The sequence below is a fragment of the Xenopus laevis genome, chromosome 5S (genome assembly GCF_017654675.1).
Source record: "Xenopus laevis strain J_2021 chromosome 5S, Xenopus_laevis_v10.1, whole genome shotgun sequence".
Taxonomy (NCBI): domain Eukaryota; kingdom Metazoa; phylum Chordata; class Amphibia; order Anura; family Pipidae; genus Xenopus; species Xenopus laevis.
Window position 1 is genome coordinate 142,580,551 of NC_054380.1, and position 138,774 is coordinate 142,719,324.

Consider the following 138,774-nt stretch of genomic DNA (forward strand, 5'->3'; position numbering starts at 1 on the left):
CCCCAGTAATATATGTGACAGTGACCCCAGTAATATATGTGACAGTGACCCCCGTAATATATGTGAAAGTGACCCCAGTAATATCTGTGACAGTGACCCCAGCAATATATGTGACAGTGACCCCAAGAATATATGTGACAGTGACCCCAAGAATATATGTGACAGTGACCCCAGTAATATAGGTGACAGTGACCCCAGTAATATATGTGAAAGTGAGCCCAGTAATATATGTGACAGTTACCCCAAGAATATATGTGACAGTGACCCCAGTAATATATGTGACAGCGACCCCAAGAATATATGTGACAGTGACCCCAGCAATATATGTGACAGTGACCCCAAGAATATATATGACTGTGACCCTAAGAATATATGTGACAGTGACCCCAGCAGTATATGTGACAGTGACCCCAAGAATATCTGTGACAGTGACCCCAGTAATATATGTGACAGTGACCCCAGTAATATATGTGACAGTGACCCCAGTAATATATGTGACAGTGACCCCAAGAATATATGTGACAGTGACCCCAGTAATATAGGTGACAGTGACCCCAAAAATATATGTGACAGTGACACCAGCAATATATGTGACAGTGACCCCAGCAATATATTTGACAGTGACCCCAAGAATATATGTGACAGTGACCCTAGTAATATATGTGATAGTGACCCAAAGAATATATGTGACAGTGACCCCAGTAATATATGTGACAGTGACCCCAGTAATATCTGTGACAGTGACCCCAGTAATATATGTGAAAGTGACCCCAGTAATATCTGTGACAGTGACCCCAGTAATATATGTGACAATGACCTCCAGTAATATATGTGACAGTGACCCTAGTAATATATGTGATAGTGACCCAAAGAATATATGTGACAGTGACCCCAGTAATATATGTGACAGTGACCCCAGTAATATCTGTGACAGTGACCCCAGTAATATATGTGAAAGTGACCCCAGTAATATCTGTGACAGTGACCCCAGTAATATATGTGACAATGACCTCCAGTAATATATGTGACAGTGACCCCAAGAATATATGTGATAGTGACCTAAGTAATATATGTGACAGTGACCCCAAGAATATATGTGACAGTGACCCCAGTAATATATGTGACAGTGACCCCAAGAATATATGTGACAGTGACCCCAGCAATATATGTGACAGTGACCCCAAGAATATATGTGACAGTGACCCCAAGAATATATATGACTGTGACCATAAGAATATATGAGACAATGAACCCAAGAATATATGTGACAGTGACCCCAAGAATATATGTGACAGTGACCCCAGTAATATAGGTGACAGTGACCCCAAAAATATATGTGACAGTGACCTCCAGTAATATATGTGACAGTGACCCCAGTAATATATGTGACAGTGACCCCAGTAATATATGTGACAGTGACCCCAAGAATATATGTGACAGTGACCCCAGTAATAAATGTAGCCCCAGTCATTGCTCAGTACCCCTATACCCTCACACTGGGGTATTAGGTATCAGGTTCCTTTTACCCGGGGGATAAAGTCAGAGCGGGGGATGGGAGGAGAGGGGACATGAGCCTGGGGCAATAGGGACCAGCTGGATCTGTGGGGAGGGAAATGCTGAGCATCTAAAGAATGTCCTCAACTAATTACCTGAGATCTACAGGGTACTGTCTCTTTAACTCATTATGTACCAGCTACTGCCTCTTTAACCCATAATGTGACAGGTATTGCCTCTTTAACCCATAATGTGCCACATGCCAGGTGCTGTCTCTTTAACCCTTACAGTGCAGGTACAGTCTCATTAATCCATAAAGTGCCACTTGCTGTCTCTTTTAACCCATACACTTCCAGTTTTTCCTGTACTCTCTTTGTTCAGCAGTAGGAGGGACTGGCTAAATACATCTTGTGTGACCCTTGAGTGCCCTGTTTCTTTACCTTGGGTCTCAGGATGTTGCTGGACTAGAGCTCCCAGCTTTTTTACCCTCATTTATAAGTTGAACCATGCTGAGTGGTGTAGTTCAGTAGCACATGGGCCCCAAGGACTACTACTCTAGCCATGGCAGGGAGCAGTTTGGGGTGGGGGATAGATTGCTAGCTCTGTTGCCCATTAGAGTTGTGGGCAGTGCTACATACTGAGTGAGACAGATGTTTTCCATAACTCAGCGCTGCCCCGTTCCAACTGACAAACAGCAGAGTTTTATAGAAATGTTCTCACCTCTTTGGTCCGGAACAAGGGGCCGAGGAAAATTTAGGGATGGAAAGGAAATCCATAAATATATCTGTTATCCACCCCCCACCCAGGCCCGGACTGGCAATCTGTGGGTTCTGGCAAATGCCAGAGGGGCTGCTATAAGGTCCCATAAAGTCAGTATTTGGTGGGCTGGTGGGGGCTGTTTGGGCCTCTGTGTACCCTAAATGCCAGGGCCTATTTTAATTCTCAGTCCGGTCCTGCCCCCACCCCCCACAAGCAAAAACCCCATCACCCCGTGGGGACAAGAATCAGTGTTTCCTTGAAATGATCCAGCGGAAACCCCCAATATAAAGGATTTATGTCAAAGCCCTGAAAGTGCAGCCAAATGTGCCGTCAGCAAATCCTCCCTCATTCCTGGGGTGGGACACATCTGCTTGTACAGTATATACAGTGTATATATATATATATATATGGGACTGAGCTAGAGCCACGACTGGGCCCACCCAGTGCTGTATATTGGTGGTGCTGGACTTGCCCTACATTAAGGCACAGGTTACTGGTGGCCCATGGGCCCTGGACTTCTTTACATGGCGTGTCCCGTTCATGCCAGTGGGCTACACCACAGTATTGCCATTAGATGTTTACCTGTAGGAACCAGGGGGGTAACTACAGAGGAAGGAGACCCTGCAGCTACAGGGGGCCCAGGAGGGATAGGGGCCCCATGAGGCCCCAAATAATGAGCAATTTCAACATATATTGGTAAAAAAGGAGCCATAAAATGTATTTGCTGTGGGGCCCAGTAACATCTAATTATACCACTGGTAGGAACAGATTTATAAATGGAGTAAAAGGCTGCGGTTGCAGCAGAGGGAGGGACAGACCTACTCCAAAAAAATAGCAAATAATAGGGTTAATCCACAAACTGCCAGTGCAAAGCCCAAGTACTGGAACTTACCCACTGTTCCCAAATGCATTAACCTAGTGCCTGGACATGGGGAGCCCTGGAATCCATTCCTGCCTCAAGGAGAACTTACTTTTCGGGTTCCCATTACACATTCTCTGGGGGTAGGCAGGGTGGGCACATGGGTAGGGAGGGGTCACTGGTCTGGACTCATGAACGTCTGCAATTCCAGTCCCAGCACTTTCCTGCAGTCCCTTGTGCATTAAACCACTATTATCAGTGTCAGACACCAGAAAACCTTACGTTAAGGGCCCACTTTCCAAAATATTATTCCTTCTCTCCCCACTCAACCTCTTTCTTCTCCCAGTCTCTTTTCTCTACATACAATACTCTATTCTTCTATTATTAAACCTCTTTGTTCCCATAAAGAAATAGGGAATGACCATGAAATAGGCCAAATATTTAGAAGCAAGAGGCCACTGACACCTGGGCCCACCGGGAGTTTTCTTGGTATCCCGGGGGGCCAGCCCGATACTGACTATTATTAAAGGTAAATGCGCTCCTTGCACTCTGAGCACTGCAACTGTCAGCCTATGGAGGAACCCTCAAGCCACCGACACCTCCAGACCAGACGGCAGTTGTAGGGTTCCCTCAGCGCCCTGCGTCATTAGCTGCAGTTCATTTGCGTCACTTACACGAGGAACATCGGGAATGACAGCAGGCAGACTTCAACAATATATGGAGCAACTGCACCTGATTTGTGGTGAATTTGGCAATTCTGATGCAACTGCCGTAGGTACAGAGCCTTGTGGGGTACTTGGGGCTCCTTGAAGTATTGGCATCAGTGTTGCAAACTCCCGGGCGTATTGGGCTGGGCAGTGCGCTGGTTGGCCCCGCTCTACATGTTGCACCTCCACATGTTAATGGGGGTCCCTGTGCCAGGCTCATGAGCACGTTGGAAATGATACAATACACCCCCCTACATTGGGAAATATGCTGCTGCAACCTGGGAGAGATTAGGGTATTTTTGCACCGGCTTTTGGCTTTAATTCTGGGGAAATAATGCTGCGTGGTGATTGGTTGGATCGAGCCCTAATACATGGGGGGCTTCTCTTTCATTAAGCACAAGAAGAGTTTTTGGGTGGAGTTCCCCTTAACAGGCGCCTCTTGTTTTACTTTTGTTGCATCTGACGCATGTTCAAGCCCCCAAGGACATTTATCCTGCGCCTGTTCTAATGCACTGGGGGTCACACGAACACCCTAACCCCAGAAACAACCCCCAGAAACCAATGGCACATTAAGTTCTTACAGGGACTGGGTACAAAGTAACATCTGGCTCATTAGAGCAAGCGGTGCTGAGGGGGAGTCGGGGTTGCACAGTAGTGAGCATTGTGAGGGTTAAGCTGAATTTAATTCTGCATCTGGGGATGTGAGAGGGGCAGGAAGTTTGGGAAGGGTGGGGGGGGGAATACGGCATCTGTCTCTCCTTTTAGGATTCCCCTCTCTCCTCCCCCTCCTGGTCAGTCTCTTGCTACAGGGGATTCTCATTACTGTCTCTTTGGTGTGCTGGAGAGAGGTTGGGGTGGGTTCCAGCTGGAGGTCACTCTGTGGAGGGGGGTGACATCAGTTAGAGAGAGAGGCACAGGGGGAGAGTTGTAGGGTACAGACACCCCACCGACAAAACTTCCCTTCAAACATATTCTGGGACTGCAGAGCCGAGGGAGAACTGCAGCTGGATCAGCACGGATCAACTGGGTCCAGCTTTGATGGTGTCTCTTCAACCGCCTTTTTCATGTTAGAGGTGACCACAACTGCTGATGCTCTCACGACTCCAACTATCTGCAAACTGCCCCCCTAATCTCATTGGTGAGTCCTGAATGAGAACACGTCCACTGGTCATGATGGACATCTGTAAGTGATTCCAACTGATCCAGCTGGGAGCTCCATGGGCACTAACACTGAGTTCTAACACACAGGCACTGGGACCTGGAGAGAAAACATATGTGAGATTTGGAGAGACAACATCTCTGAGGTTTAGAGAGACAGCAGCTCTGAGGTTTGGGGAGACCACTCTGACCAATGTGGACAAGGTTGGAGAAGGGAGAGCACTAAGTATCTGATGTAAAGGTGAGTGGGGAAGGCAGACTATCACACTTAAAGAGACTCTGGAGGGACCTGATTGGTGGAACTAAGTCCACATAAAAGTCCTGTGGATCTGTTTGAAGCCAGGAGGAACCACCAGGGAGCATATTCAGGCTCTACTGGAGCTGGAGACCTTCCTCTGATCTTTATGAAGATATACTGACCACTTGGGACCTCACTCCGATCTGTATGAGGAGCTACAGTACACTGGAGACCTCACGCTACAGCAGGATATAGTGACCACTGGAGATGTCCCACTGATCCATATGAAGATATAGTGCCAACTGGAGATGTTCCACTGATCCTTATGAAGATATAGTGCCAACTGGAGAGGTCCGTTGGTCTGTCTGTGGATATAGAGAGCGCTGGAGGTGGCTCTGATTCCTGCATGTTTATAGTAACCAGTGAGGAAGGCCCATTTTGGATCAGAACCATTGATATCTTGCTGAGGAAAGCTGCGTCTGTGCTGGGAACTGAAGGATCTCTGTATTTGAGGCGGTTGATCTGCTGATTCTCAGCCCTGAAAATGGGCATCAGGACTATGTTGCTCCTCATCAGCTGTTTAATCTCTGTAAATATTTGGGGGGCTCACACCACAAACTTCCCCTCCCACAATAACCTTTATACAGGGGGAGCTGCCCCACAAACCCAAGTGATGACTGTACAAGGGGTAACTCAGAATAAACTTCGGGCAGCCAGCAGGCACAGGTAAGTACCCAACTTAACTCATGTAACTCATAAGCACCCAAGTCATATCATGTATAAGGCTTTTGGGGTACTGCGGGCCACTGGGGACTAAAGGTGATGGCATTATTGGTCCCACAACTGTTAAGTCATGTGCTGTTTCTTGTTGTTTGCACCTCCTGTGGATTTTCTTGTATTTGGCTTATAAAATGTGTAGGGCCCTGGTAGGATCACCAAGAGGAACCTGGGGCCCTGTGTCCTTGTGCAGCACCTCATTCACAGTATGTCACTGTAGCGTTGGTGCAATAAATGCAACTGCTTGTCTAACAGGCTTATGATTTTCTAATGGTTTTTTTGGTCTCCAAATTATGCGCATCTGTTCAGCCTGCCCCACTCTATTCTGTATTGAAAGAACGGAACCCAGGAGCAAGTACTCAGTATTGCTTGTAGGGAACATAGAAAGCTCTAGCACCCAGGGGTGGTACTATACTCTGTATTACTAGCAGGGAACCCAGGGGGTGGTACTATACTCTGTATTACTAGCAGGGAGTCCAGATGTGGTACTATACTCTGTATTACTAGCAGGGAACCCAGGGGTGGTACTATACTCTGTATTACTAGCAGGGAACCCAGGGGTGGTACTATACTCTGTATTACTATCAGATAACCCAGGGGTGGTACTATACTCTGTATTACTAGCAGATAACCCAGGGGTGGTACTATACTCTGTATTACTAGCAGGGAACCCAGGGGTGGTACTATACTCTGTATTACTAGCAGGGAACCCAGGGGTGGTACTATACTCTGTATTACTAGCAGGGAACCCAGGCGTGGTACTATACTCTGTATTACTAGTAGGGAACCCAGGGGGTGGTACTATACTCTGTATTACTATCAGATAACCCAGGGGTGGTACTATACTCTGTATTACTAGCAGATAACCCAGGGGGTGGTACTATACTCTGTATTACTATCAGATAACCCAGGGGGTGGTACAATACTCTGTATTACTAGCAGATAACCCAGGGGTGGTACTATATTCTGTATTACTAGCAGATAACCCATAATGGGGTATAATGGGCACAGTCAGCGGGTATAATGGGCACAGTTGGGGGGTATAATGGGCACAGTCAGGGGGTATAATGGGCACAGTCGGGGGTATAATGGGCACTCCAGTCAGGGGGCAGTAACAGAAGGGGACACAGGACATAAAGTGGGCAGGGCTTTCAGTAGAGCGGGTGGGGTTTTTGGCATAAAGATAGTGGTGTATGTGGCTGGTAATGCTCAGGGGATTTCTTCTGCTTGTTGGAAGGGCTCACTGCCCAGCAGTCCGGGTGACTGGTTGAATAATAATTAGGGCACCGTGGAGGGGGGAAATGGTCCTAGTAACGTGATCATATGGGGCACCATCATTACTGATCACAGCCTTTGTGGCTACCTACATTGATGATAATGAAACTCACCCAGGGCAGCAGCAGGAATTCTGGGAAGGAAACCAAGTTCTGCTTCTATTTCCTATTGGCTAAAGCTCTCCCACTGGGTTACAAAGCACCTGCTAATTAGATCCTAAATATATAGAAAACACACCTATTGACTGACCTACACACCCTTATTAGGGCTCATCAGTTTAGCACCGGGGTGTCGGAATAACAGATAGTGGGGATCTGGACAAACATCTTATATGGAGGGAGAAGCCATTCATTAGTATGCAAAACAGCAGGAATCCTGGGAAGGAAACTAAGTTTCGCTCATAACATTTACATGGGATGATGATGCCAATGAGACAAGGATTGCTCCTAATATACAGCAATGATGAGTAGTGTAACAGGGGGAGCAGACCAATGTCTGGGGGTTAAGGATGAGGGGTCTTTGCCAGCCCCTGGGGTGATCTAGGATGGCCATGTCCCAACCTGCTCAGCATTGATTCCAGGTCACATTTACTTGTGTGGCATCATAATGATATAGACTCTCTGCTGCCCCCTAGGAACTGGTGCACATATGTGGTGACCCGGACTGTCAGCTGTTTGGTGGAGGATGGAGCCGAGGCCTATGTGAAGCCGGAATATCAACCCTGCACCTGGGGGCAGATTCAGTGTCCACGTTCTGTCCTGTAAGTATCACTAGCTGCTGGAAGATTGCACTTCATAAAGCCCATCATTGAGAAAATGAAATATGACCTCAGATCTGATCTGAGTCAATAGAGCTGACGATACAAGAAGGGGTCCTGATTATTGTTCATGAACCAGGGAGGATCGTTTCTTCTCCTCGTGGAAAACACATGGTTGGAGTTAAACCGAGATACCTGGTTGAGATAACAGGCTCCATTCAGTTGAGTTCTGCTTTTAACATATAACTCTGTTCTGCTTGTCCATCAGGTACCGCAGCTACATGAAACCACGCTACAAAGTGGCTTACAAGACAGTGTCGGACATGGAGTGGAAGTGCTGTCATGGCTACTCTGGAGACAACTGTATGGACGGCCCAACAGGAATTGTGCAAATAACTACCTCCAAGCCAAGGTCCAAGCCTGTGAGGCCAAACATGTCTGGGTCCAGTGGTGGGAACTCACCGAGTGGCTCTAGAGGAGAAAGTGAGTCAAGATAAGCTAGAAACTGCTTTTTTTAATTCTTTGGGCATCTGTTGTAGAAGACCTGCTTAGCACCATATGGGGCAGGAATAGAACTCTGGCTTCACATCATAGAGGGACTTCCATTTTATAATTCCCTTCTTCTGCCTGAAATGTCTGTAGGAGAAGCCATAGAGTGAAGTGGTCATAGACCAACCTTTTAGATCCCTTCTCTAAGTACTTGACATTTTTCAGATATTATAAAAGGGAAATAGATGTTGCTTATTCACTCATTCTCTGCAATTTTTTCTCCTCAGCTCCAGGGCATGGGGACTCAGAAAAGGTGAAGCAGCTTGAAGACAAGGTCCAGCAGTTAAGCAAGGAGCTGCAGAGCTTGCAATCCACCATGCAAGGGCTGCATGAGAAGTACCAATCAGAGATCCTACTGACTGTGGAGACTGCCCTGAATGGGAAACAACTGTTAGATTCAGTTCCAGGGCAGCCTGGCATGAAGGAGACCCTTAATCATATACAGAGGCAACTGACAGTGCTCGACAACAGAATCACCTCTCAGGAGCTAGACAATCTGAATAATAAAAACGATAAACATCCGGGTATTACCAACAATACAATAACCCAGAAGCTTACAGACCTAAGGGTAGATATCCTGAAGGAAGTGGAGAGAAGGATGCAACAGTCCTGCTCCGCTTGCCTATCAGGGGTGGAAGGGTTCGGGAACCAGCAGAACGAGGACAGGGATCGTATAAGAGGCATGGAGAAACTCATCAACTCTATAGATCAAAGCAACAGAGAGGCCATCCAAAGGATGCAAGGGCATATGGTGGAGGTTTCCAATCAGCTGCCCAAGGACTGCTGTGCTGATGTTGCTGATCTTCACAGAAAAGTTGATGGCATGGAAACGAAGGCCGAGACTCTCTCTGGTTCAGTCATTGAGCTAACTGTGCGCATGGACAACCAGTTGGGTGACAATGTAGGAAACTCTATAAAGGGTCAAAACCTGAACAACCGTCTAGAATACATAGAGGGCAGAATGAACACCACTCAAAGAAGCCTAGAGGACCAATATTTTCATTACAGGAATGATCTACAAAATTACTTGCAAGAAGAAATTCAGAAACTGAGGATTGATTTGGAAGACCGCATTACTAATAATGAGGAAAAAATAAATATTCTTCTGTCTGAACTGGTGAACAACTCAGCAGACTCAGTAGGTCAGACCATGACCAACTTAGTACTGGATATAGAGTCCCTCAAGAACATGCAGGGGAGGAACGAAGGGGTCCTTGATGATGTTGTCCAGGACATGGAAAATCTAATGAAACAGGTAACAAACACAGCCAAGAGTTGTGCCGATCAGTGCCGCAGCGGAAGTTCTGAGGTGAAGAACTCGGTCAATGAAATAGAGAAGAGAGTCAAGGCCAATGAAGATAAGATTCGTTTAATCACTTCTGAGATCACAGACCTACAGCTGTCTGGAAACTCCCTACAAGACACCCTTACAGGCTTAGAGGATGAGCTGACAGATGTCAAGGCCTTAGTGGATGCCAATGCAGAGTCTCTGATCAAAATGTCTTCTGACGTGAGTGAAACATACAGCAGAGATATTTCCCACTATCAGAACAAGACCAATGGAAAGATGGTTGATCTGGAAAACAGCATAAAGTCCCTTACTAGGATGATACAGTTTGATTACAAGAGTTGTGGGCAGGTATGCTCCAATCTGCAGGAGGAAGTTGGAAAACTAAAAGAGCAGGTGGCCGAATGTACAGGCGTTTGCCATCTTATTCAGAAGAAAACAGAGGAGGGTAAAGAACAGTCTGGCTCCAGTAAGACTTTAGATGGTTTTAGTGTGTTTGGAGGAAGCTCTAACGTCGATCTTAAATCAATGCAAGGAGAGCTATCTAACATTATTGTGTCATTTAGCTCCATAAACGATACCATTAAAGACCTTCAGGAGACAATTGGGAAGCACCATACAGACATCCTTGAGTTGGGAACCACCAAAGACAAAATAATCACCAAGATCAATAAGATCCAAGAAGAGGTTACGGAGCACCTAGGGGACAACACAGAGAATTTTGCTAATGTTCACAAAGAGATTGAAAAGTTTCAGACCACTGTGTTGGAAGAGACACAAGATTGTCGACAGTCTGCCAGCGGCCTGGAGGACAGAGTCTCCAAGCTGGAGAACATCTGTGTGAAGCTTGATACAGTAGCAGGGAGCTTGCACAAGATAAAGGAAAACCTAAACAAACATGTATCTGGGCTGTGGAACTGTGTTCAGGAGGTCAATAGCACCTTGCGCACTCACAGCTCTTGGTTTGAGAAACTCCACAACAGCCAACTGAATGGAATCCACAAGAGGATCAACACGCTGAACAGCTCTATGTTGGTTCTGTCCACTGAGTTCCAGAACTTCACTCTCCAAGACTTTATGGGTGAGGCATTTTATTATACCTAGAACAAACCTACTACAACACAATGAAGTCAGCATTTACCAATGTTGGCCTGGGATGTGTGGGGTTACTAACCTAGTCCTAACCTTGACTAGCTGAATATAGAGCCCACTGTAACCTCATTCCACAGGGAGTTTCATGGAACCCCGGTGGGCAAGTCAAACATTGTTTTTATTATAAATATAGCTTTTTTCATCATGGACAAGATTAGAAGACAAAAGTACAAACTATATTACTAATAATGTACCCCTTAATTAAATAGAAGCAGCCCAATATTTAAAGGTGCAATATATAACATAGGGCAACAAAATGGTGCCACAAATTAATGGGGAACATCTCTGAATAAAGAGTCTACCATTGGTGGCAGAGGCTTGTCATATACAGCTCTAGACTTACTCTAGACTTCTAATGGTGTGGGGGACCCCAGAATCCAAAACCAAAATCTTTATTGTTGCTTTATTTGACTCATGCTGAACATGGGTCTATACTGCCCTCTTGTGACTCTTTTGCCAGTTCAGGTAATTTTGTATTTCATGTATTGTTACCCTTTGCCCTTGAAAAAATATACCCCACACCGTAAAGTTATAACAGATCTTCTCTTCATGTAGGACTCCCTGGACTTCCTGGGCCTCCTGGTCCTCAGGGAAAACAAGGAGTTTCAGGTCCACAAGGTCCTCCTGGACCCCCAGGAAAAGATGGTGCCCAAGGCAAACAAGGCCCAGTGGGACCCCCAGGTAAGGAAAACATATATATGTTGGAAATAAAAATAATTGTAATGTTATCTTGACCTAAAAGTGCCTTTCCACCTAGTGATGGTAGAACATGGGTCACACTGGAATCCCTTACACAGATGGGCCCTTGCAGAGAGAGGAGCAAGAGAGAGGGTGTTGTGCAACTAATCCTATTTGTTACTGTGTAGAAACAAAAATAGGACACGAGAGGTTCTTGCAAACAAAACAAAAGAGGTTTCCCTCTAAGGCAGAACTCTTACTGGGCCTTGTTGACACCAGGCTCCCCAGAAACATCAACCTGGGTCAAAAGAAGGAGGCCAAAGAGGAAGAACCACCACTTTCCAATCACTATATTAACATGGGACAGGAAGGGGGGGGTCACTACCTCTATATGTAAATACACCTAAATCCCCCACTGTGGGTACAACCCTGATAAGGAATATTGCATTTTCATTTTTGTCAACGGTTGTTCATTAACAGACAGTGGTTGGCATATTAAAAGTCACCAGGTCAAGTAAACCAGCCAATCAGATGTTTGCTTTCAAACCGGCGACCAGTGAATGCTAGCTGCTTTTGGTTGTCATGGGTTACTAGACCTGGTGCAAAGGTTGGGACATTTATTTCTTTGCCCAGTCTCAGTGAATGTAATTGGAATCGTGGGACAGTGTCGAAGGGATTATGTCTGAATTCTTATTTCTTCCTTCTTTGCTTCAGGCCTGCGAGGAGAACAAGGTACAGCGATTGTCTTCATGGCACCTGAGGAAATATCCCTAAACTTCACCCAGCCAATGGGCAGTGTGCCCTAACCCCTCATCTTCTGCTCCCAAATTCTGCCCAACCCACTGTCACTTACACTTTTAACATCTCAACCAATCAGAGCCCTATCCTTCTCAATGTATTCTGAAATTTTATTGCCCTATTACCCTCTCTGCACTCATGCCTTCAACCCCCTTGCAGGAGGGTAACAACAACAACACATAATAACTGGGGTAGATACAAGACCCTGTTTCAGCCAGAGGGATTTCTCCCTGACATTCACTCTAATAATAATAATAACATTGTGCATTGTGTGTCCCCTGCAGGTCAAATAGGGGAGTCAGCCAGTGTCCCACACATTGCCTTCTCTGCTGCACTTACCTACCCACAACTGGATCCTGGAACCATTGTCTTTGATAAGGTCCTGGTAAATGATGGCGACGCTTATGATCCGGCTACTGGTAAGTTCCATCTTTTGCACAGACAAGTTTTACTCCACCACGTTGCCAATTATTAGTCTACAACGTCTAATGAAGGTTTCCTTCTTAATAGTCCCAATTCTAGTAATACAACTAATGATGCATGGTTCACACATGAGGAAATTCAAAAGTGACTAGAACATGTTAAGATAAACAAAGGTCTGTGGCCAGATGGTATTCATCCCAGGGCGATTGCCAAACCTCTTTACTTAATTTTTCAGGATTCATTGAGGTCTGACACTGTGCCAAGAGACTGGTGAATTACTAATGTGGTGCCGCTATTCAAAAAGGGATCCAGGTCTCAGCATCAAAATTATAGGCCAGTTAGTCTGATGTCAGTGGTAGGAAAGGATTTGGAAGGGGTATTAAGGGATAAGATACTGGACTTCATAACAAGTAATAATAGTATGAGTTTAGGCCACATGGTTTTATGTGTAATAGATCTTGCCAGACAAATTTTATTTCTTTTTATGAGAAGGTGAGCAGGGACCTTGATTCTGGGATGGCAGTGGATGTGATTTACTTAGACTTTGCTAAAGCATTTGATACAGTGTCACACAGAAGGTTACTGGTTAAATTAAGGAATGTTGGCCTGGAACATAATATTTGTACTTGGATAGAGAACTGGCTGAAGGATAATTTGGAGGTTTTGCAGCTGATACTAAATTGTGCAGAACTATAGGTTCCATGCAGGATTCTGCCACTTTGCACAGTGATTTGTCTAAACCGGAAAACTGGGCAGCAAACTGGAAAATGAGGTTCAATGTTGATAAATGCAGGTTATGCACTTTGGCAAAAATAATATAAATACAAGTTGTACACTTAATGGCAATGTGTTGTGAGTTTCCTTAACTGAGAGGTTCCTCTTATTTCTTTTTGATCTTGTAGCCACAAATGCTTATTGGTGCTCAAAACCCCCTCTGCTGCCCATACCTCCCTCATGCCAGGATAACACATATATCACTTTGCAGGTATCTTCACAGCTCCGCTGAACGGCCGTTACTTTATCAGCTGCATCCTGACTGGGTACCAGAATGAGAAGCTGGAAGCGGTGCTGTCCAAGTCCAACTTTGGCATTGCCCGTACAGATTCAGCAGGGTATGAGCCAGAGGGCCTGGAGAAACCCCTTGTGGAGAACAAGACCACCCCTGGGTCATTAGGGATCTTCAATATCATTCTACAGCTGAATGCCGGAGACACTGTCTGTATAGACTTGGTCATGGGCAGAGTGGGGAATTCAGGTGAACCCCTGACTGTATTCAGTGGCATCTTACTCTACGAGGAAGAGGAGTTCTAACACATGAGACCATATAGGCTGGTACCTTCTCCTTTGCTAGAGGGGATGGCACAAGGAGCCATTGATACCATCACTGAGTGACAGGGACGGGGGGGGGGGGTCCCAAAGAGAAATGCTGCCCTTTGTAAATGGCTTTTTACCCCCAGTGTTTTTAATTTGAATTTTCTTATATCAGTGAGAACAAAGAAAGCCAGAATGTTCTATGGGGGAGGGAAACACAGTAACAGGGGAATAGGAAGTGCCTACTCACACATATCGGCATCCTATGGCACATTGGGTAGATAAATGGGGGAGGTGGGGGTGGGTAGCAGAAAAGCAATGTTTTAGGGTAACTTATCAGTGTTGAGTGCTTGGCACATGCATTCACAGCCTGGCTGATATACATCACTGCTTCTCTGCTTTGCCCATGGGGCTTCCAAAGACTCTGAGATGGAGGTACCCAATGCCCAACACAATGGGCACTGAGAAGTGGGGCTGAGGACATAGCACCCATTTACTGTATGGAATTTCTTCTGGACTGATCACAGATCTGCAGACAGAACACAAGTGGGCCAAGCACAGGAAATAACAGAGCCACCCGGTGTACTGGGTCCGTGTTTTGGATTTGATGGGTGCTCATTTGATGTAAAAAGAGATAACATCATCCAGAAAGAATCCAAGTTCCCCACACCAGCCACCCATCAAGAGCCACCCATGACTTGTGAGAGTTTAGGGGAAAGAGCACATAAAGCATAACTGCTTCACCAGAATATTCTTTTATTAAAAAAACTAAATCCTTCAATGTCCGCTAATAAAGATCCAAAGTTCCAGACAGGGTGGTCTTATAAATGGGTCGAGGGGGAGCAGGTAGGTCCTTCTATAATGCCATGTGTAAGATAATTAGGGGATTTGATTATCTCCATCTTGCCCTACTTTCTCCATCTTGCCCTACTGTCTCCATCTTGCCCTATTGTCTCCATCTTGTCCTACTGATTCCATCTTGTCCTACTGTCTCCATCGTGCCTTACTCTCTCTGTCTTGCCCTACTGTCTCCTTCTTGCCCTACTGTTTCCATCTTTCCCTACTGTCTCCATCTTGCCCTACATTTTCCATCTTGTCCTACTGTCTCCATCTTATCCTACTGTCTCCATCTTGTCCTACTGTCTCCATCTTGCCCTACATTTTCCATCTTGTCCTACTGTCTCCATCTTATCCTACTGTCTCCATCTTGCCCTACTGTCTCCATCATGTCCTACTGTCACCATCTTGTCCTACTGTCTCCATCTTGTCCTACTGTCTCCATCTTTTCCTACTGTCTCCATCTTGCCCTACATTTTCCATCTTGTCCTACTGTCTCCATCTTGTCCTACTGTCTCCATCTTTCCCTACATTTTCCATCTTGTCCTACTGTCTCCATCTTATCCTACTGTCTCCATCTTGTCCTACTATATCTCTTGTTTGATATTCTTCAACCTCCAGCAGTTTTGCTTCTCTAGGATTGGTTACTGAGATACTTTGAAATAGTGAATGATGCCCCTGTGCAACTATAATAACAGTCGTAGCCTTAGCTGCTCTATGACTGTATGTTAGTGATGTGTGGGCCGGCCAGTTATCCACGGATTTTGGTTCAGCTCTTCTGCTGCTCTCCCGCATGCGACCTTACACTGCCAGCTCCATCTTTCAGCTTTATAAACGTGTGGGTGCCCCAAACTTTTTGTGAACTTGGCGGGCCAGTTGGTGTGGGGCTATAAAAACAGGGGTGAAGGCAGGTGCGGGCAGGTTTGGGTGCTTGAAAATGTAATTTGTAAATGTCAGCTTCAATAACCCAATTTTTATAAATGTTGGCACATGTACCATCAGTGGTCCATCATCCACAAGTATTCAGTTAGGATAAAATTCCTCATACAGCACCAAATCGATTAAAAATGCCTTTATTTAAGTTTACATGGCAGATCCTGGTTAGGGTGCTGGCAGGTTTGCTCAAGTTTTGGGTTGGAACACATAGGAATTTAGTGAAGCAGCCGCACTCTTGCACCCAAAACACACAAATGCAGTGTCACTCTACAGGATTACACCAGAAACCTTAGCTTGTCATATACAGTTGCAGTTGCTCGTGTGATTCTCTGTCGAATAAAGTCTTAGATATATTATTTTCATGGAATAAGAATTTCATCCTGTGAATTTCCTTACCCTCAGCTTCTGTTTGCTGCCCACGGAGACTGGCACAGGTCATCAGTGCTCTTCTCAACAATACAGAGACATATGCACAGCTATCCATACTTATATATTCCTTCTCTTGTGGGGAATCCCATAGCTTAACTTTCCTTACAGTAAAGAACCCCTTCCTATGCTGATGGTGAGAACTCCTTTCCTCCCCACCAATGAATCACTCATTCCCCCTCTCTTGGTAGATAATCCCATAACCTGACTGTCCTTACAGTAAAGAACCCCATCCTATGCTGAGGGTGAGATCTCCTTTCCTCCCCACCAATGAATCACTCATTCCCCCTCTCTTGGTAGAGAATCCCATAACCTGACTGTCCTTACAGTAAAGAACCCCTTCCTATGCTGATGGTGAGATCTCCTTTCCTCCCCACCAATGAATCACTCATTCCCCCTCTCTTGGTAGGGAATCCCATAACCTGACTGTCCTTACAGCAAAGAACCCCTTTCTATGCTGATGGTGAGTTCTCCTTTCCTCCCCACCAATGAATCACTCATTCCCCCTCTCTTGGTAGGGAATCCCATAACCTAACTGTCCTTACAGCAAAGAACCCCTTCCTATGCTGATGGTGAGATCTCCTTTCCTCCCCACCAATGAATCACTCATTCCCCTCTCTTGGTAGGGAATCCCATAACCTGACTGTCCTTACAGTAAAGAACCCCTTCCTATACTGATGGTGAGATCTCTTTCCTCCCCACCAATGAATCACTCATTCCCTCTCTCTTGGTAGGGAATCCCATAACCTGACTGTCCTTACAGTAAAGAACCCCTTCCTATGCTGATGGTGAGATCTCCTTTCCTCCCCACCAATGAATCACTCATTCCCCTCTCTTGGTAGGGAATCCCATAACCTGACTGTCCTTACAGTAAAGAACCCCTTCCTATGCTGATGGTGAAATCTCCTTTCCTCCCCACCAATGAATCACTCATTCCCCCTCTCTTGGTAGGGAATCCCATAACCTGACTGTCCTTACAGTAAAGAACCCCTTCCTATACTGATGGTGAGATCTCCTTTCCTCCCCACCAATGAATCACTCATTCCCCCTCTCTTTATAGGGAGTCCCATAACCTGGGGTACAGTAGAGTGATGTGCTGACACAGGCAGCTGTACTAATAAGGTTGGCATGGGCTTGAGCTCATTTTTCCGTTAGACACAACCCTGTTCCTGTGTATTCCCCATTCACCTTGCAGGTAACATTAGCCCAGGATCTCCAGTCTGGAATCTCAGTGGAATCCCATAGACTGATGATAGAAATCTAATGTGGAATGTGCTTGGTGCCCAGTCTCAGCCCAGAGGCGCTTCCCTGTCTCAATGCAGCAAATTACACACAAGAGCTGATAGTTATATTTACAAGGAGTAATTACAGGACTTATTGCCCTGGGCTGAGAAGAAAGCACATAACATACACATAACATATAAAAAAGTCCTTTATCCAAAGATAGCTGTCCCAAGGCTTTTGTTTTCATAAAAATATTGTTTTATTAAATTAGCATTAAAAATCAATTACAAACAACCCCACCAGGCCCACCTTACGCGTTTCACACCCTCCGGCGCTTAGTCATAGGTGTATCTCGAAACGCGTAAGGTGGGCCTGGTGGGGTTGTTTGTAATTGATTTTTAATGCTAATTTAATAAAACAATATTTTTATGAAAACAAAAGCCTTGGGACAGCTATCTTTGGATAAAGGACTTTTTTATATGTGATCGCCTGAGAACTGGGGCGAGTCCCTTAGGCATAATCAAATATAAATCAGATGTGGACTCCCAATTGATGTATAATATACACATAACATACACATAACATACACATAGCATACACATAGCATACACATAACATACACATAACATACACATAGCATACACATAGCATACACATAACATACACATAACATACACATAACATACACATAACATACATATAACATACACATAGCATACACATAACATACACATAACATACACATAACATACACATAGCATACACATAGCATACACATAACATACACATAACATACACATAACATACACATAACATACACATAACATACACATAACATGTAGGTGCTGGTGGGCTCTGATCAGCAGTGATTACAAGGGTCTTTATGGAATGTAACGGCAGTGTTTTGTGTATATATAAGAGATGCCCATTCCAATGTCACCTATACCCACTGCATTGCTGTATATCCAGCACTCATACATCTCACTGGGACCAGCACTCCTACTGGGAAATATAATTTAAAGTGGACCTGTCACCCAGACACAAAAATCTGTATAATAAAAGTCCTTTTCAAATTAAACATGAAATCCAATTTCTATTTTTTATTAAAGCATTCATAGCTGCTGTAAGCTCATTTAAAAAACTCAGCTGTCAATCAAATATTGTCTGCCCCTCCTCTATGCCCGTGGCATAGAGGCGGGGCAGACAATTACTTTCACTTTCCATTCAGCACTTCTTTGATGTCACTGCTCTCTACATATTCCCCTGTTCTCTTTACCATTTAATTGTGTAGCCAGGACATGGGGATGGACATCAGGTCCCCCATTCTGGTGCACAAACAAGATTCTGAGATGATACAAGACTTGTCTTAATAACAGTGTCCACAAAATGGCTCCTGCCTGCTTGTTATAATTATGAATTCCCAGACTAAAGGAAACAAGATTCAAATCATTTATATAGTGTAATTAAAGTTCATTTTGCTTGACTAATGTGATAAAATAGGACTTTGAATCATTTTTTTGGGTGACGGGTCCCCTTTAAAAAAAAAGAAAAAAAGGTGGGGTTACAAACACATAGGGGCCGATTCTCTAACTTCGAGTGAAGGATTCTGTAATGTCTGCATGTTTAAGTGACAGTGTACTTTTAAGGTAGAGAGGCAGGCTGGGTAGGAGGCAGGAACAAGGAAGTAAGAGGAATTGCATGAGGGAGAAAGCAGAGGAAGGAATGACAACTGTACAATGAATAAAGTTGGTTCTCCACTGCAGGCTGAATGTGTAATCCTTACATAAAGCATACGCTGAATGACGTAGACATAACAACTGGCGACAAGTAAAAGGAAATCTAACCCTGCAAAGTGAGTACTCTGCTATAAAACTACAACTAGGCCTTTATATAAGAAACCAAGTTATTAAGAGCTCCCGTTCAAAGCCACTTCAGCCACACAAGATATTATCAGTGCTGCATGTTATTCAGCAATATTCAGGATTTCTGTGTATAAGCTAAATCAAAATACAAGCAGCTTCTACTTTCCACTACTGAAACTGAAAGTGAAAATACAATGGCAGAGCAGCTGAACACATTCCCCAGCTTTGACATGTCTGATGCAAATCATCTAGCACAAAACTGGAAAAAATGGTTACTTCGATTTGAAAATCTCATGGAGGCTGTGGCTATAAATGAGGACAAACGAAAGAAAGCCCTGTTACTTCATTATGCTGGTTCTGCAGTATATGAGATTTATTGCACCCTGCCTACTGACAACACTGACAATTACACTAAATGCTCCAAAGCTCTCTCTGACTACTTTAGCCCTAAACCAAATGTCAGATATGAAAGATACAAATTCAGAATTGCTAAACAACTACCCCAAGAGACTATGGATGCATTTGTTACACGATTAAGAGAATTAGCTCAAACCTGCTCTTTTACAGACGTTGATGATGAAATTACAACACAAGTTATTGTATCATGCACTTCTTCCAAAATAAGACGCAAAGCATTACAGGATGATTGCACCGTGCAAGACCTACTTAAAATGGCTCGTGCTCTTGAGATCTCAGAGCTACAAGCCACTGCCATAGAAAAAGGTACTGATGAACAGGTGTGTCACCTTGACCACACTAGCAAACCACAAAAAGGGACAGATTCACTAAAGAAATGCTATCGCTGTGGCAGAAACTTTCCTCACAAGGGTGTATGCCCTGCTATGGGCCAGACATGTACCAAATGTGGAAAAATTAATCACTTTGCTTCAGTATGTCGTTCTGCCCCCACAGCATCTCAGTATACATCAGGCACACACAATTTCGAAGTGTGTTTTGGGCTACTTCGACCATCGAATGGGCTACTACGACCTTCGACTACGACTTTGAATCGAAGGATTCGAACTTAAAATCGTTCGACTATTCGATAGTCAAAGTACTGTCTCTTTAAGAAAAAACTTCGACCCCCTAGTTCACCATCTAAAAGCTACCGAAGTCAATGTTAGCCTATGGGGAAGGCTTTCCTAAGTTTTTTTTGGATATAAATCCTTCGAATCGTTCGATTTGAAGGATTTTATCGTTCGATCAAAGGAATAATCCTTCGATCGCACTATTTGCGCTAAAATCCTTAGACTTCGATAATCAAAGTCGAAGGATTTTAATTCCCAGTCAAATATCGAGGGTTAATTAACCCTCGATATTCAACCCTTTGTGAATCGCCCCATAGTTTTGGGGAGTGTTTTACCATCCGTAGCAACAATAGATCCAGGACATGCGCATAGCAACTACATGCAGATATAGAATACACCACAGATCCATGTCGGGCCCAATATAGCAACATAATTATGGGCCAGGTTACTAAGACAGGGCAAGCGATAGAGAGCCACTTAGTGTGTGATACAATCTGAGTGTGGAAATTGAAAGGAAAGCCTTATAGTATAAGATTTAATAGTCCACAAGATAAGGGGAGGGATATACCGATGTGTGGTCTCAATGATTGACTTATGAGCAACATCAGGACCACCATCAGAAATCGCAGGGCCTCATACGACAAAATTTCCTGGGCCCCCTGGGCTGCGCCCACCTACAGGTCCGCCCCCCACCACACAGTAAAAAAAAAAATATTGGTGGCTATGGTTCCCATATGTTCATAAAAAATAAAAAGATATTGATGGTTAGGGCCCCCCATAAAAAAACATTTGTGGCCAGGCCCCCCCATTAAAAAATATTGGTGGCTAGGACCTCACATGAGAAAAAAAATTGGTGGCCAAAATTGGTGGCCAGGGTCCCCCCCCCCCCCCACATTATAAGAAAATTGGTGGCCAGGGCCCCTTAAATGTCCATGCCTTTCCGAAGTCAGCAGCTCTCAGAAAGATGGGGGGCCCGGCTTATCAAGTAAGTGTGGCGTGGCCGGGGCCCCCCTTACCCTCGGGGCCCCCTACAACTCTCCCCCCCTGATGGCTGCCCTGATCAACATAAGTAATTGATTCTGTTTCTTTTACTACAACATTGTAATGAAACGGTACGTGAGAGACGGGAAGAATTAGTAACATCAAAGAACGGGATCCGTTTCCCCTGAACAGCTAAACAGTCAAATAGTTAAAAAGTTAATGGTTAAACAGTTGACAATTATGAAAGATCATGTTACAGGATGACTATAATTATTATTATTATGCCGATGATTAGTTTAGTGCATATTTACACATAATGAATCATGTTTAGTATAAGAACCAATGACGCTGATCATGAGACAACGCTGCAGCTGTTTGTACTGATCTTATTTCAAGTGTACGGAGAATAATTACTGATCTTACACCCAGATATAAACAGTCCTTATTTACATGGATCTGATGATAATATGTCTGTATGTGTTGCCATCTCACTGTGTGACTGTCACTTCTATCTGTCAGGGAAGAATATCATCTGATTTGTTCTTTTACTACTTTATTTCATCTGATTGGTTAGTGGCAGGTGAGAAGATTGCGACGTACGAACGTTCCTCAAATACAGGCGCAGATTGTGTCCAGTGGAGTTCACGGCAGCCATCTTGTTCTGTTCATCAGTCTTCAGAATGAAAGTGGCGTTTCTGTTTTTGTTTGGGACCAGAAGATTGTTCCAACTGCGCAATCTGTTTCATGAACAGAACAAGATGGCTGCCGGGAACTCCGCTGGACACAATCTGCACTGAGGGGTAAGTAAAGCGTTAGGGGCATTTGCCCGGGGGTAACACTTAAGCTGGGGGGAGTAGGGTCTAGTTAGGGTAGGGTTGTCACCTTTACTGAAAAAGATTACCATCCGGTGGGGGTGGCGGGCACAAAATGGGCGTGGTTTGTGGCGCAAAAAGCAACATTGTGCAATGTCCAGAACACTGGAAAAAAGTTAAGTTCTGCTCGAATTGGGGGCAGGCAAAGGCTTTTTTTAAAGGGTATTACAAATTACCGGCAACTGCATTACTGGTAAATTTGTAATACCGGCCCCGGCCTTGGCAGGTGTTTTACCGGATAGGCCGGCAAAATACCAGCTGGGTGGCAACTCTATAGGGGGGTTAGGGGTCTTCAATAAAAGGGGATGCATTGTCCTTTAAGGGGGGGAGAATTGTGGTCTGTGATGACTTAGGGTTGCCACCTGGCTGGTAAATATAATGGTTGATCCCAATGTTATTAATAGGGAATAAAGATAAATATATAGGAAGGTCAGTGATCCCAATGTTATTAATAGGGAATAAAGATAAATATATAGGAAGGTCAGTGATCCCAATGTTATTAATAGGGAATAAAGATAAATATATAGGAAGGTCAGTGATCCCAATGTTATTAATAGGGAATAAAGATAAATATATAGGAAGGTCAGTGATCCCAATGTTATTAATAGGGAATAAAGATAAATATATAGGAAGGTCAGTGATCCCAATGTTATTAATAGGGAATAAAGATAAATATATAGGAAGGTCAGTGATATGATCCCAATGTTATTAATAGGGAAAAAGGATAAATATATAGGAAGGCCAGTGATCCCAATGTTATTAATAGGGAATAAAGATAAATATATAGGAAGGTCAGTGATCCCAATGTTATTAATAGGGAATAAAGATAAATATATAGGAAGGTCAGTGATCCCAATGTTATTAATAGGGAATAAAGATAAATATATAGGAAGGCCAGTGATCCCAATGTTATTAATAGGGAATAAAGATAAATATATAGGAAGGTCAGTGATACCAATGTTATTAATAGGGAATAAAGATAAATATATAGGAAGGTCAGTGATCCCAATGTTATTAATAGGGAATAAAGATTAATATATAGGAAGGCCGGGATTTATTTCCAAAAAAGGGGTTGCCCCTAGTGACCAATCTCAAAGAAATGTCTCTCAATTTGAAATAATTGAAATCTCTGCTGCTTTTCCAATCCTTAAAGGAGAAGGAAAGCTACGGAGGCATTTTATTGCCAATAGATTAGCTGCAATAGTACAAGCTAGAATGCTATATTTATTCTGAAGAATGTTTACCATACCTGAGTAAAAAGCTCTAGAAACTCTCTGTTTGTTTAGGATAGCAGCTGCCATATTAGCTTGGTGTGAGATCACTTCCTGCCTGAGTCTCTCCCTGCTCTGGGCTCAGATTACAGTAGAGAAGGGAGGGGGGGAGAGGAGCAAACTGAGCATGCTCTTGCCCAGGGCAATGAGGTTTAAGCTGAAAACAGTTAGTCTGATACAGAAGCCCATGAGTACACAATAGAAGGAAAGAAATGTGCTGTTTCTTTTGACAGAGGACTCAGAGCAGCATTACTTTGGAGGTTTACTGGTATATTTAGATAGACCTTTCTGATAAGGCTTACTTAGTTTTAACCTTTCCTTCTCCTTTAAAGGAGAATGTAACCCCCTAATTTGCATCCCCCTTCTCCCCTACCCTAAATAGTCCCCCCTCCCTCCCGGCCTACCTGGCACCCTGGGCAAATGCCCATAACTTTCTACTTCCCCCTCCTTATAGGTCCTGTCAGAGCAGCCATCTTGTCTCCTTTGCTCTTGTCTTCCCGTAGTGACCGGCGTATTTTGGCAAATGGGCATTTGGAGGAATGTGCCGATGTTGAACTACGGTGCATGCGCCAAAAGTCACTAAATTTCTGGGGGGATTTTCACCAGACGGGCAGATTCCTATGAGTAAGTGCCCCCAATAGGCACGAAACGCGTTAGGTCTTATGTCCTATTAAATGTTTCTACTTTTTACATTTGTTTCTTTATTATAGGAGATCCTCTTTGGATACTGTGGTTTTGGACTTTGCACCTTGGGACTGAGGTGAAATGTGAGTGAATTCTCCTTCATTATTTCTATCATCATTTTGTATTTTTGATTTAATATTTATTTGTTGAGTGGTACCACAGATTCTTGTAATATGGCAGTAGCACAAACCTTGCTTCTATATAAAAAAAAAGTAGCCAATTCATTTTAAAAGTAGCCCCATTGATAGACTGACAATTGTATTTGCCGCACTCCTCATTGACTAAATGATCCCTTCATTCTCTCCTCTCATGTAAGTCATCCCCTCCCCTCCCAGTTGCTTCTCAAGCTGAGCCTTTACTGTGGCTTTTCCCCTAATATACAAAGCACATTATAACTAGATCAAGTCTCTCCAGCCTTCCCCCTTCTCTCTCTCACAGACCAACTCCAGTCACCAAAACGCTCGCAACCCCGCCCCCCACCAAAAGGCGCCAAATGAGAGAGTGGGCGGAGCCTGTCAGTAAATGAAGAGGAGAGGAAACCGGAGGTGATTGGTGTAAATACAGGAAGCAGCAGTGAGACGCTCTGTGACAGGGATCTATTATATTATTTAACCCAATCACTACTGTTCCTCCCGCCTAAAGATAGCCCCGCCCACCGCTATAACTAAACGTAAACATAAGGGGCTGTCCTTGCGGTCACATGTTCCTCGGTGTGACAATACGGAAGCTGAGAGGTAAGACACTATGACTGGCACCGCTGTATTTGGCAGTGGCGGGAGTTATATGGCGAGTAGCTCGTGTGCGTGAATAATAACACTGAATACTGAGCACGTCTCACCCCCATATTCACCTCTGTGTCACTATCAGCCAATGACATGCTCTGACAATAAACCCCGCCCCTCGTTGTCATATCAGCTGTGGCCCCTCCCTCTGTACAAGCCAATAGGAGCCCAAAAGCAACCAATGGGCACAGAATGAGTTCTGTCCGGTGCCACAGACCCACCAGTAATAATGGCAGCACTTATTAGTGCAGATACAGAGCTCTGTATAAACAGACCCCTCCCTTTAACTTTTCTTCCAACTGATTTGTTCATTATGCAGGGGGTTATGTGAGCACTGGGAATCCAATGATCTGTCTCATAATGACTGGCCATGGAGGAGCTTGAGTTTCCCTATTCATTGCACTCATGTTGTACAAGAGGAATAGTTTCCCTTTAATGATCAGCACAAGCAGAGTCAGTATTTCAGACACAGGAGGAGGGGCCGTACCTCCCAACTGTCCCTTTTTCGGAGGGACAGTCCCTCTTTTGACAGCTCAACCCGCAGTCCCTCATTTGTACTGGAAAGTCCCTCTTTTCTCTGCACTGAACAGCCAGAAAAAGAAACAAAGTTTCTCACTTAATTGGCTTTTAGCAGAGAGCCCAGAACAGCCAACAGGTGCAAATAAGATACTTTGTAACAATTTTGAAACACAAAAACACAGTTTAGATAAGGACAAATATTTTCAAACTTTCACAACCTGCCAAATTTTGTACAACAAACATGGTAATTAGGGGGTGTGGCCACAGAAAGGGTGTGGTCAAAAAAATTGCTGAGCTACATGCGGAAAAAATTTTTTGTCCCTCTTTTTACTTCCAAAATGTTGGGAGGTATGGGAGGGGCAGGGTTTGCTGACGCAGCAGTGCAGCCGGGCAAGGTTCACATTCCTTCATTTCTATCCATTATTGTGCCCTGCAGAGATCTGAGCAGCAATGGGGGACAAGGGAATCCTGTGTATTGGGCTGGTGTGTCTGGATATTATCAGTGTGGTGGAAAAATACCCAGAGGAGGACTCTGACAGCAGGTAAGTGACCCCGTGACTAGGCACTCACTACTACTATATACTACTGCTCTGGTTATGTCTCTTTCCCCAGTGTGTCTCTTGTGTAGGTGTCTGTCTCTGCTCTGGTTATGTCTCTTTCCCCAGTGTGTCTCTTGTGTAGGTGTCTGTCTCTGCTCTGGTTATGTCTCTTTCCCCAGTGTGTCTCTTGTGTAGGTGTCTGTCTCTGCTCTGGTTATGTCTCTTTCCCCAGTGTGTCTCTTGTGTAGGTGTCTGTCTCTGCTCTGGTTATGTCTCTTACCCCAGTGTGTCTCTTGTGTAGGTGTCTGTCACTACTATGGTTATGTCTCTTACCCCAGTGTGTCTCTTGTGTAGGTGTCTGTCACTACTATGGTTATGTCTCTTACCCCAGTGTGTCTCTTGTGTAGGTGCCTGTCTCTGCTCTGGTTATGTCTCTTACCCCAGTGTGTCTCTTGTGTAGGTGTCTGTCACTACTATGGTTATGTCTCTTACCCCAGTGTGTCTCTTGTGTAGGTGCCTGTCTCTGTTCTGGTTATGTCTCTTTCCCCAGTGTGTCTCTTGTGTAGGTGTCTGTCTCTGCTGTGGTTATGTCTCTTTCCCCAGTGTGTCTCTTGTGTAGGTGTCTGTCTCTGTTCTGGTTATGTCTCTTTCCCCAGTGTGTCTCTTGTGTAGGTGTCTGTCTCTGTTCTGGTTATGTCTCTTTCCCCAGTATGTCTCTTGTGTAGGTGTCTGTCACTACTATGGTTATGTCTCTTTCCCCAGTGTGTCTCTTGTGTAGGTGTCTGTCTCTGCTGTGGTTATGTCTCTTAGCCCAGTGTGTCTCTTGTGTAGGTGTCTGTCTCTGCTCATGTCTCTTAGCCCAGTGTGTCTCTTGGGTAGGTGTCTGTCTCTGCTCATGTCTCTTAGCCCAGTGTGTCTCTTGTGTAGGTGTCTGTCTCTGCTCATGTCTCTTAGCCCAGTGTGTCTCTTGTGTAGGTGTCGGTCTCTGCTCATGTCTCTTAGCCCAGTGTGTCTCTTGTGTAGGTGTCTGTCTCTGCTTAGCCCAGTGTGTCTCTTGTGTAGGTGTCTGTCTCTGCTCATGTCTCTTACTCCAGTGTGTCTCTTGTGTAGGTGCCTGTCTCTGCTCATGTCTCTTAGCCCAGTGTGTCTCTTGTGTAGGTGTCTGTCTCTGCTCATGTCTCTTAGCCCAGTGTGTCTCTTGTGTAGGTGTCTGTCACTATGGTTATGTCTCTTAGCCCAGTGTGTCTCTTGTGTAGGTGTCTGTCTCTGCTCATGTCTCTTACTCCAGTGTGTCTCTTGTGTAGGTGTCTGTCTCTGCTCATGTCTCTTAGCCCAGTGTGTCTCTTGTGTAGGTGTCGGTCTCTGCTCATGTCTGTTAGCCCAGTGTGTCTCTTGTTTAGGTGTCTGTCTCTGCTTAGCCCAGTGTGTCTCTTGTGTAGGTGTCTGTCTCTGCTCATGTCTCTTACTCCAGTGTGTCTCTTGTGTAGGTGCCTGTCTCTGCTCATGTCTCTTAGCCCAGTGTGTCTCTTGTGTAGGTGTCTGTCTCTGCTCATGTCTCTTAGCCCAGTGTGTCTCTTGTGTAGGTGTCTGTCACTATGGTTATGTCTCTTAGCCCAGTGTGTCTCTTGTGTAGGTGTCTGTCTCTGCTCATGTCTCTTACTCCAGTGTGTCTCTTGTGTAGGTGCCTGTCTCTGCTCATGTCTCTTAGCCCAGTGTGTCTCTTGTGTAGGTGTCTGTCTCTGCTCATGTCTCTTAGCCCAGTGTGTCTCTTGTGTAGGTGTCTGTCACTATGGTTATGTCTCTTAGCCCAGTGTGTCTCTTGTGTAGGTGTCTGTCTCTGCTCATGTCTCTTACTCCAGTGTGTCTCTTGTGTAGGTGTCTGTCTCAGCGCTGGCAGCGGGGGGGCAATGCCTCGAACTCCTGCACCGTCCTGGCACTTCTGGGGGCTCCGTGCGCTTTCATGGGCTCACTGGCCCCGGGGCACATGGCTGAGTAAGTAGCGACTGCAGGAAAGGGACAGTCTTATTGGAGGGGTGGGGTCCCAGGGTACAGTGAATATGTCACATTTGGGACGGGGTAGATAAAATGCCCACCCTGGCACAGTAGAAGGCAGGGCATTAATGAGCTCAGTGCCAACTTCACCCACAATTCTCTCTTGTCCTGAGATGGTACAATATAGAAATATCCTCCCTCCCTTCCGCTCCATGAGTGAGTGTCTGTGTCCCCCACCAATCATCTGCCACTAACAGACACCCCAAAAGCCACTTGGTCATGTTCAATACTCATCTGCCAATAACTCTAATGGGTCATTATTTAATATTCTGTGAATCAACCAATCATCTGCCAGTAACTCTAATGGGTCATTATTTAATATTCTGTGAATCAACCAATCATCTGCCAGTAACTCTAATGGGTCATTATTTAATATTCTGTGAATCAACCAATCAGCTGCCAGTAATAACTCTTCACCAATCACCTGCTACTAACTGATACCTGAGGTTTATCTTCCTGGGATCATATTAATTCTCACCTGACATCTCTCACTTCTCTCTCTATATGAAACCCAAATTCTCTCTGACTTCTCCTTCTCTTACAACTTCTTTCTCTTCTCCAGTATGAGCCTTTTGTCACCCCCACCCTCTTCTCTCACATCTCACTATTTGTGCTGCTCACATATATGTTTCTTCACCTTCACTTACTACTCACTCTCCTCTAAACCTACAAAACCTTACACTCACCATAACCTCCCTCTCTCTCTCTCCCCCTTGCTAAGGTAAGTTACTCTGCCTCCAACTACCAACCTTTACTTTCAACCTAATTCCACCCGAAAACCTCTGTACTCTCATCTTGTTTCTCACACCTCTCTATCATTTCATTCTTTTGTATCTATTCTTACACTAGCTTCTCTCTCTTCTCTCTAATCCTTGCTTCTTTCCCTACTCCCTTCTTCTACACTTGTCCCTTTCTCTAATCCCATCCTTGAAGCTCTGTCCCTTCTTTCTCTCCTCTCACCCTTTATTTTCACTCTCTCTGTTTCACACTCGACACAAATCACAATGTATTTCTCTCCTCATAGCCTAACATCTCAATTCCTTCCCATTCATCATTTCTCTATATGAACTCACTCTCTTCTATTCCCTCTGTCTATTTGTCCCCTACAATCTCTATAATGTATTTTGTTACTTCTCCTGCTTTGCACTTTAATTCCCTCTCACAAGGTTCTCTCTTCTCATCTTGTTACTATTTAATCCCATCTCACATCCCTTCTCTCTCCATGACAATCAGTCCGTCTGTCTTCAGTCTCCTTTAGTTCTGTCTAGATCTGATCATTACGTGCAATAACGCTCTGTCTCTCTCCAGCTGTCTCTTTACTGTGATTAAACATTAATTGCCCCTGGTCTTTGCCCCTCTCTCCCCGCCCTGGCAGTTTTACCCTGGACAGCCTGCGGAGCTACAGTATAGATGTGAGTCATGTGATCTCACGGCCCGGCTGTTGCTTTCCAGCTTCCATAGTGATCAGCAACATTAGCAATGGCAGCCGCACCATCCTGCACAAGAACAGGTCAGACACTACTCTGTGTGTTATTGTGTAGTGCATCTTGTGTGTATGTGTGTATGTGTGTGTGTGTATGTGTGTGTGTATGTGTGTGTGTGTGTGTGTGTGTGTGTATATATATGTGTGTAGTGCAGCCTGTGTGTGTGTATAACACAGCATGAGGATGTCTCCTAGGGAATCCAGTGCACAGGTAGGTACTTGCAGGTAACTCTCAGGACAATAAAGCCCCGCCCCCCCATGCTTTATGCTCAGACAGTGACAGGTGGGTACAGGGAGATGACTTTGCGATGTTCCCAATTTGCCTTTTTAAAAATCCCTCTGCTCTTCCCCCTCCTCCATCTATTCCCCCCTTCCCAACCTTTCTGTCCCTCTATCCTCCTGCTCTTTCCATCTTTCCCCAACTTCTTCGCCCCACTCTTTTACCCTGGCTCCTCCCTGCTCTCTTACCCTGGCTCCTCCCTGCTCTCTTACCCTGACTCCTCCCATAGCTTCATCGTGTCAGACTTCCAGAGGAGAGGGATTGGTACCAGTAATGTGAGTTGGCAAAGTCGGGGGGACACGCCGTGCGCTTGTTGTTTGATAAACACCTCCAGTGGCTCCCGGACTGTGACGTTGTATGACACGTAAGGAAACTCTGTTACCCCCTCTCTCTGCCCCCACAGTGCCAAGCACAGGACTGTTATAGTAGCTATATACATATATATATATATATACTGTAAAACAGCATCATTCCCTGCTCCCCCCCCCCCACATCCTTTGTGCTGGGGTAACTAGTCGCAGGGGGGCCCGCATCTCTTTCTGCCTCATTGAGGAGTGGCTACTGACAGTCGTTGGGAAGATAGAGCAAGGTTTATTGTGGGCAAGAAACATGGCTACCTGCACCTCTTGCCCCATGCTGCCCCCGTGAGCCCTACATGATATGACTGGGTGCAGGCCTGTGGGGGATGAATAAACATGTGCTGGGGCCCATGGGACATTCTCTGCTGGGTCATTCTGTACCTTAGAGCCCAGCTACTAATTCCATATGGGGGGTCCCTGATGCTGTAAGTTGCCGCCCCCTGACTCTTCTCCCAATCACAGAAACCTGCCCGACGTGACAGAAGAAGACTTCCAGAGGGTGGAGCTGACCCAGTACAAGTGGATTCACTGGGAGGTAATTGGCTCCAGTCTGTGGGCAGTTTTATGAAGGGACCTTAGGGAAGTACCCCCCAACCCTCTCTGTCATGTGACTGGGCCCCTAAGCTGAACACAACACGGTACAACAAAGATCCCTCCACCCTCTTGTGATTTTATATTCCTCAGGGGTGGGGCACCAGTGGCCAATCAGTGAGGTGCATTGCACTTGCATACTCTTCCCTGTGATTGGCTGAGCTCCCTGGGTGGCTCTGCTTCATGTGACCAGCCAATGAGTGCGCCCGTTAATCCCTACAGGGCAGAAATGCAGACGAGCAAGTGAAGATGATCCGCAGAGTGGAGGAGCACAACAGGGGCCGCGGCGCAGAAGAGCCAATCACTATCTCTGTGGAAATTGAGAAGGAAAGGGAGGAGCTCTACCAACTCTTCGCATACGGGGACGTGGTAATGATATTACTAGTGAATTAAAGTAATGCCAAGAAACTAATAAGCTTTTTAAAAAATGACAATATAATGTGCTGTTGCCCTGCACTGGTACAACTGGTGTGTTTGCTTCAGAAACACTACTATAGTTTATATAAACAAGCTGCTGTGTAGCCATGGGGGCAGTCATTCAAGCACAGGATACACAGTAGATAACAGATAAGTACTACTATAGTTTAATAAAACAAGCTGCTGTGTAGCCATGGGGGCAGCCATTCAAGCACAGGACACACAGTAGATAACAGATAAGTACTACTATAGTTTATATAACAAGCTGCTGTGTAGCCATGGGGGCAGCCATTCAAGCACAGGATACACAGTAGATAACAGATAAGTACTACTATAGTTTATATAAACAAGCTGCTGTGTAGCCATGGGGGCAGCCATTCAAGCACAGGATACACAGTAGATAACAGATAAGTACTACTATAGTTTATTAAACAAGCTGCTGTGTAGCCATGGGGGCAGCCATTCAAGCACAGGATACACAGTAGATAACAGATAAGTACTACTATAGTTTATATAAACAAGCTGCTGTGTAGCCATGGGGCAGCCATTCAAGCACAGGATACACAGTAGATAACAGATAAGTACTATTATAGTTTATATAAACAAGCTGTTGTGTAGGCCATGGGGGCAGCCATTCAAGCACAGGATACACAGTAGATAACAGATAAGTACTACTATAGTTTATATAACAAGCTGCTGTGTAGTCATGGGGCAGCCATTCAAGCACAGGATACACAGTAGATAACAGATAAGTACTACTATAGTTTATATAAACAAGCTGCCGTGTAGCCATGGGGGCAGCCATTCAAGCACAGGATACACAGTAGATAACAGATAAGTACTACTATAGTTTATATAAACAAGCTGCCGTGTAGCCATGGGGGCAGCCATTCAAGCACATCTGTTATCTACTGTGTATCCTGTGCTTGTTTATATAAACTATAGTAGAGTTTCTGAAGCAAACACACCAGCTGTAGCCAGGTCCGGACTGAGAATTTAAATAGGCCCTGGCATTTCAGGTACACAGAGGCCCAAACAGCCCCCATCAGCCCACCAAATACTGACTTTCTATGGCACCTTATAGCAGCCCCTCTGGCATTTGCCAGAACCCACAGATTGCCAGTCCAGGCCTGGCTGTAGCAGCACAGAACAACACTATGTTATATTGTCATTCCTTTAATCTACTTTCATTTTTTTGTGTTACTGTTCCTTTAAATCTGCACATTGTTCAGTTTCAGGGTGAGCACATTAGTACCCCTAGAATATCAGAGCCAAGTTGGCTGTGAGTCTGGGGATAGGGGTGTCCCTGGGGGATCCAGGACCTATGGTTTCTTCTGTCTTTCTCTATAGGTGTTTGTCAGTAAGGATGTGGCGCGTCACTTTGGCTTTAACTCTGCGCGGGAGGCTGTGTGCGGCCTGTACCCCCGGGTGAGAAAGGGGTAAGTGAGTCTCTGAACCCATCAGTTTGTCCAATGTTCCTCTTCTCCCAAAGGCATGCCTGTGACACCCCTTCCTTCTAGCAACACACCCCTTCCTTCTAGAGACATGTCCCTTCCTCCCAGTGGCACACCCCTTCCCCCAGGGACATGCCCCTTCCAGTGACACACCCCTTCCTCCCAGTGACACGCCCATTCCTCCAAGTGACACCCCTTCCTCAGGGACACGCCCCTTCCAGTGACACACCCCTTCCTCTCAGTGACACGCCCATTCCTCCCAGTGACATGCCCCTTCCTCCTAGCAACACGCCTCTTCCATTCAGTGACATGTCCCTTCCTCCCAGTGACACGCCCCTTCCATCCAGGGTCAGGTGGCACAGGGCTTAGCCTGTCCTATTGTTGTTAATAGGGGAGCATGGCATCCCAGGTTGGGTTCAGGATTTGGATTTGGCAGGACAGGCCTCACAGTTACTGAACCCTTAATGTCATGTGACTTGTAGCTAGGGTTGTGAGAGTTTGGTGCTTCAGTTGGGCACAAGTGCGACTCTTACTGTTTCATGTAGGGTTAGACTTACCCTTTATCCCCTCCTGCAGGGCCTACCTGGTGTGCGCGTGGGCAGAGCAAGGGGCAGACGCTTTGGGCCCTGATGGTTCCGTCGTCCATTCCGGCGCCTTCTCTCCTGAGAACATTGTCGACACCTTGGGAGCCGGAGACACGTTCAACGCCTCAGTGATCTACTCCCTGTCCAAAGGTAACGAGCCAATCACATCTCACGCCCCAGTCTCTGAGGGTTCTGAAGCAAACTGACCCATCTCACTCTCTGTGTTGCACCCCTACATCACAGCTGGGGTCTAGTCTCAGCTTGGGGGGCCATGAGGTAAAAAACTTCCACAATCTGAGCACTATTATGTGTAAGATCATCATCTACTGGCTGGAGGAGGCACACAATCATTTCTACAATAACTCGCTGCTAAAGTCCTTGGCTAATGGCATTGCTGCAAAATCTCTTCTTATTACCCTTCCCCCCCTACAGCACTTGGGCCACATTGCTTCTGTTGACTTTTGAAGGTCTAATTAGAGGGAGGAGACAGCAGATAAGGGAAACATACAATAGCCCCACCTCCAAAGCAATTTACATTGCAGCTCGTTAATCAGCATATGATTATTAATTTTTATATGACTTTCTCTCATTCCTTGTGTCTCAGGTCAGAGCATGCAGGAAGCTCTCACATTTGGGTGCCAAATGGCTGGCAAGAAATGTGGGGTGCAAGGCTTTGATGGCTTCATCTGAGTCCTCTGGAAACTGCCAGCTCACCCACCAATGATAAACCTTGGGCAGCAGCAAGAAGGGCACTAACGCCCAGCCTGTGGCGCCCTCACCTGGTGGAACTCATAGCTGCTCAACTGGGACCATATGAACTGGGACCATATGAACTGGGACCTGAAATGCACAAACCTTATGTTCCCTAACACTAGGGGTCACTAGTGAGCAGCTGTATATAAATATATAAAAATTCCATTTGTAGCCACAGATCTGTCAGAAACTCATTGTTTCACTCAGCAGCTGCTCCTTTTTCTTGGCTTTCAGGTGATGGGCATATCCAGGAGACCCAAGCATGGCAGCTGCCATCCCATAGGCACTACGTATAGCTTATTTCCCCCTGGGTTTGCCCATAGCCTGTACAGAGATACACACCAGAAAATGGATCCCCTGTGACAAGCACAATCAAGCAGGAACAGCCCCCCAGAACTATGCCAAACTAGCTGTAGCCGTATCATCATAATGATTGGGGTGACAGGTGTAGTTGTAGGGTCCTTTGAGCAGACTGTGCCCCTCCATATAACTCTTATTGCCCAGTGACCTGTTTAGTTGGGACCTCCCACTCTGTTACTGGGAACCATATCACTGCCTTTCCTCCACTGTCCCAGGTATCCTTTGCTCAGCCCTGGGGATGGGGGTTCCAAATAAATTGTCTCCCCCAGTGTTTCAGGATTGACTTGGCCTTCAAACTACTGGGTAAACCCAGGTCTATATCTTATGGTGTTTCCTTCATTTAGTCCATTATTCTTTCTGTCTCTCAGTCATTCTCTAGCCTTCTGGTGCACCCTATGGAGATGTGCGTTTGTGGGACAGGGACACTGGATTTGGAGAAGATTGAGCGGGTCTAGTAACCAGCCATCACATTGTATTACTTATTACTCATTTATTATTATTAAAAGAAACCTGAGAATTAGCAGAAATAAGTGGTTCTGATGGAACAGACACAGCCAGGCACTCGCCAATAATCTCAGCCCAATGAGAAGGAGACAAAGAAGTGGTTGCCTGAGGCTTGGGATCAAGATGTTCTTGATGGTCCAGAACAAGTCCATGTTGGTGGGATATACAAGCCAAACATGTTATGGACCTTACACACGCTTTCTTTAATGCTCCATGCATCTCCAGCCAGCGGAGACCAAGACACTCTTTAGTGGTCATCGGCTCATCTGAAGCCTGTGCAACCATGACTTGTTCCAAATAAAATTAAATTCTTAAGATAAATTCATAAATTTGCATTTAAATAAGATTATTTGCATCCAAATTGTGTTGTGGATTTACCCACATGGTCGGATTGCTCTTACCCTCAAGGGGGTAAAACCACAAGAAAGGAACAATAGATCTAGTTCCCTATTACCATTATGGATGCCCAGTAACACCATGTTCTACACTACCCCCCTTTGTCTCTTCATCCTTCTGGGGCACCGGCTGTTATTCCCGAACATGCTCCTCAGGGAAAGGCCTACATGCACAAGGCAGCAAGTAGCATTTGTTTAATTCCATGGCCAATCACATCTCATCCTCTGTCCTCCTTTCTTCATGCATCCCTTCAGTCTTTTCCTTTTGTTGTCCATCTTCTCCTGTTATGGTGTCAGGAACAGTCTCGTCAGCCTCATCTTCCCCCCATTGTACAATGGCGTCTTCCTTGTTCTCCTCGTTCTCTTGCTCAGGTAAACCCTGAGAGTTAGTTGGTGGAGTTTGATGTCCGGCTTCTTTCTTGGAGAGGGATTCTTCAACTTCCAGAGCCTGAACATCCAAAGGCTGCAGCTCCTCATCATTTTTCTCATTGGTGTCTGTAGGATTCTCTAAGTTGTCCAGTCTCTGAGACTCCTGAGGTGGTGGGATGACCATGGATACATTGTCTTGAGAGACATCCTCCTCAGATGCATAGATTGGGGGTGTCACAAGCTCAGGGGCACTCAGAAGTCCATCCCTGTTTAAATCTTGTCTCTCTAAGACTTCATCCACCATATGTATGACCTACAGACAACAAAAGGAGAAGACAGATGAGAGGGTTAAGATGGTGATACCATTGGCCAAGAGACATCCTCCAACACCTATGGGACCGATTATATTCCTGTATCTGGCAAATGGCTCTCCTTATCCCACAGCTGAGTAGCATCCTCCACTCACTCAGTATTTGTATCAGAGTCTGAGCCAGGAACAGGTGAGTGAAGCCTAAGTACCTGTAGATTCTCAAGGGAAACTAAGGAAGAACACGCCAGAATCAACAATAAGGCACCTCAGGTGGAAGAGCAAATAGAGCCTCATTAGAATCAATGCAATGTGAGAAAAGGCTAATTCTATTTAAGTAAATGAGCAAATGGTTCAGGTCCTTAGCCAAAGAGGCAGGTATGTGACCCCACAGGATGCCAATCCCCCTTGAGGCAGAGGGAGAGTATATGGGAAGTGAATGCCAGCAGAATTGGTGATGATTGTTGTCATGTGTATCTGACTTGAATGACTTTAGTCACACTTACCGATTCATGTGTTGGTTCTCCCGGTGATGCGTGGGACAGGATCCCACTGAGAAGCCGCATGAGTTCCAGGCCATCGAGACGCCCGCTCTTGTCATAGTCATGGAGGAGGAAGAGGTGCAGAATAGCTGGGTGGGAAAATTCCAGAAGGACAATCAGTATGCTATACTATCCAATCCATAGTAGCCTTCTTATCCTCCCATATCCTGTAGGACTACGTTTGGGTAACTCATTAGGGCACGATAAATTACTGAACATGCTCCTCTAAATGGTTGCTATGGGTAACTAGACCCTGACGAGACTTCTGCAGTCTTTCTCTAACTGGCTTTTACACCGCCCTAAATTTGGACTCTTAACCTCACACCTTCAAAAAATGTTTTACAAAAGCTCAATGTAGATCTGCCTGTGTCTGGTACTTCAGCCTTGGGGTCCCCCTTCCCTCTAGAAGAAAAGTGGCTTCTCCTATGGTTGCAGTTTACCGATTTCCATGGGACTCAATGGAGTTGGTGCCTGGTGGGGCTAACATCTAAAAGTAGTCCTTTCCCTCACCACCCCCCGACCAACAAGACCAACACTGCTCCTTAAACCCAAATGATGGGTGGCCCTTGTGGAACAAGTCCCTTCTCTCTTAGGACACAAATACTATGGACCATGGTCTCCTCTTACCCGTCTCTCTCTTTAGGTTTGAGGCATTGGCTTCCAGTGGGTCCTTTTCCTTCAGATACCCCTGCAGGAGGCTGCAACCAAGAAGGAGACTGGTCACAAAGGACAGAGTGAGGCTGGGTGGAAAATTCTGCTTATAGGGGAAATAAACCCAAAACAACACAACTTACTGAGTGCCTCTCCTCCTCCACTAGAAACAGGACACTCATGTCAACTGCAAAAACACTCAGAGAGGCACTTTGAGTAAGTTTTGTCCAGTCCTTCTAATTGCCCTCTGCATGGGCAAATGTGTCAAGTATCTGGTGCTCTGGGCGGCACATTCTAGTGCATTTTGGGAGAGAAGGAGGGTGGTAACAGAAGAACCAGTAAATAGATGGGGCTTGAGCAGGGGGCTGCTACTGGCTGTTAGAAGTTGTTTTGCTGCTCTGATTGGCTATGGGTTGGAGAATTGAACTATTCTGATTGGCTAGCACTATTGACTTGGTTACAGAGCAAAGCTGTAGGAGTAGTTCCAGGGAGTAGTTCCAGGGCTCGCAAGGATTACTTTTTGTGGTCACGGGCTGGGGACAGAGACATAGGGAATGTTCTTACTCACCTGAGCTCCTCAGGGCCCTTGGAGAATGGGTTTCTGATCTGTATGCTGACAACTTGCTCAGACCTGGGGCACAATCACAATGTGTCAATCAGATGGCACCCTATTAATCAGATGCCACATATGCCCAGCTACAGGGGCCCACCTTCCATTCATACCCCTCAGGTAGGCTAGGGGCACTGTCCATACCAGTTCTGGGCACCCATTAGCATTCCAGGCCACAACACCATAAGATTCTATAACATCTAAATCAGCCAACCTCCAGATATTGTTCTACAACTCCCAGAATCCCTTTAAAGGAACAGTTCAGTATAAAAATAAAACTGGGTAAATAGATAGGCTGTGCAAAATAAAAAATGTATCTAATATAGTTAGTTATACAAAAATGTAACGTATAAAGGCTGGAGTGAGTGGGTGTGTAACATAATAGCCAGAACACTACTTCCTGCTTTTCAGCTCTCTAACTCTGAGTTAGTCAGTGACTATAAGGGGGGCCACATGGGACATAACTGTTCAGTGAGTTTGTAATTGATCCTCAACATTCAGCTCAGATTCAAAAGCAACAGATATAACCCATGTGGCCCTCCCTCAAGTCTCTGATTGGTTACTGCCCAGTAACCAATCAGTGGAAAGCAAGAGAGCTGCAAAGCAGGAAGTAGTGTTCTGGCTATTATGTTACACATCCAGTCACTCCAGCCTTTATACATTACATTTTTGCCTAACTAACTATATTAGATACATTATTTTGCACAGCCTGTCTATTTACCCAGTTTTTATTTTTATACTGAACTGTTCCTTTAACAGCTGAAGGTCAGACTCACCTGCCTCCCTGTATTGTCCGAGGAGCTGCCCATCCTTGACCCAGAAGTATAGGCAGCAGCAGAGCACAAACACCTCTCATTTTGTACACCCTAAAAGGAAACATAAAGATACAAACATTGGTACCAACTTGAGCTATAAGGGCACTGGTACTGCCAGTACTGGGTGGTGGTGCTGGTGGCACTATCCTCAGATAAGCAAAGGTCAACATTACTAGTTCTTCCTGCCCAGATGCCCCACCCACGAAATGTGATGCCACTAATCTCATTACAGGTTTAGTTCCATCCAATGACTATACACTGACCATCTGCAGAGATGCCCATATACCCGCTACTTGTCTGCCTGTGTGCCCAACTGCTGGAACACTCCTGTGATGTCTCTCACTGCAAAGGTTGAAAGAAATCTCTAACAAACACAACTGTGTCACATGTCTGTATAGGAACCGACACCCCTCAATATCTTCTCCACATTCTCCTCCTCTTCTTCTGATATTATAATTTACCCCCCAGCCCAGACCCATATGTCCATTCATTATCATGTGAGTGAGTTGTATTTTAAATGAAAGGCTGGTGATATGGTAACACTCATTCTTACTTCCAATGTATTGATCTCTTTCTGTCATCTTGTCCTACTGTCTCTATCTTGTCCTACTGTCTCCATCTTGTCCTACTGTCTCCATCTTGTCCTACTGTCTCCATCTTGTCCTACTGTCTCCATCTTGTCCTACTGTCTCCATCTTGTCCTACTGTCTCCATCTTGTCCTACTGTCTCCATCTTGTCCTACTGTCTCCATCTTGTCCTACTGTCTCCATCTTGTCCTACTGTCTCCATCTTGCCCTACTGTCTCCATCTTGCCCTACTGTCTCTATCTTGTCCTACTGTCTCCAACTTGTCCTACTGTCTCCATCTTGTCCTACTGTCTCTATCTTGTCTCACTGTCTCCATCTCGTCCTACTGTCTCGATCTCGTCCTACTGTCTCCATCTTGCCCTACTGTCTCTATCTTGTCTCACTGTCTCCATCTCGTCCTACTGTCTCGATCTCGTCCTACTGTCTCCATCTTGTCCTACTGTCTCTATCTTGTCTCACTGTCTCCATCTCGTCCTACTGTCTCCATCTTGTCCCACTGTCTCCATCTTGTCCTACTGTCTCCATCTAGTTCAATGATAACTTTCTAGAACTATTGTTTTGGGCGGTGGGTTACTAAACACAGTTTGACAAAAGCACTCACCATGTGACAAGACACAACTAACGTGGCTGCAAATCCCACAAGCAACTGCTCCTTCTCTCCCACCTACTCACTGCAGAGGATCTGCCTCTTACTCCTGGTTGTCCAATCAGCTCATGTTACAAGTCTGTCCCACTCACCCCGTATCCCTGATCTGCCCCTTCAGCCTCTTACAGCCAATCAGTTCCATGAAACACAATGATAACGAGTCCCAAACCTGAACTCTAACACCTTTACTCTCTCTTATCTCACTCACTTACCTGCACTCAGCACATTCTCACCACCCCAACCCTTAGTCACTCACCTCCCCCTATAAATATATGTGCTCCATATATCCCTCCATCCGTAACCCTCTCCCTGCCAGTCCCTCCATCCGTAACCCTCTCCCTGCCAGTCCCTCCATCTGTAACCCTCTCCCTGCCAGTCCCTCCATCCGTAACCCTCTCCCTGCCAGTCCCTCCATCCGTAACCCTCTCCCTGCCAGTCCCTCCATCTGTAACCCTCTCCCTGCCAGTCCCTCCATCTGTAACCCTCTCCCTGCCAGTCCCTCCATCTGTAACCCTCTCTTTGCCAGTCCCTCCATCTGTAACCCTCCCCCTGCCAGAGTGTCCATAAGTACCCAGCATGCACCTGCCTGACTTGCCCCAGTAGCTCTACACTAGGATCTGTCGCTTTGGTACAACCCTCACTCAGGACACACTGATCTGTCACTAAATCACTTACTGATTGTAACGTGCCACTAACCCACTCACATTTATTTGCACAGTTGTATGTGACTATAGTGTGTGTGTAATTGTAAATACAGACACAGTCACACGCCTGTCCCTATATATATATATATATATATGTGTTATATCCATACACACTCACACACACACAATGACACACAGACAGGATATAAGTGTAGTTGATTCGTGGCACTCACCTCAGCTGTCTGTCTGTCTGTCTGTCTGTGCAACTGTCTGATTCTCTGCAGTGTCACCTCCTCTCTGCAGTGCTGCCCCGCCCCTGCCCACATCAGCTTTAACCCTGGCACCGCCACACACAGCCTCTGCATCAGCAGTAACCCTTCCACTACCAACCTTATATCTCTACTGAACTCCCTGTAACCCTCTCCCTGCCACTGCTGCCAGTCCCCCATCTGTAACCCTCTCCCTGCCAATCCCTCCATATGTAACCCTTTCCCTGCCATTAGTAACCCTTTCCCTACCAGTCCCTCTATCTGTAACCCTCTCCCTGCCAGTCCCTCCATCTGTAACCCTTTCCCTGCCAGTCTCTCTCTATCTGTAACCCTCTCCCTGCCAGTCCCTCCATCTGTAACCCTTTCCCTGCCAGTCCCTCCATCTGTAACCCTTTCCCTGCCAGTCCCTCCATCTGTAACCCTTTCCCTGCCAGTCCCTCCATCTGTAACCCTCTCCCTGCCAATCTCTCCATATGTAACCATTTCCCTGCCATTAGTAACCCTTTCCCTGCCAGTCCCTCCATCTGTAACCCTTTCCCTTCCAGTCTCTCTATCTGTAACCCTCTCCCTGCCAGTCCCTCCATCTGCAACCCTTTCCCTGCCAGTCCCTCCATCTGTAACCCTTTCCCTGCCAGTCTCTCTATCTGTAACCCTCTCCCTGCCAGTCCCTCCATCTGCAACCCTTTCCCTGCCAGTCCCTCCATCTGCAACCCTTTCCCTGCCAGTCTCTCTATCTGTAACCCTCTCCCTGCCAGTCCCTCCATCTGCAACCCTTTCCCTGCCAGTCCCTCCATCTGTAACCCTTTCCCTGCCAGTCCCTCCATCTGTAACCCTTTCCCTGCCAGTCCCTCCATCTGTAACCCTCTCCCTGCCAATCTCTCCATATGTAACCATTTCCCTGCCATTAGTAACCCTTTCCCTGCCAGTCCCTCCATCTGCAACCCTTTCCCTGCCAGTCTCTCTATCTGTAACCCTCTCCCTGCCAGTCCCTCCATCTGCAACCCTTTCCCTGCCAGTCCCTCCATCTGCAACCCTTTCCCTGCCAGTCCCTCCATCTGTAACCCTTTCCGTGCCAGTCCCTCTATCTGTAACCCTCTCCCTGCCAGTTCCCCATCTGCAACCCTCTCCCTGCCAATCTCTCCATATGTAACCCTTTCCCTGCCATTAGTAACCCTTCCCCTGCCAGTCCCTCCATCTGTAACCCTTTCCCTGCTAGTCCCTCCGTCTGTGACCCTTTCCCAGTGTATCCTGCTCTTCCCCTGACTGACACAAACAATTATTGGGAGAGAGATAAAGAAGTCATTACTCAAATACTCAAGGTTAGTGCAGGGGATTATGGGAAAACACCCAACTGCCTCCTATTAACTCCTTCCATACTGGGTCAGGCACCAGTGATGTCCTGTATAATAGTTTTGGGTACAAGAGCTGATTAGTCTTTTGTGCAGAGGCCCAATAATTGACTAAAAGGCAACTGATCCACATAATTCTTGCTCTACTTTGTCTGTAATTGGCAGATGTTTCCATGATACAAAGTGGCTGATCCCATGTGTGTCCCTCTGGGGCCCCTCTGCTGTAGTCCAGGAGCCATGGGATTTATATCACAAGATTTTAATTCTTTCCCTTTCATTGTTTTGGGGAATTTACCCTTCATGTATCTGCTTCTCATCAATCTCTGAAAGCTGGTAATGGACAAGTAAACCCAGAAATAATATGCTGCTGAAAGAAAGAACATATCATTCTAAGAAACGTCCCAATATGTATTCCCTAAATATTCCCAGTAGAAATCCTCAGACCTCTGACAATTATTTTGCCGTTGGAGGCCTCTGTTTGGTGACAATGGGTCGGTGACCCCGAGGCTGCTCCCAGCAATCTGCAGCTACAGCATTGAGTGCAGTACCACAGTCAGCCTGCAGGTGGCGGCAGCAGGTGGGAGATGCTGAAGGGAGTGAGAATCTGGATACAGAGACAGAGGTACAGCCTGACCTTATAGACTAAGGAGGAGGAATGTAGTAGTGCCAGACTGTACCCCAGCACCCCTATATTCCTCCTCAGTGTGTAAGGACAGGCTGTACCCCTGCACCATTAGATCTCCATTATAAATATTGCAACATTGCCCCCCCCCCCTTATGTCACCAAACGTGTGACGTATCTGAGACTGGCACAAAACAGGGACAAACCATAATCTGGGAATAGGGGTTACACAGGGGCTTTATTACACATATAAAAAGCAGAGATCAGGGACACAACAGTAGCAGCACGTGAGATTCCCACTCCCCGGGCAGAAATCTATAATATATCTATATAAAGAAATGTATAATATATCTATATAAAGAAATGTATAATATATCTATATAAAGAAATGTATAATATATCTATATAAAGAAATGTATAATATATCTATATAATACACAAAAGCCATGAATATCCTGTAAATTATATCCTTATAAATGGTGAGTTCTGATGTCATCAGTTATAAACGGTGAGTTCTGATGTCATTTCTGTCACATGACTCACTGAAACGTGTGTATTATAATAAATAAAGTACCCCAGTTGTAAATATGAGGATATTAGAAGTTACCTCGGAGTTCCATGAACTGTATAACTCGGCCTTCGGCCTCGTACTTTTATATGGTCATGAAACTCCTCGGTAACTTATAATATCCTTATATTTTACAAGAGGGGCTACTTTATTCACTATATAAAGAAATGTATAATATAAAGCTTCCCCTGATGTCAGTCCACAGGTTTCCAACCCCAAAGTCATCCTTACCCAGTGCCCAAGATACAGACACAATAACACAAGGTCAGGGAGTTTGGGCAATTCCAAGGGTAAGGGTTAAAGCACACGGGCAAATTGGGGGAGATTTAGTTGCCTGGCAACTAATCGCCTCTTCTGTGGGGCGACAATCACCCTGAACTGCCTTCCCCCTGCTTTCCCCCTGCTATAATGAGAAACCGCCAGCGGCAATGCACTCGCGGTGCTTCGATTTCTGAAGTCGCCCGAAGTTTCCACATGAGGCACCTTCGGAAATCGAAGCACCGCGAGTGCATTGCCGCTGGCGTTTTCTCATTATAACAGGGGGAAAGCAGGGGGAAGGCAGTTCAGGGTGATTGTTGCCCCACAGAAGAGGCGATTAGTCGCCAGGCAACTAAATCTCCCCGAATCTGCCCGTGTGCTTGAACCCTAAGGGGAACAGTTCCTTTGGGTAAGTCCACAGAATAAGCTGAAGGGAGTCCAGGTATAAACAATCCTGCGGGAGGTAAAGAAATCCAAACTGATGGAGGGAGTGTTCCTGCCGCAGCCCGAGTCGATTCCAAGGAGGTGCCAAGGTGGGGTGTCCTGCTCCCCAGAGTCAGAAGATGCCCCCAGCCTGGCGCTACACCTGCACCCCCGTAACAACCCCCACTTCACAGACCAACTCAACTTTGTGTTTATTGAGGGAGGGATTTTGCCAGACCCCCTGGTACAAACCGGTCTGTTATCTATGGAGTTTTATTGGGGTGGGGGCTGGTACTGTTCTGTGTCCTTTCTACACCGGAAATGGGGGAATTGTGGGAACAAAGTGCAAATACAGTGTCACAGCCAAACCACATGTCCTTTTATATCTCAGCGTTTGCCCCTCTACCCCAAGCCCCCCACAGACACATTGCTCCCCAGTTCTGCACAGAACCAATTCTGGACTATGAGCCCCCAGAGGTGAGCCCCACCAACACGTCAGGGTCCTGTGCAAAGAAACCTGGGGCTGGTCCCCCAATGACCAATTACAATGTCAGTAACACTGGGGGCTGTATTGCTCAATCCTCATTGGTGGAATCTGATTATTTATAGTGACAGCAATAGAAACACAATGAGTTTTCCTTTAAATTGCCAGTAACAGCCTAATGATTGGCTGAGTGGGAAGGAAGGGGGTGTGGCCTCTGCACTGAACTATAGGTGACCTGCTGGCTCCTCCCACTGAATTATATGTGACCTGCCGGCTCCTCCCACTGAATTATATGTGACCTGCTGGGAGTTATACAGAATTCTGCTGAATGATATTTGTTGCTGGAAGTTTGGGGTATCACTTGGGGGAACCATTGCTGCGCTACAGTAGAACTGATATGTGGGTGTAAAATGAATGTGAATCTGTATAATAATGAGACCCCACAGGGACCCTCAGAGGTGACTGGTTTTATTCCAACTCTGAATTCTGTTCTGTGTCCAGAAAATTCTCTCTCCTCCAATCAGGTTTCTCCTGCTGCCGCACAAGTAATGACAACTTCCTGTCCCACCTCTGCCCTCAACTGTTTGTTTATTTGTACCCTGGGTACCCCTGGAACTATAGCAGGGTGACACCCCAATGTTTCTATATATCTGTAACCTTGTTATGAGCTAAGGGGGCCCAGTCTGAAGATCAGTTAGGGGGAGATTTGGGGTGAGTGTTTATTTGTACCCTGGGTACCCCTGGAACAATAGCAGGGTGACACCCCAATGTTTCTATATATCTGTAACCTTGTTATGAGCTAAGGGGGCCCAGTCTGAAGGTCAGTTAGGGGGAGATTTGGGGTGAGTGCTTATTTGTACCCTGGGTACCCCTGGAACTATAGCAGGGTGACTGTTACCCCAATGTTTCTATATATCTGTAACCTTGTTATGAGCTAAGGGGCCCAGTCTGAAGGTCAGTTAGGGGAGATTTGGGGTGAGTGCTTATTTGTACCCTGGGTACCCCTGGAACTATAGCAGGGTGACACCCCAATGTTTTATATTATCTGTAACCTTGTTATGAGCTAAGGGGGCCAGTCTGAAGGTCAGTTAGGGGGAGATTTGGGGTGAGTGTTTATTTGTACCCTGGGTACCCTGGAACTATAGCAGGGTGACACCCCAATGTTTCTATATATCTGTAACCTTGTTATGAGCTAAGGGGCCAGTCTGAAGGTCAGTTAGGGGGAGATTTGGGGTGAGTGCTTATTTGTACCCTGGGTACCCTGGAACTATAGCAGGGTGACACCCAATGTTTCTATATATCTGTAACCTTGTTATGAGCTAAGGGGGCCAGTCTGAAGATCAGTTAGGGGAGATTTGGGTGAGTGTTTATTTGTACCCTGGGTACCCCTGGAACAATAGCAGGGTGACACCCCAATTGTTTCTATATATCTGTAACCTTGTTATGAGCTAAGGGGCCCAGTCTGAAGGTCAGTTAGGGGAGATTTGGGGTGAGTGCTTATTTGTACCCTGGGTACCCCTGGAACTATAGCAGGGTGACTGTTACCCCAATGTTTCTATATATCTGTAACCTTGTATGAGCTAAGGGGCCCAGTCTGAAGGTCAGTTAGGGGAGATTTGGGGTGAGTGCTTATTTGTACCCTGGTACCCCTGGAACTATAGCAGGGTGACACCCAATGTTTCTATATATCTGTAACCTTGTTATGAGCTAAGGGGGCCCAGTCTGAAGGTCAGTTAGGGGGAGATTTGGGGTGAGTGTTTATTTGTACCCTGGGTACCCCTGGAACTATAGCAGGGTGACACCCCAATGTTTCTATATATCTGTAACCTTGTTTATGAGCTAAGGGGCCCAGTCTGAAGATCAGTTAGGGGAGATTTGGGGTGAGTGTTTATTTGTACCCTGGGTACCCCTGGAACAATAGCAGGGTGACACCCCAATGTTTCTATATATCTGTAACCTTGTTATGAGCTAAGGGGGCCCAGTCTGAAGGTCAGTTAGGGGGAGATTTGGGGTGAGTGCTTATTTGTACCCTGGGTACCCTGGAACTATAGCAGGGTGACTGTTACCCCAATGTTTTCTATATATCTGTAACCTTGTTATGAGCTAAGGGGCCCAGTCTGAAGGTCAGTTAGGGGGAGATTTGGGGTGAGTGCTTATTTGTACCCTGGGTACCCCTGGAACTATAGCAGGGTGACACCCCAATGTTTCTATATATCTGTAACCTTGTTATGAGCTAAGGGGGCCCAGTCTGAAGGTCAGTTAGGGGGAGATTTGGGGTGAGTGTTTATTTGTACCCTGGGTACCCCTGGAACTATAGCAGGGTGACACCCAATGTTTCTATATATCTGTAACCTTGTTATGAGCTAAGGGGCCCAGTCTGAAGGTCAGTTAGGGGGAGATTTGGGGTGAAGTGCTTATTTGTACCCTGGGTACCCCTGAACTATAGCAGGGTGACACCCCAATGTTCTATATATCTGTAACCTTGTTATGAGCTAAGGGGGCCCAGTCTGAAGGTCAGTTAGGGGAGATTTGGGGTGAGTGTTTATTTGTACCCTGGTACCCCTGGAACTATAGCAGGGTGACACCCCAATGTTTCTATATATCTGTAACTTGTTATGAGCTAAGGGGCCCAGTCTGAAGGTCAGTTAGGGGAGATTTGGGGTGAGTGCTTATTTGTACCCTGGGTACCCCTGGAACTATAGCAGGGTGACACCCCAATGTTTCTATATATCTGTAACCTTGTTATGAGCTAAGGGGGCCCAGTCTGAAGGTCAGTTAGGGGGAGATTTGGGGGGAGTGCTTATTTGTACCCTGGGTACCCCTGGAACTATAGCAGGGTGACACCCTAATGTTTCTATATATCTGATCCTTGGTTAAGATTAATGTGCTATGTGGAAGATTAGAAGTGAATGTGGAAGCTACAGAGTTAAATAGAAGTCAGAGTTATATCCACAGAGGCAGAATCATGTGTTTTTATGATTTAATATTTACTTATTAAGATGATGGATTTTCATGTTATTTCCCTTTTATGAGCCTGTCCCATTGTAGGAGTGGGGGGCAGGGCTGATTGTGTGGGTGGAGCTACAGGCAACATTCCTTCTCATATGGTTCCTAATGGGGGGGGACAGTCAATGAGAAGTTTTCATGCCGCTGGGGGTATCAGAAGTGCAGGTACCTGGGGCAGGTTATACGGGGGGGGTGACATTATATGGAAGGGGGCAGAGGGTTATATTATGTGGTTTGGATTGCGGGTGCTTAGTGGGTGCAGAGTTAGAACAGAAGCCCCAGGGAGGAGGAACTGGCCGAGAGGAAGTTTGGGAATGGGATTCAGAGAAGCAGAGACTGTGGAATTCTCTGGAGAGGAGCCTCTTCCTCACTCTGCTGCACCGACTGCCACTGACAATACTGGGCTGGGGGATCAGTTATTTTTGGAAACTGAAAGCCCAGTGTGGGAAAGGGAGGCTGATCTGGGCTTTCTGCTGAGAGGCAAATTTCTAATGTGGTGAAGCTATTCATAAAGGGATTTCGTTCTCAGCCTCATAACTATAGGCTGGTTAGTCTTGGTTAGTCTTAGTGTTAGGAAAGGTTTTAGACGGGGTATTGAGGGATACGATTTTGAGTTTCAGCCCTGCTGCTTTACGTGTAACAGATATTGCCAGATAATTGCCTTCTATGGGAAGGTGAGCAGGAACTTTGCCTCTGGGATGGCAGTGGATGTGATTTACTTGGACTTCTGACACACTTTTAACACACATAAGGTTACTGACAGGACATTATAGACGGATAGTCCGTGAGGGGTCAAATAGAAAAGAAGAAAAAAACAGAGCCCCTCCCCTGTCTATACGGGACAAAATATTCCCTAAATCCTTATTTATAGCTGGGATAAGGCAACGGACACCCCTGTTTGCTTCCCAGTAAGGAGAGGGAGGAATCACCATCAATAGCTGTTGGAAATACAGTCTTTTTAAATCATTTGTATAAGTTCTATGGTCAACAAACACCACTCACCAAGGTGATATTTAAGTATATTTAATGTGTAAAAATGTGTTACAGAAGATACTTACAAATGATCAGATATTTAGCCAGTCAAATGCTCTATTGACAGCCTACCAAAATAATACAAAAATATATGTATGTATCAATATGTTGTATAAATATTATGTGTATGTCTGAATTGTGTGTCTGTGTGTGTGTGTGTGTCCAGTGTGAGAGAGAGAAAACTGCTCTTTGTCCAGGGATATATTCAAAACCTGTGAGATACACCTCCCCCAGCCTTCCCATAAGACATTCCATATGTTTCCTGAATCCTAATCCCATTTTAGACTTAAAGGGATATATGTATATTGTATATTTTACAATAGCTCATTGCCACTTGCAGATTCTTGTTTTTTTGGGGGGAAATTTTGGAGTCACTGTGCCACACTGTTAATAAATGTACGTGTTTTGGGGACAGGATCCGTGTGGGGGCATTCAGTTCAATAATTATATGAGACACTATGGAGACCCCTGAAGGTACAACTGGATGTTGGAGCCCATCCCTTCCATCCTTCTTGCTGGGGGTCACAGCAGCCTTCCTGGGCTATTACTGGATGTGTATCTGTAAGGTAGGTGGCTATGGTCTCTTATATGAGGGTTATGGGTCTTTGTGGCTCTGAAGCACCAGAAAAATTCTAATGATTTCTTATGGGGTCGTTACACAGACGACTGTATATGTGATGTCTAGGCTGGGGGTATATTGATGACTAAGTTATCAGGTATTGCCCTATTTGGTGCAACTAGTTGTGGTGAGGAGCATACTACTAACTGCAGACTCATGGCCACATTTGGCTTCTTGGGCAACTGGGACTTATAGGAAGGGTGTGATTGGCTGCACAACTGTCGCATTCATCTGCCTGATGTCTAGAGTTGACCAAAGGCCACCAGTTATCTAATGTGTAGGGAAAGCAACTGGAAGTCTGAACTCGCACTTCAGTTCAGTTGTAGATGGAGGTATTAGGAAATTTACTCTAGGGCGTGGGGGGGGGTATCAGGTTAAAAGTTAAAGGTTGACTCATGGGTTTGTTTGCTGCAGAAACCCACCATTGTGTCCTCCAAAACTCTCCGCTTGCTCTTGGAGCGATATTGCCCAGTTGCCAGTGAGAAGTTCTACCCAACCATCTGGTGCTTTGAAGGGAGGATGCAGACTGCACTGTGGATCCACTTTGTACGCAAGCCCATCATGTCCTACAGAAAGTAAGTGACTCCAATGATATTGCCCCCAGAGGGCCAAGACTAAACAATGGTTAAAAAATGGGAGACTATCGACATGGATTCACAGAGCAATAAGCTGAATTGTGTCTGAGAATTCTCATAGAGAGAGATTACATGATGGCCGGAGACACTTGAGGTGAAGGACAAAGTTTATTTGACATAAGTTTTGTGGATTCTGAGCTCAGCAAAAGTCTCAACCTTGAACAAACAAACCACAGGTTTTTATAGTCTTGAACATGGGAACATTATGGGAGTGAAAGGGAGTTACTGGTGGGAGAGCAATGAGATATCTCTTCACAGCACAAAAAAACAAAGAGCTGCTCTTATAGCCAATCAGGTGGCTCTGCCTTCAAGGCCAGGGAAGTAGTGACCAACGAACTGAATCATCCAAGTCAGGGGGGCTCTAAGGGGGTTTACATACACAGAATTGTATTCTCTCTCAGTCCTCTTCGGGCACCCTTGTATTGGCAGAGGTTACACTGTCTACATTAGAGAGGACTATTACCCAGATGGTCTTGGGTTCCTTGGGCAATTGTTATTATATTAGTGGTGGGCACATATGGAGAGGGTTGTTATATTAGTAATGGGTACATATGGAGAGAGTTGGGTAGGTTTGGGTAGATATAGGGGGGACATTTTACGCTACTACTTGTTCCCCTAGTGAAGTCATTGCGGCCGAGGATGGGGGGCAGCTCTCACTTGACTGGAAGGATAATGAGGAAAGCTCTCAGTTCCCTGATGGGGCCACTCGTCCAATTGCTATTATTCTGCCTGGTCTGAATGGCAACAGCCAAAAAATCTACATACTGAACCTTGTGAAGACGGCCATGGAGGCGGGATACAGGTGAGATGGAGGCGGGATACAGGTAAGATACAGGCAGGATACAGGAGAGATAGAGGAGGGATATAGGTAATGTGGAGGCAGGATACAGGTGAAATAGAGGCGGGCTATATATAGGATGCAGGCAGGATACAGGAGAGATGGAGGCGGGACACAGGTGAGATGTAGGTGGGATACAGGTGAGATGGAGGTGGGATACAGGTGAGATGCAGGCAGGATACAGGTGAGATGGAGGTTGGATACAGGTGATATGCAGGCAGGATACAGGTGAGATGGCAGGTGAATTCAGGGCTTCCTTGTGTTTATGTCCATATAATTATATTAAATAACGCCAAGTGTTAGGAGGCAAAGGAGGTCCCTGTGCCATAGAGCTTACAATATATGTGGGAGGGAAACTTACAAGCGCATATGGAAAGGTTATTGGTGTATTAAATTGAAAGACCCCCTTCCTGTGTTACTCAACTGTTTGTCTCTCTGCAGAGCTGTTGTGATAAATAATCGTGGCTTTGGTGGAGAGCAAGTCCTGGTGAGTCCCACCCACTTACATCCCGGCTCCGCACTTACTAACACTTACACTTACTAACACTGTTCATTCCTACTCATGTCTCTTCCTTGTAACCCACTTGTGCCTGGTCTGGTTGCAGACCTGGCAGCACTAGAACTTGGGTGGTTTTCTTCTATCCCTGCAGACTCCAAAGACCCTGTGCGTGGGCTACACCCTAGACATGAGGACGGTGGTTTGTCATTTGAGGAGGATGTTTCCTGAAGCTCCCCTGGTGGCCGTTGGTTCATCCTTAGGAGCGTAAGTGAGTCTGAGGGAAATGCCTGTGTGAGAGTCATGGACACAGTCCCATCATGGGGCATCAACATCTACTCTTACCTCTTCATGTGCCATTCACCCATACACAACCTTCCTTTTCAGTTTGTCAGTTCAAAGCCAGTACGGTCCTTCCACCCATAAGGACAACCTGAGCAGCTCTATATTTATCCTGGTTGCCAAATAAAAAAAAATGGTTACAAGGCACTGGTTTAGGGGGGAGTTTCACTCTATTTAGAGGGTTTTGATGACCCACCATAGATCCATTTTGGATCATGAACAATAGATTTAGAATCCCCATAGGAAGGTTACAAGGAATTGAGTGATACCTGCTACTAAGACCCAAATGCCCTTTGGCCCCAGACTTATAATTTAATATTTCCTTTTTTAGGGTGATCCTTCTCAATTACTTGGCTGATTATGGTGCCTCCTCCCATCTCCAAGCTGCCGTCTCCTTGTCTCCTCTGTGGAACTTGTTTCAGTCAGATGTGTCTCTGTCAGAACCCCTCAATCATTGGCTGCTCCACAAGACCATCATTCAGGGGGTAAAGAAGACAATGAGGAGGTAGGTGCCCTTGTCTTCGTCAGGGGATAATTAACCAAAGGGCGGTTTCTTAATGATATCTTGTAAACGGGGCTCTCAGTGTTTCTGGTCTATACTCTCCCAATATGTCTGTAGTGTTACTACCTGAAAGGAAACTGAAAGTTAAAAATAATTCCAGCAAAACAGAAATACAATGAAATCTCAGTTCAAAATTCCATGATTTTACATTTTCCTTCATTTGACACTGTTGCTTTTTGGTCCCACCAATATATAATGCATCTTGCCCTTACTGGGTGCTCCTTCCAGTTCTCTTGTTGGTGGCTCAGCGTGTTCTCTCCTTACAGATATTGCTCGGTCATTTCCCAGAAGGTGGATGTAGATCATGTCCTTGAGGTGAGGGGTCTCCACATTTCCCCTTTAAATGGAGAAACTGCAACATGTCTCACTTCTGCTCCTCCATCTCCTGGGCTCGTTCCCACTTCCATTGCCCTCCAATGGGTGGGGGAAAGCGTTAAAGGATCTTCTGGGGGTTCCTGTGGGTCAGGATGGTGCTGTCTATAAGGATCCCTGGGGGTGCTGTGACCCCTGGTTCTTTTTATTAGGAGTAGTTTACATACGGACACATCTCCAGTTCTGCCAGGCAATGGCCATTGTTGGCTTCTTCTAGGATTATGGGGGACCCAGGGCTGCAGATAAAGGAAGTTGCAGTCACACATGGAACAATGGAGACTTTTGCAAGGCTGATACTACACTGAGTATCCTGCTTGCTCCTATTACTTATATACTCACCCCCACAGGATCATGGGATTATTCTTTTAATTCTCAGCTGTTTCCTCTAACTCTGCCCTCCCCCCATCTCCCAATCCAGGCGCAGACTCTCAGGGAATACGATGAGCGCTACACCGCACCCGCCTACGACTACCAGTCCTGTGATGAATATTATCATAAAGCAAGTCCAGACCATCGACTCGGGGAGATTCGGACCCCTGTGCTCTGTCTCTGCTCACTGGACGATCCCTTCTCCCCCAGCAATGGTGAGTTCCTTCTGGACTGGACCCTGTTTTCCTATAATGGGGTATTTATGTGCAACACCAGGGGGCAGCAGAGAACAGGAGGCACCAGCTATAACTGCCCCTGTATTTCCATTGATAAGTCATATAGTTGTGATAATTGCCTGTAATTAGTTCACATCACAGTAAAACTTTCCCTTTCATTCATTTCATTTATTATTGTTATGTCTAGAACTGCAACTTGCACTGTACTTGGACTATTTCTACTATTCCTACTGTTACTATATCCCCATCGCTCTACTCCCTACTATACCTGCTATCCCACAGTCACACTCCCTTCCCAGAGACTATTGTCCACTGTTACTATAGGCACCATCTCTCCCTACTATACCTGCTATCCCACAGTCACACTCCCTTCCCAGAGACTATTATCCACTGTTACTATAGGCACCATCTCTCCCTACTATACCTGCTATCCACAGTCACACTCCCTTCCCAGAGACTATTATCCACTGTTACTATAGGCACCATCTCTCCCTACTATACCTGCTATCCCACAGTCACACTCCCTTCCCAGAGACTATTATCCACTGTTACTATAGACACATTCTCCCTACTATACCTGCTATCCCACAGTCACACTCCCTTCCCAGAGACTATTATCCACTGTTACTATAGACACCATCTCTCCCTACTATACCTGCTATCCCACAGTCACACTCCCTTCCCAGAGACTATTATCCACTGTTACTATAGACACCATCTCTCCCTACTATACCTGCTATCCCACAGTCACACTCCCTTCCCAGAGACTATTATCCACTGTTACTATAGACACCATCTCTCCCTACTATACCTGCTATCCCACAGTCACACTCCCTTCCCAGAGACTATTATCCCACTGTTACTATAGGCACCATCTCTCCCTACTATACCTGCTTATCCCACAGTCACACTCCCTTCCCAGAGACTATTATCCACTGTTACTATAGACACATCTCTCCCTACTATACCTGCTATCCCACAGTCACACTCCCTTCCCAGAGACTATTATCCACTGTTACTATAGACACCATCTCTCCCTACTATACCTGCTATCCCACAGTCACACTCCCTTCCCAGAGACTATTATCCCACTGTTACTATAGGCACCATCTCTCCCTACTATACCTGTATCCCACAGTCACACTCCCTTCCCAGAGACTATTATCCCACTGTTACTATAGACACCATCTCTCCCTACTATACCTGTTATCCCACAGTCACACTCCCTTCCCAGAGACTATTATCCACTGTTACTATAGACACCATCTCTCCCTACTATACCTGCTATCCCACAGTCACACTCCCTTCCCAGAGACTATTATCCACTGTTACTATAGGCACCATCTCTCCCTACTATACCTGCTATCCCACAGTCACACTCCCTTCCCAGAGACTATTATCCACTGTTACTATAGACACCATCTCTCCCTACTATACCTGCTATCCCACAGTCACACTCCCTTCCCAGAGACTATTATCCACTGTTACTATAGACACCATCTCTCCCTACTATACCTGCTATCCCACAGTCACACTCCCTTCCCAGAGACTATTATCCCACTGTTACTATAGGCACCATCTCTCCCTACTATACCTGCTATCCCACAGTCACACTCCCTTCCCAGAGACTATTATCCACTGTTACTATAGACACATCTCTCCCTACTATACCTGCTATCCCACAGTCACACTCCCTTCCCAGAGACTATTATCCACTGTTACTATAGGCACCATCTCTCCCTACTATACCTGCTATCCCACAGTCACACTCCCTTCCCAGAGACTATTATCCACTGTTACTATAGACACCATCTCTCCCTACTATACCTGCTATCCCACAGTCACACTCCCTTCCCAGAGACTATTATCCACTGTTACTATAGCACCATCTCTCCCTACTATACCTGCTATCCCACAGTCACACTCCCTTCCCAGAGACTATTATCCACTGTTACTATAGGCACCATCTCTCCCTACTATACCTGCTATCCCACAGTCACACTCCCTTCCCAGAGACTATTATCCACTGTTACTATAGGACCATCTCTCCCTACTATACCTGCTATCCCACAGTCACACTCCCTTCCAGAGACTATATCCACTGTTACTATAGACACATCTCTCCCTACTATACCGCTATCCCCAGTCCACTCCCTTCCCAGGACTATTATCCACTGTTACTATAGGCACATCTCTCCCTACTATACCTGTATCCCACAGTCACACTCCCTTCCAGAGACTATTATCCACTGTTACTATAGGCACATCTCTCCCTACTATACCTGCTATCCCACAGTCACACTCCCTTCCCAGAGACTATTATCCACTGTTACTATAGCACATCTCTCCCTACTATACCTGCTATCCCACAGTCACACTCCTTCCAGAGACTATTATCCACTGTTACTATAGACACCATCTCTCCTACTATACCTGCTATCCCACAGTCACACCTTCCCAGAGACTATTATCCACTGTTACTATAGCACCTCTCTCCCTACTATACTGCTATCCACATCACACTCCCTTCAGGACTATTATCCACTGTTACTATAGGCACCATTCTCCCTACTATACCTGTATCCACAGTCACACTCCCTTCCCAGAGACTATTATCCACTGTTACTATAGACCATCTCTCCTACTATACCTGCTATCCACAGTCACACTCCCTTCCAGAGACTATATCCACTGTTACTATAGACACATCTCTCCTACTATACCTGCTATCCCCAGTCACACTCCCTTCCCAGAGACTATTATCCACTGTTACTATAGACACCATCTCTCCCTACTATACCTGCTATCCCACAGTCACACTCCCTTCCCAGAGACTTTATCCACTGTTACTATAGCACCATCTCTCCCTACTATACCTGCTATCCCACAGTCACACTCCCTTCCCAGAGACTTTTATCCACTGTTACTATAGCACCATCTCTCCCTACTATACCTGCTATCCCACAGTCACACTCCCTTCCCAGAGACTTTATCCACTGTTACTATAGCACCATCTCTCCCTACTATACCTGTATCCCACAGTCACACTCCCTTCCCAGAGACTATTATCCACTGTTACTATAGCACATCTCTCCCTACTATACCTGCTATCCCACAGTCACACTCCCTTCCCAGAGACTATTATCCACTGTTACTATAGCACATCTCTCCTACTATACCTGCTATCCACAGTCACACTCCCTTCCCAGAGACTATTATCCACTGTTACTATAGACACATCTCTCCCTACTATACCTGCTATCCCACAGTCACACTCCCTTCCAGAGACTATTATCCACTGTTACTATAGACACCATCTCTCCCTACTATACCTGCTATCCCACAGTCACACTCCCTTCCCAGAGACTATTATCCACTGTTACTATAGACACCATCTCTCCCTACTATACCTGCTATCCCACAGTCACACTCCCTTCCCAGAGACTATTATCCACTGTTACTATAGGCACCATCTCTCCCTACTATACCTGCTATCTCACAGTCACAGTCCCTTCCCAGAGACTATTATCCACTGTTACTATAGACACATCTCTCCCTACTATACCTGCTATCCCACAGTCACACTCCCTTCCCAGAGACTATTATCCACTGTTACTATAGACACCATCTCTCCCTACTATACCTGCTATCCCACAGTCACACTCCCTTCCCAGAGACTATTATCCACTGTTACTATAGACACCATCTCTCCCTACTATACCTGCTATCCCACAGTCATACTCCCTTCCCAGAGACTATTATCCACTGTTACTATAGACACCATCTCTCCCTACTATACCTGCTATCCCACAGTCACACTCCCTTCCCAGAGACTATTATCCACTGTTACTATAGACACCATCTCTCCCTACTATACCTGCTATCCCACAGTCACACTCCCTTCCCAGAGACTATTATCCACTGTTACTATAGACACATCTCTCCCTACTATACCTGCTATCCCACAGTCACACTCCCTTCCCAGAGACTATTATCCCACTGTTACTATAGACACCATCTCTCCCTACTATACCTGCTATCCCACAGTCACACTCCCTTCCCAGAGACTATTGTCCCACTGTTACTATAGACACATCTCTCCCTGTTATAGTAAAATACAACTGCTTTCACTGTGCTTGTATCAATGTTGTAACTATTATACTATAAATCTGCCTCCTGCTCTTCCCCCTATTGCAGCAATTCCATTGGCTGAGGTGTCGGCCAATCCCTGTGTTGCTCTGCTAATCACCACCCATGGGGGACACATTGGTTTTCTGGAAGATCTGATCCCAAACCACCAGCGTTACATGGACCGGGTCTTCCGACAGTTTGTGGTGGCAGTTTTGAAGCAGTGGGAGGAGCTGAAGATGAGAGAGAGTTAATGGGTGTCATTTATACGGCAATTGCAGAGAAACAACCTCTAAGTAACTCAGGGGGCAGATTCACTCCATTCAGGGGCCCCAGGAAGAGCAGAAGCCAAGGGCCCGCACTGCGGGAATATTAAACTTTGTGCCACCGAGTCTCCAGGTTCTGCTCCTTCATGGAACCCAATGGTCCTATCAACAAACCCCCTGCAGAGGGGATATCATGGGATGTGGGGGGGGCAGCCCCTCTTTACCCCTTTGGGCCCCTGGAGTGATTGATAGGTCCAGACTCAAGTTCTGAGAGATTTCGTCCTCATTTCTACTTGATCCCTGGGAAGGTGAAAGGTTCCCTCTGAAACCTGATTGGACAGAGATCAAGCGGAAATGTTTGCGCCCCATTGCGCCCCCTGCAGGGATTGTGTGAGACTTGACTCAGTTTATTTGTATTGTCCTAGAATTATAGAAATAACTCCGCACCCAAGAGCTAACAGTCTAAATAGCAAAATAACTGGCTGCTGCCATGCTAATTCCAGGTGCCATTGAAGAAGGGGATGATGGGTAAGAAGAAAGGGAAAGTTGCAGCATGTCTGTAGTGTCAGTGGGAGGAATTGCCCCTCAAATAACTGTCACCTCTGGGGGGGCAGTTAGGGCCAGTTGGGGTGTAAGTGCACAATTAATATCTCTATTCGTTTCTAATAAAGGAATTGCCAGTGTTAAACATTTGCCCCAGTGTCTGATTTGCTTTGCCGCTCAGTGTGGGCCGGAAACAGTCGCAGTGGGCGGAGCTCTGACACACAGACTGGCGGATAATGGGAGGGAGGTGGGCGTTAGGGGGCAAAATGCTATTATTAGGGAGTCCAAGAGAAGGCGAACTAAGTAAAGACAATAGTTAAGCCCAGAGGGGGTCCCCCAACACAGTGATCAGCATTTTCCTTGGGTCAGACTCACCGGCCTTGTGCTCAAGAGCCACAAAATCTCATTATGTTTTGAATTGTTTTTCACAGTTTCCCCCCAAGGGACCCCCCGTAACTGCAGTTCTTACATGGGACATAGCAGACGAGGTTGAATAAAGACCATTAATGTGCAAGTGATGTGCCCGAGTTCCCTAGGCAACGGCACAAAGTGACTTCTCCAATGTGTCCCAATGAGGAGAAAGGACCTCCCACAACTTCTATAACCCCTTCTAAAAAGGCATCCGGCCCTTCCTTGACTCTGTTTAATGTATGCGCCGCTACAACTGATCCACGGGGAGAACCCCCAGTACATTGCAGTACATGCCTCCTAGATATTGTGTTACCAGTGATTTATTACTTACAGTACCCCAATACAGAAGCAGCAGCCCCCCACGTGCAACCCCAATTATAGAATTAAGCAGTGACAGCAATGGGCCAGTCCCAGCCCAAATAGGGGTCCATAACTGAGGTGCTGTCTGTCCAACCCGGAGCAAATCTACTGAATAAAGCAAAGCTGATTCCTACTTACCCCAAAGCCTTAAAGCTGTAGCGCTGCTGCCCCGGGGGTAAATTGAGTGGCGGGTAAATAAGGGCATCGGTTTGGCTGTAAGGGAAGGGGGAGCCCGTGGGAGGGACAGGGGGTACAATTGCGCCCCATTTCATTGCCATTCAGTACTTGTAGGTGTAACAGCCAAAGGGACTTGTATTTCCCAATGGGCAGAGCAGCTGTTGAATTGAGAGTCTCCTTGTGCCCCCAGTGTTAGTTACTGAACCCCACTAATGAATGGCACAAGGACTCAATGATGGGTGCGAGGGGCAGACATGGAGCCCACCCAAATGCTACTCACATGGAACGTGAAGCCTCTGTCACCCTAAACACCAGGGTCTGAATTCCAGGTTGGGGAGCAGCACAACTTCATTCATAAAAACAAGTCAAATGCAAAATCTCTGCAAATACATTGTACAATGTCAGGATGAACTTCCCCTTTATATTCAGCTTTTATAGCTTTATTATTATTGATTAAATATTAAGGGACTGATTTACTGATATGTCAGTCACCCATTCAGCACTCGGCTCTATTGGGAACCTGACACACACAACACATTTTCCTCTGTGTACCACAGGGTTAATACATTTTCCCAAAAGAAAGATGGCTGCTCTGCTCCTTGGAAAAAGGAGGGGCTTCCTTAAAGGCACCTTTCACCCACTTGTACAGAGGAAGTCGTGAGTGACATTCAGCCGGAGAGCACAGAGCTAAGATTTACCAAGGGGGTACTGTATATATATGTATATAAGAGGGTGCCGGGAGTTGTAGGAGAGGTCTCCCTGAAGGTCTTATACATTTATACAGGGGCAATTGTGTGTGTGCTGTATATTATGTTATTCACTTTAGAGTGAAAGCTCTGCGGCTCAGGGACCTTTTGTGTCTCGTATAAATTGTTGCTTAAGCTCTGTATATTTTATTTGTTTAAAAATTTTAACTGTACATTACTGTATATACAGTAGCATTATATGAACAAAGATATATATATATATACAGGGGGAGCAGTGTATTGTACAGGGGGAGCGGTGTGTGTTATACAGGGGGAGTGGTGTGTGTCTGTGTGTTATACAGGGGGGATCGGTGTGTTATACAAGGGAAGTGGTGTGTCTGTGTGTCATACAGGGGGAAGAGTTGTGTGTGTTATACAGGAGAAGAGTTGTGTGTGTTTTATACAGGGGGAGCAGTATGTGTCAGTGTGTTATACAGGGGGAGCGTCGGGCATCTGGATATATGTTTGAGACATACAGGTCCAGTATCACAATATCATTTCAGCTTCCCAGAACCACTTGTTTGTATGATGTTCATATAAGTAACTTACCTGGGCTCCCTCTTCTTATTGGTTCATTAGAATCTGATTTGATACACCTGAGCACCTAGAGGAGGAGCCAACTATGCCTCTGCAACAAATCTCCATCCAAAATTGGACCCTGTCACTCTCCCCCGTCCTGCTGGGCGTGGCTTCTGCCTACGTGTGGTTCTATCGTTCCTACATCTGTAAGGTACGTCTGTCATGTGACTCATCTGACCATTGGCACAGTCACCAATACTGATGTCATCACATATCTCATCCAGTGCCATTAACTGAAGTTCACCCATTTTACCAGTCTATGTGCACCCCAAGCTTCTGTTTCCTTCCTTTCGTTTAGTAAGAGAATAAAGCAAGAAGGGGTGGGGCCCTTAATATCAGAGGGGGTTCAATTGGTTGATGAGAGCAGAAAAAAAGCAGAGATTCTGAACTGTTATTTTTTTGTTCATCTACACAACTAAGAAAACCCCAACGGCCCCCCATCCCAGTCGCAGTCCTCTCTCCCCAGCAAACCACCCTCTGCCCTCTCCCATCCCCCTCGGAGTATACCTACATCGAGCTAGTGAGCAGGTGGGGCAAGTGGGCGGAGCAGGCGGGACAATCAGGCAGAGTGGGTGGGGTAAGTCATCATTTTGACACATGGTTTTATGTGTAATAGATCTTCCCAGACTTATTTAATTGCCTTTTATGAGAAGGTGAGCAGGAACCTTGATTCTGGGATGGCAGTGGATGTGATTTACTTAGACTTTGCTAAAGCATTTGATACAGTGCCACACAGAAGGTTACTGGTTAAATGAAGGAATGTTGGCCTGGAACATAGTATTTGTACCTGGATAGAGAACTGGCTAAAAGATAGACTACAAAGAGTGGTGGGAAATGGAACATTTTCTAATTGGACCAGTGTTGTTAGTGGAGTACCGCAGGGCTCTGTACTAGGTCCCTTGCTTTTCAACTTGTTTATTAATGACTTGGAGGTGGCCATTGAAAGTACTGTTTCTATTTGTGCAGATGAGACTAAATTGTGCAGAACTATAGGTTCCATGCAGGATGCTGCCACTTTGCACAGTGATTTGTCTAAACTGGAAAACTGGGGAGCAAACTGGAAAATGAGGTTCAATGTTGATAAATGCAGGTTATGCACTTTGGCAAAAATAATATAAATACAAGTTCTACACTAAATGGCAGTGTGTTGGGAGTTTCCTTAAATGAAAAGGATCTTGGGGTCTTTGTAGATAACAAGTTGTCTAATTCTGGGCAGTGTCATTCTGTGGCTACTAAAGCAAATAAAGTTCTTGTATAAAAAAGGGCATTAACTCAAGGGATGAAACATAATTGTGTCTCTTTATAGGTCCCTGGTGAGGCCTCATCTGGAGTATGGGGGCAGTTTTGGACTCCAGTCCTTAAGAGGGATATAAATGAGCTGGAGAGAGTGCAGAGACTAAGTGCAACTAAACTGGTTAGAGGGAGGGAAGAGTTAAATTATGAGGGGAGACTGACAAGGTTGGGGTTGTTTTCTCTGGGGGAAAAAAGGCGCTTGTGAGGGGACATGATTAGACTTTACAAGTACATTAGAGGACATTATAGACAAATAGCAGGGGACCTTTTTACCCATAAAGAGAATCACGTACCAGAGGCCTCCCCTTCAGACTAGAGGAAAAGAAGTTTCATTTAAAGGAACAGAGTAGGGGGTTCATCACAGTGAGGACAGTGAGGTTGGGGAATGCACTGCCGGGTGATGATTCAGTTAATGACTATAAGAGGGACTTGGATGATTTCTTGGACAGACATAATACAAAGGCTATTGTGATACTAAACTCTATAGTTAGTATAGATATGGGTATATATCATTTATGTGACAGTAGGGAGGGGTGTGTGTATGGGCACTGGGGTTCATTTAGACTTGATGGACTTTACCATGTAATCTGGCTTCAAATATCTTAAACCACCATTGATCTAGTTATTTGGTTTATGTGGGTACAGTATATGGGGGGACAGAATATGTGGGGTCACATCATTTGATGTTCATGAATGAGCCCAGTTCTTGCCCTCTGCCAACTCCATCTCTCTCTTATTTGTGACTCTCGGATCAGCCTGGTGGCTCCTTCATTCTTGTGTTTCTTCTCATTGAGATGTATTTGGGTATCAGAGAGGCTTTTGGCAGGGGGGCTGGGAGAGCTCAAGGCAAATCATGAGGAATGGAGGCTCTGGACTCTTGGAAGTGTTTCAATGTTCTTGTTTCCTCGTAGAAGCCCCGCCTTGTATCCGACCTGCCATTCCAGCTATTCCTGGAGCGTTATTGCCCCATAGTAAAGGAAAAGTTCCGACCCACCATGTGGTGCTTTGGAGGGAGGATCCAGACAATCCTGCGAGTGATCCTGCTATCCAAACCTCCCGTCTCCTATAGAAAGTAAGTTCCACAGGGGAGACTTGTATGGTACCCACGGGTCTGGCACATTTGGCCCAACTTTTTACTTTCTGGGCTTTGGACAAGACCCCTCACTAGGATATTACTTGCTCCTCCCAAACCCCTTATAACAAACTTCCCATCTCAACCCCGACTGCCACATTTCATTTTGGTTGTGCCATCAGGTAAGTGTATATAAGTCATTGTGGCCCATCTCGCCCTAAAAGGTGAGCTATAGAAATGTTACACCTTGTGTATTGGGTTCTGTACAAGCCCAATGTTCCTTTAGCAGTGGCCCTGGAGATTTCCCCGACCCCTAAGCTCAGAGTCTCAGTATCAGCCCAGAGCCCCCTGAGCATGTGCAGAGCCACCGACACACAATCGACTTCTAACAGGATTAGGAGATGGGGAGCAATTGGGGGCCTGGATCATTGCTGTTATAAAGCTGCTGGATCTCTGGGCTGACACAGAAAGTTCAGTATATTAAATACACACTTTTTACCCATATTCAGTTTTAGGTTTATTTAACATTTAATCCAAATTCATTCCACGCACCTGTGGGTGTCATAGAGGCTTTTTGTTTTGTCCTAACAGAGAAATCCTAAAAACCACAGATGGAGGGCAAATCTCTCTGGACTGGGTCGATAATAACGAAAGCTCTCAATTCCCTGGCGCTTCCTTGCGGCCAACGGTCATCTTCTTGCCCGGTTTAACGGGTAACAGTCGGCAGAGTTACATACTGCACTTAGTGCACCAGGCCAGCAGAGATGGATATCGGTGAGGGACACCTTGTCTTTTGCACTCTCTCTCTTTTATAAACATTCTCTCCCAAATGCCCTCCTCTTCACTCAACCTCTTCCTCTGTTCTGAGCTTAATGCCCATCACCCACGTTGTCCCTTTCTAGATCTGTCGTGTTTAACAATCGTGGTTTTGGGGGAGAAGAGCTGCTGGTGAGTTATATAAACAGAACAATTCTTCATTCATCAGTCATTCACTAGAAGATTGGTGGATATGAACAGAGAGGATGGTTATAAGACTGAAGGGTATGGACAGAGAGGATGGTCAGAAGACTGGAGGGTAAGGTCAGAGAGATGGTTAGAAGACTGGAGGGTAAGGACAGAAATGACGGTCAGAAGACTGGAGGGTAAGGACAGAGAGGACGGTCAGAAGATTGGAGGGTAAGGACAGAAATGACGGTTAGAAGACTGGAGGGTAAGGACAGAAATGACGGTTAGAAGACTGGAGGGTATGGGCAGAGAGGACGGTCAGAAGATTGGAGGGTATGGACAGAGACGACGGTCAGAAGATTGGAGGGTATGGGCAGAGAAGATGGTTAGAAGACTAGAGGGTAAGGACAGAGAGGATGGTTAGAAGACTGGAGGGTAAGGACAGAAATGAGGTTAGAAGACTGGATGGTATGGGCAGAGAGGACGGTTAGAAGACTGGAGGGTAAGGACAGAGAGGATGGTCAGAAGATTGGAGGGTATGGACAGAGACGACGGTCAGAATATTGGAGGGTATGGGCAGAGAAGATGGTTAGAAGACTAGAGGGTAAGGACAGAGAGGATGGTTAGAAGACTGGAGGGTAAGGACAGAAATGAGGTTAGAAGACTGGATGGTATGGGCAGAGAGGACGGTTAGAAGACTGGAGGGTAAGGACAGAGAGGACGGTCAGAATATTGGAGGGTATGGACAGAGACGACGGTCAGAAGATTGGAGGGTATGGGCAGAGAAGATGGTTAGAAGACTAGAGGGTAAGGACAGAGAGGATGATTAGAAGACTGGAGGGTAAGGACAGAGAGGATGGTTAGAAGACTGGAGGGTAAGGACAGAGAGGATGGTTAGAAGACTGGAGGGTAAGGACAGAGAGTATGGTTAGAAGACTGGAGGGTAAGGACAGAAATGACGGTTAAAAGACTGGAGGGTATGGGCAGAGAGGACAGTTAGAAGACGGGAGGGTAAGGACAGAGAGGATTATTAGAAGACTGGAGGGTAAGGACAGAGAGGATGGTTATAAGACTGGAGGGTATGGTCAGAGAGGACGGTTAGAAGACTGGAGGGTATGGGCAGAAAAGGACGTTAGAAGATGGAGGGTAGGATCAGAAGAGGATGGTTAAAGACTGGAGGGTATGGCAGATAGACAGTTAGAAGACTGGAGGGTAAGGACAGAGAGGACTGTTAGAAGACTGGAGGGTAAGGACAGAGAGGACGGTTAGAAGACTGGAGGGTAGGCAGAGAGACGGTTAGAAGACTGGAGGGTATGGGCAGAGAGGACAGTTAGAAGACGGGAGGGTAAGGACAGAGAGGATGGTTAGAAGACTGGAGGGTAAGGACAGAGAGGATGGTTAGAAGACTGGAGGGTAAGGACAGAGAGGACGGTCAGAAGATTGGAGGGTAATGGACAGAGAGACGGTCAGAAGATTGGAGGGTAGGACAGAGAAGAGGTTAGAAGACTAGAGGGTAAGGACAGAGAGGAGGTTAGAAGACTGGAGGGTAAGGACAGAGAATGAGGTTAGAAGACTGGAGGGTAAGGACAGAGAGGATGGTTAGAAGACTGGAGGGTAAGGACAGAGAGGACGGTCAGAAGATTGGAGGGTATGGACAGAGACGACGGTCAGAAGATTGGAGGGTATGGGCAGAGAAGATGGTTAGAAGACTAGAGGGTAAGGACAGAGAGGATGGTTAGAAGACTAGAGGGTAAGGACAGAGAGGATGGTTAGAAGACTGGAGGGTAAGGACAGAGAGGATGGTTAGAAGACTGGAGGGTAAGGACAGAGAGGATATGGTTGAGAAGACTGTGGAGGGTAAGGACAGAGAGATGGTTAGAAGACTGGAGGGTAAGGACAGAGAGATGGTTAGAAGACTGGAGGGTAAGGCAGAGAGAGATGTTAGAAGACTGGAGGGTAAGGACAGAGAGGATGGTTAGAAGACTGGAGGGTAAGGACAGAGAGGATGGTTAGAAGACTGGAGGGTAAGGACAGAGAGTATGGTTAGAAGACTGGAGGGTAAGGACAGAAATGACGGTTAAAAGACTGGAGGGTATGGGCAGAGAGGACAGTTAGAAGACGGGAGGGTAAGGACAGAGAGGATTATTAGAAGACTGGAGGGTAAGGACAGAGAGGATGGTTAGAAGACTAGAGGGTAAGGACAGAGAGGATGATTAGAAGACTGGAGGGTAAGGACAGAGAGGATGGTTAGAAGACTGGAGGGTAAGGACAGAGAGGATGGTTAGAAGACTGGAGGGTAAGGACAGAGAGATGGTTAGAAGACTGGAGGGTAAGGACAGAAGGATGGTTAGAAGACTGGAGGGTAAGGACAGAGAGGGATGATGAAGACTATAAGACAGAATTAGAAGACTGAGGTAAGGACAGAGAGGAGTTAGAAGACTGGAGGGTAAGGACAGAGAGTATGGTTAGAAGACTGGAGGGTAAGGACAGAAATGACGGTTAAAAGACTGGAGGGTATGGGAGGGGGGACAGTTAGAAGACGGGAGGACAGTTAGAAGACGGGAGGGTAAGGACAGAGAGGATGGTTAGAAGACTGGAGGGTAAGGACAGAGAGTATGGTTAGAAGACTGGAGGGTAAGGACAGAAATGACGGTTAAAAGACTGGAGGGTATGGGCAGAGAGGACAGTTAGAAGACAGGAGGGTAAGGACAGAGAGCATGGTTATAAGACTGGAGGGTATGGTCAGAGAGGACGGTTAGAAGACTGGAGGGTATGGGCAGAAAGGACAGTTAGAAGATGGGAGGGTATGGATAGAGAGGATGGTTAGAAGACTGGAGGGTAAGGACAGATATGACAATTAGAAGACTGGAGGGTATGGGCAGAGAGGACGGTTAGAAGACTGGAGGGTAAGGACAGAGAGGATGGTTAGAAGACTGGAGGAAATTGACAGATATATAAATATGCTGCCTCCTATAACCCTTTCTGTAGACCCCTCGTACCTTCTGTGCAGCTAATACTGATGACCTGAGTGCAGTGGTGTCTCATGTCCATAGACAGTTTCCTGATGCCCCAGTGCTGGCTGTCGGAGTATCACTGGGAGGGTAAGTACTCAGTTGTAGCCATGTTGTATAGACACAACCACAATGAATGAAAAGCAGAAACCCCCATGACCTTCTGCTATATATTAATAAATAATTAGTTCTCCAATATAAAACCTTCTGCTGGAAGCCTCTCCAAAATGTCACCATCCTCCCCACATAGGGAGAGTTGCCTCTCTGAGTCCTATAGCTGGTACCCAGTTGGTGATGGGTGAGTGGAAAGATTAGCAGACAATTAATGGTTTCACTTTTTTCTTAAGAGGACGGAATAAAGTAAATAAGGGTCTGACTAGTAATTCCTCAGCTCATGAAACGTAAGTGGAGATGGTAGGACCCATATCTGACTTTGCACCCCTGATGCCTCCATCTTTCTCTCAGGATGATGCTCCTGAACTATCTGGCTGCACAGGGCTCATCAGTTCCTCTTTGGGCCGCGCTCTGCTTCTCCACTCCATGGAATGTGTTTGAGTCCACGCGGTCTTTGGAGGAGCCACTCAACTACCTTCTCTTCAACTATTCGCTAAACAAGTCGCTGAGGAGAGCCACTGAGCAGTGAGTATCTATGGGTCCCGCCCATGCGCTTCTCCAATATTGTCCTCCTGGAAACTGAAGTTAAGCGTCTCTTTTGTAGGCATCGTCATGTCATTGGGAAGGCAGTAAATGTGGATCACATATTGCAGGTAAGTGTCTGCTCACACTGTATGGGGCTCCTCATGAGTACACAACCTACCTCCTATATGACTATTTTATTGCAGTCCCGATCCATCAGGGAGTTTGATGAGCGCTACACCTCAGTGGTTTGGGGCTTTCCCTCTTGTGATGACTACTACACTCAGGCCAGTCCTGATTTCAAACTCAGCCACATTCGGACCCCTGTTCTCTGTCTCAATGCTGCAGATGACCCGTTCTCCCCCAGTGCAGGTATGTTGCCATTTAGTCAGCCAGTAAGTACTAACTCTGCCTGTTGAACAAGCTGCAATATACACCAGCACCTTTTCCCCAGCAAATACATTGGCCTTGGCCTCTCTATGTATCTCCTGTGTGTAGCCATGCAACAGGACTGCCAGCGACACATGAACACACTGACGGCTCTGGGTACAAAGGTCACTGGGCGGTGCATGTAGGGGCCCTGTAGGGCCGGTATCAGTGAGATACAGAGTTGTGCTGATGTGTATTAGGGACTTTGACTCCAACATCACTGGATCTGCACCCCTCCCCCCTCACACACAAGTGCCAGGTAGAACATGCACTGGATATACTCGAGGTTAGTGGGACAGTGCAACATTGAGTGATAGGCACCCCCAAAACCCCACTGTTTCCTCCCCATTTAGCCAATTGCACCTCATGGTTCTTCTCTTTGCAGCCATTCCTGTGTCTAAAGCCTCGTCCAATCCCCATGTGGCTCTGCTCATTCCTGCCCATGGGGGGCACATTGGCTTCCTGGAAGGTCTTCTCCCCACCCACCAGCGATATATGGACCGGGTCTTTCAGCAGTTTGTTGGGGCCATTTTGGACCATCGAGATGAGCTGAACCTGGGAGAGAACCATCAATATCCCAAGACCCCCAACTGGCAGAGAGAGCCCCAGTGGAAGATATAGAAGGACATATTGGATATTAGAAGATATAAAGAAGGGCAGATATTAAGGGTTGGCGGGAGTGGACATTTTCTAGGGTACAGAGTCCATTTGATGGTCCCGGCCCCGATACCCCACACAACTAATTACTTGTACTGAGAAACACGACCAAGCGCAGGGATACATTATGGCTTGAGACTGCAATACTTCAACCCCCATATGTACAACACACTAAGTTTGCCCAGGTGCAGTAACCCATGGCAACCAACAAAGAAACACTTTGAAACAGGTAATCAGTTATCACTTGCTACTAATTAGTTACTATATGTGATTATTATGATCAATGGAGAAAGCTTTGGGTGCTGAATAAAGCAAGGTCCCCCCATGTCTGAATGATGCTGCACCCACAGTTACTGTCCTGCAAGGCCAAGCAAGTGTTCCATCCTTACTCATGATAATTGGGGCACAGACACTGCACCCCCTGTCCCTAATTAATATTCAAATCCAGTTGAGTGAATAACCTGCATTGTTCATGGAGTGGGTCATTCCTCAATTCTGTGTCACATAAACATCTGCTTTGGAATAAAGACATCAGAGGGAATGAAACGGAAGCATGTGATTGGTCTATTTCTTGGCTAATTGAATGACCAATCAGAGATGTTAAAGCCACCCCCCAATAAGGCAAGATGGGAGTGCTGGGTGGGTTCCTATCAATATTCTGTATTTAGGTGTATTTAGGTGTTTGAGTTCTGCAGCAGTTGTGGGGTTGCATTTTGGATCAGCACCTCCAGCGTACAAAGAACACACACACTGAATCCAGGACTGGGTTCCCTAATTTACATATGCAAATCCAGGCAACTATATGCAAATTAGGGGTTGGCCATATCCTTCATGAAAGATTCGGCTGAATCCCAAAATATTAGGTTGGATGCATGGTTTGTACAAAGAGACCATCTGAAAGGAGGCAGTTGGTGCTCGTGTAGCTCTTGGGCAATTTCAACTAATCCGTTGCTAGGACTACTATGGCCTTAGCAACCAAGCAGCAGTTTAGAGTCAGAATATAGAAGAGGAAGTAGAAAGATATAAATAATGAGTACAAGTCCCGAGCAGCTTTGATTGGCCGACTGGGGAATGATCTGCCCAGCAAAATCGATGGAATTGGTTTCCTAGAACCCCCCAGAGATACATCAGCACCCGGGAGCCCAATGAAAAGATGAAAACACTCGCCCCATTTCTAATGAGATCCAGTTCATTGAGATAAATATAAAGAAGGCACTACCACAGCCCCCCCCCCCATAGACTGGCACATATACAAACTGGCAGCCGCAGTGCCCCCCAATATTCTCCAGGTACAAGATGCCCCCATAGACGCACGCTCAGTCCCACTTGGGAAGCAGTGGCTGATGGGAGTTATTGGCAGAGATGGGACTTGGTTTAGTCTTTGGCTCAGTGGGGGGAGGGTAATTAAGCTGGAGGGCAGCTGGACGGGTGCAACAGTAAATTAAGACATTAGAGTGGGGAGACTGGTAGAGAGTTTAGTCCTGCAGAAAAAGAGAGACCTCTGGGCCCTTCATACAACTTTACTTTGTGGGGCTCCATGCAAACATGGCAGACTTGCTGCTCCACTGCCCCACTGTGCCCAGGGCATTCCTTCTATTATACATATTGAACTCTATATTACATACAATGAACTCTATATTATACATGATGAACTCCATATTACATACAATGAACTCTATATTATACATGATGAACTCCATATTACATACAATGAACTCTATATTATACATGATGAACTCCATATTACATACAATGAACTCCATATTATACATGATGAACTCCATATTAAATACAATGAACTCTATATTATACATGATGAACTCTATATTACACACAATGAACTCTATATTATACATGATGAACTCTATATTACATACAATGAACTCTATATTATACCTGATGAACTCGTACAATTTTGATGGCCCAGAATATAGACGGCTGTGTGATGTGTGGAGTTCATCTCCGCCCAGTTGATTATTCTGGTAATCTCTGCCATTACTGATGCGCATCTTGTTTGTTGAGGAAGTCTACAGTCGTACTGTTGTCTGACTATATGCCGACGTGGGTCATCCTGAGAGATGGTGTCCAGTGTAGAAGAGCAATGAGAATGGCACGTATCTCTACAATGTTATGTGAAGCTTCTGCTCCTGAGTATTCCAGAGACCTTGGCAGATACTGTGTTGCCAGGCTGCTCCCCATCCGATCAGACTTGCGTCTATGGAAAGGACTATTGGCACTGGTAGTTGCCATCTTTTGCCTATAGATACGTTGCCTGTTAGTGACCACCAGTGAAGGCTGTTTCGCGTTACGTTGGACAACAAGATTAGTTGTGTGAGGTCCTGCTGGTCTCTGTTCAACTTTCTGAGAAATTCTCTCTGCAGTTGTCTCATCTATGGTTGATGCCATGAGTCCCAGTAGTTGCAGGATTGTATAGGCTGATGTATAGACTGTGTTAGTTGATGAATACAAATTTGAGCATTCTTAGAAAATCAGAATGTTGTCTAGATCAGGATAGACATGCACTCCTAGGGATCGAATAGTTGCTCCTAGTATCTTTGTGAAGACCCTTGGTGCCAATGTTAGGCCGGAGGGCACGGCTTGAAACTGAAAATGTTGTTGGTTGAGGAAAAATCGGAGAAGTTTTTGGTGAGCTGAATGAATTGGGATATGATGGTATGCATCCTTCAGATCTACTTTGGTCATGAACGCCACTAGTGGTATGGCTCTTGTTATTCATCTCATGGTTTCCTTCTTGAAACGCTGGTATTTTATAAATTTGTTGAGAGGGTGCAGGTTTAGAATTGGGCGAAAACCACCATCTTTCTTTGGTACTAAAAAAAGATTTAAGTAGAAACCCTGGAATTGGCACTAGAGTTACTACTCCGTTCTCCAGAAGCTCGTGAAGGATTGTAGTTGTGGCTGCTGCCTTGACTGGGTTTGGAAGTCCTTGATGGGACAAATCTGGAGGTTGGCGGCAGCTTGTTGAAAAATATTTTGTGACCTGACACTACTATGTTTAGTACCCATGGATCTGAAATTTTGCCAATTTTGAGCAAACTTTTGAAGTCTGCCGCCGACCTTTAGAGTGTCGTTTACGGAGGAGTCTGGAATCCTGAATCTTAGTTGGTCCTCATTTTGTGGAAAATTTTGGCTGTGTCTGTTAGGATTTGAACTTTCTGTTGGAGGACTGAGGTGCAGTGGATCTACCTCTGTTAGATGATCTAGAGTAGGATCCCCAAGAACGGTGGTAAAAATGACTCTTGTGAAACTCTTTGCGTGGTCTTTTACCCTGAGGTAGGAAACCTCCTTTCCCTCCAGTTACCTCTGAAATTATGTTTTTAAGTTCAGGTCCGGATAATGGAGAACCCTTGAATTTAAGGGAACTGTCTCAACCACAATGCGCTGATAGATGCCGCGGCTGATCTAGTTGCCAGTTTAGTTATTTCCAGGGAAGCATCGCTGAGGAACGAGAGTGCTAAACGGAGTTGATCTAATATGCCATTTGCTTCTGAATTTGAGTTAGAAGGGACTCTCTAACTCTGTGATCTACACTGAGACAGGCCGAGGCCACAAAATGGCAGTCGAATGAATAAAATCACGCTCAGTGCAGACTCCATCTTTTTCTCCATTGGATCACGGAATGATCGAGCGTCCTCAGAAGGAAGTGTAGTGTTTCTAGACAAACGCCCAATAGCAGAGTCAATTTGTGGGGATTTATCCCAGACTTGTTTAAATACCTCAGCCACGGGATATTTGGTGCGGAATTTTTTGTGAAATAGTGTTACGCTTATCTGGATCAGACCATTATTCAGAGATCTTCTGAGTGACAGATCTGCTGATAGGGAAGGACCTGCACCTTGTAGGTGTATTGCCTGGTACCTTGTCTATTTTCGACACAGGAGGTTGCGTCTCGTTGATTTATAATGTGTCACAGAGGTACTTCAGCAGTAACTTAAAGTGATACCGACACTAAAAAAGTATTCTTCAAAATATTAATGTACATTAAAGGACAAGGAAAGGCAAAAAAATAAAATCCCATTTTTACTTTCTTTAATGAAAAAAAAACAATCTCCAATATACTTTAATTAAAAAAAGTGTACTGTTTTTATAAGAAACCTGACTGTATGCAGTGAAATTGTCCCTTCATTTACTGCTGTGGATCGGAATTGTCAGACGGTCCCTAACTGCTCTGCAGGGAAACAATCATACTTATGTACAGCAGGGGGAGCCCCCACCTTACTTCCCAGCCATGCAGAACTCAAGCAGCTTTGTTTGTTTCCCTGTAGAGCAGTCGGCAACTGTGTAGAGATTTGTATTGGATTTTATTTTTGCCTTTACATCCCCTTTACTGTTTCCAACTCCAGCTGCAGGGACAAAGATCATGGAGCCAGATTTAAACAGATAAACTGGGATTCTATTTGGAGGATTATTTTGCTGCAGCCACTGGTTCTGCAGAGTTGGAGAAAGTCTGTATTAAAGGACATGTAAACCCTATAAACCCTTACCATGCCTTTAGGTTGGGCACATATTCCCCACACAAAATGCACCATTGTCTCTGTATTGGGTCAGGTAGTATCTGTATTTTCCCCTCCGTTAGCCGCACTGTAGTGTTTTCCGGAATGTAAGATCTGCTTCAACCAGGCGGCCATTTTCTATCAGCTACATCATCATTTATATTTGTATATCCAGCCGCGCCTGATGATCTTGCTCAGAAGTTTTTTTTGGTAATGTAACTTTATTAGCAAGTATGTGTAATCCCACTCACTCATGTGCATAATCCCACTCATACTCATACTCAGTGAGCGGGATTATGCATGAGTGAGCGGGATGGATTATGTATAAGTGAGCAGGAAGTGGGATTATGCATGAGTGAGCGGGATCATACATCCTTACTGTTAACCTTTTAACAACCAGAGTGGCAGTTATCTAAAGATTTCAGAGGCCGTTCACAGATTATAATTTTTTGGAGGGGTTTACATGTACTTTAAACAATACAAAAACTAGAAAATCCACATTAGATGACATGACAACACAGGACCCAGTGCAGTCGGTATATTCTGATTATTAATTGGCTTCTGGCAGATATTATTTGACTTGTGCTGTTTTGATCATTTATGACGATCCCTAAGCAGCCCAGACCTTACTGAGCATGTGCACAGTCTTGGTCTTGCAAAGATGTTCAACAAAGTTACAAGATGGTGACCCCCTGTGTTTGATTAGGCTTGTGGTGCAGTAAGTTCATGTTTATGTTTAGTATACAAAATACAACATTTCTAGCCTTATTCTATTTTAGACTTTACTTCCCCTTTAAAGTATATTGGAGAAAGGTTTGTTTTTCATTAAAGAAAGTAAAAATGGGATTTTATTATTTTGCCTTTCCTTGTTGTTTAATGTGATCAGGCTGTTTAGTAGAAGAAGCCTCATGTGAATCAGACAAGTTGTGAATCAGACTGAGAGCAAGTGTCAGATGTGTCTGGCAGTTTAGTGTTAGACTTGTACTTAGAGCTTGTTGAAGGCTTTTCACTGGTTACAGCTGGTTGTACTGATGATTGAATGTGGGACTGGAGCCAATCCATAAATTAGTAGGGGCTGAGTGAGTAGAGGCAGCAGTCTCTGGTGGTTTAGATTGTGTAGAGTTCTGAGCTGGATTAGGTGATCCAGGTGAAAACGGAGGTGGTGGGTCAGGTTCCTGTATAATAATAATAATAATAATAATAATAATAATAATAATAATAATAATAACAACATGTACTGGGGCTGCGATAGAGGAAAAATTCGGCCCAGGTCAGCACCTGATTCAGAGGAATATACTGAGCTCGAAAAGGTGGCGAGGGAGAGGTAGAAATCTCCTTCCTTTAAGTTCTCTCTCTCTCTGACTGTTTTAACAGGCGTTTTGGGTTTAACAGGTTGTGCAGATAAATCCTCAAATCCACCAGATTGTGCCATTATATAGTGAATAAAGTAGCCCCTCTTGTAAAATATAGGGATATTATAAGTTACCGAGGAGTTTCATGACCATATAAAAGTATGAGGCCGAAGGCCGAGTTATACAGGTCATGGAACTCCGAGGTAACTTCTAATATCCTCATATTGTACAACTGGGGGTACTTTATTTATTATAATACACAAATTTTAGTGAGTCATGTGACAGAAATGACATCACTACTCACCGTTTATAACTGATGACATCACTACTCACCGTTTATAAGGATATAATTTACAGGATATTCATGGCTTTTGTGTATTATAACAATATTAAGCAGAGAATAGGCTTTAGAAGTAAAGCTGAGAAGTGGAGTACAAAGCTGCTGCTGCTGCTGAATCTCTGCGCACACTGTACAGTGACGTCACTAAATCGCGCACAAGAGATACGCGGGGAATTTTGGCGCCACCAGGGATGTATAGTACGGGCGGAAGTCGAAATTACTGCGGCAACGCTTTTATAAACTGCTTGAATATGGCAGACGAATTGCGAAGCCCAACAGCGAGGGGTAACGTATTGACAGAGATATGGACAGTTTCTAACTGCACGCGCACTCCCTGACCTTCCTAGAAAAACGACTCTCGCTGCTCAGAGATTAGGGTTCCAATTGGCCAGTAAATACGTTGCTTGATCCCAATGTTATTTATAGGGGAAAACCATAAAAATATAGGAAGGCCGGTATTTTTTTCCAGAAAAGGTGTCACCCCGATGAGAGATAGAGGCATGGGCCACCTGAATTCCAATATGGCACAAAGAAAAGCGCTGGCACACGGTAATGCTGGCAGGGTGAACCATTGCTTTTGGTTTATTTCAGCATGTAACGTTTTGGGGATAAACCCCTTTATGAAGCATTGCCAGGGATATCTCCGCTCCTCCTGAAGCCGCCCAGGTTGAGGTAAAAACCGCTGGCCATTCTGAATGGAGCGCACTCACGGTGGGGGCTCACAAGCAGGGAATGTAAAGCAAAGATAAGGAGCAACGACAATCTCTTAGGGTTTACACACACAAGGCTGCTCTGATGTTCTTCTGCTTAGGAATAAAATTAGAAACCTTTCTCACATCTTTCCTAAGCAGAAGAACATCAGTCTCTTTCTTTCTCCTGACAACTTCCTTGACTACTTGCTGGTCAGACTGGTGGGAAACTGACCAGCAGGTGGCGCTGTTGGAACACAATTCATTCATATTAACAGCACATCAGGTTTTCCCTGACCCGCACCCGACCATAACCCGCCCTGCAACGACCTGCGCGCGCCCGCACCCACTTCCGGGGGTTCTTTTATAGACCCACACCGACCTGCCCACCGATGACCTCACAATGACGTCACAAAAGGGGCGGGGCGAACAGACGCGAGAGTATAAAACAGGAATCCGGAAGTCGGCATTTTAAGGTGGTGGGGAGAGCAGGAGAAGAGCTCAAACCGCACCCACCTGCAAGGAGCACTGCGAGTTTGACCCAAACCCGCCCGACCCGCAGGTAAACCCACAGGTATCGGGTCGGCCCGCGCATCACTACAGTACATGTATCCCTTAATATCTTGGAATCAAAACAAAATGAATAATGAATGTAAATTACAAAAATGCTTAGAATAGCCCCCTCATCAATTTTACATTCACTTATTTTAAAGGTTTACTTATCCTTTAAAGGAGAAGGAAAGGCTAAAAGTAAGTAAGCTTTATCAGAAAGGTCTATATAAATACACCAGTAAACCCTCAAAGTAATGCTGCTCTGAGTCCTCTGTCAAAAGAAACAGCACATTTCTTTCCTTCTATTGTGTACTCATGGGCTTCTGTATCAGACTAACTGTTTTCAGCTTAAACCTCCAGGGCTAGGGCTTGAGCATGCTCAGTTTGCTCTTCTCTCCCTCCCTGCTGTAATCTGAGCCCAGAGCTATGAGTGAGCAGGGAGAGACTCAGGCAGGAAGTGATGTCACACCAAGCAAATATGGCAGCTGCTATCCTAAACAAACAGAGAGAGATTCTGGAGCAGATTACTCAGGTATGGTAACGCATTCTGCAGAATAAATATAGTGTTATAGCCTGTACTATTGTGGCTAATCTATTGGCAATAAACTGTCTCTGTAGCTTTCCTTCAAGAACGGCCCCTGCCCAGCAAAACCTACTGTACTGCACTCACTCTCTCCAATAATCCAGCATAATACTTTTCTCTTTAATTCACTGCTGTCCCTCCCCCACCCTACCTGCCCAACACTTCAATACCTTCCCAATTAACCCCATCACACCTTCACTGTGCAACTCCCCTTACACTCCATCTCCTCTCTGCTCCTCAGCCCTTACTAGCAGCAGCTTCTCATACACTTCCAGCAGTTTCAGGCTGAACTCTCTCCTCCCCCTCTTGTGATGTCACAGGAAGTGTATTTATTGGTCAGTCTGAATTGTAACTTTATGTTGTACAAAGATGGCCGCTGCATTGATCACATGACCCTCCTAAGAAAAACACAGCAACAGACAGAGGTTAATGAGACGTCTATTTACTGTCATTAGCACTTGGTAACTGATTGGACAGGAATAGAAACAAAGCAGAGACCATGAACAAAGCCATATGGCAGCTTTACATTCTCAATTAAAAGCATTAATGTTACTGATCAGGAGTAACGGTAAATACTCGGCGGCATCCGTATATAAAATCACTTTTCTGAAATGATTCATGTGCAGAGAAGAAAAGGAGATTTATACATATATATATAATCTGTACATCCCTAGTTAACACTAATTTGGCACATGTGTAGATACAATCAGCCCATGTTTAACCCTTTGGTCACAGAGCAGTATCAGCTCAGCGTTTGGCCCTATAGGTGCAGGGACAGAGAGGGGCCGGCTCTGCTGCCTGTAATAGGATTGGACAGGTATCAAGTCATGTGACGAGGAAGAAGCTGTGGGTGGGGCTGTTACACAGACTATGAGTGCATGCATTCCCAATAACTCATGTGCAATATGGCGAGGGGGAGGTATTAAACAGTCACCCACTTGGGAGCAGTACGGCCTGCAGCAGCAGTGAGTGCACTGGAGCTTTACATCCAATGTCAGAATTTGGTCACAGAATAGTAGCCAACCCCCACACAAGCAATTGGCTACTGTCAGTTTCATAGGTACACCCCCCCCAAGGTGCCCCTAGTCACTGATCTCTAATAATAATAATATGGGGGGGGGGGCTGACACATGGGGAGTGATTAGCAAGAGATTTCCGGCACATTGCTGCCTCCATTCTGTGCAAATGGCTTGGGTATAAGTGCAAGCTCAGAGGATTTGCGGAATATGGAGGCCAGACGCTCCCTAAAATACTGCAGCAAAACGGTGCTCCTCCCACTGGCCTGACAGCCCCGCCCCCAATTGGTCAGACATATTTCTTTAAAGAGACAGAGAGATTCCCCAGCTCACAGATCATCATCCCCGATGCCCTCAAAGGCATAATTGCCATGGAAGTCGTCAGCGCTCATATCACCAGTCGAGTTGGAAGTGCTGATCCCCCGAAGGCTGACGGAGCTGAGCTTACTCTGTGCAACGAGAGAGGGGCACAATCAGGGTCACAGACTGAACGAGGGGTAAAACATCGGGGCATTAATGCAGCACAACTCACCGACAGCTTCACTATGGGCTCTCTGCTGGAGTCCGGCGAGTCCTGTGGGGAGAGGAGAGATTATATAGAACTACAACAAGGTTAATGGAGGGCGTGGCTTTCCTGTTAGTCATGTGACAAACAGCAGCATGGTCTTGCTTTATGGCAGGGATTCTAGCTATACACTTAAAGGGGATGTTCACCTGCCAAACACTTTTTTTTCCGTTCAACAGTTTTCAGATTCTTCCCCAGAAATAAAGACTTTTATCAATTACTTGCCATCTTTTATTTTTTGCCATTTTTTCAAAAATTGAAGTTTAACGTTTAATGTCGGTGTCTCTGGTGTTTGAGTGACAGCTCAGTGATTCACGGGCAGACTCTGAACTGTTACACTTTTGTTACAATTAGTTGGTCCATTTCTCAGCAGCATCTCTGGAGTATCAGTAACTATTGTCTAACAGCTGCCTGTAATGAAACCCAGAGATTCTGCTCAGCAGGGACAAGAAATTAGGGATGCACTGAATCCAGGATTTGGTTCGGGATTCAGCCTTTTTCAGCAGGATTCGGATTCTGCCAAATCCTTCTGCCTGGCCGAACCAAATCTGAACCCTAATTTGCATATGCAAATTAGGGGTGGGGAGGGAAATCGCATGACTTGTCACAAAACAAGGAAGTAAACATTTTTCCCCCCTTTCCCCCCTAATTTGCATATGCAAATTAGGATTTGGATTCGATTATCGCCGAATCTCTCTCTAAGGATTCGGGGGTTTGGCCGAATCCAAAATACTGGAATCGGTGCATCCCTACAAGAAATGTATCAATTTAGCACAGTTACAGGGTCGACGACCCCCCCTTTCCAGAGCTGGTGAAAAATGACACTTCAATATTAGAAAATTGGTCACATATAGAAAAAAGAAAGTTATTGGAAAACGAATTTATTTCTAGTGAACGGTCTGAAAACAACTAGGTGTTTGAAGGTGAACAACCCCTTTAAAGTTAACTTTTAGTATGTTTAGAACTACATGTAGATGGCTGAAAATGCAAACTGGAGAGCTGCTGAATAAACAGATAAAACCATCAAAAATAATAAAAAATTAAAACCAATAGGAAATTGCCTTGAAATATCACTCTCTACAGCATACTAACAGTTAATTTAAAGGTGAACAACAAAGTTAGAGTAACAGTGTCACAAAAACCCACCCAGGAATCTCTTTGATGAACTAAGCGGATGGGGAGAGATGAGACAGCGGAGCTCAGGCAGGACAGAACTATATGAAACACCAAGATGTAATGTAGCAGCTACAGACACTGCACCTTCAGAGAGTCTCTGGAATATTATATGGAAGTCTCACAACATGAGCTGTATGAGGGTAAATCTTTATAACATGGAATGGAAAAGAAGTGGTATCAGAGACTGGGGCTCCTGCTTTTAGTGATACATGTGTAACCTGCCCCTCACAACCCAAATGAGCACAATTACTTATATTCCCAGCACAGGTATAGAAATAAAATGTGGAAGTGAGGACTGAGAGCAGGAAGCTTTTACTCATGAAACCACATTCTGCTTAACAATTAACCCTATATGTGGCAGCAAGAGCTTTTGCATCAAATTCTACATCTCCTCTATTAGATCTGCTGAACCTGAAGGTGTTCAGCTACCAAATCCCCTTAAGAGCCATTGCCCAAAAGAGAGTTTCACTTGCTCACCAACAGGGGTGGAGACTTCACAGCTTGCTGACTGTCTGATCGTCGCAGGTACGACTGTCTCTTTCGAAGCATCTGCAACACAACAAACCTCTGGTAAGATCAAGAGCTAAAAAACGTATAATACCAGGACATCCAGATCCATTCCTTACGTTTCACCAGCACAGAGAGCAGCTCCATTTCCCCAGCACTGAGCTCAAGACAAATAAGAACAATAAGCCTTTACCTTCTTAATGCTCCCACCAGATTTCTTCACCATCAGTTCATCCACCATGGACTGGAGACAAATACTCATCATTATGGCCTGAAAGAGAAGAAGCCAGACGATTACCCCATTCAGTCCCCAGAGTGAACAAATAAAAGCCCGGCCTAAAGTAGATAAATTGTCATTATCAGGGAGAGTATGGGGCCGTCCCTGAGGATCTGCTACGTCTCTCACCTTCACAGGGGGCACCAAGGAAACACCAGCCATGTGGATTGTGAGGCATCACTGAGATGTTATGTCTGGGCTCTTGGAATATGGACACAAATAATCCAAACAGTCCTCCTCATTATAAGCTTTGTCTATTTAAGCCACACCCATTATGTGCTACCACATAACACAATGACATTCCTGACAATTCTGGGCTTTCTACTTTGTGGAACAGTTTGGGAGTCCTTTCCTGTTACAGCACAATAATGCCCCATGCACAGAGCCAGGTCAATACAGATTGGGTTTGCTGAGATGGGAAGAACATAAATGCACCAAGACCTCAAACCCCACTGAACCCCTGTGGGATGAACTGGAACCCCAACTGTGAGCCTGATCCCCAATATCAGCGCCCAACCTCACAAATGCTCTTATGGCTGAATGGAAGCAACTCAAAGCAATAATTCTCCCAGTGACGGAGGCCTCACCTGGGGACTGGAGATAGTGATCCACTGCAGACGGTCTTTACTCATCAGGTATTCAAATGCAAGCTCCAAGCGCACATCTGTCTCATTGGAACTACCACTCCCATTGCTGAAAGGCATCTGTGAATAGAATATATAGATACAGGTCACTTATTTGTCATTATTTCACTGTCACCATATCCCAGTTCCACAATAACCTCACAAAAAAAGGGGATATGTGGGAGCAGAGCAGTCCAAGGCCAAATAATAAAAAAAAGCAGAGGTAAACAGTTAGGACCACCATATGGGGTTTGCCTTGACGTGGTATGTTGGCTTATCAATTTTATGATCATCATTTTTTAACTTAAAACCCGTTTTGCAAAATGCATGAATTAGATAAATACTAATTTGTGAAACGGGGACTAGGGAATGTGTGTTGATCAATTTTTTCTTTTTTGTATGTTTGTAACCTATGCAGCAACCCCCCCCCCCCACACTGCAGCCAATCTCTTTTATCTGTGGGGCTAATCATAAAACCAGCCAGCCCTCCCCTTGTACAACTTGCAGATGCCCCTATAGCCCCAGAAAGGTTCTATTTTGCGGCTGGAAACTCACAGAGGAGGTAACTCGCCAGCATCGCATTCGGGTCACTTTGAAGCTTCCTTCTTTCATCTGCTCATTGGGCAACTTCACCTGGAAATTCAGCTCATTGTTGCCGGCACTCACAATCACATGGCAACCCTTTTCTGGGAAATCCGTGATGCACGGCTCAAACTTTATGTATCCATAATACTTGATAGTCTGTGCTAGCTGAATAAACTGCAGAGTATAACACAACATATATATATAGTTACCAAGCCAGGACAGAGACACTGGTGCAGACAGGGTTAAAGGAGAAGGAAAGGCTATAATTAAGTAAGCTTTATCATAAAGGTCTACAGTTAGGCCCATAAATCTTTGGACAGAGACAACTTTTTTCTAATTTTGGTTCTGTACATTTTTAGATTTACCTATACTAGATAAATTTTAAATAAAACAACTGCAGTTGAACTGCAGACTTTCAGATTTAATTCAGTGGGTTGAACAAAAAGATTGTATAAAAATTTGACGAACTAAAGCCTTTTTTTAACACAATCACTTCATTTCAAGGGCTCAAAAGCGATTGGAAAAAATTGAAAAAGTGAAAATAAAATGTTCATGTCTAATAGTTGGTTGAAAAGCCTTTGCTGCAATGACAGGCTGAAGTGTTGGACTCATGGACATCAGCAGATTGTGGGTTTGCTCCTGTTTAATGCTCTTCCAGGCCTTTACTGCAGCCGCTTCTTTCACTTGCTGTTTGTTTGTGGCCTTTCTGTCCCACGTTTAGTCTTCAACAAGTGAAATGCAGCTCAATTGGCTTCACATCAGCTGAATATTCCACTTCTTTGCTTTAATAAACTCCTGGGTTGCTTTGGCTCTATGTTTTGGCTCATTATGAGACGCCTCCCAATCAATGTGAGTGCATTTAGCTGGATTTGAGCAGACAGTGTCTCTGAAGAGCTCACAATTCATTCTTGTGCTTCTGTGTCACATGATGGATAAACACTAGTGTCCCACTGGCAGCCATGCACCCCAAGCCATCACACTGCCCCCCAAATGTTTTATACACAACTGTGCTATGCTTTGGATCATCAGCTCTTCCCAAGCCTTCTCCACACTTTTTTACTCTTGCCATCATTCTGCTAGAGCTTCATCTTGGTTTCATCTGTCCAAACAATGGTTTTCCACAACTTAAAAAAAGGCTTTAGTTCCTCACATTTTTATACAATCTTTTTGTTCCACCAACTGAATTAAAGCTGAAAGTCTGCAGTTCAACTGCATCCGAGTTGTTTCATCTAAAATTCATTGTGGCCATGTACAGAACCAAAATTAGAAAAAGGTTGTCTCTGTCTAAAGATTTATGGGCCTGACTGTATATAAACTGTATATAAACGCACCAGTAAACTCTCAAAGTAATGTTGCTCTGAGTCCTCTGTCAAAAGAAACAGCACATTTCTTTCCTTCTATTGTGTACTCATGGGCTTCTGTATCAGACTAACTGTTTTCAGCTTAAACCTCCAGGGCTAGGGCTTGAGCATGCTCAGTTTGCTCCTCTCTCCCTCCCTGCTGTAATCTGAGCCCAGAGCTAGGAGTGAGCAGGGAGAGACTCAGGCAGGAAGTGATGTCACACCAAGCTAATATGGCAGCTGCTATCCTAAACAAACAGAGAGAGCTTCTAGAGCTGTTTACTCAGGTATGGTAAAGCATTCTGCAGAATAAATATAGTGTTATAGCCTGTACTATTGTGGCTAATCTATTGGCAATAAACTGCTTTGGTAGCTTTCCTTCCCCTTAAGAGCAGGGACAGTAAGTGTAGTACAGAGGTTTGCTTGCAGTGTAGATCATACTTGGATGGGGTGGGATAGTTTAGTAGTTAAAGACATCACCTCTTTTTTGGAAACCTTCTCTTGCAGGGATTTCAGCTGCCGATGCTGCTCCTTTGTTACCTGCACCCAACCACGTTCCACATCAGAGACTGCCTGTAAATCACAGCACCCAACATGCTTACATTCTATTTACACTGAAACCTCAATTTTACATCTCCCGATATATTACGTTTTCCCTCAATTTAAATCTTTTTTATTTATTTTTTTTTTTTGAGGTCCCACCTATATATTATAATACATATTCCTGATTCTAAACTTTCCTGGATTTTACACCATTCTGGTCCCCTGAAAACAAAAGGGTGGTTTCAACTGTATTTGTACTTAAATAGGCAATAAAGAATAATGGCCTATAAGTTACTGTAAAACATTCCTTCTCTGGGATGAGCCATTAACCAAAGCAAAATTCCTGATACTAATGGCAAAGCAGAACTTGTGGCAAATAAACTGGGCAAGCAATGCGGAAGGGATGGCCAGGAATTGTCCTCTACTAAATGACATTGATTTACTGGAGGAAAGACTCCACTTTACACAGCACTGCTAATGTCCCATCTAGAAATGGCTGTGCAGGTTTGGGCTCCAGTGCTCTAACAGGGTATTAATAAAAGTACAGAGAAGAGCGACTAAGCTGATAAAGGGAATAATTATAGGGAAAGACAAGTTGGGATTGTTACACTGGAGAAGAGACAGTTAAGGGGGATATGATCACTATATATAAATATATAAGGAGATATGATCACTATATATAAATATATAAGGGGATATGATCACTATATATAAATATATAAGGGGGATATGATCACTATATATAAATATATAAGGGGGATATGATCACTATATATAAATATATAAGGGGATATGATCACTATATATAAATATATAAGGGGGATATGATCACTATATATAAATATATAAGGGGGATATGATCACTATATATAAATATATAAGGGGAATATGATCACTATATATAAATATATAAGGGGATATGATCACTATATATAAATATATATATATATATAAGGGGGATATGATCAATATATATATATATATATATAAGGGGGATATGATCAATATATATATATATATATATATATATATATATATATATATATATATATATATATATATAGGGGATATGATAACTATATAAATATATAAGAGGGGACAATAATGAAATAGAGAAAGTACAGAGAAGAGCAATAAAGGGAATGGAAGGGATCAGTTGATAGGAGGATAGGAAAGTGGGAATGAATTACCTGCGCATAAAGGAGATTGAGCCCAACTCTGTTTTCCATCAGATCTTCATCATAGGAGGAGTCCCAGTAACTGTGAAATACAGGGATACAGTAGTCACATGTTCCTATACAGTAGTCACATGTTCCTATACAGTAGCCCGTGTGTATGTCAGACACTTACCTCTTGCGCAGGATAATCTTATTCTCTCTACTGCACAGGCTGGTGAGAGACACGTACGGCAATTCAAACTCTTGTAACTTCCTTACAACTAATAGTGAAACCAGAGACAAATAAGAGATTATTAAAGGGGGTGTTCACCTTTCAAACACTTTCAGTTGTTTTCAGATTTCTCACCATAAATAAAGACTTTTTTCAATTCCTTTCCATCTTTTACGGTTTTCCCAAAATTAAAGTTAAATGTTAATGTTCTAGTAATTCAGTCTGGCAGCTCATTGATCCAGGAGCATCTGAACTGTTACAATTTGTTACAATTAGTTGCTCCATTTCTCAGTAGGATCTATGAGGAATATAAGTGTAACTATTGTATCAAGTCTAACAGTTGCCTTTAATGTCACTCAGGGATTCTGCTCAGCAGGGACAAAGATAAGAAATGCATCAACTAAATGTATCAATTAAGAACAGTTAAAGAGTCGGCGACCCCCCTCCCAGAGCTGCTTTAGAAGGTGAAAAATGACACTTTACACTTCAATATTAGAAAAACGGTCACAAATAGAAAATTATTGGAAAAAGTCTTTATTTCTAGTGAAGAAGGCAAACAACCCCTTTAAATCAGGGACCTAATACTAGGAATGCAATAGGTGCAGTTACAGTTGTACAACACACAGGCTGAGGGTGCAGTTACTCACAGACACACAGGCTGAGGGTGCAGTTACTCACAGTTGTACAACATTCAGGCCCAGGTGCAGTTACTCACAGTTGTACAACATTCAGGCCCAGGTGCAGTTACTCACAGTTGTACAACATTCAGGCCTAGGTGCAGCTACACACAGTTGTACAACATTCAGGCCCAGGTGGTTACTCACAGCTTTACAGCACGCATGCCCACGTGCAGTTACTCACAGTTGTACAACATGCAGGCCCAGGTGCAGTTACTCAAAGTTGTACAACATTCAGGCTCAGTTACTCACAATTGTACAACACGCAAGCCCAGGTGCAGTTACTCACAGGAGAATGAGCCGTCACTTGTGTCCTTAATGAGGTAGAGGCTAAAGTAGCCAATCAGATCCTCTGGAAGATCTAGTTTGCTGGTCACAGCCTGGGACAGTAGAAACAAAAAGGTTTATAGGAAAAGGCTAGTAGGTGGAGCTCTAATGTACATATTGGATAGGGGCAGAGTACCTCAAGCACATCCTCCGTCTGGTCTGAGGTTAGAATGGTCACTTTCACCTTCTGTCCATTAGAAAGGAAGATCTCCAGTTGTACCTCCTCTGTGGGGATCAGATGGGTCTCCTGTGAGTAGGGAGGATACAGAGCTATAAGCACAATCATATTGCCTACTATAGAGCCATACATGTGTGCCAGTGGGGATAAACTGGAGCTCCTGGGCACTGGGATTACTCAGTAGTTGCTACTATAACTCTAAGTCTGTTCCTGGGCCAGTCGTTGCAGCACAATACTAGCAGGAGTACACGGGGCACAGCTTATGCTGCTCCTTGCCCATTCACTTTAGCCATTACATCTAAAACAGACCCAGACAGCAGGGCAAGTCTCATCTCCATCACCATAGACTGTAAGCTCTTCAGGGCAGGGACCTCATTCTAACTTGTGTATGGAAATTCTTAGCACTTTCATCATTCTCATTGTTCCATTTCCAGTAACTGTACCCTGATTTGAGGGATGCACAGCCCTGGGTACACAATACGAGGGGCTCTAAAGCAACAGCAGGAACAGGCCCACCCCTAAACAATATTGTGTTACCTCCAGGACATGGCTGAAAGGGGAACGGCTCACCTGCTGGGAAGGAATGGGGGGGGGGGGGAAACGGCTCACCTGCTGGGAATGGGGGAATGGCTCACCTGCTGGGAATGGCGCAAGAAGCTGTTGAATGTTTCACTGGCTCCCAATACCGGATCTTGCCGCACTGTGGGCACAAGACAAAGATCAGTGCCAGTATCTAAACAAGTAGGGACCCTCTAGAGGAAAGAGCGGGCTCAGTGTCCCACATAATATAAGTCTGTCACTCTTGCATGATTCTGGAAGCAGAACTGCAGACTCTGCTGGAAGCTAAACAGCCATGCAGCCTCGTTGCTAATCAGCCATGCAGCAAGGAGATCTCCTATGTGGTTAGTACTGTAGTAACAAGATGGCAACTCTGGTCCCACAGGAGTAGGGGGACCAGAATCCATATCCCATAGCCCCCTCTTGTAGTATCACCCTGTAGTGGGAGGGGCATACTGCATGTAACGCATATATGTGTACCCACCTGCCTGCATATACTTCTCCAGCTGCTCCCTTCTCTGCTCCACTTCTGCTGGCGTCAGGGTGAAAAGCTTTTTTGGAGGAAATGCAGGGACAACGTTGTTCCCATATTCCTTCTTCAGCTGCACAAGGGAAGAGATTGGGAGAGGGGTCAGTTCATTCAGCAGCTTAAAGAAAATGGCTCAGTCTCTCTCAGCACCTTGTGCGATGTCCTATACTAACATGGCACCTCATTCCATCTCTCTGTCTTCCTCACTGACCTGGCACTTACCTCTCATTCCCCGTCTCACCTTCCTCTTATTTCCCGTCTCAACTTACTCCTCACCTTCCTCTCATTCCCCGTCTCGCCTTCCTCTCATTCCCCGTCTCGCCTTCCTCTCACTCCCCGTCTCGCCTTCCTCTCATTCCCCGTCTCGCCTTCCTCTCATTCCCCGTCTCGCCTTCCTCTCATTCCCCGTCTCGCCTTCCTCTCACTCCCCGTCTCGCCTTCCTCTCACTCCCTGTCTCTGTGTCCCTTATTGAAGTGAAGTCAGAGGTCTCTTCATGGCACTATTGGGTTGGACTCACCTGTTCGTGTAGGCCCAGGAGTTGGCTGTAGCGCACACGACAGTGCAGGACTCCATTCACATGGATGTTGTAGGCCTAGAAAGAGGCATTAAATTCAGGGTAGCACTATAATACATACACTGGAATTGCATTTCCTAGTTATTAAATCACAAAGGTTACACCGGGCATTTAGGTCAATAAATATTTGGACAGATTTTTTTCTAATTTCGGTTCTGAATGAATTTCAGATGAAACAACTCAGATGCAGTTGAACTGCAGACTTTCAGCTTTAGTTCAGTGGGCTGAACAAAAAGATTTCATAAAATTATGAGGAACAAAACCTTTTTTTTTTTTTTTTACACAATCACTTCATTTTAGGGGCTCAAAAGCAATTGGAAAAAATTGAAAAAAGTGAAAATAAAATTTCATTTCTCATACTTGGTTGAAAAAAAACCCTTTGCTGCAATGACAGGCTGAAGTGTTGGACTCATGGACATCAGCAGATTGTGGGTTTGCTCCTGTTTAATGCTCTTCCAGGCCTTTACTGCAGCCGCTTCTTTCACTTGCTCTTTGTTTGTGGCCTTTCTGTCCCACGTTTAGTCTTCAACAAGTGAAATGCAGCTCAATTGCCTTCACATCAGCTGAATATTCCACTTCTTTGCTTTAATAAACTCCTGGGTTGCTTTGGCTCTATGTTTTGGCTCATTATGAGACGCCTCCCAATCAATGTGAGTGCATTTAGCTGGATTTGAGCAGACAGTGTCTCTGAAGAGCTCACAATTCATTCTTGTGCTTCTGTGTCACATGATGGATAAACACTAGTGTCCCACTGGCAGCCATGCACCCCAAGCCATCACACTGCCCCCCAAATGTTTTATACACAACTGTGCTATGCTTTGGATCATCAGCTCTTCCCAAGCCTTCTCCACACTTATTTACTCTTGCCATCATTCTACTAGAGCTTCATCTTGGTTTCATCTGTCCAAACAATGGTTTTCCACAACTGTGCTGCTTTTTTTAGTTGTTTTATTTTTTTAGCAAAGTCCAATGTAGCCTTTCTATTCTGTATTTACTTTCATTCAGTCTTCTCTTTATGGTAGACTTGGATATGGAGACTCTACCTCCTGGAGACTGTTCTTCACTTGTTTGGCTCTTGTGAAGGGCTTTCTCTTCCCCATGGAAATGATTCTGAGATCATCCACCACTGTTGTCTTCCGTGGACGTCCAGGTCTTTTTGTGTTGCTGAGTTCACCAGTGATTTCTTTCTTTCTCACCATGTACCAAACTGGAGATTTTGCCTCTCCTTATATTGTAGCAAATTCTCAGATGGGCTTTTTCTATTGTTGCAGCTTAAGGAGGACTTGTTTCACCTGCATGGAGAGCTCCTGTGACCCCCTGTTGTCTGTCCCACATACACCCCCCCCCTCAAATCAACTCCAGGGCTTTTATCTGCTTCATTGATAATGACATAACCAAGGAATTGCCCCACCTGCCCATGAAATAGACTTTGACTTAATTGTCCAATTACTTTTGAGCCCCTGAAATGAAGTGATTGTGTTAAATAAAAGGCTTTAGTTTGTCACATTTTTATACAATCTTTTTGTTCAACCCACTGAATTAAAGCTGAAAGTCTGCAGTTCAACTGCATCTGAGTTTCATTTAAAATTCATTGTGGTCATGTACAGAACCAAAATTAGAAAAAAAGTTGTCTGGCCAAATATTTATGGACCTAACTGTATAGGATATAGCGTAGTCCCGCCCCCATCTGCGGATACATCACATCTGCCCCAGATACACACCGGATGCACAGGAATCATCTTTTGATTTTGTACAGACAGTTACTAATACCCCCCCCCCCAAAAAACACAGGGACTGCTTGTTCATATATTGCAGTATATTCAATGTGGCCAACTGCAAATACTCACTCACCTATGTCTGACTGATTCTACACTCACACTAGTATACACTCACTTGTCCCTGGTCGGAGCAGTCCTACACTCATATAAACAGGAAAATCCACTGGAGAACAAAGTGATGAATTAGTGTTTATTGGAGATGCACAGTAGGACATGTTTCAAACCACCTGGTGTGATTACTGGACTCACCAAATACTGGGCTCCACTCTCAGAACTGCGAGACTCCGTCTCAGGGATAGAGAAATGCATGATGGGACAGTGTAACCTCCGGTACTGGATTTAGCAACCATGGGCCACTGGGCACTCGCAGAGACCATAAGTGATGCACCCCAACTGGACAGACTCAGCCTGCAGAGCAGGAGACACATATTAAGCAACTCAAGTGATGTGGGTGTCAGTATGGGGCACAATATGGGGCGTAACATGGGGCGTAACATGGGGCGTAACATGGGGCGTAACATGGGGTACACAAAGGTGTGTATGAGAGGAAGTGAAAGGGCAGTTTGGGAGCAGAGGGAGATATAGTTCAGGCAGCTCAGCAGGACACACACACACTGCCCAGAAGGAGATGTGGGGGCTGCTGAGCCTGAGAGAAGACTTGGGGGGCGGTGACTGGACAAATGTAGAACTTGGAGGAGAATGACAGTGGGTCAGGGGGAGTGGGGGGACAGACTGAGGGGGATACAGATGTGGGACATGAGCTGACAGGACAGAGAGTGGGGGTGTAATATGAAGGGGCAGGAGGCTGAGCTGAGTAACACACCCCAATATAAGGGACTCACAGCTCCCACACACACACACACTGTATATACACAGACATATATATAAATACACACATACAGATATATACAGATATATACATATATATATATATAAACAAACACACACAGGGATGACAGACTGGGGACACAAGCGCCGGACCAGTAAAAAGCAAACACCTACCTGCTCTCCCCTGACTCCTGTTCCGGGGGATCCGTTTCCGGTCAGCTCTGTAGAGCAGCTACAATCCCCTCCGGCTGGAAACTTAGCCCCGCCCTCTTCGTTCCGCCCCGTCATGGGACGATCCTTCCACAGACATTCTACGGAGGCCCCTCCCACGACCCCGCCCCTCAGTCTTATACTATCCCCCTGGGCTCCTCCCCTGATCTCTTAGGCGCTTCCCTTATCACCGCTGCTGCTCAGACATAATGTCCCACTAGTGCTGCGCCTCCTCATACCCTCACTCACTCACTCACTCACTCACTCACTCACTCACTCACTCACTCACGTCTCACACATTATGAGCCCTGACGTTTCTCATAACGTCCTGTGTGTGTGTGCGGCGCAACTTCCCTCACACAAACTCACGTCTCACATCTGCCCCGCCCCTTCTCTGGTCTCCACCCCTAGAACTTGTTACACACGTGTAACCCCTGCATCCGGCACAGACTCTAATCCTATGCGGCCCCGCCCCTAACCCACTGACTCCGCCCCTAACCCACTGAACATTATGCACTGCGCCAGACCCGCCCCCTATGATGTCACGGAAGGGGTGCGGTCAAACAGGCGAGTCTATAAAAGACACACACACACTGAAGGCGGAAGCTGCTGCAGAACGGGAGAGTAATAGGAAAAGTCTAACCCAACAATAGTGTCCTGAATTGCTCCTGCCCCACAGTCACACACACAGCACAATGGGCCAATTTGGCTTTTTATAAAAAAATGGATTATAAAAGATTTCAAATTAAAAAACACAAGTTCCCGTACCGGGAGTCGAACCCGGGCCGCCTGGGTGAAAACCAGGAATCCTAACCGCTAGACCATATGGGAGACATGTGATACACAGGCTCTACTCACTTACTTCATCGTCAGACTTCCCATGATGCAGTTCTTATACAGAGAGGCCTAGAAATGGACTCAGCATCTCTCTATACAGTCCCAGTTTGGAGCTTATTGCCCAGGGTCAGTGACCCCACAGAGTACAAGTGAGAGACTCACACTGTAGGTACCAGTGCCAGTGTCAGACTGGGGCCGCAGCCTCAGGGGCCCCCCAGCCGCAAAGTCCAATGTGCAGGGAAACCACCTTCCTCCCACGCCGCGCATGCATAACTTTTGGGGTCCAGGAGGTAATGAGGAGGTGCAATGAGGGGGTCTGGGCTGACTCTGACCAGTGCAGCTTATTGGCCTCCAGTCCGGTCGCTATTAGTCACATTCCCAGATTTCTATTAACTCCGGCAGCGCTAGAGAGATGTGACCCTCACATTGGGCCCAGATTCCAGAGGATGAATCCGGTGATACACAGCCATAATGAATGTATTACTGGTACGGGAATTAGCAACTCCCAGCAGCCTACTATTCCCCCAAATGAGAAATAACAGCAATAATCAGCAGTAATATTCCTGGAGTAGAAGATGAACGTCTCCTTGCGTGGGAAGCCCAACTTGCCTTTATTAACTGCACCCCTTGTTCCCCCTGCAGAGCACCCCGAGATACAAGATATTCTGTTGTTTGAGTGGCAGTGAGGGGGTTACAGTCTGGCAGTGAGGGGGTTACAGTCAGGCAGTGAGAAGGTTACACACAGTCTGGCAGTGAGGGGGTTACAGAAGCCAATACCTGGCACAGCTGATAATGAGGGGGGGGGACACTTGTGTGAGTGTCACATGTGGAGAGAGAAGGGCACGGCGGGGGGGCAGCACTGATGAATGAGGAGCTGATGAGAGGGGAGGGGGGAGCAATTAGACATCAGGAGCAGAAGGAGTGAGTGGGAGGTGAGAGAACATTCAGCAGCAGGGGGGCCCCGTGATTTCAGCCAAGAGTGGGGGAACGGTCTGTGTTCCCCATCCCATGCCCCCCCCCATAGTGTAATGTAGGGAACGGACACTCAGGCTGCATCACTGGATGAAATGATCCGACTCTGACCTGGAAACCAACCAGCAACTGCCCCAACCAACCAGCAACTGTCACCAACCAGCAAGTGTCACCAACCAGCAACTGCCTCAACCAACCAGCAAGTGTCACCAAACAGCAAGTGCCCCAACCAGCAAGTGTCACCAACCAACAAGGGTCACCAACCAGCAAGTGCCCCAACCAACCAGCAAGTGTCACCAACCAGCAAGTGTCACCAACCAACCAGCAAGTGTCACCAACCAGCAAGTGTCACCATCCAGCAACTGCCTCAACCAACCAGCAAGTGTCACCAAACAGCAAGTGCCCCAACCAGCAAGTGTCACCAACCAACAAGGGTCACCAACCAGCAAGTGCCCCAACCAATCAGCAAGTGCCCCAACCAACCAGCAAGTGTCACCAACCAGCAAGTGTCACCAACCAACAAGTGTCACCAACCAACAAGTGTCACCAACCAACCAGCAAGTGTCACCAACCAACAAGTGTCACCAACCAACAAGTGTCACCAACCAACCAGCAAGTGTCACCAACCAACCAGCAAGTGTCACCAACCAGCAACTGCCCCAACCAACCAGCAAGTGTCAACAAACAGCAAGTGCCCCAACCAGCAAGTGTCACCAACCAACAAGGGTCACCAACCAGCAAGTGCCCCAACCAACCAGCAAGTGTCACCAACCAGCAAGTGCCCCAACCAACCAGCAAGTGTCACCAACCAGCAAGTGTCACCAAACAGCAAGTGCCCCAACCAGCAAGTGTCACCAACCAACAAGGGTCACCAACCAGCAAGTGCCACCAACCAACCAGCAAGTGTCACCAACCAGCAAGTGTCACCAACCAACCAGCAAGTGTCACCAACCAGCAAGTGTCACCATCCAGCAACTGCCCCAACCAACCAGCAAGTGTCACCAAACAGCAAGTGCCCCAACCAGCAAGTGTCACCAACCAACAAGTGCCCAAACCAATCAGCAAGTGCCCCAACCAACCAGCAAGTGTCACCAACCAGCAAGTGTCACCAACCAACAAGTGTCACCAACCAACCAGCAAGTGTCACCAACCAACAAGTGTCACCAACCAACAAGTGTCACCAACCAACCAGCAAGGCTTGAGAAAGGGTCCTGCGAGGCCCGAAACGTTGCCACATGTCTGCTTGTATTTGAGCCAATAAAGCACATCTTTATATTTACACAAATTACAGTGTGCTGCAGTATATTGGATTTCTATCACCAACCAACCAGCAAGTGTCACCAACCAACCAGCAAGTGTCACCAACCAACAAGTGTCACCAACCAACCAGCAAGTGTCACCAACCAACAAGTGTCACCAACCACTTAGCCCATCTCCCCAATATGCCTCATACAGGGGGTCCTTCCCAAGAGCCCAATCGGACCAGTCCCTGGATCAACTTTTAACACAATGGGGGGATCAAACACCTTCCTGCCCCAGTTACTCATAACATGCCCCCCTCTTTCCCAGCTGATCCCCCCCTTAAGTTGTGGAGGAAAAGGTGATGTAGCTGAACTGTAAAGGCTTATTCACAGGGGCGGTTGTTTCACAACACAACTAAGTGCGTATTTTCCTGACAAAACTCTATTGATCCCCGAATGTGAGTGGCAGATAATGCAATGTGGTGCAATGTGGTGCAATGTGGTGCAATGTGGTGCAATGTGGTGCAATGTGGTGCAATGTGGTGGGTCTGAAGAAACGCAAAGAGACGCAAGTGGAGTAAAAGGCAGAATAGGAGGGAGTCAGTTAGTTGAATTTCAGCTCAAGTCTGCAGTTAAACATGCGCTGAATGCAGAATAAACAGAAGGTGCAACTGGGCCAGTCCCCTGGGCCCTTCCATTGGGCAAGTGATGGGGCAAATAGATCCAGTGATTCTCTGCTACTGACCAATCAGCAGCTGGGGGAGGAGCCAGTATAGGCTAAAGGTCTCCCCCATTCTACTGGGTCCCCTCCATTGGGTGTCTGCCAAGGTTTAGAGCCCTAGTCTGGGTCCCTTCTCACAAAGTGGGTGTCCCTGGGATTATTAACCCCCCCCTGTCCCTCATAGGGGGAGACCTTGCTGCTTGTGTCTTACCCCCCCCACCTAAAGCCAAAGAGGAAGATATATGAGACCCCTCCCCCTATAGACTAGTGAGAAGCTGCACTTCCCCTTTAATTTGCTCTGATTCTTCTTTTCCCTAATTATTATTAATTCCTGTGCCCCCCCATCCCTACTTACCGCAAATACATGGAACTCCCCCCCAGTCATGTGATTGGAGGCATTATTGTGATCATTATATTCAGACTGAGCCCACGTTATTCTTATAATAAAGAGCCCCCGCGCAACCCGCTCTTGTGCAATTTGCAGGCTCAGGACATTATGAGGAGCAATAAAAGAGCTCGGGGGGGGCAGTTTATATTCCTTCAGTACAAACTCATTACCGACATCAATTCTCTTATTTCTGCTTCTCATGAAAAGCCCCCCCTGTGAGACATGTGGGCAGGGGGGGGGCACAGGTAGAGAATGAAATAAAGTGCAGAACAGAGAGGATCATGGGTAGGAATCTGAATGGTACAGGGGGGGCACATGATGTCACACAAATGAGTAGTCAGACACTGGGGGGGGTCTGTATTATATATATATATATATATATATATCTGTGCGTTGTAAAACAAGTATCTGCAACTTAGATTGACACATTGTTGCATAGTATGATTTTATTCCTTATTTGGTTAAAATGGGGGTTTTAATACAAATGTGTCTTAAATTTAAATGTGATATTAAAATATGTTTTATATGTGCAACTTAAAAACTTTAGTACTTGACGCATAGTGATGATGATGATGTCAGCCAATTTACCTTTCCCGCCACCAAGGGTATTTATTGCTTTCATTTTGTATCTATCTGTACTTTGAGAAAGGCCTCGGAGAGGCCGAAACGTTAGTCCGTTAGCTAATAAACCATTTTTGATTTTTTTAAGACCTGAGAGTGCGGACCTCTTTGTTGGATAGAAATTCTAAAATTTTGGACACTGCACCCAGGCACGTTTGCACCTGGTTACGTGAGTGCTGACTCCTACACAGATCTCTCTCTATATATATATATATATACACACTATTATATATACACACTATCATATATACACACTATCATATATACACACTATTATATATACACACTATTATATATATACACTATTATATACACACTATCATATATACACACTATCATATATACACACTATTATATATACACACTATTATATATATACACTACTATATATATATATATATATATATACAGAAGCCACCTATTTGCTGTCATCTGACTGGCCAGGGCGGGTCTATGACATCATTGGTGGAGCTGTGATGTAAATGAAGATGTTGTGGCCCCCATACAAGAGAAACAGTGAGTAGGGCAAGTTAGAGGGGGAATTGGGAAAGGGGGTAAGAGGTGGGAGGGGGGCAGAGGACAAGTAACTATAAATTACATTGACAGAAACCTTAGAAAATTGTCCCCCGGCTCTTGCTGTTATTTCACTGGACAAATGGCAACACCACTTCTATATGTGGCAAATCCATAATGGAGACGGAGCTTGGAGTCCTTGTAGATAATAAACTTGTCTGTAGCAAGCAATGCCAGTCAGCAGCATCAAGGGCAAATAAGGTCTTGACTTGTATTAAATGGGGCAGAGAGTCACGGGAGGAGGGGGTCCCACTGTATAGAGCACTGGTAAGGCCCCATCTAGAATATGCCGTACAGTTTTGGTCTCCATCACTCAAACAGGACATTATTGTATTAGAGAGGGGACAGAGAAGGCAACTAAGCTGGTAAAGGGAAAATCTCAGCTATGAGGAAAGACTGGCCAAATTGGGGATGTTCACTCTGGAGAAGAGGCGCTTAAGGGGTGATATGATGACTATGTATAAATATATAAGGGGATATGATCACTATATATAAATATATAAGGGGGATATAATCACTATATATAAATATATAAGGGGGATATGATCACTATATATAAATATATAAGGGGGATATGATCACTATATATAAATATATAAGGGGGATATGATCACTATATATAAATATATAAGGGGATATGATCACTATATATAACTATATAAGGGGGATATGATCACTATATATAAATATATAAGGGGGATATGATCACTATATATAAATATATAAGGGGGATATGATGACTATATATAAATATATAAGGGGGATATGATCACTATATATAAATATATAAGGGGATATGATCACTATATATAAATATATAAGGCGATATGATCACTATATATGAATATATAAGGGGGATATGATCACTATATATAAATATATAAGGGGGATATGATCACTATATATAAATATATAAGTGGGTATTATACATATTGATGGGAGACAGTTGGGGGAGGGCTGACAGGGCATTTGATTAACTGTCAGGGCCCTGGGAATCCCCAAAGTGATTCCGACAATTCTAATTAGATAGAGATGCAGGGAAAGAGGAAAAGCCAAGATTTAATGTTTCCGCATTATGAGATCATCGCGGTCATTGAATGGATTGGCAGGAGGTGAGGCTGCAGGAGAATTAGGGAATATATAGAAGTGTGGGTTGTGTTGCCCCGGGGGTACCAGTCACACAGACACATTCAGTAGTCCAGATAAATATATAAAGGCAAGTAAAGCAGATATTGAGATGTGAGCCCTCCTGCCCCTCCAAGTAGAGTCCTGTAGCAGGTTGGGTACCTGCGAGTTGTGGGTAGAAGTTCTGGGTGCAACTATAGACCCGGGTCAGAGGTTCTGTGGGTTTGCGGATCACTGGTTGGGCCGCGGGTCTTCTCAATAGTGATTTTTACTCCTTTTTTCTGATCACGTCTACTTCCGATGATGTCACTTCCGGTTTACAATGTCGGCACTTCCTGATTCTTGATGGTCAGTGGGTCGTGGGTTGCGGATAAGGTACTTGCGGGTCGGGTTGCGGGTCCAATCGAGTAAGAATGCGGGTTGCGGGTCCGGGTTGCGGATTGCAGGTTGCAGGTACGGGTTCCGAAAAATGGACCCGCGCAGGACTTTACCTCCAAGTGTCAGTTTTCCATCAATGTGCGGTGGCAGCCGGGGTGCATTGGGGAGGCCCATGATACTGCTGGAGGACTGGCACCCCATCTGATAAATCACAGATACCCAACCTACTGCCCTCAACACATACTGGGGGGCTCCTGCTGAATATCAGTAACATTTCTTATACAATATATGTCCTTCCTTCTATTATGTACAGGGGCCCCATGCTCATACCTCCCAACATTTTGGAAGTAAAAAGAGGGACAAAAAAATTGTTCCCACACGTAGTGCAGCAATTTTTTGACCACACCCCTTTCTGTGGCCACACCCCCTAATTACCATATTTGTTTTACAAAATTTGGCAGGTTATGAAAGTTTGAAAATATTTCTCCTTATCTAAACTGTGTTTTTGTGTCTCAAAATTGTTACAAAAGTATCTTATTTGCACCTGTTAGCTGTTCTGGGCTCTCTGCTAAAAGCCAATTAAGTGAGAAACTTTGTTTCTTTTTCTGGCTGTTCAGTGCAGAGAAAAGAGGGACTTTCCAGTGCAAATGAGGGACTGCGGGTTGAGCTGTCAAAAGAGGGACTGTCCCTCCAAAAAAGGGACAGTTGGGAGGTATGCATGCTGAGGGGGGCCCCCCAAAACTTCCCCTAAAGGAAAGAATAATTTCCAGCTCAGTGTCACTCACCCTTTACAAAACCAGTAACATTAATGGGGGGCTCCGAGTGTTTCTATATCAAATTAGTAGAGAAATCAGTTGCCCTGATTGGTCAGTAATGCACCGGCTATTGTGGCTACTGATTAGATATCAGCCAATCACAGCTGGAGGGCAGTTCCACTTACAGAAGAGCGGGGATGTCGTTCCTCATAGCTGCTCAGATCAGTCAGTCTGGGGTGTCGGCAAGAGTTCTGGCAATAGACTGGCAAATGGCTACTCAGTACTGATCTATACCAGTACAGCATGGCAACTCCCAGCACTGGGCCCTATACCAGGCACAGGAGTATGATGCAGGGAGTTTTTATGTACTTTAGATTGTAAGCTCACTGGGGCAGGGGCTGATGGGAATGTGATAGGGACCTTAGATTGTAAGCTCACTGGCACAGGGACTGATGGGAATGAGATAGGGACCTTAGATTGTAAGCTCACTGGAGCATGGGCTGATGCGAATGGGATAGGGATTTTAGATTGTAAACTCACTGAGGCAGGGGCTGATGGGAATGGGATAGGGACTTTAGATTGTAAGCTCACTGGGACAGGGGCTGATGGGAATGTGATAGGGACCTTAGATTGTAAGCTCACTGGCACAGGGACTGATGGGAATGAGATAGGGACCTTAGATTGTAAGCTCACTGGGGCAGGGACTGATGAAGAATACAGTGCTCTTAAAATACATGTAAATAATAGAGCAGGTAAGTGGGTGGGTATATGAGGAATGGGGTAGGTAAGTGATGCTGTATGTGAGTAGGAAATTGAGAGCTAAAATGAGAGAGATGGGCACAGATGCTGGAGGGTCAGTAGGTAAGTGACACAGGGTAAGTTTGCTTTGAGGAGGGCAATGGTAGATACAGTACAAGTGTGAATGAGCTGAAGGGTTAATGTGATTTAGCTCCACCCTCCTCAGGTAGTGACATCAGACTGCTGAGAGCACAGAGAGCAGAGCATTGAGCTGCAGACACTACACTGGTACCCGAGTATCTCTCTCTCTCTATAGGGCCCGGGCCTCACACACAGCTCTGCACACTCACTAAATCCCATTCACTTACACACCAGCATCATCACAATCATTCTGTGTATCACACACTATATTAGTGTATCACATGTTCACACAATGTACCGCACACTAATCCACGGTACCACAATATCTGAGCATCACACACACTCCCAGACTCACACACTGACACACACACTCTATTCACAGCCCTGCAAGAACAATGCACTGAACCAGACCCCAAACAGAACCAGCACAACCTCCTCCTGGGTCTAGACCTGCATTCTACAGCAGAACCAGCTCTGCAACCGAGCAGATCCAGAACCACCTCAGCAGAACCAGAGCAACAACCAGAGCAAATCCAACAGAACCTCTGAGCAGAACCAGAACAACAACCAGAGAAAAAACCAACAGAACCTCTGAGCAGAACCAGGACCATAAGTAGAAGTGGGTTCAGATGTGCCAGTGAGAGGGAGTGAGGTCCAGGAAAGACCCTACAGAACATCCCATGGGTTTCTGGGTTGTGGCCCCTGTGAGCAGATAGGGTGCAGCTTGTGTCTGTCACTGGAGCCCCAATGGCTGAGACTGATCCACAGGCTCCCCCCCTTCCTGCTCATACAACTGGGGTTCTGATGCAGCATCTGGGGGCTGAGTGACCCTGAATCCTGGAGCAAGGTGAGTGCTGGGGGGGGGCATGTGTGTTTAGGGGTCTTTATGTATTTTGTTACCTGTATATGTGTGTGTGTGTGTATAAATGTGTGTGTGTGTGAGCAGAGTGAGTGTGTGCAGATGGAGGTGTAGGGGGTGTAGGGGCAAATGAGAATTAAAGGCTGAACCTCCAATGTAACTGCACCAGCATCTAATTACACTGATCTACTAATTAATTCTAATAGAGGGGTGTTCCCTATAATCACATACAGTCAGTCTATGTGGGGCCTCTGTCGACTTCTTGGTGCAAAACCCTGCAGCGAAATAAAGTAGCACATCCTTAGTATAGTGAGGGACTAAGAGTACTGATATGGGGGTAGGGATAATGCGAGTACTGATATGGGGTAGGGATAATGCGAGTACTGATATGGGGTAGGGATAATGTGAGTACTGATATGGGGTAGGGATACTGTGAGTACTGATATGGGGTAGGGATACTGTGAGTACTGATATGGGGTAGGGATACTGTGAGTACTGATATGGGGTAGGGATAATGTGAGTACTGATATGGGGTAGGGATACTGTGAGTACTGATATGGGGTAGGGATAATGTGAGTACTAATATGGGGTAGGGATACTGTGAGTACTGATATGGGGTAGGGATATTGTGAGTACTGATATGGGGGTAGGGGTACTGGTATGAGGTAGCGATACTGTGAGTACTGATATGAGATAGGGAGACTGTGGTTCTGATATGGGGTAGGGAGAGTGTGAGTACTGATATGCAGTAGAGGGACTGTGGGTACTGATATGGCGTAGGAATAATGTGAATACTGAGAATACTAATAGTAATATAGAGGCACAACACCTGATACAGTGAAGTTGGTGTTGAACTATACCTCTTGTTTTTGTGTCAAAATAAAGTATAGCATACCAGAGGCTCGTACAGAACAAGGGTTTTATTTTGTAAATACCCACAAGAACTTGAGGCGGTATTGGTCACAGATGATGAATTATCAGTTACAGTCAAAGCAGAGGAAGATACTGTGAGAGCCTGGGAACTCACACTCCTCTATTGTATACACTGAAGAAAAGAACTGATTTAACACATTTGCCTTTTCTGTATCTGTTACAACCATACTGGTACCATTATTTAATGGAGCAACACTCTCAACCTGCATCTTTTTACTATTAATATAATTAAAAAACTTTTTGGGGTTAGTCTTAGCCTCAGCCACAATACACTCCTCATTTCCTATCTTTGCCTTCCGGATTGCTGATTTACAACATTTATTACAGTGTTTATATTCATTAAATGCAGCTTCTGTCCCTACAGATTTGTAGTTATTAAATGCCTTTCTCTTCTTTCCCATTAACTTCTTTACTTCTGTATTAAGCCACACAGGATGATTCTTAGAGCTTCTACATTTACTTCTTAAGGGAATAAATTGAGAACAGTAATGATTTAATATCAGTTTAAAGGACAACCATTTCTGTTCTGTGTTTTTAGCTGAAAACCTAATGCCCCAATCAATACTCTGTAGGGCAGCCCTCAAGGCACTAAAATTAGCTTTTCTGAAATCATAAAGGGATTTGTCACCTTCCAAACCCCTATTTCAGTTCAGTTGGTTTTAGACAGTTCACTGGAAATTAAACTACTTTTCAATTACTTTATATTTTTTATTTTTTTACCATTTTTCTGGAATGGAAGTGTAAAGTTGAATGTTGGTGTGAGTGTGAGTGTGAGTGTGAGTTCAGTGATCCAGGGGCAGATTCCAATTGGCTGATCCATTAGTTGATCCATTTCTCAGTAGGATCTATGGGGAATATAAGTGTAACTATTGTATCAAGTCTAACAGTTGCCTTTAATGTCACTCAGGGATTCTGCTCAGCAGGGACAAACACATCGATCAACTCATGGATCAGTTACAGGGTCGCTGACCCCCATCCCACAGCTGCTTCATAAACACATGTATTAACTCATGAATCAGTTACAGGGTCGCTGACCCCCATCCCACAAACACATAAGAAGCGGAAACATGAGACTTTACACTTCAATATTAGATTAAAAGGTCACAAATAGAAAATAGCAAGTCATTTATTTTAAAAAAAGTCTATTTCTGGGGAACTGTCTGAAACCAACTGAACTGAAAAACGTGTTGGAAGGTGAACAACCCCTTTAATGTGCACAAGGGCACAGAGAGCCAGATGGAACACACCCTGAGGCACTGAGAGAGCAGGATCTGGGCAAACTGGCAGTCAGGGTAGCTAAGTGGCAGATGAGATTCAATGTGGATAAATGTAGTTAAAGACCCTTAAAGGAGAACTAAAACTTAAAAATGAATGTGGCTTTACATGTCCTATTTTCTATAGTGAACTTATTGCACGAGGCTAAAGTTTGAGCTTGTCAATAGCAGCAATGATCCAGGACTTCAAACTTGTCACAGGGGGTCACCATCTTGGAAAGTGTCTGTGACACTCACATGCTCAGTGGGCTCTGATTGGCTGTTGAGAAGCTAAGCTTAGGGCTCGTCACTAATTATCCATCAGAAAATGAGCTTCCCTGGCTGTAATATAAGCTGATGCTACAGGTTTGCTGATTATTCAATTCTGATACTTGTTACACTGGTTTCTGTGCTGCCATGTAGTAATTATGTGTATTAATTACTAATCAGCCTTATATTGTGACATTTCTATTCTATGTGTACTGTATATTGTGAGTGGCTCCCTAAGCTCAGTAAGTGACAGCAGCACAGAGCATGTGAATCAGTGAATCAGCAGAAAAGAAGATGGGGAGCTACTGGGGCATCTTTGGAGACACAGATCTTTACTGCTAAAGGGCTGTGGTTGCCTTGGGCTGGTACAGAAGCACAAAACATCATGTACAACATTTCTACCTTCTTCTTTAGTTAGGCTTTAGTTCTCCTTTAATGGGACTGCACTAGGCAAATCCATAATGGAGACGGAGCTTGGAGTCCTTGTAGATAATAAACTTGTAGGAAGCAATGGCAGTAGCATCAAGGTCTTGTCATGTATTGAGTGAATGTAGAGTTACAGGGTCGGCTGAGATTACTCGTAGGAATAAGAGGATCAGTAATTATACAGGATGGGCCCCTTACCTCTATAATCCTGAATAATGTCCTAATGCTTTGTAGGGTGTAGGATTGGGGTTCCCATAGTCCATATAGTGGGGGGGAAGGGCACAATGATATAATATGACTGGGGGGCACATGGAGGCTCCTGTCCTACATAACTGACAGATGTTTATGAAGGGAAGGAATATAAATGACATTAAACAGGGTCCTATGGGTGCTGTGCTACATTCTAACCTATATATAGCGCTGTCCTTGCACTCGTTCATGAATTATGGAGCTCTAACACTGGACTGATGTGTAAGTGCTCATGTGCAACGGCTAACGAAACCCTCTTTAACTGCTCCTTCCCATACAGATTCCATTATAGGGATCCCCCCTTCCAATACAGATTCCATTATAGAGATCCCCCTTCCCATACAGATTCCATTATAGGGATCCCCCTTCCCATACAGATTCCATTATAGGGATCCCCCCTTCCCATACAGATTCCATTATAGGGATCCCCCCCTTCCCATACAGATTCCATTATAGGGATCCCCCCTTCCCATACAGATTCCATTATAGGGATCCCCCCTTCCCATACAGATTCCATTATAGGGATCCCCCCCTTCCCATACAGATTCCATTATACGGATCACCCCTTTCCCATACAGATTTCATTATAGGGATCCCCCCCTTCCCATACAGATTCCATTATAGGGATCCCCCCCTTCCCATACAGATTCCATTATAGGGATCCCCCCTTCCCATACAGATTCCATTATAGGGATCCCCCCTTCCCATACAGATTCCATTATACGGATCACCCCTTTCCCATACAGATTTCATTATAGGGATCCCCCCCTTCCCATACAGATTCCATTATAGGGATCCCCCCTTCCCATACAGATTCCATTATAGGGATCCCCCCTTCCCATACAGATTCCATTATACGGATCACCCCTTTCCCATACAGATTTCATTATAGGGATCCCCCCCTTCCCATACAGATTCCATTATAGGGATCCCCCCCTGAGCTCACGCACCTTATTTAGGTGCCAGTCATTAGGCCCCTGGGTTCTGCTTGTAAATAATACACTGAAATCTCCCCTAGGGCTACATAATCTGCTCAGACACATTTCCCAGAATCCCCTGTGGATCTGCTACAAACTCTATTCTCTCCCTGTCATTTCCACAGAGAAGAAGAAGAAGAAGGAGGAGTTCCGATTCATTGTTATTCGGTATCACAGATCACGATCCGACCGCTGACACTTTCAGGGGCTGTGCAGAGGAATGGGGGTCCATACATGCATTCGGGGTCCCGCCATTTAAAGCTTCTACAAACACAAAAGCATTTTGTCCAGACTCCCGGAACCAATGACTTGTGTTTCTCCTGTGACCCTGCGATCCAAGGGCTCCATGTGGGGTCTGACAGTGCTGGATATGGCCCATATTCCAATGTATCTGAGCCCAGCAGTGCTGGTTCTGTTCAGCTGTGACCTCTGCCTGGTGAGAGCAAGTAAGTACCAAGCTCCTGACCCCTTCATTAATGTAATTACCAGACCTGAGAGAGAACTCACTTCTGCTACATTGTGTCATGAGTCAGACCCACAGTGCAGAAAGGGATGGGCACACAATGACAGTTACACCCAAATATAAACACTTTCATTAAACAAAAACCTATTGTTAAAGATTTCAAGTTTTAGTTTGTGTAAAGCTCCTCTGTCCCACCAATCATCTTATACTGTTCTACAATGTGGGTGTGACCTGATATCACAGGGCAAGGTAGCCTAAACACAGCAAAAGGATCAATGAACCTGTTATCCTGTATATATATATATATAGTCATGCTTATACTGTGACTGTGAGTGCCGGTAGATTGGCAGCAGATGGTAGTGCCCTTGCCAGCCTGTGCCACCTTTCCTCCTCTCTTTCTAAACTTGGCCGTGATATAATTAGCTGTGAGTCCATCCATCTGTTACAGAGCTGAACAGGGACGGAGGCTGAATGCTGATTATTTCTAATTACCCTTCATCCCCATGGGCCCCTTCAGCTCTCGGAGCGGCACAAACAGCTGGTCACTGGCACACACTCCCTTTACTGCAAGTTTAATACTCAGCTACTGTGTCTGCTCTGTGCCTTCCTATAGGGTCACTCTCATTTGTGCCAGGGCAGGTATGTCACTACTCAAGTTAATCTGGGCTAACTGTCATTTGTTTCATGTACCAGACAGGCCTCCATCTCCAGTCAATGTGACAGTTACACATCTAAAGGCCAACTCAGCCACTGTGACCTGGGATGTACCTGAAGGAGACATTATCATTGGATATGCAATCTCTCAACAGGTACAGGCAGTGTGTCCTACAGCTAATATAAGGACTATTGTCTTACCTGTTAGATAAGGGATGATAAGGGATGGAAGGCATTGGTCCTACGAGTAAAATAAGAGTTGGGAGGCATGGGACCTACAGGTAAGAGAATGGATGGAAAGCATGGGTCCTACGGGTAAGATAAAGTTTGGGAGGCATGGGACCTAGAGGTAAGATAAGGGATGGAAGGCATGGGTCCTACGGGTAAGATAAAGGATGGAAGTCATCAGTCCTATGGTAAGATAAGGCATGGGAGGCGTGGGACCTACAGGTAAGATAAGGGATGGAAGGCACGGGTCCTACGGTTAAGATAAAGGATGGAAAGCATGGGTCCTATGGGTAAGATAAGGGATAGGAGGCATGGGACCTACAGGTAAGATAAGGGATGGAAAGCATGGGTCCTACGGATAAGATAAATGATGGAAAGCATAGGTCCTATGGGTAAGATAAGGTTTGGGAGGCATGGGACCTACAGGTAAGATAAGGGATGGAAGGCGTGGGTCCTATGGGTAAGATAAGGGTTGGGAGAAATGGGTCCTAAGGGGAAGATAAGGGATGGAAGGCGTGGGTCCTATAGGTAATATAAGAGACGAAATGCATGGGTCCTAGGGTAAAATTAGAGTTGGGAGGAATAGGACCTATGGGTCAGATAAGCGATGGAAGGAATGGGTCTTACAATTAAGATAAGAGTTGGAAGGCATAGGACCTAAGGGTAATATAAGGGATGGAAGGCATGGGTCCTAAGGGTAAGATAATGTTTGGGAGGCATGGGTCCTATGAATAAGATGAGGGTTGGGAAAATGGGTCCTATGGTTAAAATAAGGGTTGGGAGAAATGGGTCCTAAAAGTAACATAAGTGTTGGGAGGCATGGGTCCTATGGGTAAGATAAGGTTTGGAAGGCATGGGTTCTAAAGGTAATATAAAAGACAAAAGGCATGGGTACTATGATTAAGATAAGGGTTGGGAGAAATGGGTCCTATGAGTAAGATAAGAGTTGGGAGAAATGGGTCCTACAGGTAAGATAAGTGATGGGGGCTTGTGTCATACAGCTAGATAATACAGCAAGATAATAAGAGGGGACATGCTCTTTACTGTTGAAGTCACAAAGTCCCCCGTTCTTTGCATCCAGAGACAAGACGGACAGATTCACAGGTTCATACGAGAGGTAAACACAACCAACCGAGCCTGTGTGCTGTGGGACCTGGAGGAAGACACTGACTACATTATCCAAGTCCAGTCTATTGGGCTGTACAGCGAGAGCCAGGCCAGCAAGAGGATCCATTTCCGAACGCTGAAGGAAACAGACAAAGTTCCCTCTAACAGCTCCAATCAGGGTAAGGGGAGAAATTCCTCTTCAGTTTCTTCTTCCCAACGTTCTATTCATTTCTAAGGGGACATTTTTTTCTTACTCAAGGTAAATGGAAAAAGGTTTTAACCCTTCAGATCACTCCACCATATGAGCTACAATCCATACAATCCGTTATTCCCAATTTAGGAGAAGTGTTTATTAGAAACTACCCTTCCCATTTCTTCATTCGGTGCCTACGCAGCAGATAAGACATGAAGAAGCAAGGACAACATTCTCACGGTTCTTCAAATTATTTTCTTTGGGGAAAAAGAGGTGTCCTTTTCCCCAAGGTGAAGTACATTTCAGAGATCTTGAGAGAGTTGTCTTTCCTTGCTTCTTCATTTGTTATAGTTCAACTATGCCCTTATAAAGCATCTTGGTTTTTTGATTCATATATATTATACCAAGTAGGTGAAAATGTTTCCTTTTCTCCTTTGCAGGAGTTATTACAGTCCAGGGGGTGGACAAGGACCGGCAGCTGGAAACAGGGGAGATTATAATCATTGTGGCTGTGCTGCTTATGTGGGCAGGTGAGGACATATTGGAGCCATTTCGAGGGTCACTGGCACAAGGGGAGTCCACCCTTAAAGCTGCCATTCTTAGTCTTGGGGTGATGATATGTAGGAACTGATATACTGTATAACATTTTGCCTCTTCTTTAGGGTAGCTAATGCCAACTGCACATTCAGACCAAGCTGAGGACGGCATTAGCTCTAATTATCAGCTTTTCTTCCCCTAAAAGATAATTGCAGTCGACCCTCGTGGTTTGTTGAATATGGGTTAGTCTAATCAAAATGCAATGTCACATTAAGTCAACTTTCTTGTTGCTAAGGTTTCTGACCCTAGTAAAAAACTAGTTCAAATTTCAATTGGCAAATTATCTTGGATAATCCAACCATATTCCTCTCGTTCCTCTTGTCCAGCTGTGATCGCACTCTTCTGCCGACAATATGATATCATTAAAGACAATGATTCTAATAACAACAAAGAGAAGACAAAACCATCATCAGAACAGAGCACTCCGGAGCGGCCGACGGGGGGCTTATTGCGGAAGGTGAGGGAGGGCTTTGCCACATCAGCCTTTGTAAACAAACCCAAGTTACTGAGTGTCACAGTAAGGCATCCAAAATACATGCTAATAAATTGCAACACAAAAGGGAACGGCACTACTTATAGGAGAACTAGGAGAGAAAGTCAGGAGAGCAGAGTCTTGTGAATGAAATGTTTGTGGAATGGGGAGATGCAAAAGAAGTAGCAAAGGTTTATCTAGGGAGGTCATGAACATCTGCTCCAGATATGTAGTGTGTTCATAAAAGCACTTCAGTAATCTGTGTGCGACCAGTTCTTGCCACGTTTTTCTGCCGGACATTTTTATGGGTTGAACAAATTGGGCAAATGAACCAAGAGGGTCAGAGGGACAAACAGGTTTGAAGGTTGATGGCAGTGGTAGCAATAACCATTGACAGGACTGACAGTACAGGGAGCAGATAATGAGCTTGATGAGAAGTTATATGAACCCAGAGAGTGATTTATGGTGGCATAAGATGGGGGTGGGTTTCATAAAATGAAGAGGATAAAAGATGGAAAGAAACATCAAGCTGGTGGGATGGAGGCAAGTAAGAGAGTTAGAGAATAAGAAGTCTTTGAGAATGAATGAGGACAGTTTAAGAGGAAGGTGAAAATGATCTCTGCATTGATCACAAATCAGAATGTTCTGGTTCTCTTTATGAAACTGTAATTGGATTTAGAACATGCTGTGCCGGCATTTATACATTCTGTCTCTCTCACTTCCTTACTCAGAAGAAGACACCATCGGTCAACATTATAGAAGTATAGCGCATCTGTGTCCAGGCCTTGAGCCCAAACTGATCCTACTGTGTCCTGGACTCAGGGCCTCCACTGTGGCTGGATGAAATGCACAAGAGCGATGGGCACTTCGTATAGCAATACCACTAAACTCCGCTACCAGCAGGGTTTACACAAGGGCTTACCCCGTTCACTGTAATCACCCAAAAAGAGAACTCATGGACTGTACAGTCTGTGTACGACTAAAGCGATATGGACTCGCTTAAAGGCCGTGGATGTCATTCATAAGAACATGGAACGGCATTGTCAGAAAGCATTTAGAGAATGGTCAGTGCCGATGGTGTTCATCCATTATTATGAAACATATGGGCAAGTTACTTAGCCAGAAATCAAGGGAAACAAGGATATGTTATCTTCTATTTTATTCCTATGAAACCATCAAACAGATTCATCAAACAGTTCATCAGTGTTAGTCCATGTGCTTGATGTTCTTGGCCTGGGCTATGGTGGGTATCTCCAAGACATGTCTAGGAGGGGACCAGGGACAATCTGTGTTAGCAAGGACCTGCAACTCTATTCTGTAACTTTTCTGTGACCATTAACAGATTTCATCTATAGACAGAAGTATGATGGTGAGGTCTCCCTATTACTTGTTCTCCATTCCAGCAATGCCTCTGTCCTACACATGGTTCCTCCTTGTGGTAAAGCTTTTATGGCTCACCAAGGAGACCTGCAGTGCAGCTTAACAATGTCCATGCTTTAACATGATCTATAGTTTTATATTGCCTCTGCTATTAATGGAATTCCACATTGCTCTTACTGTGTGTGAATTATTTTCTAATATAGTGAAGGTTGATGTCTCTTTCTGTGATAGAGGGAAGGCTGTGTATCAGAATCTCTCCTTATGGAACATATGAAACTTGGACCAAGGATACAGTGCAACAATGTTATCTAGAATCTGTTCCTGAGGGTTCTGTTGCCAATTGACATTACACATGGTGGTCTAGATAGAAACGGTGACTGATGTATCTACATTTTGTTCTAGATGCTAAGCATTATTGAAAAGATATTCTGTGTCCTTTAATGGATAAAACGTTGCCTGGCAAAAGTGTCTACTTTCTGTTCATGATAGCAATGTCTTTTCTAGAGAGTTTGACAAGTTACAGAGACCTCTTTATGATCTAACGTTTTTGGCTGGCTGGCGAGAGTGTCCTCTTTCTCTTCTAGATGGAAACAATGTGTAATGAAAAATTTTACTCACTTTTCTTGATATAAATGTTGGTCTGTTTGAAGGTCTCCCTTTTAAACACAGAGGCTGGAAGGTGAGAGTGTATTCTTTCTGTTCTACATAGTAAGATTGGCTGGTGAGCATGTCCGCTCTTGTCATAAACATAACTGTCTGGTCAGAATGTCTACTTACTGTTCCTCATAGTCAAGTTAAACATGTCTACTTTGTGTATCTAATTCTGTTCTAGATTAACTGATAAGTGTCTCCATTCTGTTCTTGATACATGCCTGGTGAGAGTGCCTTTGTTGTGTTTTCGGTATAAGAAATGGCCAACGAGAGGGGCTTGTTTGTGATCTAGATTGGCTGGTTAGAGGGCCTCCATTCTAACCATAAAGTTGATCAAATTAGTAGCCTACAATGGATATTGTGATCCAGAAAGATCAAAAAGGGCAATCAAAAACTGCAATCTATATTAGATACTGTCTCCTGGATATACACATTGTAGCCTTCACTGTATCCTACAGTAGATCAAGTAACCAAGACACATTGAGATACTGACTCCTATCTTGATCCATAGCTAGATACTGACTCTTATCTTCATTTATAGCTAGATACTGACTCATATGCATTCATAGCTAGATACTGACTGATCCTGAATCGCATATTCTTGAGAGTTTGAGATAACTGTGCTACATTCATAGCTAGATATTACTCTATCTATTCAATTGCTAGATACTGGTATCCTTATCTTATTTTAATTAGCATAGAGATGTGCTTCTCTATATATAGGCACATTCATAGCTGATACTGGCTTCTATCATCTTTTTCACATAGGTAATACTGGAACTCTGTGCATTCTAGCTAGATACTGAGTCTATTTCATTCATAGCTAGATACTGAATCCTATCGATATATCATAGCTAAGATACTTACTCAATCTTCATTCATAGCTAGAATAGTGATCATACTATCGATTTCATCAGCTAATAATGACATTATAATTCATTCATAGCTAAGAATATTAGACTCTATCTCATTCCTGAGCTAGATATGAGTCCTTTTTTCATATTATAGCTAGAAGTACTGGAGATGCCTACTTTCTTTCATAGTAGATACTGACTCTATCTATTCATCAGCTAGATCTGATGCCTATCTTCATTCATAGGCTAGATAACTAGACTTCGTCTTAATCACAGATAGATACTGTCATTCTTCATTCATGAAAGGTGAGAATAATGACTTCGTTTTGACTTCTTGTAGCTAGAATGCTTTGACTTTGTTATAATTATAACTAGATACTGACTCTTAATTTTCATATCATAGCTAGTATCTTCGCGATCCCTATATTCATTCATAGCTAGATACTAGAATCATTCTCATTCATGCTAGATACCATCTTGATTCATGGAGCTAGACTACTCGAATCCATTCATTCATTCATAGGTAGATAAAATGACTCTATTTCTTCAGTAACTAGATAATTGACTCTATCTTGATTCATAACTGATACTGATCTATATTCATTCATGTAACTAGATCTGAATCCGCTCTTGTATTTCATCTAGATGACTGAATTCTATTCTTTATTAGAGTATATAGCTAGATACTGATCCTATGAATTCGATACATAGCTAGAATAATCGACTCTGATTTCATTCATAGGCTAGAATAGATGGATTCTAGTTCTTCATTGTCAATAGTAAGATTAACTGAGTCCATTTTCATTCATAGCTAATATGCTCCTAGTATTCATATATGTTAGATTATGATTCTATCTTAATTCATAGCTCGAAACCACCATTTGAATTATAGCTTAGATACTGAATCCTAGTCATTTACTTCATCAGCTAGCAGAGCATGACATCCAATCTTGATTTGACATAGTAGAGAGCTTAGATCTAATCTTTTATAATTCATACTAGATATGAATCCCATCCTTCATTCATAGCTGAGATACATGAAGTCCCCTTATCTATTGAGTTCATAGCTATGAGATAGGAGACTGGTGCCTATGTTTGGATTCATAGCTAGAGACTGACTTATCCTGATTTTATTCATAGCTTAGTATACTGATCCGGCATCTGTTCATCTCTGACTAGATACTGTAGACATAACCAAATTAACTTCATTCTAAGCGAGATACTAGATCCTATCTTAGTTTATAGCTAGCTAGCTGACTCCTAATTCAGTTGCATAGCTAAGAATATTTTGACTAACATATTTACATTCATAGTAGATAACTGCTACTATATTCATTCATAGCTAGTTGAGACTTGATTTTCTATCTCATTCATGTAGATACTGATATCTTCTTCAATTTATAGCTTATATACTCTTATATTCTAGATATCATAAGTTAGATACTGACTCATCTTAATTCATACGCGATAGCCATCGTTGATTCATAGCTAGATACGTAGACTCCATTTGATTATAGCTAGAGACTGACTCTATTTCTTCATAGCTGATACTGATCCTTTTCTATCAATAGTAGCTAAATGATTCTATCTTCGATATCATAATAGATAACTGATTCCCATTCTTGATTACATAGCGAGATACAGATACTGATCTTCAATTATAGCTAGATACTGACTCTATTTATTTCATTAAGCTTAAGATTTATGAACTCTAGTGCTTTCATTCATAGCATAGATACTGACATCTGTATACAGCATTCATAGCTATGATAACTAGATCTATCTTCAATATAGCTAGATACTAGACTCTATCATTGGATTATAGAAGCTAGAATGCTGACATCTATATTCATTCATAGTAAGATACTGACTCCTTATTTCATTATCACTAGAAGTTGATACTATTTTCATTCATAGTAGAACTAGACTCGATCTTAAGTATCATAGCTAGATACTAGCGAATTCTATTCATTCATAGCTTAGGATACTTGGGATCTATCTTCAATTCATAGTAGATACTGGAATTTCTATCTTATTCATAGTAGATACTTGATCCTGATAGCAATTACATTATAGCATTAGGAATACTGACATCTAATCTTCATTCATGAGCTAGATCTGATCCATATTTATTCATTAAGTAGATACCCATCTTTGATAATATCATAGCTAGATAATGGTATAATAAATCTTATTCTACTAGAATAACATATGGATCCATCTTGATTATAAGCTAGATACTAGATCCTATCTTGCATTCATACTAGATAAACTGACCTCTCCATACTATGAATTCATAGCTAGATAACTTGATAGATCCTATACTTCATTCATGAAGCTAGAACTGTGAGACTTCTAGTGGTGTGACATTCTAGTGCTATGATAACTGGTGGCAAGAAGCTTCTATGGTTCATTCCATGAGCATAAGATAATTGTAGAGGAATCTATACTTATATCATGAGATTAGATACTGAATTTCTATCTTCATTCATGCTTAGATACTGACTACACCATTTTTCATTCATTGGCTAGATACTGAACATCTATTTCATGTATAAGTTAGATAACTGACTTCTATCATTAATTCATAGCTAGAACGCCCATCTTGATTCAATCGTATGATTAAGCACTAGATACTGAATTCAATCTTGATTTCAAGCTGAGAGACTGACATCTCATGCGTGATTCATAAGCAGAGATAAGGACATCCTATCTTTTATTCATAAGACTCGAATACTGATCCATCTTCACATGTCATAATAGATACTGAATCCCATCTTGAATTATAGCTAGAGATAGACTCACTATATTGATTATGTAGACTAGGAGAACTGACTCCTATTTTATTCATAGTAAGATAAGTGACTCCCAGTCTTCAAAATTCATGAAGCTAGAATTAACTGACTACATACGTTCATTCATAGTGAGGATGAGACGGTAGAGTCCTATATCAGCATATAGATATTTGTCAGATAGATGAGATGCGTAGAGATATGAAAAGGAAAGAGACACCCAATCTTCATTCAATGGCTAGAATGACTAGACTACCATCGTTATTATATAAGTGGAGAAAGCTGATCACTTATTTGAATTCTATAGCTAGTAATATACTGACATCCCATCTCATTCATAGCTAGATACTGACTACCACTCATTCATGAGTAGAATACTGATTCCTATCATTATTCATAAGTAGTAATACAGTTCTATCTCATTCATGAGCTAGATACTGATCTATAGTATACATATCATAAGTTAGATACTAGACTTCTATCTTAAATTCATAGCGAGAGATACCATCTTGATTCAGTAGCTAGATAACTGATGCCCAGTCTTGATTCATAGCGTAAAGAGTGACTGCCTATCTTGATTCATGAGCTAGCTACTGACTCCATATTCATTATAGTAGTTAACTGGAGCATATACTATCTTCATTCATGGATGAACTTAGATACTAGACTCGCTATGTCTTGGATTCATAATAGGCGAGGAATACTGCTCCTATTTGAATTCAGTAGAGAGGAGATACATATAAGACTCCTAATCTTCATTCAATAGCTAGATACTGACTCTATATTACATTCATAGCTAGATATTAGACCTGCCATATTCTTCATAGTAAGTATGACTTTGTCTTAATTACATAAGCTAGAATACGCTCATAAACTCATATCAAGTATGATAGTCTAGTACTGACATCTATTTCTTCAATTCATAAGTAAGATTACTGCAAGACCTCTCAGTCTTTATTCAATAGATAGATACTGATCAATATTTCATTCCATAGCATAGATACTAGATATTCCTACCTTATCATAAAGGAAGTGATACTTGCTCTATCTTCATTCATAGCGAGATAACTGGACTCCTATTTACTCTGCATGAGCTAGATACTGTCCTATCATTGATTACATAACTAGGATAGCTGACTCGTAGTATTCATATCTAGCTTAGATACATGACTTCTATCTTATTCATGGGGAGATTAATGAAATCTATAAATTCATTACATAGTAGATTACTAGGACTCCCATAATTTAATTTCAATATTAGATAACTCGATCCTATTTCATCTCATAGCTAGATAGCTGATCCCGTCTTGATTCATACATAGCATACTGACTCCATATGTTCAAGTTCATAGCATAGATCTAGACTCCTATATGAAGTTGCGATAGGCTAGAAGATTACTGATCTATTATACATCTATACGTAGATCTGACGATCTATCTTATTCTTAGCGAAGAATACTAGTCCATATACTTCATTCATGAGCGTAGAATACAGATCTTGCTTAGTGTTAGCTAGATTGACCTCCATATTATTCATAAGCTGATTGATCTCATATTCATTCATAGGAGATACTGATTAATCTCATTCTGCTATATTGATCTAATCTATGATTCTAGGTAGAATCATGAACACATCTAATCTTGTATTCATAGCTAGATCTGAATCATATCATGATGATCAGGCGAGATAATGGATCCTACTTCACTATAGTTAGATGACTGACTAACCATATCAGATCATTCATATTAGATTACTGATTCTGTCTTAATTATGAGCTGAATACTTGGACTCTACCCATTGTCATTAATAGCTAATTTATTTTTATTAAATTAATTATAACATGTATATTATAATAGAGCAAAGATTTAGCGTAGCCATGTAAAGTAATGTTTTGTTATGACAAACTACATACATGAATTACATAATAGAATATATGGAGTAACAAACATACAAATATACAGGTACAAAAGGGTGAGGAAGGCCCTATGCATAGGCATACAGTCTAAAGGGAAGGGAGTAATACACAAGGTGTGGGAGTGGGCAAGATCGAATTAAGTGGGTGAGAAATGTGGTATTGCGTTTGGTAGTTAAGCAGAGTGAGGGTAGGCTTCTCGAAAGAAGTGCGTTTCAGAGATTTCTTGAAAGTAGAAAGGTTGGGAGAAAGTCGGACAGACCGTGGGAGAGCGTTCCAGAGAGGGGTGCAGCCCTTGCAAAGTCTTGAATGCGAGCATGTGAGGAGGTAATGAGAGAAGAGTTGAGTAGCAGGTCAGTAGAGGAGCGTAGTAAGCGAGTGGGTGAGTATATAGAGATGAGTTTAGAGATGTAGGGTGGGGGCAGAGTTATGAAGTGCTTTGAAAGTCAGTGTCATTAATTTGAATTTGATTCTGAAAGGTAACGGAAGCCAGTGCAGGGATTGACAGAATGGCGAGGGCAGAGGAGGAGCGGTTTGCTGAGGTGTATGAGCCTCGCAGCAGTGTTCATTATGGACTGGAGAGGTGACAGTCTCTGGAGGGGGAGAGGCCAATTAAAAGAGAGTTACAGTAGTCTAGACGCGATATGATGAGAGAGTGAATAAGAATTTTGGCAGCGTCTTGGTGATAAATGATCGTATTTTGGATATGTTCCTTAGGTGGAAGTGACAAGATTTAATAAGTGACTGGATATGAGGAGTGAATGACAGGGCAGAATCTAGGATAACCCCAAGGCACCGGGCCTGGGGAGAGGGGTGAATAGTGGAATTGTTAACTATGATGGATACTCGGGGATGCTACTGGTGTTAGTTGGAGGAAAGAGAACCATTTCAGTTTTAGAGAGGTTTAATTTAAGGTAGCGTTGTGACATCCAGGTAGAGATAGCGGACAGGCAGGAGGAGACGCGAGTTAGGAGTTCTGGGTTGAGATCAGGAGATGAGAGATAGATCTGAGTATCGTCAGCATAGAGGTGGTAGTGGAAACCATAAGAATTTATTAATTTGCCAAGGGAGGAAGTATAGAGGGAGAATAGTAATGGTCCCAGGACAGAGCCTTGGGGAACTCCAACAGAAAGAGGTAGGGGAGAAGATGCTACTCCATTGTAGGAGACACTGAAGGAACGATTGGTGATGTAAGAAGAGAACCAAGACAGGGCTGTGTCACGAAGGCCAAGTGACTGGAGGGACTGGAGGAGGAGAGGGTGATCTACAGTGTCAAATGCGGCTGAGAGGTCAAGCAGTATTAGTAGTGAGAAGTGATTGTTGGCTTTAGCGGTTAAAGGTCATTAGTCAGTCGAGTCAGGGCAGTTTCCGTGGGAGTGTTGTGGCTTTAAAACCAGATTGTAGGGGGTCCAGAGGTTATTGTCAGAGAGGAATGAGGTAAGTCGGTTGTAGACTAGGCGCTCAAGTAGTTTAGAGATGAAAGGTAGCAGAGAGATAGGTCGGAGGTTGTCAAGATTGGAGGGATCAAGAGAGGGTTTTTTCAGGATGGGGGTGACAAGAGCATGTTTTAGTTGAGAAGGAAACAGTCCAGTTGAGAGGGAAAGATTAAATAGGTGAGTTAAGGCTTTGATTATGACTCTCATCTTTATTCATAGCTAGATACTGACTCCTATCTTGATTCATAACTAGATACTGACTCCCATCTTCATTCATAGCTAGACACTGACTCCTATCTTCATTCATAGTTAGATACTGACTTCAGTCTTAATTCATAGCTAGATACCCCATCTTGATTCATAGCTAGATACTGACTCCCATCTTGATTCATAGCTAGATACTGACTCCTATCTTCATTCATAGCTAGATACTGACTCCTATCTTCATTCATAGCGAGATACTGACTCCTATCTTCATTCATAACTAGATACTGACTCCTATCTTCATTCATAGTTAGATACTGACTTCTGTCTTAATTCATAGCTAGATACCCCCATCTTCATTCATAGCTAGATACTGACTCCCATCTTGATTCATAGCTAGATACTGACTCCTATCTTCATTCATAGCTAGATACTGACTCCTATCTTCATTCATAGCGAGATACTGACTCCTACCTTCATTCATAGCTAGATACTGACTCCTACCTTCAATCATAGCTAGATACTGACTCCTATCTTCATTCATAACTAGATACTGGTTCATATCTTTATTCATAGCTAGATACTGACAGTAGTAAATTTGGTGATGCTAGGTTTATAGTTGTTTTTATTGGACAAGCCTAAGCGAAATACAAGCAAATACTACAACTAGGCTCCTCTGTAAGTGATTTTGTAAAAAGTGGTTTAGACCCAAGAACAAGGCCTTTATATCAGGCACTGGGGGTGTAAACGCTCAATGTAGCCACTTATTTACTTTATTCATAGATACATCTTCATACCACAGCAACAGGACCATGCACGAGATTTCCAACAGTGAACAAAAGGTGTTCATTGCAGTTTAATCTGAACCCTTCTCTGAGTAGGATCAAACTTTGCAATAACATGAAGTCATGCAGCAGCAGCGCTCAGTGCATGGCCAGTCACAGCCAATAAGAGAAAAGATTAAATGAGTTTAATTAGAAATCTTGTTCTCTCTCCCCTGCCTTAATTGGGGGGAAGTGTTGTCTCATGTCCATTACAGAAGAGCTGCCAATGATATATACTGGCTAATGCGTCTGCTGTGTGAGAAATACACACATCCCCAACAGCAAAGCAAATTTACATTCATTGATAGAACCAACACAGAGCGACTGGTTTGATATGTCATTTGGTACCAGTAACCTCACTTCAAAGATGTTGTTTTCTAGGGGACAAACTGGTTGTGCTGGAATTAAGAAGAGAACCAGACCAAGAAGCTTTCACACCCAATAACCCAATACAAGGGTGGCTATCTGCACCCCCTGTCGTCCCACCATTAGTCAAGAATTATTGGTGCGCACAGATCAGCTGACACCTGCTGCTTATATTATTCCCTATTTCTCATCTCTCTAAGGAACGTCTTGTATCACACCATTTTGGCAGTGAAAAAGATTCACTGGACACCAAAACATCAGTCATTAGCTCTGATGTCTCACCTATTTCTTCCCTTTTTCAGACAGTCCCTAAAAAGTCTGTAAATAAACACCGACCATTAGAGCTTGCAGAACTGATCTCAGAACTTATCTAAGCAGAGAAGGATGTTTGGTTGTGTGTAATGGTCCCATGGCCATGGTTGTGTCTTTCTGTTTTACTGTCAGTCTTGTCTTGATCTGTACAATAAATATGCCGATGCCAGCAAGCCCCTCTGCATTGCACTGCATGATACTGATATGGCTCCGCATGTACTGATACTGCTCCGCAATGCATCTGTGGCCAGACTGGTGGTCTGGGAGATCTGCCCAAAACATAAAGGAAATCTTTTTCCTTGAGAACCCTGGCCTTGTACATAGAGGAAGCATGTCTGTGCTTTGTCCTGTAAATAGTGTTTGCTTCTGTGAATAAGGACTTGTTCTTCTGTATAGATCTGTATAGTTGTGCATTATACTGTACATAGGGGCTGTGCATCTCAGCATATATTCTTCTACGGTAGCGCCATTAGAATCACAAGTCTTCCAGTGACTGAATGGAGAATTTCTACTCGTGGACTTTTCCAGGGCCTCATGTTGCTGGCACGGACATGATACCTTGGCCCTAGTGATGTGTCTCCAGGGTTGGATTGGGGAAAAGCCCTTGGCCCTCAGAATCAAGACCTCACTGGGGAGGGGGGTGGAGAATGATGTAGATAATAGTGCTAAGGAGTTGTATAATTGGGGGAATACTAAGAGTTGCAATTGAAGATTTAAAGGTTACACAACCCACATTTATGTTATTCTCCTCCGCCCCTGATTTGAACCCCAGATCCCTGCATTGCCAAGGGCCCACTCTTCCCTTACTCCAGCCCTGAGTGGCTTATTTGCTGTAAAAATTTAGGTTTTTATTATTCAGCCATAAGCTTTGGAAGAGTTCTCTGTGTATACTCTTGTACGACAATGTTGTGCTTGAACTCAACAGTTTGATTTAATGACAGTGGTAAATCTTCCCCAAGGAGATCCAAACTGATGAAATTCTTGTCTTCCACTTCTCCGTGCTCTTACAAGTTTGCCTTGATTTTATGTGTCCCTGCTCTCCATGGTTATGCGCATACCCTGAACCCTTCCCTGTCCTCCATCCCATAGAATGGGTTTGGGAAGCTTGCTCCATTTTGGTCCTTGTCAGGGATGGAGCATGTTAAGGTATCAACCCTTGCCTTCCTCATTTTCTTCTCCTCCTCTAACATCACCTGACCTTCTGCTTTTTCCTTCCTGTACAGAGATTCTTACCTAGTGGCTTCTTCTCATGTAATTCAGTAAGAGAATATACTTCAAAGACAAATGCCTCAAGGTTGAATGCAGCACCTGTAATATTTGCTTATAGACTCCTGAGACTTTCAGCAACTAGGTTGATACAAAAACAGGTCCACCTTGATATCAAAGCCCAAAACCTATAAACTACCTGCCTCTCCCAAAAATCAGAACGGCCCATATGTAGTCCCATAACCACTGGACTCATCACCCATATAAATTGTGACTCCAATCCCATGTCCACAATCTACATGTATCCTTACAGCTTACATTTATAGATATTTCCCTTAGCTCGTATTATTCCATGCTTACATAAATATATATTAGTGGTAGCTCACCCAAACACCATATGTCTCCCCACCCCAATGGAATGTCAGACTGACAGTCTGTCTTTCTGTAACTCTTCCTTCCTTTGTATTCATAGCCAAGCTCACCTGCTTATATTATTACATTATTAGTAAAAACATTTATGGTCCGATATTGCTTTTAACTCGCATGACTCATTATGTCTTTTCTTTGCCAGTGGTGTTAGCTCATGCAATTCCATGGCAACATCTTCTCCTCGCGTCCTCAGGTTTTGTATATCGAGGTTACATAAGTATTTTTAACCTTAAATCATGTTTCCATGGTTTCATGTTATATCTGTGTCCTTGTCTATGGAAAACATTACACTGAATACTTCTAGTTATCTTGGTCCTTAGTTATTTAATAATTAGGTTCTTGTTTCATGGACCCTCATCATTTTATTCCATGGCTGTCATGTTCTTATGGACCCTCATCATCTGATTGCATGGCCAAGTCATGTTCTCATGGCCCCTCATCGTTATTTCATAGCTAATTTATGTTTTTGTGACTTCTCATTGTGTTTATGGCTAGGTTATATTCTCATGGCCCCTACCATGTTATTTTATGTCTAAATCATGTTCTTATGGACTCTTATCATGTTATTTAATGACTAAGTCATATTCTCATGGCCCATCATCATGTTATTCCATGGTTAAGTCATATTCTCATGGCCCATCATCAGGTTATTCCATGGTTAAGTGTTGTTTTCATGGCCCGCCATCATTATATTTCATGGCCCACCATCATTATATTTCATGGCTAAATCTTGTTCTCATGGTTCAACGTCATGTTAATCCACATCTAAATAATGTTTGCATGGCTCCATATCATGTTATTCCATGGCTATGTCCTGTTGTCATAGCCCAACATCATGTTATTCCATGTTCTTGTAGATGCATATCATTGAATTTCAAGGCTTAGGGGCACATTTATCAAAAATAGTTCAGTTGTGTCTATTGATCTCAAATTTCCTCACATTTCCTTGAAAAATGGAAGTAATATCTCAAATGGCTTAATCTCAGAGAAATCATATTGAAATGCTGTGGTCATGTTCTTCAATCCAAGCATGCCATGCAATCTTCAGCAATCTAAAGAGTTTTGTGGCACAACAACAAAAAAATTTCAATTTTGACTGCAATTTCAAGAGTATCTTGGAAGATCTGAGATCAAGACATGACATTTCCAATCAATTTGGTTTTGTTATGTCATAAATCTCAAAACTGAAGATTTTTGGAAAATGAAAACTTGGCCAATCATTCAAAAATCCCATTAGCCTTATTAAAGTGAAATCTTAGACCTCTAACTATGATAAATGTGCCCCTAAGTTGTCACAACATGTAATAATGTCACAACATGTCCAATTCTTGTTTTCATAGTTCTACATCACATTATTTCATGGTTAAACCTGCCCATGGCAAGATCCACTCTCAAATATGGGTCTGATTGTGAATCCTTAGGGCTGACAAACAAGTACAAGTTCTTGGGCCCTGTATAGGAGGCCCCCTTGCAAAGCTGTTGGGAGAGAATTTTATCAGTCTTGATGGACTCATGAACCTCTGTATGGGCACTCTCCCTACTGATCTGCTCGTGTCCTTCATACTCATTTCCCAATCCTGTCTGTAGATATCAGTTCCCATTCACCATTTCTTCAAGGTTCTGTTCTTCAGTTAATAGAACTGCTCTAGCTGCCCTGACATGTGACAAACTGTTCCATTGCTGCATTCTGCTGGGATCCCATTGATTTTACTCTTGCCATATGATATACTGTGCTATGTTCCAATGTTCTACTGTTTAGCACCATACTGGTCTTTGGAATGTCTACTCATTTATGTCCACCACCATAATGTGAAACTATATAAATATAAACTGCTGCAATTTTACAATGTTACCATTTTGATTCTGTTTGACTATTCCACTCTTACAATCAACTCTTTTCTGATGTTACTCCCATAATGTTTCTACAGTTAATGTTGTTCATTAGTTGTGACATGACATCTTCACCTCTGTTCCCTCTCAATCTAAGTGCCATTCTCTCATGGTGGCACCCATAAACAATTATCCCCCCTCCCCCCAAGGGTGACCAGGTTCAAGGCCATTAAGAGTGAGATGTGATCATGGGTGCCTAGCTTGAAAGTTAATTAGGGTGGGATCTGGTTTTGAGCATGTATTTGCTGTCCTAGATGGATGTTCTTGGCACTGTGACTGCACAGGCAGGCCCGGACTGGCAATCTGTGGGTTCTGGCAAATGCCAGAGGGGCTGCTGTAAGGTGCCATAGACAGTCACTATTCAGTGGTTTGGTGGAGGACTATTTAGGCCTCTGTTTATTTGGAATGCCAGTCTGGACCTGTGCACAGCCAATGCAGGTCTATAACCTTGTTATAAGCAAAGTGGCCCTAACCATCTATTAGAGTTCTGGAACCAAAAACTCTTAAACCCTATCCCCTAAATTAATGCAAAACCATCACATTCAGTTTCCTCTCATGATGAAATTGTCCCATTTTTCATGTCCCGGCTGCAAAACTTTCCCTTCAAACTCTTTTCTCCCATAAAGTTCTTCTTTACATAAATAACCTAAATTATTTATTTCACAAATGGTTTTATGACCGTCTTTTGCACCCACTCTGTAACCACTGTACAACTGCTCTTCACTCAGCCCCGCAAATTTAGGCGAACTGGGTGCTCCACTCCTCACACTCGACTTAAGGTAGGCTGGGTTGGCAAACAGCCTGTGCCTGACCCTAAACCCAACATGGACCCAACTGGACCTGACACGCCATCAATACTTATTTAGAGTGGGTGTAGCAGGTGAAAATGTACATGAATAGTGGTATAGACGGCTGGATGATGAATGTCTGAGGGGTCATTGGTGCAGAGGGAAGTGGGTAAAGTCCAGCCTGCCGCCAACTAAACAATATGTTCATTGGCCCAAATGCACCTGGTCTGTAGATTAGACTGTGGCTCCTGAGGGTTACAAGCTGGCCCATGCAACAGGATCACACTAATACACACACACACACATAGGTCAACTGGGTGTTTGGGTCCACCCCCCCCTTGAATGCATTTATATGGGTGCACACAAACCTATGTTAGCTGTGTAACTGGGTGCTTGGATCTGCCCACACACTTATAGCTTATAGACAGGTGCACACATACACCTATGAGCCTTTAATTTGTAACTGGGTGATTGGGTCCTGCCCACATACATAAAGATGGGTGCACCAAAACCTACTTTAGTTGTGTAACTGGGTGCTGACAGAAAGAGGGTGGCACATGCAGAGAAAAGACACAGAGGAAATAAGTAGAGAACAAATAATTTATGGCAAAATTAGCAGCAACTGGTTACAATCAGTATAAAATAAGTCAGGTCTCCTACATAGAAACCATTAGCACCACTGCAGAAGAGGGGGGCCCTCAGATATGTCGGGGTACAGGGTGTTTATATCACAGTGCATTCAATGCTTTATACCCAGACCTACAGATATAATCTGCAAATACAGTAAACCATGTGGATGTGTCTAGGAACACAATGGGCCGACCTGCCCAAATACAAAGTCAATATGGGGGAACTGATACATCCTTTTCCCTATTCTATATCCACCATTAACACAATATACAGCTTTCTGTCTGAAAGGCACCCCTTGGGTTTACTGCATATGGGGCAGACTAATGTACAAAACACTCACTTTCAAGTGGAACACCTTCGGCCTTTAGCCAGTCTTGCCTGTATGATGGGCAGATTCTCCAAACCACACAAACAAGGGTTTAGGGGACATCAACTATTTCCATTTATATGAGAAGAGCTTGGAGACAGCAGGATAGAGCCTACATGGGTCCGAGGCAAAGTGAAAGCTCTGCTCTACATAAGAGGAGAATGGATATAGTATGTGGAATATCTAATCGAGCCCAGATGAAGTTGGCACTGATGTGAACATCACTTCCAAGAAGACTGAAGCAACCAGGTAAGCATTCTGCTCCACAAGGACCCTGCAGGCAGAAAGTGAAGCTCTACCAGAAAACACAGACAAGCCGGCAGTTAGTGATTAGAGTTCTTAGCAAGGTCAGTAGTAAGGTCTGTGTTTAGCTGGTGACAACAGTTAGTCCTATTCCAGTCCATGAGTGCAAAGTATCATCAAGTATGAGCTTTACTCTAACCCAGAAAAGCCTGAGATTAGATGCTCAGAAGATGAGGCGAGAGCTCTGTTGAAGTGCAGAGGAGCTCGGAGTAAACCAATAATCAGGGGTCTGAGATAGTTATGAATTGCTCCTCCTGCGTGTATAACATAATGCTCTCCTCCTCTATACCATAATGCTCTCCCTGTATAACATTACTCTCTCCCTGTATAACAGTACTCTCTCCCTGTATAACATTATACTGGGGTTACTTGGCACCATGACCCACAATACTGTTTCCCAAACAGAAAATGAATCTAATACCATCTATATTCCATGCAGCTGATCTCTTGCAGACTATCTGGCACTGGCTCTGAGAGAGACTTACTATACAACTGCAGCCTAAGTAACATAATATTCTCTTTCCAATTGGCTTTAGTGGGAATTTGCTCAAATATCAGACATGGTAATAACTTTTCAAAGTAGTAAAAGGCAGTGTCATCCAGGGTAACTTAAAACAGAAATCTGCCTGTTTTATTCACAATGGAGGTTTCAAGAGAGAAGTAAATGGTAATAGTGAGTAACAAAAGTAACAGCAAATCACAGTGTTTGTCCATTAAGCAGAACAGACTAGTTCCCTGGCACACGGGTCTCACACGTATCTGTTCTGCACCAGTCTTGGGTCTCTCACACATATCTGTTCTGCACCAGTCTTGGGTCTCTCACACACGTATCTGTTCTGCACCAGTCTTGGGTCTCTCACACATATCTGTTCTGCACCAGTCTTGGGTCTCTCACACACGTATCTGTTCTGCACCAGTCTTGGGTCTCTCACACACATATCTGTTCTGCACCAGTCTTGGGTCTCACACACATATCTGTTCTGCACCAGTCTTGGGTCTCTCACACATATCTGTTCTGCACCAGTCTTGGGTCTCTCACACACGTATCTGTTCTGCACCAGTCTTGGGTCTCTCACACACATATCTGTTCTGCACCAGTCTTGGGTCTCTCACACACATATCTGTTCTACACCAGTCTTGGGTCTCACACATATCTGTTCTGCACCAGTCTTGGGTCTCACACACACATATCTGTTCTGCACCAGTCTTGGGTCTCTCACACACGTATCTGTTCTGCACCAGTCTTGGGTCTCACACACATATCTGTTCTGCACCAGTCTTGGGTCTCACACATATCTGTTCTACACCAGTCTTGGGTCTCACACACGTATCTGTTCTGCACCAGTCTTGGGTCTCACACACACATATCTGTTCTGCACCAGTCTTGGGTCTCTCACACATATCTGTTCTGCACCAGTCTTGGGTCTCTCACACACATATCTGTTCTGCACCAGTCTTGGGTCTCTCACACATATCTGTTCTGCACCAGTCTTGGGTCTCACACACATATCTGTTCTGCACCAGTCTTGGGTCTCACACATATCTGTTCTGCACCAGTCTTGGGTCTCACACACATATCTGTTCTGCACCAGTCTTGGGTCTCTCACACATATCTGTTCTACACCAGTCTTGGGTCTCACACACGTATCTGTTCTGCACCAGTCTTGGGTCTCACACACGTATCTGTTCTGCACCAGTCTTGGGTCTCACACACGTATCTGTTCTGCACCAGTCTTGGGTCTCACACACGTATCTGTTCTGCACCAGTCTTGGGTCTCACACACGTATCTGTTCTGCACCAGTCTTGGGTCTCACACATATCTGTTCTGCACCAGTCTTGGGTCTCTCACACATATCTGTTCTACACCAGTCTTGGGTCTCACACACGTATCTGTTCTGCACCAGTCTTGGGTCTCACACACGTATCTGTTCTGCACCAGTCTTGGGTCTCTCACACACATATCTGTTCTGCACCAGTCTTGGGTCTCTCACACATCTGTTCTGCACTAGTCTTGGGTCTCTCACACATATCTGTTCTGCACCAGTCTTGGGTTTCTCACACATCTGTTCTGCACTAGTCTTGGGTCTCTCACACGTATCTGTTCTGCACCAGTCTTGGGTCTCTCACACATATCTGTTCTGCACCAGTCTTGGGTCTCTCACACATATCTGTTCTGCACCAGTCTTGGGTCTATCACACGTATCTGTTCTGCACCAGTCTTGGGTCTCTCACACGTATCTGTTCTGCACCAGTCTTGGGTCTCACACACATATCTTTTCTGCACCAGTCTTGGGTCTCTCACACATATCTGTTCTGCACCAGTCTTGGGTCTCACACACATATCTGTTCTGCACCAGTCTTGGGTCTCTCACACACATATCTGTTCTGCACCAGTCTTGGGTCTCTCACACATATCTGTTCTGCACCAGTCTTGGGTCTCACACATATCTGTTCTGCACCAGTCTTGGGTCTCTCACACATATCTGTTCTGCACCAGTCTTGGGTCTCACACATATCTGTTCTGCACCAGTCTTGGGTCTCACACACATATCTGTTCTGCACCAGTCTTGGGTCTCTCACACATATCTGTTCTGCACCACTCTTGGGTCTCTCACACATATCTGTTCTGCACCAGTCTTGGGTCTCACACACATATCTGTTCTGCACCAGTCTTGGGTCTCTCACACATATCTGTTCTGCACCAGTCTTGGGTCTCTCACACATATCTGTTCTGCACCACTCTTGGGTCTCTCACATGTATCTGTTCTGCACCAGTCTTGGTTCTCTCACACATATCTGTTCTGCACCAGTCTTGGGTCTCTCAGGGGTTTCTTCTCCACCTCATAACTCGCTTTTCTGCCAGAGACCTCTCCTCCCCAGGGTATGGCTCATCAGTAACAGCCTCACAACTCACAGCCTATTATATTATTCTTACATATTATTCTTCCCGTGTGTCATAGAGCATCCTGAGAGAACCTTCCCTCTAGTCTTTTCCCAGACACTGTGCCACACTTTCTATATATAACAACAGTGATGAACACCAGACCCTGTGTTTATTTGTTAAATATGGAAACATAAATGTGCCTATGGCAGGGGCCCAGATACAGAATATAAATCAACATTAATGACATTGAGAGACGGGGGGGGTAAATATGAAGCTTTTGGCCAGATAATTAGTGAAACCTCAAACTATAAGTATAACATCTGCCTGCCAGATACTCCCAGCAATGCTCCTTCCTGAATGGCAATTGGGAAGCCCCTGAAGCAAAGTTACCCCCCCACCATCCTGGTGGTCTATAGAGCGGCAATGAGTATGGACCCAAGGAACTGACCTGGAGAAGGTCTCATCCAAGGCAACAAGTTCATCCTCATCTTCTTCCTCCTGGAAGGAACAGAGTGATGTTACTAACAAGGTCCTCTCCCCAATCTATGACAGTGCTGTGACCCCCCTCCCCCCATTGTACTCAATGTCCCAAACGGCCTCATACACCTCTAGCCAATACCCCCTCTCTAAACACAGGGCTTCCTCCCCCATATATTACACTGACCCTATCTCCAATGGAAACTTCATCCCACCTTTTCCCATTGACACTGTACAACTGGCCCCTCCTCTAAAGTCTGCTCCGCCTCCTCTCTCACAGTGAACTCTGGCCCCACAGCCCTGCCCACTTAACCCTGTATATACTGAATCATATTATATTCCCCTTCAGCACTAGTCCAACTCTCACCCTTTCTGCCAGTCACATGACACATTCCCAAATATCCCATCATGCTCAGCTGTACCTTGGATTCCATCTGCAGGAGGCGCCCATCCCACATGTACGAGGAGACCGAGGAGCAAAAAATTTTCCCCACCTGCAATGTGACAGACACTGTAGGAAAGCCGGTTGCCATAGTACTGAGCAGGTATAGAGACATGGCCTATTCAGCTGTTTAACTACAAATCCCAGCATCCCCCACCAGCACAAGGGTAGCATTATACCTATATAGAACAGGCTCAATGTTATATACCTAGTGGAAAATATGGAGCCACGGATTCTGGCTAACCAGCAGGGGTAGTTGGTTTACACAACAGAATGGAGGTACAGAGGAGAAATATAAACTGCCCCCATAATATTGTGCCCAGAGTGTATATGTACCACCTACCTGCCTGTGCCCCGGGGGTGTCGGGTAGCGACATTGTCTCTGACATACGATACGGGGACGATTGCTCCTTCCCTGGGGGCAAATAACATCAGAAGGCTGAGTGCAAGGGGCAAATAGGTCAGATTCTCCCTACCCAACAAAGAAGCCATACAGCACCAGGAGAGCCAATCAGATTACAGGGAGAGGCTTTGCCATCCAATGACATAGCTGCGTGGGTTTCTGGGCTGTACTGATTGCAATTAGTGGCATTTACATTAAAGAAACAAAGAGGAGACTCCGCAACCCCCCCCCCCAATTGGGCTATGGACTTACCTTCCCGAGCAGAAGAACCCTTCCAATGTACTGGCTTTTCCAGGCTCTTCAGTCTTTCAAGAAAGTACTCCTAGGAGCTGCGGTGAAAGTCAGAACGGACAATGCAGCAGCTGCAGCATACATAAGGGAACAAGGAGCAACGTAAATCAAGACTTTATTCATGGAAACAATCCCAATTTTGGATTTGGCTCAAGGTCATCTTCAAGATTTGACGGCTCAGTATGTTCCGGGAGTCCAGAACAAGCATGCGGATTTCCTCAGTCGACATCTCCTATCCTTAGGAGAATGGGAGTTGAATCAGAAGATTTTTGCGTGGATAACTTCCAATTGGGGTCGTCCACAAGTGGATTTGATGGCAACAGATGTGAACACCAAACTACCAGTGTTCTTCTCCAGAGCTCCTTGTCTGGGCACGGAAGCTGTGGATGCCTTCTCTCAGAGTTGGGAGGGCCTATTTGCTTATGTTTTCCCTCCTGTCCCAGTAATCCTGAGAGTCTTGAGGAAAATCTGAGTAACAAGGATGGAGGTCATTGCTATTTCTGCAGATTGGCCAAGGAGACCCTGGCATCCACTTTGGAAGAGCCTTCTGATAGTGGACCGATTGCCACTTCCGCTATCCAGGAATCTTCTTTTTCAGGGCAGACGGAATCATCTGAAGCCGAGGAGAACCTCAGATTAATGGCTTGGAGGTTGAGAGGAGGATCCTGAAAGGATACGGATGTTCGGATTCAGTTATCGATACACTCATCAAGGCCAGAAAAATCAATACAGTGGCTAAATACCATAAAGTTTGGGAGATTTTTTCTTCGTGGTACTCTGAGAAGCATATTAATCCATTAACACATTCGGTTGTTGATATTTTAGAATTCCTCTAAGTAGGCCTCCAAAAAGTTTGAGCTTAAGTATGCTAAAGGGGCAAGTTTCTGCTTTATCGGCCATATTGGAGAGTAGATGGTCTAATGATCCTCTAATTGCGAGATTCTTCAAAGCAGTTGTAAGAATTCGACCTCCTGTCAAAGCTGTTCACCCAACCTGGGATCTCCCATTAGTTGTGAAGTCTCTTGTGTCTCCGCCTTTTGAACCATTGGAAAAGGTATCTCTGTGGCTATTAACCTTAAAAACCTTCTTTCTGATAGCTATCAAATCAGCTAGATGGATTTGTGAACTCCAAGCTCTCTCTGTGGATCCTTCTTATACTGTCTTTCATGATAAAAAGGGAACTCATAGACCAATTCTCAGTTTCCTTCCTAAGGTTGTCTCAAAATTCCATATAAATGAGCCCATTGCTTTGCCGGTGTTTGAGACACCTTCATCTTCTCAAGAAGATTTAGCTACGCTAGATGTTAAAAGATGTCTAGAAATTTACATTAAAAGAACAAAGGATATCAGAAAATCCAGAATGTTATTCGTTATTCCAGCAGGAAAAAGAAAAGGAGAACCAGCTTCTAGGTCCACTTTAAGTTCCTGGGTAACTAAAACCATATCCAAGGCCTATCAACAACAGGGCAGAGCATTACCTGAGGGAGTTAAGGCACATTCCACACGAGGTATGGCAGCCTCTTGGGCAGCAGAAGCAGGAACCTCCTCCGAGGCGATATGTAAAGCAGCAACCAGGGTCACTCCTAACACTTTCATTAGGTATTACAGATTAGATGTTTTGTCTTCCTCACAAGCCCAGTTTGGTCAATCCATTCTTTTGTCTACATGTTCTGCAAAATAAATAATTTAGCATAGTGTTCCCTCCCTTGTGTTTTCTTGATTGCTTGGGTATAACCCATCATTTTTTTCTATGTTGAAGGGAGGATGGCCAGGAAAAAAGAAAATTATTTCATACTTATTGAAATTTTATTTTCCTGGTCATCCTTGTCAACATACCCACCCTATATATTGCTTTATAATTGGCTGTTGTGAGCCAGGAAGAGGAGGGCTTTATAGGTTTAAAAATTAACTGTTTCTGTCCAGGCTGGGAGTAGCAAGAGTTAACCCATCAGTTTTTTCTCTGTTGATGGGGAGGATGGCTAGGAAAAGAAAATTTCGGTAAGTGTGAAATCATTTTCTTTTTTCTATTTATTTATTTATATTGCACATTGGCCCCTCTGTAACTGCAGCATCAGTAACTCATGTCTTATTGTGTTTCTACTGACACTAACAACTCCTCATAACTAGGGAAATACCCCGGCCTTCCTATATATTTATCTTTATTCCCTATTAATAACATTGGGATCACTGACCTTCCTATATATTTATCTTTATTCCCTATTAATAACATTGGGATCACTGACCTTCCTTTATATTTATCTTTATTCCCTATTAATAACATTGGGATCACTGACCTTCCTATATATTTATCTTTATTCCCTATTAATAACATTGGGATCACTGACCTTCCTATATATTTATCTTTATTCCCTATTAATAACATTGGGATCACTGACATTCCTATATATTTATCTTTATTCCCTATTAATAACATTGGGATCACTGACCTTCCTATATATTTATCTTTATTCCCTATTAATAACATTGGGATCACTGACCTTCCTATATATTTATCTTTATTCCCTATTAACATTGGGATCACTGACCTTCCTATATATTTATCTTTATTTCCTATTAATAACAATATTTCTGAAACGAGTTAAGGTGGCCATACACCGGCTGATAAAAGCTGCCGACTCGGTCTGTCCATATCATGATGCTTGTGCTTCACTCTGTACTGGGGCTTCAATTCAGTGTTTGGGGGGCGTCTGACGGCTCCTACACCCAAAAAGAACAATCTTCTTTTCTTCAGTCCAAAAAAATGTTGCACCATTTCTCTTCAGTCAATGTGTTCTTTGGCTAATTGTAAGCTCTTCAGCCCACATCTTTTTCCCAACAATGGGACTTTGCGGGGGCTTCTTGCCGATAGCTTTGCTTCACATAGTCACTTCTAATTGTAACAGTATCACAGGTAACTTTACTCCTTCTTTCATCTTCCTGAAGCTGATTATTGGCTGAGTTATATTGGATATTCTTTTATCCACTCCAATGGTCCTTTTCTTCCACAGCTTTCAGGTTTTTGTGCCATTTGAAAGCATTTGACATGATTTTAGCTGAGCAGACTCATTTTCTGCACTTCTTTCTATGTTTTTCCCCTCTCCAATCAACTTCTGAATCAGAGTCGGCTGTTCTTCTGAACTATGTGTGGAAGGAGCCAATTGAATGAGAGTTTCAGAGAGAAATGCACTATAACCAGCAGCACAACATTTGCTCCTTCCTTCCTTAAATAAGGGCCCCAATTGACTCCTGCTTTTTCCTCTGAATTAATGAGCTCCCTAATTGAACCCCACACTGCTATTATTTGGAACACACCTCAATTAGTCAATGACACAGAATCAGCAGCATGACATGACTGTTGGGACTGTTGGTTTCTATTATTCTACTACACCTACTAGTAAATTATTTGCCATGTAGAAATTGAATTTCAACTAAAACCAGTGACTGATCAGAATAATAGCAGTCTGACATCAGTAACCTGAACACAAGTGGCTTCCCATACAATAAGCCATATCTGCTCGTGGGGATGTGTAAGGCAAATCCCTAGAACGATACAGTGGGCTTCACAGCTGGTTTATATGAGGGAAGAGCACATGTCCGAAGCACTAAACATGATAACAGATAAATATAAAGTTCATTATCCTGAGAGCAAGACAAACGGTCTGGAATGAGGACTCACAATACAGAACAGTTTCTCTTTGGTTGTTCAGTTTAATGAGTGATATAATATTACACACAACTACACTCATTCATATGTCACAACCCCCAGTACATTGTGCTTATTACAAGATAAAGTTGTGTGAGTTGCACAACTTGTACAAAGGCTCATTGTGCTCTGACACAGTCTCACTCCGATACAGTGAATAGAGCAGGGACTGAGGGATACAATAATTGTGCAGCCGGTTGTGCATGGGAATAGGAAGAATTATATTAATACTGCAACGTACAATATGGCAGCAACTGAACCTCCCTCCAAACTCACAGCAACAAAGTACTTTTCACTGCAAACTCTTGGGAAGGGAAAGTTCACACTCAGTCGAATGTTTGAACCAATCATAAAGGAAGTGGATTTTAGGCCCTGTCACAGTAAACTGCAAATTGCCCGACAACCGCTTGCCAACGAAGAACCCACAGTGATGTCACCTTCAAGTTGGGGGTGATTTGCCACTGAGAATACGTTTGGCAAAAGGCCTATAAACTTGTCCCAGAGCCATAACTGTGTATGTGTGAGACTGGATTATTCTTATCAGCACCTAGGAAAGCATCACACAGCCATGGAACCAATTCCCATGGTCTATTCCAGGGGTCCCCAACCTTTTTCACCCGTGAGCAACATTCAGATTTAAAAAGAGTTGGGGAGCAACACAAGCACGGAAAATGTTCCTGGGTGGTGCCAAAAAAGGTTTGTGATGGACTATTGGTAGCCCCATGTGGACTTGCAGCCTCTAGGAGGGTCTGTTTGGCAGTACATCTGGTTTTTATGCAAGCAAAACTTGCCTCCAAGCCTGAAATTCAAAAATAAGCTCCTGCTTTGAGGCCACTGAGAGCAACATCCAAGGGGTTGGAGAGCAACATGTTGCTCACGAGCTACTGGTTGGGGATCACTGGCTATTCCATCACTAATCTTTCATTTAAACGGAGTATAACCCAATAATGTGTCCACTTTAAGTATGTAATTAAAATATTACTGGATGCTTATATTTCCCTGGATTTAATGAAGGTGTTAAAGTGTCCAAAGACGCGCCAATAATTTCCTACAATATCCGGTGCATTTGTGACATTGGCAGAAGATTTGCATCTCTCGTCGATCTGGCTGCCCGGAAAATTTTGATTGGCCACCTTTGAAGGCACCCAAACATCGGCCACTGTTATGGCTGAATCGTCAGATACAGGTAGAATTCTATTGTTTCTATATGTATATCTGACCATTCATATATAAAATATATAGAGTCAACAGAAACAATCTGACAAGTATTGTATAGAGATGTATGGCAGCAGAATATTCCCCTGTACTAAGCACAATTCAGCAGGAACAGTCCCCTAAGTTTGCTCATAGTCTGTACAGAGAGATCCTATAAAACTATGGCAGCAGAAGTATTCCCTGTACTAAGCACAATTCAGCAGGAACAGTCCCCTAAGTTTGCTCATAGTCTGTACAGAGAGATCCCATAAAACTATGGCAGCATAGGTATTCCTCTGTACTAAGCACAATTCAGCAGGATCAGTCCCTAAGTTTGCTCATAGTCTGTACAGAGAGATCCCATAAAACTATGGTACATAGGTATTCCCTGTACTAAGCACAATTCAGCAGGAACAGTCCCCTAAGTTTGCTCATAGTCTGTACAGAGAGATCCCATAAAACTATGGCAGCATAGGTATTCCCTCTACTAAGCACAATTCAGCAGGAACAGTCCCCTAAGTTTGCTCATAGTCTGTACAGAGAGATCCCATAAAACTATGGCAGCATAGGTATTCCCTGTACTAAGCACAATTCAGCAGGAACAGTCCCTAAGTTTGCTCATAGTCTGTACAGAGAGCTCCCATAAAACTATGGAAGCATAGGTATTCCCGTGTACTAAGCACAATTCAGCAGGAACAGTCCCTAAATTTGCTCATAGTCTGTACAGAGAGATCCCATAAAACTATGGCAACATAGGTATTCCCTGTACTAAGCACAATTCAGCAGGAACAGTCCCTAAGTTTGCTCATAGTCTGTACAGAGAGATCCCATAAAACTATGGAAGCATAGGTATTCCCGTGTACTAAGCACAATTCAGCAGGAACAGTCCCTAAATTTGCTCATAGTCTGTACAGAGAGATCCCATAAAACTATGGCAACATAGGTATTCCCTGTACTAAGCACAATTCAGCAGGAACAGTCCCTAAGTTTGCTCATAGTCTGTACAGAGAGATCCCATAAAACTATGGCAGCATAGGTATTCCCTGTACTAAGCACAATTCAGCAGGAACAGCCCCTAAGTTTGCTCATAGTCTGTACAGAGAGATCCCATAAAACTATGGCAGCATAGGTATTCCCTGTACTAAGCACAATTCAGCAGGAACAGTCCCTAAGTTTGCTCATAGTCTGTACAGAGAGATCCCATAAAACTATGGCACATAGGTATTCCCTGTACTAAGCACAATTCAGCAGGAACAGTCCCTAAGTTTGCTCATAGTCTGTACAGAGAGATCCCATAAAACTATGACAGTATAGATATTCCCTGTACTAAGCACAATTCAGCAGGAACAGCCCCTAAGTTTGCTCATAGTCTGTACAGAGAGATCCCATAAAACTATGGCAGCATAGGTATTCCCTGTACTAAGCACAATTCAGCAGGAACAGTCCCTAAGTTTGCTCATAGTCTGTACAGAGAGATCCCATAAAACTATGGCACATAGGTATTCCCTGTACTAAGCACAATTCAGCAGGAACAGTCCCTAAGTTTGCTTATAGTCTGTACATAGAGATCCCATAAAACTATGGCAGCATAGGTATTCCCCTGTACTAAGCATAATTCAGCGGGAACAGCCCCCTAAGTTTGCTAGTCCTGAAAGATCTGTGCTAAGCCTGGAAATGTGAGGGTATTTAGAAAAGGCAAAGGATTATTTTCCACATGGAACTTTTCATGTGCTGTGAGATGGGAGAGGCGTGTAAAAGTTTTATCACATATAGAACAAGAAAACGTGTCCTCTCCTGTGTGGATTCTCTGATGCTCAATGAAGAGTGAGTGACGTTTAAAACATTTGCCGCAGTCAGAACAAGAAAATGGCTTCTCTCCTGTGTGAGATTTCTGGTGCTCAGTAAGGATCGACTGCAGCTTAAACCATTGGCCGCACTCTGCGCAAGAGAATGGTTTCTCCCCTGCATGAGTTCTCTGGTGCACCACCAGCTGTGAGTTTTGCTTAAAGTGTTTCCCACATTCCGAACAACAAAATGGCTTCTTCCCCAGGTGACTCTTCTGGTGCGCAGTCAGGTGTGACTTCTGTGTAAAGCACTTGCCACACTCCTCGCAGGTGAAGGTGTTCTCTCCTGTGTGAATGCGGTGATGCTCCTTGAGAAGCGAGAAGCGTTTGAAGCATTTGCTGCACTTTGAGCAAGTGAATTGCTTGTCTCCCGAGTGCAGTTGCTGGTGCAGCTCCAGTTGCGAGTGTTGCACAAAGCTCTCGTCGCATTGTGAACAAGAGAATTCATTCTTGACGTGAGTCTTACGATGCAACGTCAGCTGAGAAATTCTGCTAAAACATTTCTCACAGTCAGGACAAGAAAATGTCTTTTTGCTATCGTGAGTCTTGAGATGTTTGATCAGGACTGAGCGCCACTTGAATGTTTTCCCACAGTCAGAGCAGATGAATGGCTTCTCCCCTGAGTGTGGCTTCTCCCCTGAGTGTGGCTTCTCCCCTGAGTGGTTCTTCTGGTGGAGTAACAGCTGGGAGCTCTGCCTGAAGCATATGCCGCATTCAGTGCAGGTGAATGGTTTCTCCCCCGTGTGAATGCGGAGGTGGATATTTAGTTGCCTGCGATGTGTATAGCCTTCCCCACACTCAGAGCAGGTGAATGGTTTCTCCCCCGTGTGAATTCTCTCATGCACATTAAGGTTGTTGCGGTGGGTAAAATACTTGCTGTAGTCAGAACAAGAAAAGGGCTTCTCTCCTGTGTGAGTTCTCTCATGTCTGAAGAGCTTGCGCTTAGTGGGAAAGCCCGAGTGGCAGAGCTGGCACATGTACATGTTGCCTGTGTTAGTATCAATATGGGTATTCATGGGAAAATCCGACTCCTGCATTGGATCAGAAACCACCACGATTTTGAAATCAGAGGGATCTCCTTCTGGACACGAGTCGGACTCTTCCTTTATAGCATCCGATGGATAATCTGGTGAGGAGCTGTCGTTTATACTGGACTCATCATCCATCTGCTCATTCACTGTTACTATTGTATAATCAGAAACATCCGCTTCATCGCAGGAGTCGGGCTCCTCTTTGATCCGCACATGTAAGTAATCAGCCAGGGGAGGAGACCCCAGAGTATCACTCGCTGGATCCGTTTCCTGGTTCTGGCGCCTGAGGAGATGAGGGGTAAAGTCCAGATCTGCTTCACGAGACTCGTCACAGACGCCATTGTCTGACCAGGGCTGTTTTATATCGACCACTTGTTCCTCATCACTGAAACCTGTTGGTTGAGTCTTGTCTCCAGTCAGTGATAAGGAGCATCTGGTTTTGTCCTCAGCTGCACAACTGCTCCACGTCCCAGAGCCACAACCTGACAATAAGAAAACATGGAAACCATTCAGCGGCTCATTAAGCTCCACACAGGGATGTCCCCATACTAATCCTGTGTGTATTTATATATATAAAGAGTGTGAGAGAAGTGACAGGGCCGCAGCCCATGAGTCTAGTGAGCCCCTCAGACCCGCACTGGGCTCCTTCCCACACACACTCCCATGACGGACACACACGTCACACACACACGTCACACACACACGTCACACACAAACACACGTCACACACACACAACAAGCAGAATAATTACTTTTCTCCCCTCTGGCCGCCATTCGGCTCTTTCTCTCGGTCTCAGTTCCAAAATCCCAGCAAGTCACGTGAACGGAAGCGTCTTCTCGCAAGTTATCTTCCGGTTTCATTGGTCACGTGAGTGTGACGCCCCTACACTTCCGGTCTCACTGTGAAGCCCGAGGCGGTGACACAGAGATGATGTAGTTTGTACTGTGTGAGTCTGGGGGTCAGTAGGGGTAAATAAGGGGCAATGTCCCTGCAGAAGACGCATTCTCACTATACTGGGATGGAAACTCCATTAATAAGACTGTGTGGGTGAGGGAGTAATAGGCACAATCAGTGCTAGTGGTCAGGTGACTCACAGCAGCCAATCAGCAGGTGCGCCTCCCCCATGTGACATGAAAGACACTAGGCAGTAACCCATAGCAACCAATCATTGCTGAGTTGTGTGGAATGAGCCGCAGGTGGAACACAGAATGGAATCATCTGCTTGGTTGCCATGGGTTACTGCCCAGGAGCAGATTTCGCAACCATTTATGAATGAGCCCCACGTGGTGCAGTTACTCTGAGCAACCAATCAGATATTTGTCTTTAAACAGGTGACCAGTTCATAGCGGCTGTGAGTTTAGGGTTGAACCACACGGGCAATTCCTGCGCGTTTGTGCCGCATCCGACGCTCTGGGCCAAAACGCAGTCGTCAAGTCGGATGCGACGGAAAACGAGGTAAGCGACAGTAACGAGGGAGGGTGTCGCAGCTTTTGTCCAACGTGACGCGACTGTCAGACGCACGAACGCTGAGACACCCTCCCACGTTACTGTTGCAGCCGCGGCTAGAAAACCGCAACCCAGAAGTCGGCAGCACAAAGCGGGGAGATCCGGAAGAAGAGCTCGACACCTGTAAATGGGGGTTCAAGGTTGGACCAGAACCCGACTGCCCCCCAGTCCCGTGGATATTGGGCCGGGCTGAACATCACTACACTCCAGCCTTTATACATTACACTTTTGCCTAACTAACTATATAAGATACATTATTTATTTTGCACAGACTATTTATTTACCCACTTTTTATTTTTACATTTCCTGTAGGGTAAAAATGTTATCCCCAATCCCCTAATAGAGGCCACATTCACTCGCCTGCGTATAACGCACAATTTGGGGCAGCTTTTCATTATACGCACGCGAGTGACTGGACATGGCTGCTCTCGCCTGGAGCTCCTCCCAGTGCAGGTAGCGCAGCGCTGTCGGGGGCATTTTTCTTAAAAAAAACGACTGTTATCCCTGGAGTGCAGCCTCTATTAGGGGATTGGGGATGGTTGGAGATAACATTTTTACCCAACATGTGCCCTTTAAGGCAAGGGATGGCCGATTAGTCCAGTTTTACCTTGAGATACACAACTCCTTACAAAGCATGTCCCCCTACGTCCTACTGTAATGGAACGGACTTTGTGCAAGCACGTGGCTGGTCACATGTCACTGCCTGGCAGCCAATAGGATTAGCTCTGTGCTTGAGAATGGCATTGGCATTAATGCATTCCGATGTGCCGTCCGTTCCCGCCTGCAGTGTCTGCACCTGCCATTAGGGTAAGGTTTCTTTGCCCCAACAAAAAAAACAGTGAAAGACTCCTGATCACTAGTGTGGGCTATAAGGGGGTCAGTTATCTGAAATCCAGCTGTAGTAGTTATATTGGCATGCCTGGGGTTAATATGCTGATTATTCATTTCCTGCAGTTGTTGTACTAGAACATCTGGGGTAATTATGCTAATTATTTCCTGTAATGTTTATATTGGCATGCCTGGGGTTAAAGGGCTTGTTCACCTTTAAATTAACTGTTAGTATGATGTAGAGAGGGATATTCTGAGACAATTTGTCATTAGTTTTCATTTTTTATTATTTGTGGTTTTTGACTTATTTAGCTTTTTATTCAGCAGCTCTCCAGTTTGTAATTTCAGCCATCTGGTTGCTAAGGTCCAAATCCCCCTAGCAACCATGCACTGATTTAAATAAGAGACTGGAATATGAACAGGAGAGGCCTGAATAGAAAGAGGAGGAATAAAAAGTAACAATAACAGCTGTAGCTTTACAGAGCACTTGGTTCAGATGGGGTCAGTGACCCCCCATTTGCAATCCGGAAAGAGGTGGAAGAAAAATGCAAATAACTCAAAAACTATATCATAAAAATAATGAAGACCATTTGAAAAGCTGCTTAGAATTGTCCATTCTAT

The 138,774-nt window shown here is 44.5% G+C and overlaps 8 protein-coding genes, 1 long non-coding RNA gene and 1 other non-coding gene across 24 annotated transcripts; 5 read left to right on the top strand and 5 right to left on the bottom strand.

The window, feature by feature from the left end:
* Positions 1-4,609: 4,609 nt before the first annotated feature.
* Positions 4,610-15,030, top strand: emilin1.S (elastin microfibril interfacer 1 S homeolog). Of its 2 annotated transcripts, XM_018266070.2 has the most exons (9): positions 4,610-4,957; positions 5,068-5,941; positions 7,902-8,027; positions 8,293-8,507; positions 8,801-10,942; positions 11,569-11,694; positions 12,406-12,423; positions 12,774-12,908; positions 13,898-15,030. In XM_018266070.2, exons 2-9 carry the CDS (start codon positions 5,760-5,762, stop codon positions 14,221-14,223), a joined length of 3,270 nt encoding a protein of 1,089 aa, XP_018121559.1. In that variant the 5' UTR covers positions 4,610-4,957; positions 5,068-5,759; the 3' UTR covers positions 14,224-15,030. The 2 variants fall into 2 exon arrangements, with proteins under 2 accessions (XP_018121559.1, XP_018121558.1); XM_018266069.2 differs by having other exon boundaries at positions 4,611-5,941.
* A 9,379-nt stretch (positions 15,031-24,409) lies between these two features.
* On the top strand, positions 24,410-35,346 carry khk.S (ketohexokinase S homeolog). 8 transcript variants are annotated; one of them, XM_041564033.1, is made up of 10 exons: positions 24,410-24,427; positions 26,082-26,187; positions 28,060-28,176; positions 29,612-29,746; positions 30,229-30,363; positions 30,821-30,893; positions 31,172-31,318; positions 32,717-32,805; positions 33,397-33,554; positions 34,009-34,334. In XM_041564033.1, the coding sequence occupies exons 2-10, from the start codon at positions 26,096-26,098 to the stop codon at positions 34,092-34,094; spliced, it is 1,032 nt and encodes a 343-aa protein (XP_041419967.1). In that variant the 5' UTR covers positions 24,410-24,427; positions 26,082-26,095; the 3' UTR covers positions 34,095-34,334.
* On the bottom strand, positions 34,993-40,903 carry cgref1.S (cell growth regulator with EF-hand domain 1 S homeolog). 2 transcript variants are annotated; one of them, XM_018266071.2, is made up of 6 exons: positions 40,822-40,903; positions 38,672-38,761; positions 37,854-37,916; positions 37,262-37,332; positions 36,599-36,723; positions 34,993-36,098 (listed from the first exon to the last, which is right to left on the bottom strand). In XM_018266071.2, the coding sequence occupies exons 2-6, from the start codon at positions 38,749-38,751 to the stop codon at positions 35,628-35,630; spliced, it is 810 nt and encodes a 269-aa protein (XP_018121560.1). In that variant the 5' UTR covers positions 38,752-38,761; positions 40,822-40,903; the 3' UTR covers positions 34,993-35,627. The 2 variants fall into 2 exon arrangements, with proteins under 2 accessions (XP_018121560.1, XP_041421090.1); XM_041565156.1 differs by lacking the exon at positions 37,854-37,916.
* A 6,723-nt stretch (positions 40,904-47,626) lies between these two features.
* Positions 47,627-58,150, top strand: abhd1.S (abhydrolase domain containing 1 S homeolog). Of its 2 annotated transcripts, NM_001096660.1 has the most exon segments (10): positions 47,708-47,732; positions 49,015-49,165; positions 49,633-49,793; positions 50,473-50,655; positions 51,133-51,178; positions 51,342-51,454; positions 51,861-52,034; positions 52,358-52,406; positions 52,882-53,047; positions 57,266-58,150. In NM_001096660.1, coding segments are annotated over 9 exon segments (1,185 nt in total). In that variant the 5' UTR covers positions 47,708-47,732; positions 49,015-49,057; the 3' UTR covers positions 57,451-58,150.
* Positions 58,151-59,624: 1,474 nt separating this feature from the next.
* abhd1 (abhydrolase domain containing 3) lies at positions 59,625-68,872 on the top strand. 2 transcript variants are annotated; one of them, NM_001087032.1, is given in 11 exon segments: positions 59,625-59,658; positions 60,279-60,429; positions 62,483-62,643; positions 63,235-63,417; positions 63,546-63,591; positions 66,577-66,689; positions 67,065-67,238; positions 67,318-67,366; positions 67,442-67,607; positions 68,050-68,329; positions 68,366-68,872. In NM_001087032.1, coding segments are annotated over 9 exon segments (1,236 nt in total). In that variant the 5' UTR covers positions 59,625-59,658; positions 60,279-60,321; the 3' UTR covers positions 68,286-68,329; positions 68,366-68,872.
* Positions 68,873-76,777: 7,905 nt separating this feature from the next.
* snx17.S (sorting nexin 17 S homeolog) lies at positions 76,778-90,032 on the bottom strand. Its single transcript, NM_001087273.1, is given in 16 exon segments — positions 76,778-77,816; positions 77,900-77,941; positions 79,586-79,657; positions 79,809-79,886; positions 80,480-80,596; positions 81,071-81,274; positions 82,921-83,013; positions 84,174-84,243; positions 84,334-84,421; positions 85,339-85,429; positions 85,513-85,623; positions 86,190-86,254; positions 86,597-86,714; positions 87,160-87,234; positions 89,244-89,402; positions 89,997-90,032. Coding segments are annotated over 15 exon segments (1,404 nt in total). The 5' UTR covers positions 89,304-89,402; positions 89,997-90,032; the 3' UTR covers positions 76,778-77,696.
* A 759-nt stretch (positions 90,033-90,791) lies between these two features.
* trnae-uuc lies at positions 90,792-90,863 on the bottom strand. The gene has a single exon. It is a non-coding gene; the product is annotated as a tRNA-Glu (tRNA).
* A 7,505-nt stretch (positions 90,864-98,368) lies between these two features.
* On the top strand, positions 98,369-108,798 carry fndc4.S (fibronectin type III domain containing 4 S homeolog). Of its 3 annotated transcripts, none has more exons than XM_041565159.1 (7): positions 98,369-99,369; positions 103,615-103,935; positions 104,646-104,761; positions 105,916-106,120; positions 106,575-106,664; positions 107,058-107,188; positions 107,938-108,798. In XM_041565159.1, the coding sequence occupies exons 2-7, from the start codon at positions 103,794-103,796 to the stop codon at positions 107,968-107,970; spliced, it is 717 nt and encodes a 238-aa protein (XP_041421093.1). In that variant the 5' UTR covers positions 98,369-99,369; positions 103,615-103,793; the 3' UTR covers positions 107,971-108,798. The 3 variants fall into 3 exon arrangements, with proteins under 3 accessions (XP_041421093.1, XP_041421091.1, XP_041421092.1); XM_041565157.1 differs by having other exon boundaries at positions 98,371-99,369; positions 107,935-108,798; XM_041565158.1 differs by having other exon boundaries at positions 98,371-99,369; positions 103,623-103,935; positions 107,935-108,798.
* Positions 108,799-120,759: 11,961 nt separating this feature from the next.
* On the bottom strand, positions 120,760-130,288 carry LOC108718331. Of its 2 annotated transcripts, XR_001936010.2 has the most exons (3): positions 128,008-130,288; positions 127,696-127,767; positions 120,760-127,404 (listed from the first exon to the last, which is right to left on the bottom strand). It is a non-coding gene; the product is annotated as an uncharacterized LOC108718331 (long non-coding RNA). The 2 variants fall into 2 exon arrangements; XR_001936009.2 differs by having other exon boundaries at positions 120,760-127,767.
* A 4,171-nt stretch (positions 130,289-134,459) lies between these two features.
* On the bottom strand, positions 134,460-136,813 carry LOC108718332 (gastrula zinc finger protein XlCGF26.1-like). Its single transcript, XM_018266074.2, has 2 exons — positions 136,571-136,813; positions 134,460-136,300 (listed from the first exon to the last, which is right to left on the bottom strand). The coding sequence occupies exons 1-2, from the start codon at positions 136,677-136,679 to the stop codon at positions 134,586-134,588; spliced, it is 1,824 nt and encodes a 607-aa protein (XP_018121563.1). The 5' UTR covers positions 136,680-136,813; the 3' UTR covers positions 134,460-134,585.
* Between the last annotated feature and the right edge of the window lie 1,961 nt (positions 136,814-138,774).

Bases quoted from the DNA above. Each gene is read 5' to 3' on its own strand.
- emilin1.S (XM_018266070.2), top strand. From the start codon at position 5,760: ATGGGCATCAGGACTATGTTGCTCCTCATCAGCTGTTTAATCTCTGTA. The intron at 5,942-7,901 runs GTAAGTACCCAA...GCTGCCCCCTAG, and splicing joins CGGGCAGCCAGCAGGCACAG to GAACTGGTGCACATATGTGG. The intron at 8,508-8,800 runs GTGAGTCAAGAT...TTTTCTCCTCAG, and splicing joins GAGTGGCTCTAGAGGAGAAA to CTCCAGGGCATGGGGACTCA.
- khk.S (XM_041564033.1), top strand. From the start codon at position 26,096: ATGGGGGACAAGGGAATCCTGTGTATTGGGCTGGTGTGTCTGGATATT. The intron at 28,177-29,611 runs GTAAGTAGCGAC...CCGCCCTGGCAG, and splicing joins GCCCCGGGGCACATGGCTGA to TTTTACCCTGGACAGCCTGC. The intron at 33,555-34,008 runs GTAACGAGCCAA...CTTGTGTCTCAG, and splicing joins GATCTACTCCCTGTCCAAAG to GTCAGAGCATGCAGGAAGCT.
- cgref1.S (XM_018266071.2), bottom strand. From the start codon at position 38,751: ATGAGAGGTGTTTGTGCTCTGCTGCTGCCTATACTTCTGGGTCAAGGA. The intron at 37,333-37,853 runs GTGAGTAAGAAC...TCTTGGTTGCAG, and splicing joins AAGGGCCCTGAGGAGCTCAG to CCTCCTGCAGGGGTATCTGA. The intron at 36,099-36,598 runs GTAAGTGTGACT...TGTTGTCTGTAG, and splicing joins GAGAACCAACACATGAATCG to GTCATACATATGGTGGATGA.
- abhd1.S (XM_041564066.1), top strand. From the start codon at position 49,058: ATGGAGACCCCTGAAGGTACAACTGGATGTTGGAGCCCATCCCTTCCA. The intron at 49,166-49,632 runs GTAGGTGGCTAT...TGTTTGCTGCAG, and splicing joins ACTGGATGTGTATCTGTAAG to AAACCCACCATTGTGTCCTC. The intron at 53,048-57,265 runs GTGAGTTCCTTC...CCCCTATTGCAG, and splicing joins TCCCTTCTCCCCCAGCAATG to CAATTCCATTGGCTGAGGTG.
- abhd1 (XM_041563908.1), top strand. From the start codon at position 60,322: ATGCCTCTGCAACAAATCTCCATCCAAAATTGGACCCTGTCACTCTCC. The intron at 67,239-67,317 runs GTGAGTATCTAT...TCTCTTTTGTAG, and splicing joins CTGAGGAGAGCCACTGAGCA to GCATCGTCATGTCATTGGGA. The intron at 67,608-68,049 runs GTATGTTGCCAT...TTCTCTTTGCAG, and splicing joins CCCGTTCTCCCCCAGTGCAG to CCATTCCTGTGTCTAAAGCC.
- fndc4.S (XM_041565157.1), top strand. From the start codon at position 103,794: ATGACTTGTGTTTCTCCTGTGACCCTGCGATCCAAGGGCTCCATGTGG. The intron at 104,762-105,915 runs GTACAGGCAGTG...CTTTGCATCCAG, and splicing joins GATATGCAATCTCTCAACAG to AGACAAGACGGACAGATTCA. The intron at 106,121-106,574 runs GTAAGGGGAGAA...TCTCCTTTGCAG, and splicing joins CTCTAACAGCTCCAATCAGG to GAGTTATTACAGTCCAGGGG.
- LOC108718332 (XM_018266074.2), bottom strand. From the start codon at position 136,679: ATGAAACCGGAAGATAACTTGCGAGAAGACGCTTCCGTTCACGTGACT. The intron at 136,301-136,570 runs GTAATTATTCTG...TCTTATTGTCAG, and splicing joins GGCGGCCAGAGGGGAGAAAA to GTTGTGGCTCTGGGACGTGG.